Raw genomic sequence first — 144,179 nt, forward strand, 5'->3', positions numbered from 1 at the left:
CTCTTAGGATCATGGTAAAGCTAACAATTGGTATCAGAGCCACGTAGCATAGACTACTTGTTATTTTGCAAAAAGATCACATATGACTCATAGCTCCGTGACCCCTTTCCCTGAGGGACCATCTTCCACACGACCTCCTGTTTTCAGTGGTTTTAATTACACCTTTTGGAAACAGAGGATGCGCATCTACCTTTAGAATACTGATTGGAAGGTATGGAGGATTGTCTATAAAGGAAACTATGTCCTTATGAAAACTGAGGGTGCAACTAGGGTTCCTAAGACTAAGGATGAATATGATGATGATGATATGAAAGTTAGTCTTAATGCCACTGCCGTGAATATTTTATACTATAGTCTTGACGTAAACGAATTCAACAAGATTATGACATGTTCTACTGCAAAAGAAATATGAAATAAGTTAGAAGTCACATATGAGGATACTAGAGATGTGAAAGACAGTAGGATAGATATGTTGACCAGTGAGTATGAGGCCTTTAGGATGAATGTAGGTGAGTCCATTCAGAGCATGTACACTAGATTCACACACATCATAAACTCACTGCATGCATTAGGAAAGACCTATCCCACATATGAGATGATTAGGAAGATCCTTAAAGGCTTACCTCTTGTTTGGGAAGCCAAGGCTACAACCATTGCTGAGGGTAGAGACCTTAAGGCCATGACCTTAGATGAATTGATAGGTTCTTTGATTACTTATGAATTGTCCATAAATGAAATACTTAATGAGCAAAATAGGGCTAAGAAAGTGTCTGCACTGAAAGCATCTAATAACACATCTAGTGAGTGCAGTGAATCTGACACTGATGATGAAATGGTCTTGCTAACCAGAAAGTTTAGCAGATTTTTCAAGAAGAACAAGAAGCCATTTAAAAAATATAGAGACTCTACTAATGAAAAGGGAGAGTCCAGCAAAAGAAAAGAAAAATCAAATGCTCCTACGTGCTATAACTGCAACAAGGTGGGGCACATCAACCTGACTGCCCACTGCTGAAAAATGAGGCTAAAAAAAAGAAGAAAGCCATGAAGGCTGGGACTTCATGGGACAAATTCAGCAGTAGCGACTCGGATTCAGATCATAGTGACGTGGAGGTCGCTAATCTGTGCTTAATGGCACACGAGGATGAGGTATTGTCTTCTAGTTCATCATCTTCTTATTATTCATCTGATGATTGTGATTCTAACAGCATGCCTACATTTAGTGAATTACAGTTTCAATATATTCGTGTTTCAAAATTGTTTGGCAAAATGACTAAAGAGAATAATGATTTGAAAAAGAAATGTGAAAATTGGTCAAAATTATTTAATATGGCAAAAACCTCTCATGCCTCTATTTTAAAAGAAAAGGACGCCACTATTGTTGATCTCGAGAGGAAATTGGAGGATAACTCCAAAATCATTTTTAAATTCACTAAAGACAAATAAAATTTTGAAAAATTACTTGGTGCCCAAAGAAACTCCTTAAGTAAAGAGGATCTTGGTTTTAATGGTATTGAAAATGTTAGACGACCTAATCTTTACTTAAGACACTTTACACGTGAATCAAAATCTCATATTCCTCCTAAAGAACCTAAGTGTAGATTAAGATGTTTTAAATGTAAACAGATTGGTCACATTCAATTTGATTGTCCACTTAGGAATAAGCGTACTAGAATTAGGAAGGTATGGGTAGTTAAGGGAGATCCCGCTACTAACCCCCGTGGACCCAACAAAATTTGGGGACCAGCATCAGTCACTTAGCTTATTTTGCAGGTATGCGTAAGATCGTCTTCCTCCAATGATAGATGGTACTTGGATAGTGGGTGCTCACGGCACATGACCGGCGACAAGGGCAAGTTCACATTAATTGTTCTCAAGGATGGAGACTATGTAACATTTGGGGACAATGTCAAAGGACGTATCATCGGGGTAGGTAAGGTTCGTAAGGATTCCTCTCTTACCATTGATAATGTTTTGCTGTTTGATGGAGTGAAACATAATCTACTTAGCATAAGTTAGTTGTGTGACATATGATATAAAGTATCTTTTGAAAAAGACAAATGCATAGTAGAAAATAAAACAGATTACAAAGTACTTTTTACTACTGATAGACATGAAAATGTTTATACTACCTCTCTTGATAATCTAGCTTCACAACAAGTAACATGTAACGCCCCGAACCCTTAATCCCAGGTCCAGTGCGTTATACCTGATAATCCATAAACCAATATATACGCAGCAGAAAATATAAACATAATCTCCATATAAATAATACCAGAGTTTACTAATTCTAACTATAATCCATAATAAATCATCCATCACCTGCATTTCCATAAATCTACAAAACTCCCAAAATAATTTAATATTTTCACAATCATTCCTTACTCAATAGCCTTAAAATATAAAGACATAAAACTTAAATATTTACATTCTCCAAAATTAACATAGAAATATACTTTTTTTTTCCTTTTCTAAATCCCAATAATGCTATAAAAACCTTGAGCCCTCAAAGCTTGATCTCGAAAAAATCCTGAAAAAGATGAATTCATATTCAAGTGAGACACATCTCAGTAAGGGAAGAAATAATATATTAAACTCAGCGTGTGGCCATCATGAGATTATACATATCATTTTATAATATTTGCAAATCATTAACATAATACTGAAAGTCATTTTCTGAACCTAACAATCATATGCAAAGGTTTACCCACGAGATTACCCAAGGATATGGGTGATTACCCGCCCATACAAGTAGCACCCCTCTACCCTGATGCTTAGGTAACCCGAAGGTCACTATTGAAGCATATCAGAGCACTCACCTTACTCAGTAAGCCCTTAAGTGTTAACTTGATCTCGTACTCACGCATTCAACAACAGTTTAGCGGCAAAGGCCCTAAGGATAGGGAATTCTACTTGCCCATACAAGTAGGTTCCCTCTGCCCTAGTGCGTTATGCAGCTACTGCCATATCTGAAGCTACTAGTGCACTCCTTTTACTCAGCAAGCCCTCAGGCGAAGAGTACGTCTCTCCCAATCGTAACATGTTTTACATACATAGATACTTCTAATATCACAATACATCATTCTTTCCATCGTTATTCAATCATTCACATTCTTTCATGTTCATAACTTAACATTTCCTTTTGTTTCAATTTAAGTGACTCTTTCTCATTTGTATCATTCATATTTCACATTTCATTTCATTGCATTATCATTCCTTGTCATTTTATTTCATAACATTTTCATTTCATTCCTTTGTACTACAGCCGCTCTTTAGCCATCATCAGTTAGTCAATATAGAAATGTTCTAAAATCTACTACAGTTAGTCCACATAGAAATGAGCTAGAATTTGCTAACCTAGCTTTCAACTGTCGTACCTTTACATGGTTGCATTTAACATACACAGGCAACATTGTCCATATCATATTTTATTTTCATTGCTTTACTTACTTAGTCTGCATCTTATACATTTAACATATAATTTGCACAGATTCTCATGCCACACAATCTAACAGTAAAATTCTTACATATTTCTCATAAAATAAGTCAACCCACATTTAACATTTATATACTCAAAATACAATTCATTTCTTACATAATTCCTTAAAAATTCCTTTTAAGGAATTTTTATATACTCAAAATACAAAATTCCTTAAAAATACACTTTCGTTCGTTTACTTTCACACATACATAACTATATAAACAACCCTAGGCTCAGAAAACATGAATTTCATGGTTGGCATTTTAAACCCACATAAAAACATATATACATAAATAACACATGATCTTTTTTAATTCATGAAAAACTTGATTTAATATATAAATTTCTTCCTTACCTGATTTCTTGAACTACGCCGATAGGGACTCCAAAAAAAATACCTACAGCGCTCACCCGGACCCTGAATCAAAAATTCTAGTTCCATGTAATTAATTCTAAATAAAATATTATTTTAATATTTCCTAAACCCATAAGCTCTAAATAAATAAATATACCTTTAAATTTAGCCAAATTACCAAAATTTTCAAATCCTACTCTTGCCTTGGAGTGGGGCCTAGAAAACCCAAATTGAAAAATTACCTACGCCAAAATGATGACGATCACGACTAGGACCCCATGGTGGTGTCTGATCATCGATTTAACAGCAGATTTAACAAGAAATTGAGAAATTAGGAAAAATATACATTTCCCCATGAATGGTGCCTACGCTGCTCCCATGACAAATCCGCTCTAGTAGAAATATTGGTGGCGGAATTAGGAATTCAACGGCACCTTCCATTTCCCGATCGATCGAATATCCGTCAAGAAATAAGGGGAGAGAGAGAGACGTAGACGGAGAATGGATGAGTGAGACAAAGAAAGAATGAGAGAATTCTTGAGAGGGAGAGACGCAAGTCGCAGGCCTCTACTTTCCTATCCTTTTCTTCTCTTTTTTTTTTTTTTTTAAACTTACTTAACTTAACTTATATATATTTATACATTAAACTTATACTTTAACTTTTATATATATATATCTTTATTCCATTTTTTCATACTATTTATTTTTATTTGTTTATTTAATACATTAATTTAATAGTGTTTAACTAATTAATTAATTAATTTTTATTTTTTTATTTTTTTTCAGATTATTACATTCTTCCCTCCTATTAAAAATTTCGTCCTCGAAATTTTTACTAATCCACCATCCATAACCAAATTAAATTATTATTATCTTAATCATAAACCTATACCTGCGCCCCTGACATTATCTGGCTTAGTCGGGATCAACGAGTACTCGTGCTGATCCACCTCTACCTAGAGGTGCTTGCTAGTTTCCCCCGATACCATAACCTCATACCACACATTTCCATATACTCCAATTGAAATATCAAACACCAAAATTGATCACAAACCATTTAATCACATCAATTAAATTATTCTCCTTCAAAGATTTTCCTCTACCAATCAATCAACCTAACCTTCGAGTTCAAATTCCAAGTTCTAATTTCTTTGCTCAGAAACATCACCATCGATGAATTTACCGAGATTTTCTAAAGATAGCTACTTCTTCAGAAAAATACAGAAGACCATCAAGGAATTTCTGCCCCCAAACTTACGAAACACGACTCAGAATTCCTAGCAGTATCTTAATCTACCCATTTCTATCCTTATTCCAACTCAATCCTATACTCTGATATAAATCATTCCTAACCTAATACTCTAATATTTCCTTATCCAGGCGATGTGAATCTAATCACACTTCCGGCTGGACATGGCTCTGATACCATAATGTAATGCCCTGAACCCTTAATCCCGGGTCTAGTGCGTTATACTTGATAAAATCCCTAAAATGTTTATACTACCTCTCTTGATAATCTAGCTTCACAACAAGTAACATGTAACGCCCCGAACCCTTAATCCCAGGTCCAGTGCGTTATACCTGATAAAATCCCTGATAATCCATAAACCAATATATACGCAGCAGAAAATATAAACATAATCTTCATATAACATAATACCAGAGTTTACTAATTCTAACTATAATCCATAATAAATCATTCATCACTTGCATTTCCATAAATCTACATAACTCCTAAAACAATTCAGTATTTTCACAATCATTCCTTACACAATAGCCTTAAAACATAAAGATATAAAACTTAAATATTTACATTCTCCAAAATTAACATAGAAATATACCTTTTTATTTTCCTAATTCCCAATAATGCTATAAAAACCTCGAGTTCTCAAAGCTCGATCTCGAAGAAATCCTGAAAAAGATGAATTCATATTCGGGTGAGACACATCTCAGTAAGGGAAGAAACAATATATTAAACTCAGCATATGGCCATCATGAGGTTATACATATCATTTTATAATATTTTCAAATCATTAACATAATACTGAAAGTCATTTTTTGAACCTAACAATCACATGCAAAGGTTTATCCACGAGATTACCCAAGGATAGGGGTCATTACCCGCTCATATAAGTAGCACCCCTCTACTCTGATACTTAGGTAACCCAAATGTCACTACTGAAGCATACCAGAGCACTCACCTTACTGAGTAAGCCCTCAAATGTTAACTTGATCTCGTACTCACGCATTTAACAACAATTTACCAACAAAGACCCTAAGGACACGGAATTCTACCTACCCATACAAGTAGGTTCCCTCTGCCCTAGTGCGTTATGCAGCTACTGCCACATCTAAAGCTACTAGTGCACTCTCCTTACTCAGTAAGCCCTCAGATGAAGAGTATGCCTCGCCCAATCGTAACATGTTTTACATACATAGATACTTCTAATATCATAATACATCATTCTTCCCATCGTTATTCAATCATTCACATTCTTTCATGTTCATAACTTAACATTTCCTTTTGTTTCACTTTAAGTGACTCTTTCTCATTTGTATCATTCACATTTCACATTTCATTTTATTGCATTGTCATTCCTAGTCATTTCATTTCATAACATTTTCATTTCATTACTTTGTACTACAACCGCTCTTTAACCGTCATCAGTTAGTCCACATTGAAATGCGTTAGAATCTGTTACAGTTAGTCTACATAGAAATGCGCTAGAATCTGCTAACCCGGCTTTCAGCTGTCGTACCTTTACATGGTTGCATTTAACATACACAGGCAACATTATCCATATCATATTTTATTCTCATTGCTTTACTTACTTAGCTTGCATCTTATACATTTAACATATAATTTGCACAGATTCTCATGTCACACAATCTAACAGTAAAATTCATACATATTTCTCATGAAATAAGCTAACCCACATTTAACATTTATATACTCAAAATACACTTCATTTCTTACATAATTCCTTAAAAATTCCTTTCACTTTCGTTCGTTTACTTTCACACATACATAACTATATAAATAATCCTAAGCTCAAAAAACATGAATTTCATGGTTAGCATTTTAAACCCACATAAAAACATATATACATAAATAACACATGATCTTTTTTAATTCATGAAAAACTTGATTTAATATATAAATTTTCCCCTTACTTGATTTCTTAAACTACGCCGACAGGGACTCCAAAAAAAATACTTACGGCGCTCAGTCAGAACCTGAATAAAAAATTCTAGTTCCATGTAATTAATCCTGAATAAAATATTATTTTAATATTTCCTAAACCCATAAATTTTAAATAAATAAATATACCCTTAAATTTAGTCAAATTACCAAATTTTCCAAATCTCACTCTTACTTTGGAGTAGGGCCTAGAAAACCTCAATTGAAAAATTATTTATGCCAAAATGACGACGATTACGACTATGACCTCATGGTGGTGTCTGATCGTCAATTTAATAGCAGATTTAACAAGAAATTGAGAAATTAGGAAAAATATACCTTTCTCTAGGAATGGTACCTACGCCGCTCCGACGACAAATCCGCTCTAGTAGAAATGTCGGTGGCAGAATTAGGAATCCAATGGCACCTTCCGTTTCCCGATCGATCGAATATCCGTCAAGAAATTAGGGGAAAAAGAGAGACGGAGACGGAGAGTGGACTAGTGAGACAGAGAAAGAAGGCGAGAGTTTTGGAGAGGGAGAGAAGCAGGTCGCAGGCCTCTGCTTCCTTATCCTTTTTTTTTATAACTTACTTAACTTAACTATATCTTTATTCCATTTTTTCATACTATTTATTTTTATTTGTTTATTTAATACATTAATTTAATAGTGTTTAACCAATTAACTAATTAATAATTTTAATTAATTATTTTTTTAATTTTTTTTTGGTTATTACATAACATGTTTTTCTGCTATAAATGAAGTTAGTTGGTTATGATATAGGCGTTTAGGACATGCTAGCATGAATTTACTATCTAAACTTGTTAGAAAAGAATTAGTTAAAGGGTTGTCTAAGATGTCTTTTGTAAAGGATAAAATATGTGATGCATGTCAAATGGGTAAGCAAGCAAAATCTAATTTTAAGAAAAAGAAATTCATATCTACTGCTAGACCTTTGGAGATGCTTCACCTAGATCTATTTGGACCTAATTATGTGCAAAGTCTTGGTGGTAAATCTTATGCTTTTGTAATTGTGGATGACTTTTCTAGATTCACATGGATGTTGTTTCTTGCACATAAAAATGAATCATGTGAACAATTCACCAAACTTTGTAGGAGAATTCAGAATGAAAAAGGATATAAAATCACTCACATAAGTGATAGAGGCATGGAATTCAAAAATGGAAGTATAGAAAAATATTGTGACTTAAAGCACATATCACATAACTTCTCTGCACCTAGGATACCTCAACAAAATGGTATAGTAGAAAGAAAGAATAGGTCACTACAAGAAATGGGTAGAACTACGTTGAATGAGCATAATTTACCTAAATATTTTTAGGCCAAGGCCATTAATATTGCATGCTATGTTATGAATAGAGTGTTGATTATACCATCAATCAATAAAACCCCTTATGAATTATGGAACAACCATAAGCCTAATATTTCCTATTTTCATGTGCTTGGTTGTAAATGCTTTGTGCTTAGAGATAATGAACATTTAGGAAAGTTTGACTCCAAATTTGATAAAGGTATTTTCCTAGGATATGCATTAAATAGCAAAACATATTAGGTTTTCAATAAAAGAACTTTAACTGTCATTGAATCTATTCATGTTGTGTTTGATGAGTCTAATCCATTTTCTAATAAAGATGATGAAGATGATATTGATATTAGAAAATGCTTAGAGAAAATGTCTATTGAAAACAATGCAATTGAAAATCAAGAAGCAAATGAAAAATCACTTGAAGATAATGAAAATGGAAATTAGGAGTTGCCTAGAGATTGGAAATTCATTAGAAGTCACCCTATAGATCAAGTCGTAGGCGAACCATCCCGTGGTGTAGCCACAAGATCCTAATTGAGAAATATAGTGAATCATTCCGCTTTCTTATCCCAAGAAGAACCTAAAAATATTAAAGAAGCCTTAGGGGATGAGTCTTGGGTGATTTCCATGCAAGAAGAACTTAACCAATTTGAAAGAAGTAAAGTGTGGACCTTAGTTCCTAAACCTAATGAGCACACCATCATTGAAACTAAATGGGTATATAGAAATAAGAAAGATGAGAATAGGGTAGTAACTAGGAATAAAGGTAGACTAGTTGCCCAAGGGTGTAACCAACCAGAAGGGATTGACTTTGATGAAACATATGCTCCTATTGCTAGATTAGAAGTCATTCGTATGCTACTTACCTTTGCAGCTTCTAAAAATTTTTAATTGTTTCAAATGGATGTTAAAAGCGCTTTTCTAAATGGCTGCATTAATGAAGAGGTATATGTAGAACAACCACCCGATTTTGAAAATCATAAATATCCCAATCATGTTTACCGGTTATCTAAAGCCTTGTATGGATTGAAACAAGCTCCTAGAGCTTGGTATGAGAGACTTAGTGGTTTTCTACTAGAAAATGGGTTTACACGTGGCAAGATTGACACTACGCTTTTCATCAAATTCAAAAATGATGATATGCTCCTTGTTTAAATTTATGTGGACGATATCATTTTTGGAGCAACTAATGATGAGTTGTGTAATGAGTTTGCCAAATGCATGCAAAGTGAATTTGAAATGAGCATAATGGGTGAACTTAGTTTCTTCTTAGGGCTACAAATGAACCAAGCCAATCATGGAACTTTCATATGCCAATCTAAATATATCAGGGATTTTCTAAAGAAATTTAATATGGAAGATTGCAAAATTCTTGGTACACCTATGAACCCTTCCATTAAGCTAGATAAAGATGAGCAAGGAATCCCCGTTGACGTAAAATTGTATCGTGGCATGATTGGGAGTCTCCTATATCTTACTGCTAGTAGGCCTGATATTATGTTTAGTGTGTGTATGTGTGCTAGATTTCAAGATGCCCTTAAGGAATCTCATCTAAAAACTGTTAAACGAATCCTTAGGTATCTAGTTGGGACTATTGAATTAGGATTGTGGTACCCTAAGCATACTACCTTTGAGATTGTTAGTTACACTGATGATGACTTTGCCGGTAGTAAGGTTGATAGAAAAAGCACTAGCGGCACTTGTCATTACTTAGGACAATCTCTTGTTTCTTGGTTCTCCAAGAAACAAAACTCAGTTGCCTTATTCACAACCGAAGTTGAATATATTGCGGCTGGAAGTTGTTGTGCCCAAACTCTTTATATGAAACAACAACTCATGGATTATGGATTGCACTATGATACAATACGTATTAAATGTGTTAATACTAGTGCAATCAACATCTCTAAAAATCCTATCTCACATTCACGAACTAAACACATTGAGATTAGACATCATTTTCTTTGTGATCATGTGCAAAAAGGAGATGTAGCTCTTAAGTTTGTATGCACTAATGAATAGTGGGTCGACATATTCACTAAACCACTACCCGATGATAGGTTTATACAAATTAGACATGAATTAGGCTTAATGCATAGTAGAGAAGCTTCTTAGGCTTAAATGTCTCATAACTTGCATAAATTTAGGGGGAAGCTCTCAAACGAGAACTTTCCAAGTCTTAGCAATTAATTCTATTGTTGACTTATCTTCTTGCTTTAGACTTTCTGAAAGTTGATTATTGATTGTGTGCACATGTCAAATATATATCTATTGCATAATCATATTGAATATAATGAATAATGATTATCATTTGTGATGCACAACTTGTCCACTTCATGATCATATTGAAATTTTATTTGCTTGATTGGACATTACTGGACTGTTTGAGTAGTTATGGATAAACTGTTAGGACATATTTAAACTCACACAGGTTACAATTATACAGGATTCATTTTGGAAAGTCCAATTTACAAACGGGACTTTGCCGAAATTTTTCTAAATCTTTCCAAAATTCTTCTTGTATAACTGTAATACTTACTCATTGCCTTGGTTATTAACTCATATGGCCCTTTTTGCTGTTGCCAAAAGGGGGAGATGGAAAGGGGCAAAAATAATGGATAAAATAATTTGGTTAAAACTAAGTTGGATGCATATTGAGAGCGGAGCCTTCTTGGGCTTAACCCTATATTTTTGCTAATCGTATTTGTCATCATCAAAAAGAGGGAGAATGTTGACCTTATAGATCACGCCCGGTTTTGATTATGACAAATACTCATTGTATCTAATGGGTGTTTGAGGTTTTGTGCAAGTAAAGATTGAAGACCACTGTGTTGTAACATATATAGTTCATTCATGTAATTGGTCTATAATAGTAAATAGGGATTGGTTTGTAATAAGCTCACACACATCACATGCATGATCTAATAGGTAAGCTCAAACAAACCATAAACTAAATGTGACCGTAGAAAGACCTTAAGGTTTACCCTTCGGTCAACCTTTGGTCAATCGACACTAGATTTTTTCGGTGTCTTTAATTGAACAAAAATGACCCTAGGACACTCATCATTGCACCTATGCTAATTAAATAATAATCAGCTCCTTAATAACCCCCTTATCCCAAATTTGGAGTTATGCCTACGACGACCCCATGAGAAATCCGCTCCGCTAGACTTGTAGAAAATTATCCCTAAATTCTCGTGGTGGTGTCCGATCGTCAATTGGGCTTAAAATTTACAAGAAATTGAGGTAAAAATGGAAATTTAGTTTACCCCAGGAGATACACCTATGCCGCTCCTACCACCAATCCGCTCGGATAGAAGTGACGACAGTGGAAAATGGAGTCCAACGGTATTTCCTAATTTCCGATTGGGTGAGTATCCGTCGAGAAAAATGAGGAGAGAGGGAAAGAGAACGAGGAGAGAGACGAGAGACTGGGCGAAGGGGGGCTCTCTACGCAGCTCCTCAAGCCTTCTTGAAGGATCTGAATCCTTCAGGAAGGTATATAATAATAATAATAATAATAATAATAATAATAATAATAATAATAATAATAATAATAATAATAATAATAAATTTTATTAATAAAAAGTAAAAATAAATTTTTAATTGTTATTTTTTATTAATTTAATTAATTAATTAAGATTTTAATTTTAATTTTAATTTTTTTATCGTTTTGAAATCACCTCACTAATCTTTGTATAACCATTTTTGGGGTTTTTACATAACGTGCTAACTTTTCCACGGTTCGGTCAACCGAGGCAAATATACTTTCCAAGTTTGGTGGCTCGAAACCTCATGGTTTTTGGGCTAAGGTCCTATATTCATGTGCATTCAAGTATGAGGACCTAAGGGCTATTCTAGGGTCATTTGAACTTACAATTACCTACATGCACGACATGTGGAAATTATTACAGACCCATTTGAAATTAAATTAATACAAACCCAATAATATTACAATAAATGATATATATATATATATATATATATATATATATGTCATGTCTTCATAATTCTTCAAGTTGCTGCATGCTATCAATGTGATCCAGTTAGTATGATTCTGCACACAAACTTAAAAGTCATTAAGTACAAAGAGTATTTGTCATTATCAAAACTAGGAATGACCTATAAGTTCAACACATACTGATGAAAATAAAGAAAAGAATCAAACAAACTTTTATTGAATATTGAAAACTTACTTAAGTTTGTTTATCAAAGATCAAATTTTACATGACAGAATTCCTAAGGATAAAGTATGAGAGAGAGAGAGAGAGAGAGAGAGAGAGAGAGAGAGAGAGAGAGAGAGAGAGAGAGAGAGAGAGAGAGAGATTGTGTGGACCTCGAAGCTCAGGCTTTCCCTAGAGGAAATTAAACCCCCAACTTGGTGTTTGGATTCTTTTTTCAATGAAATCTTTTGATAATTGCTTAATATGTTTTCCTTTTTGCCTAATTAAATTAACTCTTTTGACTACAAGATCTTTTAATGTATTTACTTCTTTTTCTTTCATTTTGTCAATAAATTCAAATAGTACTTCTTGACCACCAATTTGTGAATGTAAGCAGGATCAAACAATTTTTTATGCAAAGGATCAACCAATAAGGTTGCAACTGTAGAGCATACTTATGAAAATAAAGAAAAGAATTAAACAAACTTTTATTGTATATTGAAAACTTACATAAGTTTATTGATCAAAGATAAAATTTTACATGACAAAATTCCTAAGGATGAAGTATGTAAGAGAGAGAGAGAGAGAGAGAGAGAGAGAGAGAGAGAGAGAGAGAGAGAGAGAGAGTTGAGTGGAGCTCGAAGCTCAAGCTTTCCCTAGAGGAAATTAAACTCCCAACTTGGTGTGTCTTTATAATGGAAATGAAACACATATTTATAAACTCAAGGCTCAGACTTCAAACCATTTGGAATTTGGGGTGAATAGATGCAGGTGCTCTTTGGGCCCCATCGACCACCTAATTTAACTTTGGATCCATTACAAGACAATTGAGCCGACGCAACTGGACAACAAACTTTAATTAAAGGTGACAGGACATGGACAACTGCATTTGTGTGGGAACCCACCACCTTTACAATAATTTACAGACTCTGGACACTTTAAATAATAATAAAATTACAACCCTGGCCCCAAGTGGTGGACAGGTGTAAAACTCTCCACTTACCCACACTCTAATTACAGAGCTGGAGAAAAGACTCCTAGCTATAAAATGATGACTTTTGAGCAAACGTATTTGATGGTGATAAAGACATCTTGACAGAATCTTTTGTCGTCTTTTGATAATGGTAGACAATGAGTTGATGAGTCATTGTCTTCTTTTGAAAAGTATGTCCAACGAATCATTTCAAATTTGAAGTGGCCGCAACCTTTGACAATTGAGAAATTATATCTTCTTTGAAGATTTCTTTGCCTTTGAAACTGATGAATCCTTTTGAATAAATTTGTACCACTTGTCAATATCTAAACCGATGAGATTAAAATCAACGGTCCTTGGTGAATCATGATCCAATGATTTTGAAGAGTCTGAATCGGACAACTCTAATTGAGCAATCATTCTGATTAGTTTGGATTTCACACTATTGGATTTTGATCTTCTTGAACATAAAGAAACCGTCCCTTCTTCCTCGAAAACTTTCTTCTTATCTTTTGCTTTTGGATAAGAACCTTGAGATGGAGGACTCTGTCCTGATGACTGGCCAAGCCAGGCTCGGACCTTTCCTTCAGGCATGGAAAATTTTCCCACCATCAAACTTTATAAATTCTTCTGATTGTTTTTGAATAACAACTTGAACTTTCATCTGGGGAGACTATAACATAGTCCTAGAAAAATATCCATGTGATCATAAAAGTTGAACAAAATTGTAGTAGGCTTGAATAAAATTCTAATAGGTCCCGAGGATGTTGAAAATTCTTTTGGAACAGTTCAAAGTCACTTTGAATTGTTTCAGAGCAAAATGCATTTTTCAAGACCAAAGAATTTGAACCATGAAAGGAACCATCTTCAAAATTTTTTTAAAATTTTTTGATCGAAATGAATAAACCAAGAATGGTTGTAGTTTCTGACAAACATTGTATTGAACCAAGCATTGATGTAATCTTTGTAATCATAGGTTTGAGGACAAAAAACTCCTCTAAACCTTCTTGAGAAGCGTGGGTGCTGACCCCACTCGGAAGGAGTAATTATTTTCAAAATTTTGATTTTTGAAAAGTTTACTTTTGAAACATCTTGAAGATCATAATTATGATCTATGAAAACTGAATTTGTTTCAATCAAAATTAATTCGTAAAACTTTCTATCCTCTAGAGGGTCAGGAGTGTCAAAGTGACATCCTCTAAAAAAATAATTTTTGATTACATCGAAGGGGGAAGACGAATCCTATTCGGGTTCAATGAGAAACAGATCTTCAATGATATCTTTTGTAATATAACCTTTTGAAACCTTTTGCTGTGAAGTGGAAGAACTCTGTTGTCCTTCCATGATTTCCTTGAATGAAGGAGCTTGAGGGGTTGGGGTCTTATGAGAGGTGAAAATCTGTTTTGAACAGGGACATCTTTTGATGAGGTGGCTTTTGAATAATAATCACGAGTTGTTTTCCAAGGCATTTTTTCCCTTTAAAAAATCAATTATTGAAGAAAATGTGGAATTGAATTTGACGTTCCTTTAATAAATTCAATTTGAAAATCAAATATTGAAAGCATGGCTTGGCACCTGGCAAAGATTTGTTTTGAAACAAGATCTTTAACATTTTTTCCAGAATATCTTTTGCACTTTTACAATCAATTTTGAGTAAAAATTCATTATTAAATAAATCATCTTGAAATTTTTGAATGCATAAAACGATTGATAAAATTTCTTTTTTAACCGTTGAATAATTGACTTGAGGACCTGACCAGACTCTTGAATGGAATCTGACTAAGGTTTCTTTTGATCCTAGCTATTATTTGAGAATACCTCCAAATCCATCATTAAAGGCATCTGTTTCTACAATCATGAAGGCCTTTGGGTTTGGAAGACTAAGGTAGGGTAATGGTTTGACTAAAGCTTTAACTTTAATGACTATTTGAGTATGTTCATCCGACCATGCAGGTGGATTCTTTTTCAATCTTTTGAATAATGGTTTAAAAATAATAATTCTAATATTTGGAATAATATCTGCTCCATAATTAAGACATCCTAAAAATCTTTGAAGTTGATTTTTATCTTTTATTTCATTTGGAAATTTGTCTGCAAATTCTAATGATCTTTGTATTGGAATAATTGTATTTTGATAAATATTATGACCTAAAAATCTAACATTAACTTGAAATAATTTGATCTTTAGTTGTGAAACAATAAGACCATTCCTTTTAATTATTTTAAGAAAAATGTTAAGATGCTTGAAATGTTGTTCTATTGATTTTGAGTATACAAGGACGTCGTCTATGTATACAATTGTAAATTTTGTATATGGATTAAATATTTCATTCATAATGTTGTGAAATTCTGATGGTACATTTTTGAGTTCAAAGGGCATCACGTTCCATTTGTAATGTCCAAATGGTACTGTGAATGTTATTTTGTATTTATCTTCTTCAGCTATCTGTATTTGCCAAAATCCCGACTTCATGTTAAATTTTGAAAATATTGAGGTTGTACATAGTCTATTTAATAAATCTTTTTTATTAGGTATTGGATGCCTAATCCATTGTAAGACTTTGTTTAAGGGTTTGTAATTAATAACTAGTCTTGGGGCACCTCTTCCTATTTCAGCTTGATTTTGAACATAGGAGGCTGAACAACTCCAAGGAGACTTACTTTTCCTTATTAATCTTTTGTCTAAAAGATCTTTAATTTCTTTTTTGCAGTATTCAAGTAATTCATGATTCATTTGTATTGGTCTAGCTTTAGTAGGTATTTTATCTTCTGTAAAATCCTTTACGTAAGGCAATTTTACTATGTGCTTTTTTCTTGACCAAAATGCATTATGTAGATTTGAACAAACTTCTTTTTTCTAATTTTTCTTTAAATTATTCAATTTTACTTTTGATTTCTGGTGTTTGGATTCTTTTTTCAATTTTTTTATGATAAATTTCTTTTGATAATTGCTTAATATGTTTTCTTTTTTACCTAATTAAATTAACTCTTTTGACTGCAAGAACTTTTAATGTATTTACTTCTTTTTATTTCATTTTGTCAATAAATTCAAACAGTACTTTTTGACCACCAATTTGTGTATGTATCCCATCTTCATTAACTTGATATGGATAAATTAATATAAAAAATGGTGTTCCTAGAATAATTTCTTATTGCATATCTTTGACAAGTATAAAAGTAGTTTTTAAACAAATCTCTTGATTGCATATATGTACGTCTGAAATTTTGTATTGTATTTGTAGTCTTGCATTATTTGCTCCATATAATTGTGTTGTAGTTTTCTCATAGTATTGAGTTGGAATTAGTCCTTCTTGCACACAGTTCATGTTTGCTCCAGTATCCAATATGGCACGGGCAACAAGAACAAATGTCTTATTAATCGCAATTTTTACTTCTGTATACCATTTGTGTATAGTGACTTTTGACAAAAATCCTAAAAATGTTTCTCTTTCAAAATCAACTTGAAAGTCATTTGCTTCATCTTCTTTTTCATCTTCTGATTCAATTATGGCTTTTCCTTTCTCACAAAATGAATTAACCTTAATGTAACTTATTCATTTCTGATTTTATTTGTTTATTTCTTCCTTTGTATTATTTACTTCTCATTGTAAATCTTAGATAGTTGGCTAGTTATTTGCATTATTGACCAAAATTTCTTTTTCCCTATATTTGTTGATAATTTCTGTAATATCACATCCTTTTCAAAACTTTGATTTTTTTCTTTAGTTCCTTTAATTTTGTTAAGTATTTGTTTTTGACTTTTGGATCTTCTATATGTTCAATCATTTCTAACATTACTTCACTTTTTTTTTGTAATTACATTAAAAGATTTTGAACATTTGTCACAAAAACAAAATCCTACACCTTCATTACAGATTCTTCTTTTGCAGAAGATTTTGGATAATTTGAGGAAGAGGTTTCTTGTATCTCATGAATAACTTCTTCTATTTCCGAAGATGATTCAGATGATAGGTCTGGTTCACTGCCTATAAATAAAGAAATTATTTTTCTTTTGAGTTCGTCATTATAATTTAATTCTTTAATTTCTCGTTTAAATCTACAATCTTTTGCATAGTCACCTTTTCTTCCACATTTGAAACAAGTTATTTCCCTTTTATCTTTATATTTTGTTTTACTCTTTGTTTGCCTAGAATCTTTTGAATAGTTTTTCTTTTTCTTTCTATAATAATTTTTGTCATAATTTTTGTAATATCTTTTAGATGATTTTTTATAATAATGCTTATGTCCTTTTGAAGGAGTTTGGATTCTTTCATACCCATATTGAGTATAAAAATCTCCTAGTTCTCCTTTATTCTTTCAAAATTGATTACAAAGGAACAGAAATAATATCCTTACCTCATAAAGAAGTTAAACAAATAAATAATGATCTTGATCAATTAATTAGTCAAAATAATTATACAAATTAAATGCTTCAATCTATTGCAAATCAATCTACAAGAATTGAATATATTTTAAGGATCATTAAAGATTAAAAATAATAGTATCTTTAAAAAAGGAGAAACAAGTAAAAGTAAAAAGAGAGAACCGATATTCAAGCCCTTCTCATTATCTGACATTAATTTTAGTTTTGAATCTCAAAATGATCAAATCACAAGGAAGATAGAAGAAATTCTCAAAAAACATAAAGATAAAAACATTAATACTTTAATAAAAGAAGAAGCTATTCATGATTTAGAAAAAAAAGTTTTAGAGAAGAAAGTGATTTTGAAATTAATAAAATAGACAATAATTCTTGGAAAAACAAAAGTGTTAGAACTTATTACAAAAAACCAACACCTCCAAGTTTATTATTTGAAAACGAACCTTTAAAATCATATAGAAGTTTTGGAAGTGATTTACATAAGTGGAATCTAGATGGATTCACGGAATATCAAATAGCAACTTTAGTTCAATAAATGACATTAGCAGCTATTGCTTTCAAAATAACTAATCCAAGAGCTGAAGAACCAACAATAGCAGCAATACTTGTTCAAGGATTTAATGGGTCATTAAAAGTTTGGTGGGATAATTATCTTACTTCAACAGAAAGAGATCAAATTTTTACCGCGGTCAAAAAAGAAGAAAGAGATGGTCAATCAGTTCAAGTTAGTGATGTTGTATTAACATTACTATGGTCAATACTCGAAGTTTTTATGGGAGATCCTAATGATAATATGGAGAAAAATAGTGTCATATTGGTGAATCTCACATATCCAAAATTATCTGATTTTTCATGATACAAAGACATTTTTCTTGCAAAAGTTTTATGAAGCCTAGATGGTAGAAGTGGATTTTGGAAAGAGAAGTTTATAGGAGGATTACCCAAAAAGAAGTTTAAGAATAATTCTTATGTTTGGAATAAAATCTGCTACATAATTAAGACATTCTAAAAATCTTTGAAGTTGATTTTTATCTTTTATTTCATTTGGAAATTTGTCTGCAAATTCTAATGATCTTTGTATTGGGATAATTGTATTTTGATAAATATTATGACCTAAAAATCTAATATTAACTTGAAATAATTTGATCTTTGTTTGTGGAACAACAAGACCATTCCTTTTAATTATTTCAAGAAAAATGTTAAGATGCTTGAAATACTGTTTTATTGATTATGAGTATACAAAGACGTCGTCTATGTATACAATTGTAAATTTTGTATATGAATTAACTATTTCATTCATAATGTTTTGAAATTCTGATGGTACATTTTTGAGTTCAAAGGATATCACATTTCATTCGTAATGTTCAAATGATACCGTGAATGTAGTTTTGTATTTATTCTCTTCAGTTATCTATATTTGCCAAAATCCTGATTTCATGTCAAATTTTGAAAAAAAAATCTCGAAACTCTAATATATTTATCATTATATTTTTGATCAATTAGAAGACTTAAGAAACCTCAAGTTGGACAGTCAAGGTATAACTTTTCTTTGCATAGATTAATTCACCCATGGTGTTGTAAAGAAATATAAACTTGGAACTTTAAGATGGAAACTATAATTTTAAATGGTAAAATTATTTGCAAGTATACACTGAGGAAAAATAAATAGTTTATTTGTCTTACCAGTATTTATTTTTTTGCTAAGCATTTTGTCTTTTTATTTAGTTAAATTAAAAAAAAAATTATTACCCAGTTTGACTTATAATAATAATATAATGTCTAAGCGATTTTATTTTTTTTTCAAAAATCATTTCACTCATTTTCTTGTTTTTATTTAATTATTTTCCATGCTTTCCCCATCAACGCAAGAAAATAAAAATACAAAAATAAAATAAAAAGGCGATGGGGGGTTGAAAGTCTAGACTGAAAACCCATCAGCAGCAGCTTCGCGCTTCCACTGACTGGTGAACTGCGAATGTAATCAAAATCGAAACGCAACTCCCAAAATTCAAAATTAACTACTTTGAAGTTCGAAGCGCTGCTTCTGCGAACTTTCGTCTTGCCTCTCTGCTCAACGCCAATCTCTTCGCGACTCCGTCGTTTTACCTCCCCCGGCCCCCACTACCTCTGTCCTAAGGTCAAGTTCTCACAAAAAAAAAAAAGAAAAAAAAAGAAACGAAGCACAGAGCCAGAGAGAACTTTAAACTTTATAGAAGAAGAGGAACAGGAAAAAGGACCAGGGACAGAGACCCCACCTCTGTCTGTGTGCTTGTGTCTGTTTTATCAAACTGTCAGACGAGCCCAGCAGAAGGGATTGCATTCACTTCTGAAGCGGACCCAGAATCTATTTAATGCTTAATTAGTCACTATCCAGGTAAATTTCTCTCCTTTTTTCCCCTTTCTTGGCAATATATATATTTATATTTGTTCGTTCGTTCGTTCTTTTGTTTGTTTGTTATTATTTTTTATTATCTCTAGAGCTTTGGATCTTTTGTTGAGAAGGGGCACTGGTTTGATGAGCTAAGTTGGTTTGGTTACTTCGTTTTGGACTCTGAGGTAGGTTAGTTTGTGTTGGACTGATCTTGCGTGCTGCTTCTATGGCGCTGCTCTGAAACTTGTTGGGTTGGATTGAACCCAGATAACTTGGCGCAGATTTTTCTGTACAGTGGATTTGGTACCCTCCAAAAGCTTAAGCCTTTGACACATTCTGGTTAGCATTTGCAAACTGCTGTTTACTTTTGAAATCGAAAGTTGTATTTGTTTCAGCTCGTAGAATGCATGGAATGTATTTCAGCTTGTAGAATGTATGAATCGTAAAAGAAAAATAGAAGAAAAATGCTTTATGGTCTGTTTAGTTGTTACACACGCATACACATATTTTGTAACCAAAATGGTATCTGGGTTCCTCTCAGACCCGACTAATCCAAGGGACAGGGGAGGAGGGTCTTCACTTGATCCCCACTCTCCTCCAAATGAGCATGGACGATGTTCAAACACTTAAGCCACAACAGGTGTTGTCGATGCCTTTTACTTGCAGGCTTGGGACAATTGTTCTTGTTTTTCAATTTCAGTTTTTCAAATAATTACGAAAAAGCTTTTCCAGTTATTTTACAGAAAGTTGGATGCATATTTTTGTTGCTTTTCCAACTTTTGCTTATAAATTTTAAAAGTGGAGACAGTGGCATTTTTATACTTCTTAGGAAAACTAGAAATGAAAAATGAAAATTGTTTTCTACAAGGACCACAGCTAAAGATGCCCTTCGTTTTTTATGTGTCCTTCACTTTTCAATGAACAACTACATTGTGAAACTCACTTATTTACGTAATAATATGAGCTCGTTCTGGAGAAATTTTTTTTTCCAAAAATGTTTTGTGGAAATGATTTTCTTTCTGGTAGGAGATATGGTGTTATTATTATTATTTTTTTTGTCCAAAACAGCTTCTAGAACGAACTTCTTGTTCTGCGTTGCATTTTCAGAGCTACCTTTTCCTGCTGAAACCATTTTTAGGATTTTTTTCTTGCTGTAAACACTTCGACAGCCTGAAGCTTCTTTTGTGCAACCATGTTTTTGATATTTTTCCTTTGCCTCATCTCTTATTATTTTTCATTGCCTTGCAAAAGTTCTTCACTTGTTGAAAAATTGATCCTGATCTGTTCCGCCGGTAGAAATGATATTTCCAGATACTGCATTTTGGTTGAAGGCCTTCATGTTCTTAACTCTCTGTCACCATTAAAAGACTCAATCACCACTTGCCTCATGACGGGTATGCCCAAAATGCCTTAAAGCTTACGCTTTGCCTCATAAGGGTTAAAATGCTTTGCATTTTAAAAAATTGATCTTTTATTGTGCTTTTCCCAATTATCAGAATTGAAATGCGAAATTATTGGGTCTTCTCAATGGGTTAAAAAATCACATGTTTCTCTCGATCAGCTAAGTTTAGCATGAACAACCTGGAGCTGCAACAGTAGAATAGTGTCTAAGAAGAGTAACTCCGCTCTTTTCTTAGTGACAAGATCATAAGTGGCTGAATATGATATGCAACTATTAGAAGTCAATGAGAGAAATTATGTGAATGGATAAAAATAATGTTATGAACTGTATGAAGCTATAGAGTCCATTTTAATACTTAATATCAAATCATCAAACCAGCTTAGTGGATGATGTGCTGGCTGTAGCCGGAAGATTCTACCAATATTCAGCTCAAAAGGAAAGCACCAGTGCCACATTTCAATTGAAGGTGGAAGAATGAAATTCAAAGCATCAGTTAGCTTAGTGTTCTATGTGCAGCTGCCAGGTCATAGCAAAGTTAGGCTGATATGGATATTGATGCATGTTTGGTTTGAAATTTAAATTTCCTTTTTCTATCCATTTGCTGCATATCTTATAGATACCTCCAAATACCTCCTTAAAAAGAAAAAAGAGAATCCCAACTGCCTGAAATATTGAAAAGAAAGCTGTTTCCAGATTCTTTTGATAAGTTCGTTGACTTCATGTATTGGACGAGCAATGATATTATCTTGGGTAATGGTGTTGAGGCACTGAGGGTAAGATTGTGACATTAGACCCTTTTGGGAATTGGTGGCTAATTGAGATGCAGAATCTCTTTTGAATGGATCTTAGGTTGGTGAGTCCTTCGTGGATGGAAATTAAAATAAGGAGTCTAAAGAGGAGAGCAAGAAGGAAAGAAGGTTAAATATCCAAATAGGCTTCTGTTATCTGCCAATTATGAAGGGGATTGGGGAAGAGGGATGCTTCCAAGTTTGTTCCATTTAGGTGATTGTGTAGATTCAATTGGGTTTACCCTTCCATTTTGTTTGCCTGGTTGTGTGATAGCATGCAAGGTTTTTCCATTTTCTGTATTTTAGAGGTAATAGGGGAATAGTGGATTATTGAGGTTTATTGGGGGGTTGACCTCTTGGCTGAGAGCTAGTACTAGGTATTTCTATCTGTTTATGTACTTTGTCTATTGGTCATTTTGCTTGGTCTTAGGGAGTTAAAAAAGCACCCCTTAGAAGGATAGATTAATAGTAAGGGAACACCTCAACATTCCACACCTTAAGCTTTTCTCTCGCATACTTTAACCTCATCAAACAAAGCCCTTCTCTCTCCTTGACAGCACACTCATCCCACCAACAACCTGATCATGAAATGCAAAATGAGTCATCCACAAGTTTTTGAACCTAAAAGAAGTCGGACCCCACCTCCCTGGACTATAATCAAGCACTAAAGGGCAATGATTTATACCATGCTGGGGAGCACCTCCCGAGTCAAAGTTGGAAAAGCGTCCTCTCACTCTGTAGTGAACAAGAATATCTTGATCTGAGTAGCATTGTACAGACGAATACGAACAAATAAAAAAAGTGAGCAGATAGATGAATTGAACGGTTGAACCTTAAAAACAGGAAGGGGATAAGTTAAAGAATACAAATACAATAGTTTTTCTAGAAGATGAAGAAGAAGAAAATGGCTTCGCAAATTATGTTGTCCTCATAAAAAATGGTATTGCAAGATAATGAGAAGTAAACTGTTTCTAAGGCAATGAAAGCGTAATGTTTTGGGACTCTGTGGTTTTGTTTGCAGGGACATTCTATTGCTCTCTTCATAGCTTTATTGTTTGGTATAAAGATTTGCATCTACTCTTACTATGTGCAGAATAGTTCAATGGTGTGCAAATTTTTGGAATCTAAACAGTGGAATGATGTGGTTCAGCTGTTGAAGAAAGAGTCAGGGAAGATGGGAAGGGGTTAGTGGACAAACACTCAATTCAAATTCACTTAACAGCCTAAGAAACCCTTATACATCATGATAATTTATATTGTAGGAAACAAAAAGTGCTAAAATTTAGTTCAAAGCCCTTGTGCTAAAATCTCTAGAACTCCAAAATTAAAAATAACTCAAAAGATAAAATAAATGAATCTGAATTACCTAATTACTGAATATAACTTGGTTGTACCAGTTGGAATGGGGCTTCCAAATAGGCTCAAACCAGTCTAACCATGTTGTTTCTATTCATCATAGTAATAGAACTTTGAATAAACAACAAATTTTGTGCACATCCACACACACACACACACACACTCATGTATTGCACATAGAGAATTTCCATGCATTCAAGATTAACATATGTACTCTTGATTTTGACTTCATTAGAAGTTGTTTTGTAGAATAAGTAATTGCAATCCCCTCACCCTCCTCCCTTTTTTAGGTGATAGGAATCTTATTTGGCAATATCTTGTGTTATATATATATAATTTTAAAAATAGAAAACATATTCTAAAAATTACATGTAGAAGGGCTCTGAATTTGTTAATTGATGAAATCATGTAAGTATGATCTATCATTCTGTTTATTTCAACATTATACTTTTCCATGGTGATTGTCTTAAATTTAGTACGATATACTCTTAATTAAAAAAAAGAAAAGAAATCAGGGGTTGCTTGTCCATTCTTTTGAATTGAGTTACTTTATCTGATGCAAGTGGTTCATATATTTTGTGAATATGGTTTCCAAGTCTATTGCAAATTTGCAATTGGATTTGGAAGTGATAAATCATGTCTATGTTGAGTTTGACGCTGTTTTGTGTTAATTTTTAGTTGATTAATAAGATTATCTTTGCCTGCAGGTGGGCCCTTTAGAGATGGACCTTATATCTGACGAGGAAGCAACTTTAAGCTCATCACAACCCACAAACACAAAGAAAGTGCATCCTTTTGATTTTGAGACATTGCATTTTATGCATCATTCAATTATGTCCAAGTCAGGGATCTCTAAGCAGATATGCATCAGCCCTCTTAGAAGCATATGCATTGTCTTGATTAAAGCTAAGATTAATGTGCTGCTACCTTTTGGTCCATTGGCCATACTGCTACATTACCTTACAGGAAAGCATGTAAGAAGTGCATCTCTCTTGATCAACCATTTACCACTTGCTTCCATCAGGAAGAGAAAACAAAAAAAAATAAAAAAAAAATAAAAAAAAATGAAGGAAACACTGGGAGAGCTTCTACAACCCTCCCCCTTTTTTTTGTCTGTATTCCTCTGCATGCCAATTTCATTCCCCCTTTTTTATCTGTTAAAAGAAGAAAAGTAGAGTCTTGAAATTTGCCTAATGTGTGATGGCGTCTAGTAGTTTATTGTTCATGCATAGATTAACTATCACATACTTGTAATGCCTTTCCTATGGAACTGTAATACTCTGATAGTTACTCTATGTCGCAGGGATGGGTCTTCTTCTTCAGTTTGTTGGGCATTATTCCATTAGCAGAGCGTTTGGGCTATGCAACTGAGTATGTATTGGTTTCTCAAATGAAAATATAGCATCTATTGGTTTTGTTAATACCTCCGAAGCATACTAATACGTTGTTTTACCTGCCTGATGTTCCATTGCAGGCAGCTTGCATTTTACACTGGACCAACAGGTACATATGCTGTTTGTTTGATATAAGTCATGAATTTGCAACTGCTGCTTTAACATTTCCTTTTGATGCCATGTGACACTTTATGCAAGGTTTTAAATTTTGGTTTTGACTAAAATTTTGCAGCTTCAAAAGTAAAGAAATTTCAATGTTGTTGCCAATCTCAAAATTGAGTTTAAAAAATGATGAAAATTTGCATCAAAGCATGGAATTCTTCTATGGAACTTTTTTAAAACTATTAATAGACATACTAATGCAAGATTTAGAACTAGATATTATAAACAAAATGCCTCAAGAACATGTATGTGATGTATATGACCGATTTTATGCAAGGTTTTAAATTTTGATTTTGATTAAAATTTTGCAGCTTCAATGGTAAGGAAATTTCGATGTTGTTGCCAAATCTCAAAATTGAGTTTAAAAATTGATGGAAATTTGCATCAAAGCATGGAATTCTTCTATGAAACTTTTTAGAAACTATTAATAGACATACTAATGCAAGATTTAGAACTAGATATTATAAACAAAATACATCAAGAACATGTATGTGATGTATAAGGCAAAATAACTGTAATATTATAATTCTTCAGAGAGTCCATGGAGATCTATTTCTCATATTTATCCCTTATTCACTCCTTACATTAATTTTGTGGTGGGGAGGGGTTCTCGGATTCGTTTTTGAAAAATCTCTTTCGATTGAGCTCAAGGCAAGATAGTATGATTTTTTCTTTTTGGTTGATTTGGTTAGCCCTATGGTTTCTTGGAACTTCCATTTTAGAAGAACAATAATGATAGAGAGTTGATGGAAGTGTCGTTATTGAATAATTATCATCTTTCTTCAGCTAGGGATACTAGATACTCTATATTGGACTTTGGATCATTTGGGGGTTTACACTTGTAAATCTTTCTTTAAGTTTTTGACTCGTTCCAACTATTGCTTTCCTCTATTCTCATGCATTTGGAAGGCTAAAGCTCACCTAAAGATTAAGGCCTTCATTTGGCTGACTGTGTTGAATAGAATCAATACTAATAATCTATTGCAAATTAGGAGACCTTTGAAGGCCTTATCTCTAGATGTTTGTGTGGTTTGTTACTTAAATTCGGAGTCAACACCTCATTTGTTTTCACATTGTGATTTTGCTTGGAGCATCTAGAGTAAATTGTTTTTTTTTTTTTTTTTTTTGGATTACGCACCGGGTATCCACGTGTCCGTTTTACGACCCACGTGACTAATCCTGCGCCCCTTGAAGTTGACCCCACAGCTCCAAAGGGAGGGTAAATTCAGGAGTTCAGGGGCGGAAATGAGCTCAGGAGGGTTTGAACACCTGACCTCATGAGAGGCACTCCCGCAGCCCACACTACCATCTGAACCACACCCTGGGGGTATCTAGAGTAAATTGTTGGTGGAAGGAATGTTGGCTATTTCTTTTGAGGGTTTTGGAAGAAGGAAGGATTGCGCTTTTAATTTTTTATTTTTTCCGGATTTTCTGAGAATTTTGATGGGAAATGTCTCATTCTCCTTTTTGTAAATTCTTCTCTTTCAAATGAGATAGCTTCTTTTGCTACCACAAAAAAAAAAAACTGTAGTATAATAATGATATTAAATATATTTCTTGAGATTTTTGACTAAATGAATGACATCACATAACAATTGGTCTCTCCCTCTATTTATAATGCATATCAAATACATTCTAATGACCATAATGCCCTTACTCTCACTTATTAATATAACACTTAACACACTAATAATACTAAAAGACTAAAATAACCATTAACATACCCCCTTAAACTGAAGCGTAGTTATCATATGCTCCTAGCCCGTTACAAATAAATTTAATCGAAGCACCCCTCAAAGCTTTGGTAAAAAAATCAGCGAACTACATACCAGACTTCACATAAGTGTTGGTAATGAGCTTCTGCACAAGTTTCTTCCGAACAAAGTGGCAATAAACTTCAATGTGTTCTTTTCGCTCATGGAAGACTGGGTTGGAGCCAATATGAAGAGAAACTTGATTATCACACATCAACTCCATAGGTTGATAATGTTGAAAGCTCAATTCTTCCATGTGTTTTGTTTGCTCATGAATGGATTGGAGGCAATATGAGGAGAAACTTGATTATCACACATCAATTGCATAGGTTGAGAATGTTGAAAGCCTAATTCTTCCAACATGTCTTTCAGCCAAACAAGCTCACATGTAGTGTGAGCCATGACCCTATATTTTGAGTTAGCACTTGACCCGGCCTCTACAATTTGCTTCTTACTCTTTTTGGAAATCAAATTACTACCTACAAAGATATAGTATCTGATTATTGATCTTCTATCTGAAGGTGATCCGGCCCAATCTGCATTATTATAACCTTGAATATAAGTGTGACCCTAATCCCGATATAAGAGACCACCTTTGAGATATCTCAAGATGCAAATTATTGTGTCCCAATGCCTTGTCCTTAGAGAAACTAGAAATGGACTCACTACACTTTTGCGAAAGATATGTCTAGCCGAGTGACTATGAGATATTTCAACTTTCCAACAAGTCTTTGATATCATCTTGGATTAGGCAACAAAATCACCCATTTCTGGCACTACAACATTCTGTTGAAGGCCAAACTCAAGTTCTATAGAACTAAATTTATCAAATCATGTTCTTGGAGATTGTTTTAAACCATATAATGCCTTCTTAAGCCAACACACTAAGCTTGGCTCCTCCTGAGCAACAAACCCAGGTGGTTGCTCTATACAGATCTCCTCCTCAAGATCACCATGCAAGAAGACATTCTTCATATATAACTAATGCAGAGGCCCATGATAAGTGTGGCCAGGGAGATGAACAAACATACTGATGTAAGTTTGGAAACCAAGGAAAAGTGTTGGAATAGTCCAAACCATACACTTGAGTATCATCCTTAGCAACAAGACATGCCTTTAGTTGAGCCATAGAACCATCAGGGTTGACTTGCATAGTATATACCTAGCAACCACCCACCACATATTTGTTAGAAGGAAGAGATACCAATTCCCAAGTATTATTGTCTTAAAAAGCATTCATATCTTCAACCAAACTCTGTTTCTTGGAGCCGCCAATGTGAATACACTTGCAAAATAGGACGATCAAGATGATGAGGACTCAAACTACACAGAGACACAAGTGGATGATTGGATAAGGACAACGAACTAGAATCTGAAAGATTAGGCAGAGGAAGAGACTTATTGAGAGAAGCACTTAGGGACTGAGTGTAGTATGGTGTAGACTCAAAGAAGGTAACATTGACAGAAAAAAAAGTGATGCATAGTAGGACTATAACAACAATGTCCCTTTTGAGTGCAAGAGTAGCCTAGGAAGACACATTTTATAGGACAAGTATCCAACTTGTCCACCCTACCACGGAACCAAGGTTGGATCTTGCTCTAATACCACGTTATGATTTTTTATTAAATGAATGACATCACACAACAGTAGGTCTCTCCTTCTATTCATAAAGTACATTCTAATGACCATAGTACCTGTACTAATTCTCATTTATTAGCATAACACTAATACTAAAAGACTAAATAACCATTGACAATATTCAATTAATGTATAACTGAAACTTTTATGTCAATTTAATAATTAACATTGGGAAATAAAGGATTTTGTGGAAAAATAACCAGAAGAACCCCTAATACGGGTCCTTGAATCACTCCCCATCTGAGGAACAAAAGACGCCAGCACTCTTAACAACTTGGTCATATAGTCAACTTCTCTCTCATTGATGTTTCTAAAAAAAAAAAAAAAGAAAAAAGAAAAAGAAAAAAAGAATTGAGTGGAGCATTATGTATGAAAGTTAATTTGAAAAGACAAGGGACCAAAGATTCCAACGAAACCCCACCCACCCAAACATATGTAAATGAGCCGAATCGAGCTAGTTTTACCAAATTCAAGCTTGTTTGTTAAACTTTTATCCAAGCTTGAGGTCGACCGGAGCTTAGATTGGGCTTGGATATACTTGCTCAAACATATTCATTTATGCAAATGAGCGAGCTAAATGAGTCTTTATAGAGCTGAGCTACTAAGTTGCTTGCAAATGGCGTGGTTCTTTGGGAACCTTTCACAGGTGAGAGACTTTTAAAATTTTGTTAGGAAAAAGGTGACAAGGGGTTCTTACTACTTTTGCTCTGGGGTTTCATGTCCCCACCAACCTAGCCTATTAGCCTCAGGCCTTGACCATATTACTTAATTTAGGTTATGGACTAAACAAGCTGTTAAATATCAACCCCGAATATCTTTGTAAATAAAATACAAATTAGGAAAGTGGGTAATTATGGGGGATTTGATATTATTCAAGAGGAAATTGTTTCCTTGTTTAGAATAGGTAATTGTATTATATATTGGATTGTACGTAAGAACAAAATAATGAAGAAATATTTTTTTCCAATCGTTTCTTCTTTCATGGTATCAGAGCTAGGGTTTCTTAAACCCAGCTAAACGATGGCTGACAGCAGAGGCTCTACCTCCTCTTTAAACATCACCGGCGATTCAGAGATTACGTCCGGTGGGGGTACGAATGATAACACAGTCTTTCCACTCTCATTGGAAAAACTAAACAGAAAAAATTTCCGTGAATGGGCTCAGTCCATGAAACAGGTGATTGAGGGAAAAGGAAAGCTTGGTTATCTTACCAGTGAGTGAAGGAAAACGGATCCTTTCGACGCTGTAGCCTTGCAAAGATGGAGGTCTGAAAACTCCATGGTCACGGCTTGGCTCGTTAAATTCGATGCAACCATCAATTGGAAAAATTTATTTGTTTTTGCCTACGGCGAAGGAGGTCTGGGAAGCCGTACGAGAGACGTACTCTGATGTCGAAATTTACTCACAAATCTTCGACATCAAGACCCGATTGTGGCAGATGAGGCAAGGCGAGAGAGGTGTTACCGAGTATTTCATGGAGATGAGTCATCTCTGGCAGGAGCTCGATTTGAGCATCGACGAGGAGTGGGAGTGCTCCGGCGATAGCACGCGATATCGAAGGAGGCTCGAAAACGAGAGGGTCTTCGAGTTTCTTGCTGGCCTGAATCGAGAGCTTGACTTCGTGAGGGGACGGATCCTTGGCCGGCGACCTCTCCCTTCAACCCGAGGAGTCTTCGCAGAGGTCAGGAGGGAAAAGAACAGGAGGCGGGTGATGTTGCGGCCCCAAAATGAATCCGTTGGGCTGGACTCGGTTGTACTTGTATCCGCCCAAAAATTAGATGGGGTACACGCTGGGCCGGATGCCTCAGCTCTTGCATTAAAAGGCCCAGGAGGACCTAGTCAACGACCACAAAGAGGAAAAATATGGTGCGAACATTGTCGAAAAACAGGTCATTCAAAAAATACCTGTTGGGAGATTCATGGAAAACCGGCAGACTGGAATCCGAGATAATACCAAAAAAATCGTGGGTACCAGGCCAGCACTGGCGGATCAACTGAAAGATCACAAGGAGAGAACAACGATACCCCGTCCAGCAGTGCATTCAGTCCTGAGCAGTTGGATCAGTTATATAAGATGATTTCATCAATGCAAACATCAGGTCAGTCTTCCTCTGGTTCTCTGGCTCATCGAGGTAATCATCTGTCAGCTTTAAAAACCACATCTTGTTACAAATGTCCTTGGATAATTGACTCAGGTGCATCCGATCATATGACTGGGTCGTATAAATATTTTTCATCCTACTCACCATATGCCGGGAATTTGAGGGTAAAAATTGCAGATGGATCTCTCTCACCAGTTGTTGGAAAAGGAAGTATTCGCATATCTAATTCCTTAACTTTACAATCAGTCTTACATGTCCCCAAGTTATCGTGCAATCTGTTATCTATCAATCAGTTAACAAAAGACTCGAATTGTTCCGCTAAATTTGTTTCCTCCCATTGTGTTTTTCAGGACCTATCATTGGGGAAGACGATTGGCACTGCTAAAGCGTATAAGGGACTCTACTACTTTGAGGAGGCAAGTTTGAGTGAACTATGTAATACTACAATTTGTGATTCTGCATCTACTTATAGAAATAGTGAACTTTTGTTATGGCATTCACGGATGGGTCATCCCAATTTTCAATATTTAAAATGTTTGTTTCCTTCTCTTTGTTCAAATAAAATGGCTTCTGAGTTTCAATGTGAAGTATGTGAGCTTGCTAAACATCGTCATACTTCTTTCCCATCATCCATATACAAACCATCTCGTCCATTTGCTATGTTTCACAGTGATGTATGGGGTTCCTCACGTTCCCTAAATCGCACGAATACAAAATGGTTTGTGACCTTTATTGATAACCATACGCGTCTTTGTTGGGTCTACCTACTGAAAGACAAAACTGAAGTCCGCTCCATTTTCATCAATTTTCATACCATGATTCATACACAGTTCCAGACTCATATTCAGATCCTACGTACTGATAATGGTACGGAATATTTCAATACCATCCTGGGAACTTATCTTCAAGATCATAAAATTGTTCATCAAAGTTCTTGTGTGGATACCTCTCAACAAAATGTGGTTGCTGAACGAAAAAATAGACATATACTCGAAGTAGCCCGGGCTTTAATGTTTACTACCCACATGAAACATTATTTTTGGGGCGATGCCATCTTAACAGCCACACATCTTATTAATCGAATGCCAAGTCGAGCACTCTCATTTGTCACCCCTCTTCAAAAATTTCAGGAAAACTTTCCTACCTCTCGACTCCCTTCCAGTCTCCCACTGAAAATTTTTGGTTGTACTGCTTTTGTTCATGTCCATGCACACCATCGCGATAAATTGGATCCTCGTGCCATTAAATGTGTCTTCATTGGTTATTCACCTACCCAAAAAGGCTACAAATGCTATGATCCGGTCTTAAAACGACTGTTCGTTAGTCTTGATGTCACTTTTTTTGAAACCACTCCTTATTTCCCAAAGCCCTCTCTTTAGGGGGAGAAATGGAGTGAAGATCGGTTCTTTGATCTTTTTACTATTGAATCTGCGGTTACTCCAGTTACTTCATTCCCTGACCCATCTATTGAGTCTTCCATTACATTACTTGCCGACTCGCCAAACACAACTGAACACTTACCCTTAGGGGGAGATGCAGGAGAGCAAAACAACGCAGACATACTGGTTTACTCAAGAAAGCCGAAAACAAAGAAGAGGGAGAATCTCATACCTGAGGCACCAAGAGCGTTGGAACCAGTTATGACTCCGAATAATCATGAGCCCTTGACTTATCCTGATTTGGTAATTGAGTCTTTCTCTGATAATTCTGCACCTGATGATATCAATCTACCTATTGCAATCAGAAAACAAACCAGGTTATGTACTCAATATCCTTGGTCGAAATACATGTCTTATAAAAGCTTGTCTACAGGATATCGTGCGTTTGTTTCTAATCTTGACAGGATGAAAGTACCAAAAAACATTCAAGAAGCTCTAGAAATCCGAAAGGGAAGAAGCCAGTAGGTTGTAAATGGGTTTTCACAGTGAAATGTAAATCTGATGGAACAGTTGAAAGATATAAAGCCAGACTTGTTGCAAAAGGCTTTACACAGACGTACGACATTGACTATACTAAGACATATGCACCGGTGGCAAACTTAAATACAGTTCGGGTTCTCTTGTCTCTGGTAGCCAATTTAGATTGGCCACTACAACAACTTGATATTAAAAATGCTTTCTTAAATGGAGAATTAGAAGAGGAAGTTTACATGACTATACCACTAGGATTCAGTAGAACAGGTGAAGAAAACAGAGTGTGTAAACTAAAGAAATCATCATATGGCCTCAAACAATCTCCGAGAGCGTGGTTTGACAGATTCGCAAAGGTACTAAAGAATCAAGGGTATCGACAAGGGCAATCAGACCATACACTATTCTTCCAACTGTCTGAAGGAGGTAAGAAAACAATTCTAATTGTGTATGTTGATGATATAATCCTTACTGGTGATGATACTGTAGAAATGGAGAGATTGAAGAAGGTTCTGGCTACGGAATTTGAAGTTAAAGACTTGGGACAGATGTGGTATTTTTTGGGCATGGAAGTGGCAAGAACGAAAAAGGGGATTAGTGTTTCTCAGCGAAAGTATGTTACCGACCTCCTAGTTGAAACTGGCATGCTAGGGTGCAAACCCAGCAAAACTCCGATAGAAACAGTAAAGAGGGTTGAAGATTGTGGAAAACCAGTAGAAAAGGAGAGGTATCAGGGATTGTTTGGCAAATTGATCTACCTATCACATACTAGACCAGATATTGCATTTGTAGTCAGTGTAGTAAGTCAACACATGCATTCACCAAAGGAAGTTCACTTCGATGCTGTATATAAGATCCTTAGATATCTTAAGGGATCTCCGGGAAGAGGACTCTTCTTTAAGAAATGTGAAAGCAAGGAAGTAGAAATCTTTACGGATGCAGATTGGGCAGGATCAGTGGAAGATAGAAGGTCCACCACAGGATATTGTACTTTTGTCTGGGGAAATCTCGTGACTTGGAGAAGCAAAAAACAGAATGTGGTGGCTCGTAGTAGTGCTGAAGCTGAATTCAGGGTAGTCGCTCAAGGGATTTGTGAAGGATTGTGGTTACGAAAACTATTGGAGGAATTACGGGTACCGGTGAACCTTCCTATCAAACTCTACAGTGACAATAAGGCAGCTATTAGCATCTCTCTTAATCCAGTCCAACGTGACAGGACTAAACATGTGGAGGTAGACAAACACTTCATCAAAGAAAAAATTGAAGAAGGAATTATATGTATGATTTATGTACCAACCAATGAACAAACTGCAGATATCCTCACTAAAGGCTTGGGACGACAGAGCTTTGATGATTTTATTAGCAAGTTGGAGATGATTAATATTTATGATCCAACTTGAGGGGGAGTGTTAAAATATCAACCCCGAATATCTTTGTAAATAAAATACAAATTAGGAAAGTCGGTAATTATGGGGGATTTGATATTATTCAATAGGAAATTGTTTCCTTGTTTAGAATAGGTAATTGTATTATATATTAGATTGTACATAAGAACAAAATAATGAAGAAATATTTTTTTCCAATCGTTTCTTCTTTCACAAGCCCATGCCCAGACAGCCCCTACGTTTAGGCTAAATAAGCCCACTACAATCTATTGGACGTAACTCCACGCTATTAAATGAGCTTATAAATGAACTCAACCCGAGCTTGTTAAAATGAGCCCAACTAAGCCTATATTTGAGCTGCTCATTAGCCAAAAGGAGCCAAGCCCATTCATGTTTAGGTTCCCATTCATTTTTAGGTTTTCGGCTTGTTTATTGAATGAACCTCAAAATTGAACTGAGAATCACTCATTTATACAAGGAACAAGCTTGAACAAGCTTTTACTGAGCCAAGAGCTATTTGTCAGTGGCTTGGTTCATTTGCAAACCTATGTCACCTACCCAAATGTCCTCCCAAAACCAAATAAAATTCATTCCCAACTCAAATTGGCAATAGGATAGAAGAAGTGAGCAATGTGAGAAATAAAATTCCAAGGGCTTTCGTGAGAAGCATTGCTAGTACCTCTAGTATCCTAGCCATTCTGATGCAAGCTATACTTGCTTTTAGTAACCATGTGCCTTATTGAATTGACTTCCATGGGGAACCTCCACAATCATTTTCCAACTAGAGACATGTTTTAGACATAAAATTCTCAAGGCTTAGACCCCCTTTAGACTTACTTCTTCGAACCCTAACCCAACTAACAAAACAATCTCTCTTTTCTCTTCAATCGTATTTTGAAAGCACTTGGAATTATTTGTTTTTCTTATGGAATATTACGTATATAAATCAACGGTAATGGTTTATGATAGAAGCATGAAACAACAAATATATAAGTCTTTTCGGTGACAATGATTTATGACCATAATGAATATTATGGTGATTTAATATGCTAGCTGAGTAGCTATAATACATTAAATAGGTTTTTGAAATACATTTTTGAGCCCATCTCGGGATTGTTGTTGTTGTTATTATTGTTAAAGATAATGATAATGTTATTATTATTGGAATTTTTCCACATCCAGTTTAAGTTATTTTGTATTGGATTGTATTTCATTTCTTTTTTTAAGTTCTTTATTTTTTTTTTCCCTAAGAATAACATCACCATTTCTTAACTGTAGGCTATTTTAATTATGTGTTTTTTTTTTTTTAATAATTTGGTTACACTCTTTAAAGGTACGACATTCTCTCTAGTGTCTAGTCCTAACTCCTCGTTATTCCTTGTCTAATCATGCTCTTTCTTGCTTGTTTGACTATAACTTGCTAAATTTTATGTTTTTTTTTTTAATTTTTTTAATTTTTTTAATTTTTTTAATTTTTTTAATTTTTTTAATTTTTTTAATTTTTTATGTTCATGGTTTCTTACTTTAAATTATATTTATTCTAAATGGAGTTGTAGAAAGTTGGAAGGACAAGGCTTTTCTTGCCAATAGCAACTAATTGATATAAAATTTCGATGCTTCGAGCACGTGGCCATTGTGGATTGACTCATTTAAAATGCTAGTACGTAGGTTTTTAGGGCTAAAACCTTGTGTGTGTGTGTGTGTGGGAGAGAGAGAGAGAGAGAGTAAGGAACATCTCTATAATAAGATTATGGGAGAGTGGATAAGGTGGTTTGAAGACTTGCTCCACATTGCAATTTAGTGCCATAATGATTTAATTTTACCTCTTAGGGGCTATAGCACGTGGAGTATACAGTGGATACTTTTACTGAGGTTGTAAGAATGGATTTGGCATGACTTCATCTTTTGAAGGATATTACTGTTGAAAGTAGCTTGTGTACGAACAGAATGGTAGGTCTCCTTTTCTATTTATAATAGACTAAATGTACAATTAGTGATGTCAACACCCTTACAAACATCCTAACGTGTAATGTTCCTCACGCTAGAGCATCTAATAATAGAATGGGTAAGTTTCCAAAAGAATGGGTAGGTCGCCTTTCTGTTTATAATAAATTCAATGTACGATAAATGAAGTTAACACCCTTACTAACATGCTAACATGTAATGCTGCCCTTTAAGCTGGTAGATCTATATTATACGATCTAATCTTGTTGCAATAGGACTTAATCTAAGTACCCTTTAAAGACTTAGTAAGTAAACCAGCCAGTTTCAAACAAAATAAGAACCAACTTCAATATTTTTTGTCCTTTCATTGTGAGTTGGATTGGAAGCAATATAAAAAGTTGTTTGATTGTCACACATCAACTCCATAGGCTGTGAACGATGGTCCTATTAAGGCTTGATGTACATTGTTGGCCCACAACCTAATGGCTTAAGCTTTTAGGTAAAGTGGTATTCGGACATGGTATTAGAGCCAAGTTGCTAGGAGGTCTTGGTTCTAGTCTTGTTGCATGTGTTTATTGATTGTTTGTTAAGAATTATCTTCTTTCCTAGAATGGATGTTTTTATCATTTGTTTATCTCTCCACATGCTGTCGGGCTGCATGTGCACGTGAGTGTTAAGGTTTGATATACATTATTGGCCGAGAACCTAACAACTTATGCTTTTGGGTGAAGTGGTATTCTAACAGAACCTGAGCTCTTCCAAGATATTATTTAGCCAAACCAATTTTCAGGTAGTTTGTTGCTCTATGCTCAAATTCTGAATAGTCTGCTTCTCAGTTTCCAACTCACAAACACATATTACCCATCTGTGGACCTTGTCTCAAAGGGTGACCTAGCCCAATCCGCCTCTGTGTATCCCTGAACATGCATGTGACCCTAATCTTGACACAAGAGGTTTCTCCTAGGTGCATCCTTGAGATATGTCAAGGTACAAGTGACAACATTCCAGTGACATGAAGAGGAAATTCAAGGAACTGGCTTGCATAGAGATATTTTGCAGTGACTGTAATGTAATTCAACTTTCTGAATAAGTCTCCAGTTTCATCCTCAATAATTCACCCCCATTTGGCATTAGCTTGCTGTTAGGGTCCATGGGTGCATCAAGAGGCTCGGATCTCCTAATAACCTTGTCTCATCCATCTAATGGAACAAGGAACATATTTTCTTTGTGATAGGATAGTTCCGTACAATATCTAGATACTTCTATTCTCAATAAGTACTTCAATGGTTCTACATCCTTAGCATATGTGAAGAAACTGCTTCAAATGATGTATACCTTAATTATCATCATCCATGATGACAATGTCATCGAGATAAACAATCAGGAGTATCTTATTTGCAGCAGTGTGATGGTAGAATATGGAATGATCTTCTGCACATCTCCGAAGGCCAAAATCAATAGCCATTGCACTGAATCAATGAAACCATGCTTCAGGAGACTACTTTAATCCATGCAATGGCTTTTTTCAGACAATAGACCAACCTTCACTCCCCATGGGTAACAAACCAAGGGGTTGCTCCCTAGTCCCTATAAACCCCTTATTGAATGGAGAAAGGCATTCTTTACATCCATGTAATATAAGATTGATGAAATTTAGTGGTAAAAGAGACAGTAGACGGAGAAGTGGGTTTGGACATAAGAGAGAATTTGTCTAAATAATGCAAACTGTACACTTGAATGTAACCTGTGGCCTTCAGGCAAGCAATGGAACCATTTGGATTGACTTTCATAGTAAACACCCAATGAGAACCAACCCCAAACTTACCAGTGTGAAGTGACATAAGTTCCCAAGTATCATTGGCCTCAAGACATGCATCTCTTCTTCCATGGCAGTGCTCCACCTTTTAAACATAGACTTGGAAATAGATATGAATTACAATTTACAAAGAGGTAACAAAACAGTTATAGGAAGGTGACAAAGAATCATAGGATACAAGACCAAAGAGGCTTTGGGGGTGGTTTGGGAAATTGTGGTGGTAGGGATGGGCATGATAGAGGCATAACATGCAACTATACTAATTGTGGATGTGGTCATCATACAATTAACCAATGTTGGGATCTCCACAGTAAGGCCTCTTGCGTGGCTAATGCCATAACCCCAAACTTTGCTCCTATTTCCTTAATTGTTGGAGAGCATTGCACTGTATTTGTACTGTAGAAAGAGTATTCTAGGTTCAGTATCAGACATCACAACAAAATATATCTTCCTGCTCCATGTGTTACCCAAATAGGTATGTTACAGCTTGATTGTCATCTTGTAGGTCATTTATTGTGCTATATACCTCGTCTTATTTCTTAACTCCATTTGACACCTTGCTTAATGTTACCTCTTCCAATGGGCCTACTACTGTGGTTAGGGGAATAGGGACTGTAAACTCTATGTCTTCTATCTCCCACTCTTTTGTTGTTTATCCTTAAATTTCCCTTTGATCTTATGTTTGTTAGCAAGGTTGCAAAATCATTGATTTGTTTGATTACCTTCTTTCCTTACTATTTTTATTAAAAAATTGAAGACGAGGAAGACAATTGGAGGAGGTCATGAAGCTGGAGGACTTTGCTATTTTGGGTAACTATCATCAGCCACACTACTTCAGATTCATTGTTATTTTGGTCATTCCTCCAAAAAACTAATCAGTACGTCCCTAGTTTGAGTCGTGTGAGTCATGTAAGTTGGGAAAGCATCATTATATCTTTTGCTTCCCAAGTCAATAAACAGAGTGTCAGCCCTTTTGTTTAAGTCCATTTTGATGTTTGAGCTTCTAGTTGTGTTCTTTCAAACTTGGGTTTCGGTATTTTGTTACCTTTGTTGATGACTATTTAAGGGCGAGTTCACTTTATCTTATAAAAGAGCATTCTAAGTTATTTACTCTTTTTTGCTTTTTGTTGTGACAATACTCAGTTTTATTTTTCAGTTGGAACTCTTTGTTGTGACAATGCTTAAAGATTGCATCAACACCCAATTCACTATAAGACTACCCTGAGGATGATTCACCAATTTTCTTATGCTCATAGTCCATAACAAAACAGACTTTTTGGAAGGGAAAACAGGCATATTCTTGATGTCACTCGTACTCCATTGTATTATATGAATGTAAAATACCCTACTTGTCTTGCTTTGTTGTTCATCTTATCTCTCATTATATTTGGTTGTGTCTCCTTTGCCTATGTGTTAACTCTTGGTGTTTATAAGTTGGATCCTTGTGGTCTAAGTGTGTGTGTGCGTGTTTATTTTTTTAATTTTATTTCATTGCATACTGAAAAGTGTATTGATTTTATAGTCCTACTTCATGTTTCTTTTTTATATCCTACTAACATTACTTTCTGTATTCTACTCCCTACTACTACTATGACACTTTGAGCCCTTCAAATCTTGACAATTCCTTTCAACTACCTAGTTTCCCTAATTTGGGCTTCTTGTCTCTACCTAGTCATCCTTTTGAGCCTTCACTCTCATTGAGTCCTTTTGATCATCTGAATTGTCCTATGCATAGGTGTATCTATAACACCGACTCAAGGTACAAGAGACCCCTTGAGGCTTTAGTGTTGCACCTTTGGTTCCCTTGTTTATTCTTTTCTTGAGTTGATCTTCCTATTGTTGTTTGGAAAGGTGAGCACATGTGTACCTAACATCAAACCAAACCTTAAGTCCCACTAGGTGGGGCTAGCTACATGAATCCTTTTCTGCACTAGTAAAAGTATTACGTGCGTTGCAAGTGATTGCATGTAAGTAATGTTGTATAAAATAATTTTATAATTTTATATTAAATTTTAGATATATATTTAAAATGAATTAATAATATATTTTCATAATTTATTTACAAATATTTGAGTGTGAATATTCTAAGTTATTTATAAAAATTAATTCTTTGTTTAAAATTACAAAATACAAACATCAACATGAGACACAATTATGACACCATGCAAATATGGGAACATGAAAAAAACTTCAAAAAATATAAGATATGATATGACATGAATGCTCTAATTGAAAGCATGAGAAGTATTGAAGTTTAATATGTACATGACACTATATATAAAAATTAATAAGAAGGTTTTTTCATTATTTTTGATTTTATAAAAATCTTAATGTATGATTTCCTCCTATGAAAATATTAATAAATTTATTGCAATTTCTTAATGGTGATTTTTACCTAAAACTTTAATTATATTTATTTTTTGTTTTCTTAACAATCAATTATGATTTTTTTAAATTTTAAATAAATTAAAATGTTATTATTTGGAGGGTACTTCTAGGTCTACAGTTTCCTTTCTAAGATTTATCTTTTAGAAATTATATATTATTTATCTAAAAGATGTTAGATACTTTACAATAATTTTAGAAAATAAGAGGAATTTGCTTTTTTTTTTTGGAATGTACGTTTTATTTAACATTTATAACATTTTTAATTTATTTTATTTTTTTGAATGAAATGAATTTTTTATAGATACAAATCTTGTCTTATTTAAAATAAAATTTTTAAATGTAGATTTATCTAATGTTAATGAATTTAATCTTTTTATAAATACTTATCTTACTTCTGAAAGATAATAAAATATATTTTATAGATGTAATTTTATCTAATTTTAGTTTAATTTATTTTCTTTTAGGAATTTTTTGCGTTGCTTTTAAAATATAGGGATATATTTTATCATAAAATGATTTATTGTATTTGAACTTTGAAGGTTTTTTGAGAAGATGAATAACCATTCTTATTAAATTTCAAGAGACATAATTACAAGATAAATAGTAGAGGAAGGCCACCAAATTAGGACGACCACAAAATCAGCAAATCAATTCACCACAAAATCAGCAAATCAAATAAGCAGATCTCTAGGCTAGAAAACAGGAAACAGAAAATACTAGAATCTGAAATAGTAATTTTAGATTTTATTTGCAAAAAATAGAATTTCCTAATTTATTCCCTAGAAATACAACACCCTCTCCCTCAAGTTGGAGCATAGATATCTATCATGCCCAACTTGCTTACAAAGAGCTCAAAACTAGGTTTGAAAAGTCCTTTGGTGAAGATATCGACTGTTTGTTGACTAATAGGAACAAAAGGCATGCAAATAGCTTCACTATCAATTTTCTCTTTTATGAAGTGTCTATCAATCTCTACATGCTTCATGCGATCATGTTGTACTAGATTTTGAGCAATATTTATGGCAACTTTGTTGTCACAATACAACTTCGGTGGCATGTTCACCGGCATCCGTAGCTTTTCAAGAATTCTCTTCAGCCATAGCATCTCACAAACTCCATTAGCCATAGCTCTATATTCTGCCTCGACATTGCTCCTTGCAACCACATTTTGTTTCTTGCTTCGCCATGTGATCATATTTCCCCAGACATTGTCCTCCCCAAGTTTTTGATTGGGATCTATTGGAGTGTCTGTTGGCCTACAACCGCTTATCCAAATCTCCTTAAGGAGGTCAAGGACATACTTCCGTTGGGAGACAACAATCCCTTTCTTCGACCGAGCGACCTCCATTCCAAGGAAATACCTCAGAGATCCTAAGTCCTTGATCTCAAATGTTGATGAGAGGGAAGTCTTCCATCGGTTCATCTCAAGTACGTCATCTCTAGTGAGAATTATATCGTCTACATATCATGGTTCGAAATCGCGGTCGCGGGTAACGTCGCGAAACGGTCGCGGGTGTCGCGGGGGTAACGTCGCGAAACGGTCGCGGGTGTCGCGGGTCGCGGGAGACGCGGGTGTTACGTAACGGGAAGCGGGCGTAACGGTCGTGAATTTTTTTCACGCATGCACAACCATGCCAAAATTAAAAAATAAGCATGAAATCCATTAATACATGATTTTTAATGAATTTTGAAGGCTTTCATTCAACCTACAAATGCTTTTTAATAGGCATTATGATTTTTATATTAATTTTAGTGCGCTGTTTACAAAAAAAAGCATATTTTTTTATAGTTTACATTACTTTAATGAGTAAAAAGATGTAGAAATGTAAGAATCAATTAATTAAAGTCATAAAGTTACTAAAAATGAATCAATACTCAATAGACTTAATACTCAATATACACATTACCCATACATGAATTTAAAAAGTGATTAATATCAAATATCAATAAATAGTTGAAAATACATGGATACAATATTACAAATTTATAACATAACACATGTCACCACCAAAAAGAATGACGTGGAGGGTCTCCATAATTTGCATCTGTATCTTGAGATTGGGATGGGAAATTATCTCCCCATCCTTGTGGAAATACATAGTTGAATGAACCCAAGTTTGCGTCATTTGGTTGTTGCTCTTGAAAATGTACTGGTGATGAAAATTCTCCTGAATAATGTCTATAAGTTGGGGCAGGGGCTGGCTCTGGGTAGTGTGTAGAAGAAGACTCACTAGATCCCGAGATTCCTGATCCACTGGGATAAAAATGTGAGTCACGAGATGCATAATGTGGATATGCTGGATGAGATCCATATGATTGTGATGATGAACCATCTAAACCAAAGTCGCCAAAACTACAAACCACACCATATGAATCTTCAGTAGAATCGCTAGGGTCACCACGAGCACTTCTTCTCTTGGGTTGTGAAGATTGGTTCCCTGGAGGAATACCCAAGTCATAATTTTCAGGTATGTCATGTAGTCCATAAGGATCAGAAGGATATATATCCCTTCCAAATGATGTCCCTGTATCATATCCATAATTATATTCTACACCGCCGCCTCCACCACCACCACTGCCACCCCCCCCCAACCCCAGCTCCAGCACCACTATTACCATCATCATCACTTGGTGGGCTCAAACCAAGATTGTCATCACTTTGTGTACGTTCAGGGCTTGAACTTGAATCATTATGCGCGTTTATTGGTGGTTGATCACCTCCTTCTGTAGTACCACCAACCTCTTCATTTAACCAATTTGAATTGTCCTGACCGTCGAGTAGTGGTGTCTCTCTCTCCTCTAACCATTGACTTAAAGGATCATCTTCTTCGAAAATGTAGTCCAAATTGATAGGATTGAAACCCTCTTCAATTTCTCGTTGGCTTCTTCTCATTGTACATCTTAACTTTAACCTCATGTTGTAATGTACGAAAACAAGTTTTTGTAGTCTCATGTACTTTAATCTATTTCTTGTTTTTCGTATGGATGAGGCTAAAGGTGCTCCAATTACGCTCACAGTTCGAAGCTGATGTGGTCTAGCTAAGAACTCTAATTACTATTCTTTGGAGCTCAGGAGCACACAAGCCATAATGAATCCACCATTCAGCTGCATGAATAATTAAAAAGAGTTTTATGTTAGTATAGCGTATTTCAAAAGTCAAATTTGAACACAAAGAGAGAAAATAGAGTAATTCTCCATTATTTAGCTATGTAGCCATATTTACCAGGATTTGTTTGTTTCACTGCCTTTTGAGCCAACAAGGTTCCAAAAGTCTCCTGCCTATCTCGATATAGCAACAACTAAAAAAGGATGATTGTGAAATATAATTAATTAATTAGATGTATTAATAATTATTCTTGAAAGTATTATAGAATACTAGAACAATTCATTATTCAATTTAATGGAACCAATACTTACTTGATTAATAGCCTGAATTTGAGTATCTATATCGGGTACCAACTTGGTTATCACTTTTTTAACTCCATCCATGACTTCTCTAGCAACATCAGGAGAGGGTGGGGCACCATAAAGAAATTGTGGGTTCAAAAAATACCCTACAATTAAATTTAGAAACATATTAATCAATAGTTTTCTAATGTAACTATGCATAATTTAAAAGTTAAAATAATAAGAAATTGTATTTGATTTACACTTACCAGCAGCGTGCAAATCTTGGTGCAACTAAAAACTCCACCGGTTGTCAATAATTTTCCAATAGTCTTTGTAAAACCGGCAATCTTTTTGAATGGCCAATTTCGCCCTATCAATTGCCTCGTATATGAAGCCCATGGTTGGTTTTTCATCACCATCAACCAATTTAAGAACTTTCACCAAGGGTTCTTGCACTTTAATTATATCAGAGGCCTTTTGCCAAAACTCTTTGCCTAAGATAATTTTCTTTGAATCATATGCTGGGCCTGATTTTGCCATTCCACACCTTGAGTTTTTCCAAGCATCAGATGTAAACATTTCCCTTAGTGCTTGTTTATGCCTGACAATAGTCTCCAAAGTAATGAAATTTGTGGCAAATCGAGTGATGGCAGGGCGAAGTAACTCTCTATTATTTGTGAATTTCTTCATGAAATTCACTGTCCATGTGTGGTTGTAAATAAATGAGGTTATTGTTCTTGCATCTTCTAAGACCTTCTTCACGTTACTTTTCTTACCAATATCTTCAAGAATAAGGTCTATGCAATGAGCTGCACATGCTGTCCAATAGAGATTGGGCCTCTTCTGCATTAATAATTTTCCTCCTGCCTTCATTGCAGCTTCATTATCAGTCACTACTTGGACAACATTCTCCTCTCCAATTTCTTCAACCACCTCGTTCATTAATCTGAAATGAAATTATAGATTCAATAATTACTACTATTTAATTAAAAACATGCAAGTCCATAATACTATTTGCATATACAATTAAAATTAGAAAATTACCTGAAATAATATTCAGCTGTTCTGCTTGGCACATCAGAGGCATCAACTGATTTATGAAACACGGTGCCTCTATCGCAATAAACTAAAAAGTTTATAATGTGTTTTCTAGTTGGTCCTGACCAACCATCACACATAAGTGTTACACCTCTCTCCTTCCAAATTCCAGCAAAAGAAGTTATATAATTTTTCATTTCTTGATACTCTTGCTCCAAATAAATTTCAGATATCTCATAGGGTGATGGACCCTTCACCCCCTTTCCAACCTCTGCAGCAATATCAAGCATAGGCTGCATAAATGGAGAGTCAGCTACATTCGCTGGAATCCGATTATAAATTAGGAATTTTCCAACTGCTTTTCCTAATTTACTTCTTAAACCTTTCAGTAACTTTGTATTGATTTTTGATTGTTTCGCACTCTTGCTTCTTTCTAAAATAGGATCCATTGCCTTTAGTCTAGCTTCAAGGGCATCAGGATTGATCCATTGTCGTCCACTACCTCCAGCTTCTCGACTACTATAAGATCGAGCTCCTGCTCTATTGAAACCACTGGTAGCACCACTGTCAGAGCCACCTCCCTCTTCATAAATATTACCCCTTCCAGTTGTTCTTGCTAGAAATCTTTGTCTCTCTTCCCATTGTTGTTGTGATCGCATGCTTTCTTATCGAGCAAATCTCATACTTTCTTCTTCCAAGTCTTCTTCATCGCTCAAATTCTCAAAATCTCCTCTAATTTGGGCTTCTGCTTCTTCTTGCCTTTTTTGTTTATCTCTTTTTTTCTCAGCATACTGTTGTAGATGTTTCATCATTTGTTCTCTTACTTGTGTGGTCACATTTGAGCATCCAGCTACTTGACCCTTTTTATGTGCCAAGTGTTGTTTCAAGCGTGTAACGCCCGCTTTGATTATCTTCCCACATAACTTACACATAATAACATGTCTATTACCGTCTACCGCAGTACCAAAATGCCATCCAATATCCTCACTAGGTAAGTTTTCATTTCCTCTATCACATGACATATTGATAGACTTAATTTGATGATCTCTACACAAAATATAAAGAAAATACAAAGTTACAACCTTCCTACAATGATAGGAATAATATAATTAGTAATTTAGTAAATATTAAATAATAAGTACTAAATAGTCCTAATTTTAAATACTTATTACGTAAAAATAAGTATAATATTTGATTAAAAATAATAAGTAATGTTTATTATTTTTATATTTAAATAAACAAAATTATAAAATATTAGATATTTTATTACAAAAAAAATATATTCCTTTATCTTTAAAAAGATATTTTCATTATTTTTTATAGCTTGATTTTATTTTCATTTATAACTATAAGAAATTAACAGGTGAAAAAGATTTTTGCTCTACTTTCATATACATCATAGCATCACAAATAGAGATCCATACATTACAAATTGACTATTTAATTTTTTAAGCATTTTCTCAGTATATGGATTAAAATTAAATTTTTCTACAAATTCCAGTAGTAATTAGTAAAAATCAAATTTATTAATGTATTAACTATTAGGTTAATTTTTTTTTATTAAGTTATTAATTTTTACTTTATTTGATAACTAAAAACAAAAAATAGATGTAAACATTTATTTTACCTAATTTTAAATTTAAGGTCAAAATGATGTTTTAAAACTTAAAAAATATTAATAAACAGGGTCACCCTACTCAAGAAATGGCAAGTAGATACACATGTAACATAAAATGGGTGACAGATGTTATTTAATTTTTTTTTCTTTTATAATATGAATATTATTTAATATTTTTTCAATAGATGGGAGTGAATATGATATCTTCTTTATCAAAATGACCACTTTGTCCAGCTGACATAAATAGTATGTTAGCCAATTGGTGCCATGAATTAATTTTATTTCTATAAGTTTGGCAAATCCTAAGACTAAATATTATAATAATTGTGCAGAGTATTCCTTGGAATTCTTTAAGAATGGTGAAAAATAGAGCTCAATTAAGCCTAGATAATATAAAATGCCATCACATGGATGTCTTGTGTACATACATTATTTTAATGCTTTGTTTAGATGGTGAATGCAGTAGTGGATTATTGATATTCAAATATTATTATAAAAAAGGCTTCAATTATTATTGGTAAATATTAATTATTTACTAACCTTAAAAAATATTAATTATATAATATTAATAATTGCTTGCTCTGTCATGGAATTAATTTTCATAATTATCTTTCAAAAAATATAATACAATTAAAATATTTATAAATTAAGAAAATTTTATTTTACCTAATTATTAATGATTTCTAATTTTTTACTCTATTAAATTACTTTTTTTTTTAATTCAATTTAACAAACCTATTTTACAACAAAATATAATTTAAAAAAAAAAAAACATAAAGAAAAGTGCTGTGGGTGTTGGAGTGTCTTATACGCTGAGGCCTGGTAGTCGAGTCAGACCGAGAGAGGGGAGGGATTCGAGGGAACTCGGAGGAGCCTCGAAGAGTTGAAGGAGCGAAGCACAAAGCAGCGATGACTCCAAGCTCCGAGCCTCCGAAGCTGAAATCGAGAGGCTAGCTGGTGGCGACTGCGACGACTGGCGGAGGAAGGTGCCGACTGCGACGACTGGCGGAGCTGCTGCAGACCTGTCACCGTCGCCGGTGACTCGCCAAGTTGCTGGAAGCTTGGAACTGCAAGTCTGCAATTCTGAGTCCTGGAAGGTTGCGAAGTCTGCAATTCTGAGTAGATCTGCTCGGTAGCCTCGGTGTGCTCACTCTCAGGCTTCGAAGCCTTTTTATTTCCGAAGGCCAACAAATTTTCAAGGTCAGTTTGTAACTTTCCATTTTACCCTTTGAATGGCAGATGGGTGTGGGGACTGGGGAGAGGGGGAAAGCAGTGCTGCTGCCTGCTGCCTGCAGCAGAAAGCCTTCAGCGAATCTGCGACCTGTCGGCCATGTAATGGTCCGTAACGGACATTACGACGTGTAAAGTTGGAGTATCGGCCGTTACGTGCCGTTACGCCTCCGGAACGGCCGTTACGGCCATGAATTTTTTCCAAACCGCATTATCGGCCCGTATCGGTTTCGGGCCCTCCGATTTCCATTACGTATCGGCCATTACGCTATGTAATGGCCGTTATTTAAAACCATGCTACATATACAATCAGTATCGCTATCTTCTCATCCCGTGAATGTCTTATAAACATCGTATAATCACCTTGCCCTTGAGTATACCCTTGACTTTTAACAAACTGAGTGAATTTCTCAAACCATGCTTTTGGTGATTGTTTTAACCCATATAAGGACTTCTTCAGTTTACACACCTTTGTGCCAAACTTTTCACCAAATCGTAGAGGTGCATTCATTTACACTTCTTCCTGTAGGTCTCCTTTGAGAAATGCATTTTTACGTCCAATTGTTGCAAAGGCCAGTCATGATTAGCTGCAAGTGACAAAAGAACTCTTACAGAGTTTCGCTTTGCGAGTGGGGTGAATGTCTCCAAGTAATCAATGCCATAGGTCTGAGTGAATCCCTTGGCGACCAATCGAGCTTTATACCGTTGTAGAGAACCATCAGATTTATACTTGATTGTAAACACCCATTTGCATCCTACAATTATCTTTGTTCTTGATAGATCAACTAACTCCCACGTGCCATTTTTTTCAAGAGCTTTCATCTCGTCAAAGATAACCTCCTTCCATTCAGGAACTTTGAGAGCATCCTGCATAGTATGAGGAATCGACATACAAGAAATTGTGAGGTAAAAGAATGAAAAGCAGGTCAGAGATTTTCATATGACACATAATTGGACAATGGATGTTGGGTGCAAGACCTCAAACTCTTCTTGACAGCAATGGGAAGTTTAGAATCATCGAAATCCTGATTGGAACTAGACTCAGGTTCAGAACTAGAGGACTCAGAACTCGAAGATGAAATGCATTGAACATGAGGTAAAGGCTCGGTAAGGACATTACTTGGAGGGTTTACAGATTCTGGATAGTGTAAAGGATTGGAAGACCCTTTCTTTCAAGTTGCCCTTTGTCGCAAGTAGACAATGTCAAATGGTACCAACACTGTGGTGTTTTTTTTTTTTTTTTTTCTATTTCTCCTTTGTTAGTCATTATGGGATTATGAACATCATGAGATGGCACTGTAGGAAGACCAGCATTTTCAGTATCGAAAAACTCAACTCACTTTATAGGATTATGAACATCATGAGATGGCACTGTAGGAAGACTTGCATTTTCAGTATCGAAAAACTCAACTCACTTTCTCCTGGTATAATAAAGCTTGGGTTTTAAGATTGAATAATCAAAGTTGGAGAAGGATCATTTTGCGAGTCTTCAATTTGGAAAAAAAATCATGAAACACAGCCAAATCTTTGTTTTGGTTCCCCCCTGGGAAGCTGAGGCATAACATAGGGATGTAATTCAAAGAATGTAACATCCATGGTAACAAACGTGTTTTTGGAAATGGGTTCAAACATTTATACCCCTTTTGAGTGGAGCATAACCAACAAACACACATTCTGGGGCTTGGGGTTCACGTTTTCCTCGATTATGACTATGAATATGAACAAAAGCTGTACAACCAAATATCTTTAGTGATAAAGAAGAAGAAAGTTGATTTGTTGCATAAACTTATGAAAAACATCAAAAGGTGTTTAAAAGCTTAACACCTTATTAGGCAATCTGTTTATGAGATATGTAGCAGTAAAACGGCTTCACCCCAAAGATATTTAGGTACTTGATTGGTAAAAAGAAATGCTCGAGCTACTTCCAATGAGTGTTTGTTTTTTATTTCAGCCAAACCATTTTGTTGCGGAGTGTTGACGCAGGAGCTTTGATGAATAATTCCTTTTTTAAGAAAAAATTGGCCCAAAAATGTTTTTGAAATATTCTCGACCATTATCACCCCGCAATATTTGAATATTTTTTTGAAATTGTGTTTGTACCATGGTGTAAAATTTTTTCAAAATTGTTTCCACTTCAGATTTTTCCTTCATCAAATAAACCCAACTTAATCTCATGTGACTATCAATAAAGGTCACAAACCATTTTTTGCCATAATACGTAGATGTTCTACATGGCCCCCAGATATCACTATGAATCACAGTAAATGGTGTAGTTGGTTTGTAGGGTTGGGTGGAAAAGGATGCACCATGATGTTTAGCAAATTGACAAACTTCACATTGAAAAGAAGATGGACTTTTATTCCGACATAAATTGGGAAATAAGTATTTTAAATATTGAAAACTTGGATGGCCTAACCTATAATGACACAACTTGATATCATTATCTTTGAAAACAAAAACAAAATTTAAGCATGTACTTTGACATTTTCTACTCGAGTTAGGTTCATCATCAAAATAATTGAGTCCATATTTTTCCTTGGCACTGCCAATCATCCTCCCCATGGTCAAGAAACTCACAATAAGAAGAGTAGAAATTAGCTTGACATTGATGATCAGAGGTAATTTTACTGATGGACAACAAATTGCAAGACAAATTGGGAACGTGAAGCATATCATGGAGAGTTAACAACGAAGTGAGTTTGATAGTTCCTATCTCAACAATTATTGAGGTTGAACCATCTGCAATTTTGACCTTTTTATTGCCTGCACGCGGACTATAGGATGAGAACAATTTGGAGCAACCAGTCATATGATCAGTTGCGCCAGAATCAATCATCCAAGAATGAATAGAGTTAGGAATGACACCTAAAAATGCAGTAGCAAGAGAGTTACCCTTCCGTACCAAAGAACAAGACGGAGTTAAGGACAGTTTTGAAGATTGAAACAATTTGTATAGGTGCTCTAATTGCTCCTTGGTAAAAGGGATTGCATCCGAGTTGGTAGAAGGTTCTTGAGTCTCTTCAGCAGTGGCTTGGTAGGTGTGACTGTCACGTTTGGATTTTGGCTTCCAATTTGCTGGTTTACCATGAAGCTTCCAACACGTCTCCTTCATATGCCACAATTTTTCGCAATGCTCACGCTACGGTTTCTTACGCCCGTCGTTGTCAGAATCAACACTTCTTGACACAAGAGCAGAGCTCTCAGGTTCCAAGTTGAAACTAGGTTCGGTGCTGCGCAGCATGATTTTTCTCCTTGACTCCTCACGTCTAACTTCAGAAAAAAACTTCTTGAATAGAGGGCAATGGCTTCCTGCCGAGAATGTGGCCTCGTACCTCATCCAAACTCCGATTAAGGCAGACTAAAAACATGTAAACCCTATCGTTTTCCTCTCTCTTCTTGTGGCGAGCATGGTCGTTCGAATTCTCCCAAACGTCATCATTACATTGATCAAGTTCTTGCCATAACGTTACCAATTCGTTGTAATAAGTAGTAACATCACGATCAATCTGCTTGGATCTCCAGAGTCGAGTTTTCAACTCAAATATTTGAGAAGAATTCTCCAGGTCCGAATAAAGATTTCGAACGGCCTCCCAGACGTCTTTAGTAGTGGGAAGAAATAGGTGAGGTTTTCCAACGGTAGGTTCCATGGAATTGATGAGCCAAGCAATAATAAGAGAATTTTCAGACTGCCATTTTTTTAGATTAGGGTCACCAGTAGCATATTTCGATATTTCGCCAGTTGAATGCCCCATTTTGCCTCTGCCATCAATCGCCAATTTTACGGACTGAGCCCACTCGTGATAGTTTTTCCCATTGAGTTTTGTAACGGGAGATAAAGGGCTGAATTCTGGGTATAGTAATTGGCAGATACAGGCTTGGGAGGAATAGTGGGATTGGGCGGAACGGTTTCAGAAGTATCGGAAGAGCCGGTAGGATTTATTTGGGTGCTGATCATCGCCGACTTATATGACATCATCAGAAGAAAGAACAAAATAGAAAAAGAGCACGAGGCTCTAATACCATGAAGGGTTTTTGAGAAGAAGAATAACCATTCTTATTAAATTTCAAGAGACACGATTACAAGATAAATAGTAGAGGAAGGCCACCAAATTAAGAAGGCCACAAAATCAGCAAATCAAATCACCACAAAATCAGCAAATCAAATCAGCAGATCTCTAGGCTAGAAAATAGGAAACAGAAAATACTAGAATCTAAAATAGTAATTTCAGATTTTATTTGCAAAAAATAGAATTACCTAATTTATTCCCTAGAAATCTAACAAACTTTTATTGATTTATTATAATAAAATAGGTATAGATGTAGATATCTGTATATAATGTTTGTTTAATTTATTTTGTAACTAAATGAAAATTTTTTCTTTAAGTTCAAAAATGAACTTTTAGACCCAAAATGTAATTTTATCTAATTTGATTGAATTTACTTTCATATATGTATTATAGAAAATTATTTCTTTTAAGAATATTTGGTCATCTACAGTATGGAAATTTACTTATTTTAGGGATGTTCGTCTTAATAGGAATTTACATTTGCAAATAAGGATATTTTTAGCCACAATTACATGTTGTAAGAGTTTTAGTCTTTATTTTAAAAGTTAAGGCTATTTTTGTCTATAAAATGATATACACTATTTGTAATTTTATATATAGTCTATGTATAGCATAGTTTTTAATCGCACTAGCAGTAGCATAACCTAACAGTAACAGGAAGTGGGAGTAGTGGATGTTACATAAGAAGAAGTGGGTGTAACGACCGTGAATTTTTTTCAAGCACGCACAATCTTTTCATATTGGTGTATTTGCATGATTTAAGCTTTTAAGCCTTCTTAGAAAGAGTTTTATTGTATTTTGAATCCTTTAGTTCAACAAACTAAGATGTTCGGTAAGGGGCAAAAAATTTATATTTGTTTTAAACCACCATTGATAGAAAAATTATATGTGTGCATATTTATACTTTTTCATTGTTCTTTTGTGTGATAAATTAATTAATAAAACAAAATTCATTATACCCATTATTAATCTATTAGATACATAAGACATACAAATAATACAAATATACAGTAACTAGAAAGAAAAGAAGGTTGAAGTTGAAAAATATAGAACATAAATTTCAAACTGTTAATATTATCAAAATAAAATATTTTCCTGACAAATTAGTATTTTGTGTTAGCTACTGCATCTATTGTGAGTATTTATAATAAAATAGAAAATTTTGTATCATTATCATCCTCATTATAATCTTTTTTCCCCCTTTTGCCACATCATATATAAGAATGATTTATGAAAAGGGGGGAAAATAAAAGTGGAAAGAAAAATTAAAAAAAAAAAAAAACCTTTTTTGTGTAATAGTCCTCTAATGGTTACATAACAGCCGTAGCGGTCTTCATGTAACGGTTGCATCCGTAATGGCCGCTATTGCTGTGATTTTTCTTCTCACTAATTTCACGGTGTGTAATGGTATAGGGAACCCAAAAATTGTTACATAATGGTGTTACATATGGCCATGACCGTTATTTAAAACCATGATATATAGTCTATATATATATATATATATATATATATATTGTTTCTCTCCTATTATTGTTTTATTTTGTCTTTATTGTCTATTCTTATCCAAATTTTGTATTGGATACCTTGTCTCACTTTGGTCGGAGATGCTTTGGATGAAGAGATGCAGGACTAATGATACTTGGATGCCTGTGCATTTTCTTGCAGATAAGTGCATGGTTAGGGGTCCTTGGGTGTATATTATGATGGTAAATCCTTATGGTTTTGTTGCCTGCTTAAAGGCAAAACTTTTAGCTAAGGGGTTTAATTAGTTGTATGGTTTGGGCTATTCCATGCCTTCTTTCCGGTGGCCAAGCTTATGTTAGCGCATCTCTTTAGCTACTACATGTCATTGTGTCACGAGCCAAGCTTGTTCAGGGCATTATGCGTATGTGTTATGAGATCATTATAAATAGAATGGGAGACCGAGCATTTTTCTTTAAGTTCTCTAGTTATTATGATTTTTCAACAAGTTTATTGCATGTGACAGAATTTGCTTATTTTGGGGTGTGCATTTTTTTTTTATTTGTATGAAATGTAAAATGCATATTTTTGATTATCAGTTTGGATTGGTTTATCCATGTTCTATAATCCAAATTATTTGTTAGGTGAACCTCAGTTATTGATTAATTTTTTTAAAGTTTGGGTTCAACCAAAAATTTTCTGTTTGGTTAGTATTCTTGTTTCGTGGTTAACCCCTATTACGCGTGATAGGAATGGCTCTTGTGCTGCATCAGCTCTAGTTTGAGGGAGAGTCTTAAGTGGGTGTCTTTTGTCATTTGAATATTAGAAAATATAGGTGAAGCCATTTGTATGTGAGCCAGATCTTTCTCTCCCCCTCCCTCCCTCTCATACTCTGTATCTTTGGTACTAAATTTCTGCTGTTTTAATACTTTAGCTAAATCTCAGTCTCAAAATTTCTACCTTCTGAAAGCTTTCACACAATGATGGTTTATCTAGTTCTAGTTCTTAATAAATTCCTAATTTTTTTTTACAACTAAAACTGCAGCAGAATTTTTAGAAATTAAAGTAATTGGTATTAGAATTATGACTTACCTAAAGCAGAGCTGTCTTGAGTTTTCAATTACTTTATTTTTTTTCCTAGAAAAAAGAAGAGATATTTCATTAAAGGGTAAAGGATGTAGAAATTATTACGTATATATTTTTTAGTCCATTAATTAGAGGGTGGGCCTCGGATCAACGATGACGTTGCTCATTTGTGACCGGTTGGTCACGGGTTCGAGTCCGAGGAAATAGTGTGATGATTCTCCCCCTACCCTCACCAAGCAGGGAGCTTTATGGCCCGAGGACACCCTTTTAGTCCATTAATTACTTTCAAGGTGGATTCATGGTACATCAGCTAAGTATTCAGCTTATGGGAACTGTGTAATCTGATGGTTAGAAGATGCTCTAATTTACTCTATGAGAGCCCTTTTATCTGTTAGTTTAGATGTCAAGAGAGAGCCTTTCTTCTTTCCATTGACTAAGACACTTCACCTATATGGTCTTCTTTGTTCTCCATATCCATTTAAAATTTACTTGATATTTTTTATTTACTTTTGATATCTTCTTGGGTTCCATATTGACAAACACATGCAGTAGCTTTTCTTTCTGTTTCTTTGGCTAAAGCACTTTAGCTAATCAATGGTCTTTTGGATTATTCATATTTCAATTTACCTGGACTTGCTTTGTTATCATGATTTTTTTTTTGCTCTTGATCTGTAGTTGGCGGCCTTTTAAGTGCGACATTTGGCAATGCAACAGAAATGATAATCTCAATATATGCATTGAAACATGGGATGATTAGGGTGGTTCAACAAACTTTACTTGGGTCAATCTTGTCGAATATGCTTTTGGTGCTTGGGTGTGCCTTCTTTACAGGTGGGGGCTATTTATCATGAGAATTTTTTCAGGAATCCATGAGGCATTGACAATGTTGTTAGTGCTTGCTGTGTCTTCTTTACAGGTGGGATCATTCATTATGAGAAAGTTCAGGAGTTCAATAAGGTAAGACTCTCGTTTAATGATTGAATTATGTCCTCAACTCCTCATAAATTATACTGCTGAGTGAGTTCTCCATTTTTTTCCCCTCCAAATGCATAGAACTAAATGCTAAAGTGGGATTCCTTTGCAACAGGCAACATCCCTGGTTAACTCTGGATTGTTGTTGATGGCTGTTATGGGTATAACATTTCCTGCTGTGCTTCACTTTACACACTCAGAGGTGCATTTTGGGAAGTCGGAGTTATCTCTTTCAAGATTTAGCAGCTGTATTATGCTTGTGGCATATGCGGGCTACTTATTTTTTCGTCTTAAGAGTCAACCAAATCTTTACAGACTTGTTGATGAGGTGAGCTGCTTGCTATCTAGTTAGCTATTTGGGTTTCTAAGTTTTTTTTTCCCCTTCTTTTCTCTTCTCTACTCTACTCTTGTACCATTTTTTTGGGTTGAATACCAGCACACATGATTCTTATTTTCTCAAGAGTGTTGATGTGGTTGTTATTCTTATAATATTAGTATAATATAGAGGCAGTGAGGTAAGGATATGTAGGCATAAAAACATACATTGTTCAAAGGTAAGTAATAGAGGTTGTGTGTGTAGGTGCGTGTCTTGGTGAGAGAGGGAAAGAAATATTTTCGAGTGGATTTTCTTTTTTCTAAAAGGTGTGAAACCCAATTCTCATATATGGTAGGACCCAAAATAGTAATAAATCTTATAATTTTTAAAGTTGGATTCATTGAAAATTTCCCATGAATTTTGTTAGAAAGTATCATGGAAATAAAATTTAAATCAAATATATTCTTGGAAGCACTATTGAAAAAAAAGCTTCTTGCCGAAGATATATGCTTCTTATAAACCCTAATTGTTATTTTATTGTAGTTAGGTGCATTACTACTCTGACCATGCGGAAGGAGTGTCTTGTTATGTCATTCTCCTTTATTGGGAAGTGAAGTTGATCTTGGCTTCTTGTTTCCATTTCAATCTTTAGGTTTAATGAATGAGATATTTAGAAGACTTTAGAACATTCAGTTACAATGATTCTCTCATATAGTCGTATGAAGGATAACATATGAAGTTGATAGGATTGGATGGCTTTAACATCTATCATTTAATCACTATCCTGGGGCAGTGATGTGAACAAGTTTTTAATTATTGATCACTATCCTGGGACAATGATGTGAAAAAGTTTTTAATTATTGTTATTTTTTTTATAAAAAAATTTATATTTACAAAAAAAGGGTCTAGCAGGGCATTGAAAATGGTTTGAGCATGTGCTATGTTGACTAGATATTGCACTAGAGCATTTTGTTTAGAGGTTAGAAGTAATAAGAAGGGGATGGGTTATGGGTAGAAGTAGAAATTTTGAGAAAGCGTTGAAGGATTGATGGCCTTCTAACTTTTTGAGGATGTGAATCTGTGTCAAGAAAAACAACAGAGTAGGATTTAGCGAATGCTACATGATGGAGACTTAAGGTTTTCCTGTTGTCGTTGTAAGTTGTTTAAATATCACTAAATCATTTAATACATTAATTTGTTGGATTTGGGGTCTATCTGTATATTTTTGAAATGAATTTGCTAATTTTAAAGACAATTTTGCAATCATGAGGATCACATTGCAAGCTTGGGTAAGATCAAACAACTTTACTCTTTCTAGTGCAGGAAGCACCATGTGGCAACTGGCAACCAAGGGTAAGAACCCTGAATTTTAATTCTCAAAATTCTTCAAAATTTCAAAAACTGATTTCAAAATGGTTACACATCCATATTACTAGATTACCACTTTACCTAAAAGATTTAGCTATTAGGTAGTGGGACCATATCAAGCTATTCAACACTCCCACTCTCATGTGGCCTTGCCTTGCATGTGAAAAGGCAAATAGATGAACTTAAACATGTGGATGAACACAAACAGAACGAAGTGCACTGCAATAGATGTAATGGGGGAAACCACTGGTTACCTTGGTCCTTCTCTAACAAAAACTCTGACATGATGTTAGATCACCACCTGATCAGAAGTTTAAGTTGTTAGGTGGTAGGCTGACAATGTATATCAAACCTTAGCACTCAACTTATGACTGGCTGTGAGTAGGCAAACTGCCATGCACCTATTTCTATTGCTGAGTGGCTGTGACTCCATCCAAAATCTGATGGAGGCACAAGGCATAGGAAATAAAAGATTTTGCACAAATGGCACCATTTGAGTACAATTAGCAAGCTAGAAAATTAAGAGTACTTGTTTGAAAACAACTACGTATATGTATTCCACTATGCAATCAAGAGAGGATTTACATTCACCAGCCTCTTTAAATTGTGCGTACTTTATGTGCAACATTTTTTCTGCTTGTAAAACTAGTTCTATTTCATACTTGGACAAAATATGTTCACTAACAAAATACATGCTTTGTTTCTTGCCAACATACTTACGGAAAACTCAGCATGGGCTTTCCTTCAGTTCAGTTGAACCTGAAATTGTTTAGGAAATAGGGTGAGTGATCAAGAGCTCAGTAGACATCCTCAATCCATTCTTATTCATACGAGGATTTCATCATGTTAAATATGTGATTTTGACATGCATGAACATACACTATTGTCATGAACATATTCTAAGTAATCTAATTATCTGGAATACCATCACAAGACATCCAAATAGAACACATTCAAATATCATTTTAACGTAGCAATACCATGTCAAACAAGTTCCAATTTACATCTTGAACAAGTGCCAATTTCTAGCTTGAGCAACCACTCCTTAAAGCGGTTATAACAAGAAAATGCCAATTTCCAGCTTGGACAACAACCACGTAAGCAAGGACACCTTCTGAAGGTTTAGAGCCTTTAACCCAAGGGAGACAGAATCCCTACTTGCTCAAATTGCACAAAATCTCATGCACAAATGAGACACAATGCTACAACACGTCCATCTATATAACATAGTAGGAATTCAATAGATGCACACACATGAGTTGTAGCGTAGGCTCGTAGCTAACAAACACGGTACAGTCTTCTAGAAGATAAGTATCCATTGCAAATAAATTTCCAACACTTGGAGTGCTACAACACATCTAGCTATTTCACTTAATAGGAATTCAATAGATGCACCCACACAGGTTGTGTGACAAGAACAAATAACCCTCTTCTGTCCATGACTAATAGCCATAGCAGATAATTTCTTAACTACAGAAAAAGAACATGCAGACACAGAAACCAAAGAAAATCCATGTACCATCATATCTATTGATTAGCAAACAAAAACAAAGTTTGTTGGTCCGTACAAGGCACCCAAGTAGAGAGAGGGGGGGGGGGGAGTTGGCTGGATTTAAAAATTTGACTTGTTTATCCAAATTGAGAGTTTAATTTTAATTCAATCACAAAAGTTGAATGCAAGTAATATAGTTGTGGAATTGTAAATCAAACCATGAAAAGCACAATAAAGAAATAATAAAAGAAATCACAAGCAAGAGAGACAACAAATATATAGTGGTTTGGTCAAACCTACATCAACTCACCAAGCGTTTCACCATGATCAATTAACTTATTACATTAAGATACACTTGGTTCAATTAAAAAATCGATGCTCCAAAAGTGAAAAAGTTTCAATGAAAATTTTGATTTCAATGTCAATTTTGATTTCGATTTGAAAACATGATGGACGTTAGTAGTAAAACATGAATTTTTTATGAAACTTTAGAAATGGTTAATAGATAATAATGCAACTTTTAGGACTAATATGTTATGAATTAAATACATCTATGTTGTGTATGAGGTGCAATAGTTGTAATATAATGTGTGTATTAAACATACGTGTAATATGATATGTATATTAAACTTTTTCGGTTAATGCCTTTGTGATAATCTTTTGTTTCTAAAAAAAAAAAAAAAGAAAAATTAAGAGAGAAAGTTTCACTGTGTCTAAAACTTTCACATTTGAATTCCAAGGAAATTTCATTCTATAGTTAAAATATTGATAAAGTTCCGTTAAAACTTCAAGATTTTTTGACACATTTCGGATGGTTTGTTGAAATTTTGACAAAAATTATGTGAGACGTATGTGAGATGGAAATTGACTACCATTTTGATTTTGAGGGTGATAGAAACAGGACAACCAGTTCAGTTCTTACTCAATCCTCTCTTGGCCTAGCCAAAGTCAGTGTAACCTGCACTCAAGGCTCTCAGTCCACTTGGGAAAACACGCCTATTAAAAATGATAGAAAAATTTCTAGTGCCTCTTTTCTAGGTCACTCAATACTATTCTTGTTCAAAATCAGTTAGACTAGAGAGACATGATAGTCTCAACTTATTAGGATGATATTGCAGTAAGCTGTAATGAGCCAGAAATACAATGGAAATAAAAGCTCTTGCAGGAAGTATCATGTAAGCTTTTTCTCAATATATGTATTTCAATCGCCTTCTCAGCTGAACGTCAACTATATATATATATATATATATATGTATATATGTATGTATGTATATGAATGAAGCAGAACATCGTTCAAGCTGCAGCTAGTCATCAGCTAACATCTAATGGACAGATTTTGTTGAGAAAAGAATCGCCAGCACAAACCGATTTTTGAGAAACTGAATTTCCAAGAGTAACACCCTATTTGGTTAGTGGAGTCAGGCTTGGAATGGAATCAAATTTCAAGAATGGAATTGCATTCCTGCATTTGGTTTGTGGTATCTGTTAATGGATATAATTTAGGCAGTTGGGCTGTAAATAATGCTGAAAATCTGGCAGCATTTAAGTGCTGAAAATCAGGCAACAACTATGTAAATTTCTTCTATATAATGAAAGCAAACCTGATGGAAAGGGCATTTAGACCAAAATTAACATGGTATCAGAGTCCCTCTTCTGATTTCGTTGTTTTGGTCTTGATCACTGGGTGCGATTCTCATCGCTGTTATTATTATTATTATTTTTTTATTTTTATTTTTTATTTTTATTTCTCTTGGTTTCAGCAAGTTCTTTCTTGCTTTCTGTGAGCATCCGCCTTCTCTGCGGTGTCCACTTTGGTGGTTTTGAGTTTTTTTTGGGGCTGCCGGAATTTTTTTTTAGTTGTGCACGCTGTCCTTCGTTGCGGGCTACTCATCTCGGTGTTTTTCTCGTGGTGGCTGTGCATCTTTGTGGCTGTTGGCTGTTTCTGTGGTGGTCAGCAGCTTCGACTCCTCCTGGTGTGATCGAAAAAGGTGCTGTGCTTCTTCCTCTGCTGTGTCGTTTTTCACATAGGGCAGTTATTTTGAGTAAGGCTTTCGTGTTTGATTTGGGTCTTTTTTTTAAAAAAATTTGAGCTGGCCTTTTGTAATCTGGTTGTGTTTGTGGACCTCTTATTATTTGAATTTGGACCTGATTTGAGTTAGGCTTGTTGTTTATTTGGTTGACTGCTTGGGCTTATTATTATTATTTTTTAGTGTCTTTCATCATGTCTATTGAAAAGGCTATTGTTCGATTTACTGGAAAGAATTCCTTTAGGTGGGAATTCCAATTTAAATTGATCTTGAAAGGGAACGAATTATCAAATCATATTGATAGTTCTGCTCAAGTTCCCACTGATGAAAAGGAGTTTGCACAATGGGAGGTTAAGGATGTTAAGGTGATCTCTTGGCTGTTGGGGATGATTGAGTCTCACCTTGTGACCAATCTTCGCTGTTTTACTATGGCTCAGGCTATGTGGGATTATCTCTAGCGTATTTACCACCAAGACCACAGTGCTCGGAAGTTCCAATTGGAGTTGGAAATTAGTAATTACAGTCAAGGTAATTTACCTATTAAACAATTTTATTCTGGTTTTATTAATCTTTGGAGCAAGTATTCTGCTATTGTTCATGCTAAGGTTCCCCACTACGACACTCGCGGCTCTTCAAGCAGTTCATGCTGAGAGTCAACGCGATCAGTTTTTGATGAAACTTTGACTGAATTTGAGCTTGCTCGAGCCAATTTATTGAACTGTAATTTGGTTCCTTCTTTGGATATTTGTTTGGGAGATTTATTGCCTAAGGAACAACGGTTATCTAGTCAGATGGGTATTTTCTGAGGCTGTGAATGTAGCATATGCAGCACAAGGGAGAGGGAGGAACAAGTTGCAAGTTTCAATTGCAAGGAGTTTGGTCATATTGCTCGTAACTGTCCTAAGAAAGTTTGTAACTAGTGCAAGAAAGAAGGCCATATTATCAATGTCTGTCGAGTGCGGCCTCAAAATCTTCAATCCCAAGCTTTTCAGGTTGCTGTTTAGTCTTGTACCACCCACTATAAGCTCTGACTTGTTTGTTCTCACACCAACAATGGTCCAACAGATGATTGTGTCTGCTTTTATGGCCTTAGGCTTGCAAGGTACGACTACTAACTCAACTTCTTGGATTGTTGATTCGGGCGCTTCTAATCATATGACGTGTCTCCATGGTGTTCGTCAGTATGGAGGCATGTAAAATATTTAGATTGCTGATGGTAGTACTCTTCCAATTACTGCTATTGGTAATTTGGGCTCTTCATTTCGCGATGTTTTTGTCTCTCCTGGATTGTCCACCAATTTGATTTCTGTTGGACAATTGGTAGATAATAACTGTGATGTTCATTTTTCTCATGGTGGTTGTCTTGTGCAGGATCAGGTTTCGGGGACGGTGATCGCAAAGGGGCCTAAAGTGGGACGTTTATTCCCTTTACATTTTTCTATTCCTAATGTTGTTTCTCTTGCTTATACGGCTACTGCCAATAATAATGAAGTCTAGCATAAGAAATTGGGTCATCCTAATTCTGTTGTCTTAGCTCATCTTATGAAACATGGTTTTTTCGGCAATAAAGATTCCTTTCTTCTTCTCCTGTATCTTTTGATTGTGCTACTTGTCATCTTGGTAAAAGTAAAACTTTACCTTTTCATGCGCATAGTAGTCGTGCTTCTAATTGCTTTGAGATTGAGCATACTGATGTTTGGGGTGTGATCCTGTGATTTCTCATGGTCAGCATTGTTATTTTGTGACGTTTATTGATGATTATAGTCGATTCACTTGGATATATTTTCTCCGCTCTAAAGCTGATGTGTTTTTTGCCTTTCAAAAATTTGTTGTGTTTGTTGAGATACAGTTCAATACTTGTATCAAAACTTTATGCTCTGACTCAGGGGGGAGTACATGTCTCATTTTTTTTAGAATTTTCTTGAGCAAAAGGGGATCATTTCTTAGTGTTCTTGTCCTTTTACCTTTCAACAAAATGGAGTCGCTGAGCATAAGAATCGTCATCTCTTAGATGTAGTTCGTACTTATTTGATTGAATCTTTTGTACCTTCTAAGTTCTAGGTAAAAGCTTTATCTACTGCTGTCTATTTGATCAATCGTTTGCCTATTGCCACTCTAAATTATGATTCTACCTATTTTCGATTATTTGGCCTATCTCTTGAGTATCAATCCTTTCATACTTTTGGGTGTGTTTGTTTTGTTCATCTACCACCTGTTGAGCGTCACAAGCTTGCTGCCTAGTTTGTCATGTGTGCCTTTATGCGATATAGTCCTACTCAGAAAGGATTTGTTTGTTATGATGCTCATGCAAAGAAATTTTGGATCCCTCGGAATGTGATTTTCTTTGAAAATCAATCTTTCTTTCAGTCTCACGTTATTTTTGATACTCGTATTACTTTTCTTCCCACTTTTGACGATGTCTTCTTCTTCTTCTTCTATTGAGCAATTTAAACTAGGTGTGGTGTATCATCGACGTCCTCCTCCTTATTCAACGACCATTCCAGACACTGATCCGTCATCTGATTTTGCAGTTCCTCGGCGCTCCACCCGGGTTACACATCCACCGGATAGGTATAGTTTTCCTCATAACTCGCTTACTGCTACTCTCGACATTGTTTCTGTTCCTCACTCATATACCCAGGCAGCCACCCAAGCATGTTGGCAGCAGGCCATGCAAGAAGAAATTCAAGCTCTTCAAGATAATCACTCTTGGGATCTTGTGACTTGTCCCTCTAGTGTCAAACCTATCGGTTGTAAATGGGTGTACTCAGTCAAGTTTCGGTCTGATGGGTCACTGGACAGATATAAGGCCCGTCTTGTGGCTCTTGGTAACCGGCAAGAGTATGGTATTGATCATGAAGGGACCTTTGCACCTGTTGCCAAAATGACTACTGTGCGGATTATCTTGGCACTTGCTGCGTCGCAGGGGTGGTCTCTTTGGAAGATGGATGTGAAGAATGCTTTTCTACATGAGGATTTGAAGGACGAAATCTATGTCTCCACCTCCCGGCATGTTTGCTACATCTTCCTTAGAGGTTTTTCGGCTACGCCAATCCTTTTATGGACTGAAACAGGCTCCATGTGCAGGGTTTGATAAATTTCGCTCTACCCTGCTTGCTTTTCATTTTACTCAGAGTCAGTTTGATTCCTATATTTTTCTTCGCAAGACTTTTGGAGGAATTGTATTCTTTCTGGTATATGTTGATGACATTGTATTTACTGGCTCTGATACTGAGTTAATTAAGCAATTACAACAGCATCTCAAGGCCTTTTTTACATGAAAGATCATGGTCTCCTGCAGTACTTTCTTGGCCTTGAGGTGCAGCTTACTCCGATTGGTATGTTGTTACACCAGCACAAATACACGCAAGAAGTGATTTCATTTGCTGGTTTCCAATCGGGTAATTCTGTTCTTACTCCCTTGGAGGTAAATCTTAAGCTTCGTCAAGAGGAAGGCGAGTTTCTATCAGATCAATCCTTTTATCGGCAGCTTGTTGGGAGTTTGAACTACGTAACAATTACTCGTCCTGATATTTCTTTTGCTGTGCAGCAAGTCAGTCCATTTATGCAGGCCCCCCAAATTTTCATTTAGCCGCTGTCCACTGCATTATCCGATATATGAAGGGCACCTCTACACGCGGGTTGTTCTTTCCTAAGGAATCTCCCTTACAGTTGGTGGGGTATAGTGATGCTGATTGGGCCAGATGTGCGGGTACTTGTCGGTTTGTTACTGGCTGGTGCATGTTCTTAGGCAATACACTCATTTCTTGGAAGAGTAAGAAGCAAGATAGAGTTTCCAAGTCCTCAACTGAGTCTGAGTATTGTGCTATGTCTTCCACATGCTCTGAGATCACATGGCTTCGTAGGTTATTGGGTGAACTTGGTTTTTCTCAACTTCATTCCACTCCTCTTCATGCTAATAATAACAGTGCTATTTAGATCGTCGCTAATCCTATCTTCCATGAACGTACGAAACATATCAAAGTCAATTGCCATTCCATACGTGAATCCTTTGACAAACAAGTGATTACTCTTCCTCACATTTCCACCGAACGCCAAACTGCATACATATTCATTAAAGCTCTTTCTTGGCACCGGAATAGTTCCTGGTTGACAAATTGATGCTTCTTGATTTACCAGCATCAATTTGAGGGGGGATGTTAATGGAAATAATTCCGGCAATTAGGCTGTAAATAATGCCGCTTAGGCTGTAAATAATGCTGAAAATCTGGCAGCATTTAAGTGCTGAAAATCAGGCAACAACTATGTAAATCTCTTCTATATAATGAAAGCAAACTTGATGGAAAGGGCATTCAGGCCAAAATTAACGTAATCATGGGCAGAATTGTATTTTGGCTGGAATACGATTCCTGCAAATGGCAGAATCGCATTCCGCCAATGATGATTCCAGCTTGTCTGAGCTGGAATCATACTCATTTTATAATAAAAAATATTCTAAAAGCAACAGCAAATGCTAATAATACTAGTTATCATTACTATTATAATAAAAATAATAACTAATAATAATTGCAATAACAATAATACTTATTATTATACAAATAATTATAACAAGAACAATATTAATAATAAAAAGGCCAAAATAATGATAATAATTATTTAAATGATTATAATTATCATAAAAATAACAAAAAAACTAATAATAGTTGCAATAAAAATAATAATATTTATTATTGTAAAATAACAATAACAGCAAAAACAATAACAATAGAGAAAGACAAAAATAATAATTATTTTAAGGTTAATAATTATTATAAAAAATATTAATTGCATCAATAACAATCACTATTATTAAAATAATAGAAAAATAATAATCAAACAAAAACAACAACAAATAATAATAATATGAATTATTATTATTATTATAAGAAACAATATCAACTAATAATAATTACGATAACAATATAACAAGTAATAATAATATTTATTACTATTAAAATAATAACAACAACAACAAGAACAATAATAATAAAAATTCCAAAAATAATTATAATTATTATTTTAACAAAAATTGTAAAAAGTATTAAAATAATAATAAAAATTAATAATAATTACAATGGAAATGATATTTATTACTCTTAAAATAATAATAATAAATAGATAATAACAATAATAAATAAAATTAATTATTATTTTAGGGACAATAATTATTATAAAAATTATAAAAGTAATAATAATAACAACTAATAATAATTACTATGGAAATAATATTTATTACTATAAAAATAATAATAACAAAAAGAACAATAATACTAAAATAAAAAAATAGTTATTAGTATAAAAAAGAAACAAGAATAATAACAATAGTATACAATAATATTAACACTAATAAAAGTCTCTATTATAAAAAAATAATAATACAAAATTAAATAATTATGTATTAGGGGTTTCTATAAAAAAATGGCTTATTTTTTCATTCCATTATAAAAGCCATTGAAGAATAGCAAATGCAGGAAAGAAATTGAAATTGGTTTCCTACTACCATTCCATGTTACTTACAAAACGCAGTAATTGTGTTTCAAAAGCAATTCCATTCCTCTCTCGATTCTTTTCCTACTTCAATTTCATTTCACTAACCAATTGGGGGATAAGACTTGAGTTCCAAGAAAATTTGGTGTCAATATCCCGAATGAGTTGTATTTCACACTAAATTCAAATTCATAACATAAGCAAACATGTTAGAAATACTTGAGCATGGTAGTCAAAGGCGCAAGGTGCATTGAGGTGCAAAGGGTACTTGGAGCCAAGGCGCGAGGCGAAGGTGCTTGCCTCACAAAGGTGAGGCACACAATTATTATATTTGTGCACTATGCCTATTTGATGGGTAATTGATATATGAAAACACATCAATAGTAATATTATAATTTAAAATGCCAAATATTCAATACCAAAACATAAATACATTGAAATTATGACAACTAGTACCAAGTTCCAAGTGAAACAAATGTAGTTCAACATAAGTAATTACACATGCAAGAGGTCAAGCTTCAAATTAGAAAGGAAACAAAATTGCCAGGCCGAAGGCCCAAAAGCATCAACATAGTGGCTTAATGCAAGTTGATCTATAACTTGCCAAGAGCAGGGGCAGCTTGCTAGCCACTAGCAAGCAGCCGTAGCAGAAGAAGAAGACTTACTAGCTTGAAGTAGCTTGATGAATCACGAAGACTGGCGATAATGACTCAATGGCTCGAAGCCTCTCTTTTGTTCGAAGGCTCTCTTGCTGGCGGAAGGCTCGAAGACTCGAAGAGGAAGGTCGTTTTGGTTCGAAGGGTTGAGCCTCAAAGACGTAGGGCTTGAAGACTCGAAGGCTTGAAGATGAAGGTGTTTTGTGCTGGTTCGAAGGCTTGAACCTCGAAGACGAAGGGCTCCTGCGATGGCTCTCTTGCTAGTGAAGGCTCGAAGACGTGAAGACGAAGCCTGGACTGTTGATTCAAAGGCTGGAAGACGAAGCTTGGATCTGTTGGTTTGAGTTGAAGCTGCTGGCTAGGGCTATAGTTAGGGCTAGGGCTGGTTCGAGTTTGGCTACGTTTTCTCTCTTAAAAGGTTAAAAAAAGTGAAGTTAAAAGGTCAGATATCAGAGGCACGACTCACTGTGCCTGGAGCCTCAGTGCGCCTGCCTGTGCCTCTTGAAGGTCGCCTTCCCTCAACCCTGATGAGGCGCTAGCCTTGTCACCCCACTATGCCTCGCACCTAGGCACGCCTTAGGCGTGTTTTTGACTACTGTGTACTTGAGCAAACCTAACCCAAGAACTAATCATGATTAAAAACTTATAAACAATCATTGACACTCAGTATATATTTTACCACAACAATCTATTAGATGTCTATTAAAGCTTCTTATGGAGCATCTATTGGTGTATCTAATGAAACATCTATCAATGCTTCTACCAAGACTTAGCTTCTGGTGAGACATCTATAAATGCTTCTTATGGAGCATTTATTGATGCATTTAATGAAGCATCTATAAAGACTTTTGTCAATGCTACTACCACTGGTTCTTACGAAATAATTCATGAGCATAGGCCAATAATCATAACTATTGGTACATATTTTTGTCATCTAGGTCTTATACATATTTTGTCATTTATCAAAATCTAATTCCAACAAAACTTATAATCCTTCCTTGTCAGGATACAATTGCATGTGAGTTGCTTCTTTTTTCCTTGAGGAATTCCAATTTTACGCAAAATCCCCATATGAATAAATGAAGATTAAGGACACCTAACTTGATTATCAGCTTCTCCAATTTTTTCTTGATGCACCTCAGAATTTTCTATATTTCTCCTATTTTTTCTTGAATTTTACTTATTTTGCTTGATTTTCTGCAAAATTTTCTCCTTTATTTCTCTCTAGAACTAGGGTTTACAGCAAACAGTACCAGGTATAGTATTATGCTAGTATTGTTATAACGGGGAGACAATTCAAGACTGCAGCAGCTTGCAGCAAGCGGGCTCTGCAGTTTGTTGCCAGCTGTTTGCCAGTTGTCCACTCCTGGCTTCAGCATGCCCACCCTACTTTTTTTTTTTATATTTCCAGCTTTCCGCCCCAAGTTCCTGTGTTATTAATGTTTTTACATGCACTATGTTTCATGTCGTACCTTCCTACTAATAAATTCAATGAAACCCCAATATCTGTTAACGTAAAAAATACACACTAATTTCCACTCAAGGACTTAAATTTCAGTCGAAATGTCAAAATTTCGACCAAAAATTTGAATTTCGAGGGATCCTGAGAGGAAATTGAGAGATAGATTCAATTTTGAAAAAATTCGACCAAAATTTCGAGCTTTCGGTAAATTTTGAACATAATTTCGAAAATTTTAACTGTTCTTCCTAAATTTTCTGGAAATCATGGGGGAAAATATAAAAAATAAAATTGGAGGGAGGAATTTCAGTGCTGTTCTGAGTATTCTCAGACTTTATTTTGCTTTTCCAGTTTTCCCACGTGATTGTGCAAGTTGTGCGCAAGTTGTACAATGCATGAGTGTATACAGTGAAAAGCAAATATCTTGCAGAGATGCTCTGCAGATTCAACCCAATAATTCCACCAATTCATCAAAGGCCTACGGGCTACCACTACACAATTTATTTCTATTAAATAACTTCATGCAACAGTCGGATACATACTTCAAAGCCTTCTTCTTCTTCCATCTTCAAACTTTAAAAAAAAACCCTAGATTCCAAATTTCCAGCTGCCTCTTGTCTCCTCATTCGAAGTTCGAACTCTGAAAAGCCGTAGCCTTCGGATCCCCTCCTGCTCTGACCCTTTGAGCCTTTGCCTCTAGCCTTCGGCTTCACCGCTTCACCCTCCACCTCCATCGTTGTCGCACACTCGCAGTCGCAGCCAGCAGCAAGAACTCCCACCGCTGCAAGCTTGCAATCTTCCTTTCGGCTGAGGCTCTGGCAGAGCTGCGAGTAAGAAACCGAGAGATAAGAGACAAGAGACGGAGAGTCCACTGTCGCTCCCCCCCTTCCCCTCCACGAGCAGCAGCTAGCTCCACGAAATAAAAGGGCTGAACTAAAGGCAATTTGTGGTTTATGTTTTAAATGCCATGTTTTAAGTTTTAACTTACCTATTTTTTTATTTACTCAAAATCTCCTTTCCCCCCTATATATTTACAACAATGCCTTCCTCTCCCATTTACCCCTTAATCAGTTAATCCTACATTGCTACTAGTATAGTAAATAACAACTAGCAAATTTAGTAACTAAGTAAAATTAGAATAATTTACTATTATTATCTTATTATAGTATAAATTAATAATTTTTTTCATTTATTTGAATATTTTAATTTTAAAAATTTATTACTTAATAATAATTTTGTAAAAATTATCATTAATTTTGTAATTTTAATTTAATAATTTAATATTCCTCTTAGTTATTAATTTATCTTTATTTAGCATCTAAATATTTTTATTTTAAAATTGTAGAGTAACATCCAAATATATATATTTTTTTACAAATTTAGAGTAATTTAACACCTAATCATTATAGCCTAGTAATTAAATAAATTAAAGTACTTATTAGCTTAATATAGTTTAAATTATTTCATTTATTTGAATAATTTATTTTCCATAATTTATTAGTAATTTTGTATATTATCATTAAATTTTGTAAGTTTAATTTAATATTTTCATGTTTGTCTTATGTATTAATTTTATATTGATAATAAAACATCTCAAATAATTTTCTTTTAAAAGTGTTGACTAATTTAGCACCTAATTTTTGATTCATTGTTACCTTGTAGGAAAGTAAAATTATCTACAAAATTATCTGAAGGAAGAAAACAAGATCCAACATGGGAACATGGGTACCCGATGCCCAATGTAAAGAGTGTATTTATTTGCAAATACTGCGGAATACAAATGAAGAGTGGTGGTACAACAAGATTAAAAATGCACTTAACAAATTATGACTCGCATCATAATATAAAAAACTGCAACAAAGTACCTCCAGAAGTTAAGCAGGAAATGAGAATTGTTTTAGAAAGAAAAACAACAGCTAAGGCAAAAAGTAAAAATAAAAAAAATAGAAAGAATGGATCAAATAAAAAATGAATTGCGTGGGAACTTGATGCAACCACAACAAATTGATGAAAAGGATGATGTTGACGATATTGCATATCCGCTTGACATTTCTCCCTATGAAAGGTCTGCATATCGTCAAGCATTCTATGCTTCAAAACAGACGGAATGGGAAAGAGGCCAATCTCGTAGGTTTGCAGGTAGTCAATAAGGAGGCAGTTTAGGGGCTGGTAGTAGTGGAGGGCGACCTCCCATGAGGCGATCTCAAAGTGTGAGAGAGGTAGAAACAGAGTCATATATTTCAAAGCCTTCTCAATATTACAAGTCAGACGCAACAAAACAAAAAAGCTTGAAAGATTTATTCAAAGGAGGTAAAATAAAAGAAAAAATGATTAGTTTCATTTTAAAAACATGGTATGGGGTTGCCAATCAGCTGGAACGGGAGTCAATCCATTGACACCCTATGAAATTAAAACAAAATACTTTGATTTAGAGGTAAAAGAAATGGAAGGCCACGTAGAAGAAGTGAAGAAAAAGTGGGCCGCGTATGACTGCACTGTAATGTGTGATGGATAGACACACCCTGCAAAATTATCCATCATAAATTTGATGGTTTACTCGAAAGGAAGCACAATTTTTCTAAAGTCAGTAGATGCTTCTGACAAAATAAAAGACCATGAATACATATATTTCCTATTAAAACATGTTGTGCAGGAGGTAGGAAAGCAACATGTTGTCCAAATGGTGACCGATAATAGCAGTGCCTACAAGAAAACGGGTCTAAAATTAATGAAAAAGTTCAACTAGTATTCGACTTCTTGCGCTGCCCATTGTATTGATATCATTTTTGAAGAGATTGGAAAAAGAGAGGCAATAAGCACAGTGATCTTGTAGGGGAGATAGGTCACTTATTTTATATATAATCATGGATGGTTGCTTGCTAAAACGAGGGAGCATTGTCAAGGGGATATTGTGCATTCAGGGGCCACACGATTTGCTACAAACTACATTACCCTTGATATCCTACAAAAAAAAAAAAAAAAAGAAGTAGGTTTAAAATCTCTATTCACATGTGATGAATGGGCTGAGCATGCTCTTAGTCGAACAAAATTGGGTAGAGAAATTGAAAGCACAGTTCTTAACCATCAATTTTGGGATAGAGTGGCAAAAGTTTGTAACATTTATGAGCCTATATATCGAGTATTGCGTATAGTCGATTGTGAAGTGTGGCCAACATTAGGAGTTGTGTTTGAAGCAATAAGGGTGATGAAAGAGGCCATTGAAGTAGGTGCAAGAAGTGCAAGATGGGTTCTCAAAGTAATCAATGACCGGTGGGAAAGAACCCTTGAACATCCTCTTCATGTAGCAGGTATAAAATATTTATTAATTTCAAGAAATTCATATATCAAAATACTTATTACATATTTATATTTTACTTCATTTGATTGACAACTTATTTTTTAAATCCAAAAAGCAATACAAAGAAGATGTTGGGGAAGATCCTTATTTTCTTGATGTAGCTCACAAAGTTTTAACACCCTTGAACCACATTCGTTGGGCCTGGATCAAATTGGAAATGGGGTATATTTTTAAAATAAAATTTAAATAAAATAAGTCTTAATTCATGTTTAATTATTCAATAACAATTTTTTGTTTTAGATTATTCTATTTAGAGATGCTAAAAGAAGCTTTGGAGAAGTAGCTGCTAAAGCAGCTAAGGCAACCATGACACCTGGTAAGTATTTATATATAAATGTACAATACAAAGTTACAAACCTCAAGTACAATCTATGAAGTACTAACTCATGTTCTTAAAATATTTTGCACAACTGATTGGTGAATGATGTATGGATCAAGTGCTCCAATCCTAAAGAAGCTAGCATTGTGCATTTTGTCACAAACTGCATCTTCATTAGCTTGTGAACGAAATTGGAGCACATTTGCACTCATTCACACAAAGCAAAGAAATAGAGTAGCCTACACCAGACTTCTGCAGCTTTTTTTTTGTTATTACAACGTAAAGCTTTGAATGAGAGATTTGGAGGTCGAAATGGACAAAGTGGCTGAACAAGATCCCCTTAACCTTCTTGACATATCAGTTGAATTGGGTGATGAGAATGAGTATCCACTTTTTCAGTGGATTAGACCATCCCATCTTGATGAACAAGACAGAAGCCCCCATCCACAAATGGCCAAAAATGCACGAGATGACTTTGGCATTGATGTTAATCAAGTGATGGTAGAAGAAGTAATATCTAGTAGTGATGATTCACAAATGAATCTTGGGTCTAGATATCGAACTTCATCCACTATGCCCTCTGGTGGTGATAATGATAATGACAACGATGATGCTGGTGGTGACGGATCTAACCTCGGCGGTAGCAGTGGGCAAGGTGGTGATGGTGGGGGACCATGGAGGAATTGAAGGATGACAAGATTATAGACCAGAAGTGGAATATACATGTCCTCCCCAAATAGAAGATGAGGGTCCACAGAGAAACACGTCTAGTTGATAGGCAGTACAGTCGTAGAAAGGGAAAAGGGAAGATGCATCAAATAGAAGAGGATACCTTTCCCCTTAGTATGGAATCTATGAGTATAAGAATAGAGCATGACTCTAATTGTTTTAGTGGTTATGAATCTACACAGAACAGCTCCTCACAATCTACATATGGCCCCATTTTCATATGCAAATGAGCAGGCACAACAATATGGAAATTGGCAACCACATGCCAATGGGTATGGACAAACGGGCCAAGAATATGGGTATGACCAGTATGCAAATGCAAAACAATCCTATGGACATACACAACAAGTAGAACCTACAAGAAGACATCCTAGTACACGAAGATCTTTTGGTCGAGTAAAAATTGCCATGAACCAAATGACTATGGAGGAGTATGAACAACATGTACACCTATACTCAATATTTTGGAAGTTAAATGACATGGAGTGATTATTGTAAACAATATATGTCATCTCAAAATTCTAATGATAGGGATAGGAGAGATGACTTTGAGCCACTAGGAAAGTCCATGTGGTATTAGATCATTATATGTATGATATTCATTGAAAATGTAGTTGTTTTGTTGCCTTCAATCATTAAAGGAATAGCTTCAAAACTTTATAATCATTTGAATGTTCTTCACTTCATAGTTTGTTTCGCGATGTGCAGTTATATCCTACACACTTAAAACTTGTCATATATGCATTTTTTTTAAATGTATTTTGATACCATATTAAGCATAATCATCTATTCTAATATTTCCTAAAATTTTATTGTAAATTTCCATCATTTACTATAAATTTATGTAATTTCTTTAAATTGAAATTGAAATTGAAATTGAAATCAAAATTTCCATCGAATTCGAAATTTAAGTTCTGGTTTCCACTTAATTAGTGCACAATATGCCTAGTAATAGTATAAACTCATTCAACAGAAAAGTAAATGCAGACACTCATGCAATTCATGAAATTAAATTAAATTTACCATGACTTAAAAGGTAGGGATATCACAAAAACAAACGATGAGCAACACTTCCTTGGGCAATGAGATAAATTTTAACGAACTTATGATTAATGCAGGCAACAAGAATAGAATCTAGGCTTCTTGACAACCATTGTTTAGATACCATGTAAGATCACCATAACTCTTCTCATGCCATATTGGGATTTGGGGTCTTGGGAGGGCATGATGTATGAGCCTTGCCTCGACAATTAGGGAGGCTGTTTCTGTGACTGGAACTTGTGACCTTCTGGCTAGAGGGTAACACCCTTACTATTGGTCAATGCTTGCCCTCATAGCATGTTAGATCACCAGAAGAATGATGGCACTCTGACATCCCAAATGCTCCTAATAAGTCTCTTGTCAACCGATTGAACCTTTGTTTGCTAAGCAACACTTAAGGGAAAATATTTAACAGAATCCAGGTCTCAAAATCATGCAGTTAGCAATAAGACTTTCACATGAATGAAAAATAATTGATTGCAAACTAACATAAGCTACTAATTGGTATTGAATTAACCATTTTGGATCAACAATTCAATCCAAAAATATAGAATGGATATGAAAACCAATGAAGAATATATACTCAGAAAACTATATCAAAACATAAAGACTGTTCTATATAATTAATTTAATTTTTGGGCAGGGCACCATATTCTCTTACACCCACACTTGTGAAATTCATTCAAACAATCTAAAATTTCTACATAAATTTAGTTTATTTCCACACTTATGAAAAATCACTCAAAGAGTCTAAAATTCTTAGAAAATTTGGCATAATTGCTCTTGCACTTGGGAAAATGAAATATTAATTTTAAATTTAGAATGTTGAAATTGATTACCTAACAATATAGATGAGAATGAAAATTAAGCTTTTTATTCGAACATAAAAATATCACCCCTAGTGCACGAGTCTCCCATGCCATCAGGGGGCTTTGAGGAGGGCAAGGTGTATGCAATCTTATGTCCATATTTGGTGAGACTGTTTCAATAATTTTAACCTCTGACCTTTAGGTTTAAATCTAACACCCTTACCATTGACTCATAGTTCGCCCTCTGACTTTTTACCCCAACATATTTTTCTTAATTTTTCCTTCTTATAGAAGCAATTAATTTTAGTTTTAGACTTTCTAATATGCTTTCAATTCTCTATTTCTCTCTCTCTCTCTCTCTCTCTCTCTCTCTCTCTCTCTCTCTCTGTTTTTTTTTAGTTTAAATGTCTGGAATTTGATTATATCTAGAAAAGGGAATAAACAATTTTCTGCCTATGGATGTACCTAATTCTCTGTACACAAAACTTGTGCAGGATAGAGGCAATAATGACATAGACAATAATGACATAGATTCTGAAGAAGAAGAGCTTGCTGAGATAACTAACTGGGAAGCAGTTGGCTGGCTTATTATCTTGACTCTTTGGGTCTCTGTACTGTCTGGATATCTTGTTGACGCCATACAGGTAAAACATCAGTACTGGTTGACCTTGGCATTCTGCTACATCATTGCTTTGTCAATTAATTGGTACTCTGCTGCATCATTTCTTTACCAATTTATATGCTTTGGGATTGCTGTATTTTGATGATTTGTCTGATTTTTATGGATTAGGTGGAAGGAAAAAAGCAACAAATAATACTTTTTTTTTGGGTTTCCCTAGGTCTGAATTATGATTTTTTTTTTAATTTCTTTAGGACATCATTATACAATCACCAGGAATGATGCAAAATGAAAAGAGATGATAAATAGCTCCTGGTTACGTTTGGAATCATGTACAAGTGACTTGATGCAAGATGGGAAGGGACAAGGCAATTCAGATTAAAAACCTATGTTTCTTAAGAAAACCCACCTGCCTTCTTTGGAAATCTTCCCTTTTAATGGATCAAATTAGAACTTCTTGAAATATTTTTACCGAAAAAAATAAATATGATAAAACCCACAAAGTGATAATTAATGAAATAAACAGTTAATTAAACTAAGCTGGTCACCTTGTGCTTTTTCAATACATTTTACTTCTAGGTTGTTTGTCGACTTTGTGGCTTTATATCGCTCTATATCATGGCTAGAATAGTAGCAAAGCCTAAGCAATGTCACTATCATGGTCGTTGATCAATATGTCAAGCGTCGTGGAGATACCCTAGCTAAAAAAAAAAAAAAAAAATTTACAGAATGTTTCGGATAAATGATGTTTGCCATTGGAGTGGCCACCCATGGGATAAAAGAAGTAAAAAAGAGCTACATCAGACCGCCCTTGAAACCCAGGGCAAGTCACTCAAAGAAATCCCCCTAAAACCCTGGTAGAAAAAGGCCTAAAAGATGGGAGGAAAACCACCTGTCCCAAAGAAGATGCACTGGTGTGACCTAATCTTGAAACGTGTCATTTTTTCTTGTCATCGTAACACCTAAGGAATATAGAACTAGAAGCATTACCTGTGTGGTGTCATAAGATCTTTCTTATTGATGTAGAACTGATCGGAAAGTGGGGAAGAAAAAGAAAATAAAAGGAAAAATTAGAGAAAAAGTAGGAAATTTTGAAATGGAATCCCGGTTTTTGGGGGGGGGGGGAACATAAATTCATTAGGTTTAAATTTTCATTTATGCTAGTTGTTCCCAGGTACGTAATGAAGCTTTTTTGCAGTTTACATGTTTTGTGGACAATTGTGATCATCACTAGCTCCCTTGGGCTAGGAAAAACTCACATTTTGCAAGAATAGAAGATGTATTGCTTCAAGAAGTCAGGTTCAAGATGGCGCAACTCATTCACATGTTTGCATGAAACCGCTCAGAGCTATGTTCATCTTTTTGTGGAATGATGATCTATCATGGTATTAGAGCCAAGGTTACCAGTTTGTTCTATGCTATTATTATTGTGGTGCTATGCTGGGTCAGTGGCATCCCCATTTAGATCATCCTTCCTTGGCAAAGCTACAACAACTTATTCCAAGTTGAAAGCCTATATTATAAAGAATGTGAATCTTGCGTGTTTAGGAAACATCATCTCCCTTCTTTTCTCATTTGTGTTAGTGCTTGTAGTCAATCTTTATTTGCCTTAGTTCATTTTGATATTTGGGGTCCTCATTGTGTCAAAAGCCAATTTAATTTTTAATTCTTTGCCACCTTTGTTTTTGGCTATTCAATAAGGACATGGTTGTATTTATTGAAGGATAAACTAGAATTATGGTCAATATTTAAACAATTTTATTTTGAAAAAAAAAATCAATTAGGCATTGATATCGGAACATTTTGGTTCTTATAACAATTTGGAGTAGATTGAAAGTCAATTTTATATTTTTATTTATTTTTATTTTTATTTTTTGTTGGCCATTGTATTTTTTAGCCAATGTTTTAAAAGGCGTTGGCGTAAGGCAAGGCGTGCATTTTAACTCTTAAGAGGCGAGGCTTAAGGCTTAAGGCTTAAGGCGTTGGGGCGTAAGCCTTTTAAGAATTTGTTTTTAAGATAAAAATATGTAAATAAATTTATATATTTTAAAAATAAGGAAATTTAAAAGAATTACAAATATAATGTAAGAAGAAAAAATTATATATACTTTGCAAACTGCTTGTTGGCCATCCAAAAATTGCCAACTTGAATACATGACAAAAATCATGACAAGAGATAGCTATACTATTACAAAGTTCAAACTATTTTCTTGATTTAAGATACAACTCTCAATTATTTTGGAAAGATTGAGGTCCAAGAGTTCTAGAAATCAACTCATATTATGACATTCCTTTTATACAAACATGTTAAAATTATTTAACTAATTCTTACTTGAGAATCACACACCCAAAATGCGCAAGCTTGAACTAAAAAGGCGCAAAAGGTGTGCCTTCTGTGAAAATGCGTAAGCCTCAACATGAATTGCGTTAGCCTTTTTGGAATTTGGTATTTTAGATTAAGCCTGAAGGTGTTTTTGGTTTGTTGTGCATTGAGGTGAGCCTCGAGGCAAGCTTTGATTGAGCCTTTTAAAACACTGATTTTAACTCAAAACAATTTTAGTGTATACTTTATATTCAAAATAGAAAGGTTTTTTAGAGTGTGAAAATGCCAAATGATTGATGAATCACGACATCACTCCAAGACACTTTACGTACATTCATTTGACACAATAGGGGATGAGTGACTTCAAGGATATGTCTATTTTTCCTCTTTGCAACTCCATTTTGTTGGTGGAGTGTGAGCCCAAGATGACTAATGAATCATACTAGACTTAGTCATATAGTTAGTAAATTGGGTATTGAAGTACTCCTTAGCATTATCATTACAAATTATCCAAACAGGCAAATCAAGTCTTTATTTTGGAACAACAGACACAAAAAGACATGAAATAATTCAAACTATCCTTTATTAAATAAACCCGAGTTTTGCTTGAATAGTCATCTATGAAAGTTACAAAACATCGTAAACCCAGCTTTGACAGAGCTTAACTAGGACCCCAAGCATAAGAAAGGACTAAAATGAAATGGCTTACTGCCTGTTTATTAACTTGGGAAGCAAATGGAACATAGTGATACTTTTCCAATTGACAAGACTCACACTCAAGACTAAACACAGAATTCCGAGTGGGAACTAGTTCTTTTAACTTGTCTAATGAAGGATTACGAACGATGTAGTGTATTTGGAGTGGTGTAATAGCAACAGTGCAGGCAGTAGAAGAAGATAACAACTCAAAATACTAAAGTTTGCCACCCTTACGTCCTTATTCAATCCTCTTCAAATCCTAATTGACAATAGAATGAGGAGAGGATGTTATTAAGCAATGCATGGGTTTTGTAATCTTGCCAGCTGACATACAATTGAAGAGAAACTTAGGAATATGCAAAATAGAAAAGAGAGAGACAAAAGAAGTGGGATTCACTATCCCTATTCCCTTGATAGCAGTAGTGGATCCATCATCAAGGGTAACATGAGATAAGCTTTCAGAATACCATATAGTGGAATAGAAATTGGTTATAGCTGTCATGTCTTGAGTAGTAGTATAATCTATAACCCAAGGACTAGTAGGAGAAATACTGGATGGTAGGCAAGTTGGTACGGTTACCTATGAGAGCAACAAATGCAATGGAAAGAGAAGATTGCTGGAATGGTTGATATTGATGGACCTTTGAATGCTCTTCCTTTGGCTCCCACTTTTTGAACTAAGAAAACTGGAATTTACATTTCTGGAACACCTCTAACAGAGGGACAAATAGTCAATTTTGAAAGAACTTACAAATGATATTAGAAGTATTCGCAATCATATTGGAAATTCCATTTTCCTTACAATTAGTACCCTAGAAGTAAAAAAAATAGCCAAATTTGGCGGCTGCATTGGCAATTCATGGTGGTTTTTTATCATGAAGATTCCAACACTACACAATTGTATGTCCTTGTCTACAATGAGTGTACTTCCGTGGGGGCCTCTACCACATCCATCCCTTCCATGACAACCATTTGAACTAGGACCTTTTTTATCAGAGCAACAAATGCAATGGAAAGAGAAGATTGCTGGAATGCTTGATACTGATGGACTTTTGAATGCTCTTCCTCTCCCTCTTTTTGAACTAAGAAAACTGGAATTTATGGCTGCTGCATTGGCAATTCGTGGTGGTTTTTTATGATGAAGATTCCAATACTACACAATTTTATGTCCTTGTCTACAATGTGTGCACTTTTGTAGGGGCCTCTACCACATCCATCCCCTCCACGACAACCATTTGAACTAGGACCATTTGCAACTACTTGATGGAAAATCAGAATCACCTAGACGAACAAAAGCGGTCTTCTCAAAGCCAAGGGCCCAAGACTAAGGGCTGTTTGCTGAAGGTAGCATGAAGGGCGGGAGAATAAATATCCCAAATGACATCTTTGCATTGCGAAGGAGACTAGACAGCCTCAAGCTCAAGTTTCAAACCTGCTTGGACATGAAGGATTTTCATTTGCTTCCTTTGCTTTTGCATCTCATAGACATTGGTTGTTACAGCCTTACAGCTTACATGATGTTATGTTCCTTGTGGATGCGCTTCATCTCTGCACAGTACTCCATGACACTTTGATCTCCTGTTCTAACTCAAAATACTCCTGGGATAGATTGTACATATGTGGAATGTTATTGGAATAATAAAATCTTGACATAATCCTCAATAGTGTTTTAAAAGGCGAAGGCATTAGGCAAGGCATTTTACCCCTGGTGAGGCGTTGCGTAAGCTTTTAGAAATTTAATTTCTTTACTAAAAATACACATATTATTAATACTAAACTTTGAATAAATTTTTTTGAAACAATTAAAACATCTAGTATGCAATTTTTGATCCTAAATGGTTTGAAGTACCACTAGATTGGGACTTTACATCCCACCATGCATATGCCTTTGTTGGTTTAAAGGAGCCATGTGTCCTTGAAAATATATATATATATATTTATATATAGAAAAATACATCCCACAACATCTTTTGTGTCTCTTGACTCCCTTGTCTTCTATTCTCTTAGCATCTCTCAACTCCTTCCTTAGTTGTTTGGTTCACTGAAGTGAGAGTGTTGAAGGCTGGAATTAGGTCCTCGACATGGAAAAGAGATCGCTCAAGAAGATGAGGGCACACATTTTGAGAAGGTGTGAGGTTGGCTACAACTGAGTCAGATCAAAAGAGAGTGAATATTGGGAATTGTGATGCTTGAATAATTGAAGAAAGATGACAACTCAATTGTCTTGTTGGAGTTGTCTCGCTAGGAGTTGCCTTTACTTCGTAACTTGCACAAAGGTTGGGTCCGAAATGTGTATAAACGTCTGTTGAGGTGTGACATGCGTGTTCTTTTGGCTGAGGCATACGTATAGCTCCAAAGTGCAAACACCTTTTGAGACTTTGCCTTCTATATTATGACTTGGGGCATTTTATCCTTAAAATGCATCAAGTGGTGTCCTAAGTAATGCCTTTTAAATCATTGATGCTAAATATCCTTGTATATTGCATGCACATCCGTGCAATTTGGGGTCACATTGAGTTCCACAATAGAGCTATGTCAGCCCTTCAATTTGAGAAGAATGCTAGTGGAGTTGCATGAGAGAAGATAGTTGGGAAGTTGGGTAAAGGAGTTTAGACTAATACCCCTTGGAAGACTTCGAGCATTCGGGAACAACTTCTAAGAGCCAACCATCACTTAATGCTTTAAAAGTCAAGGTTTTGGGCATTGAGATGTACAGTGTCCTAACCAAGTCATGGCTGTCACGAAAAAAGAAGATGATGATGGCACTCGAGTAGTTGAAGCTAAAACAGAAATCCCTAGCGACTTAGATGATGATGGCAATGTGAAAATCTGTTTAGTGCTTCAACATATGCTCTTTTCCTACAAGGTTGAAGAAAAGGGCAGGCCAACATCTTTCAAAATCAGATGATATGCCAGGAGCAGCTTTATACACTGGTTATTGATCTTCGTAGTTGCTTAAATCTAGTGTTGAAAGAAGCTGTGAAGAAGTTAAATTTGGCAGTTGAGCCTCATCTTTAGGTGCCTTACATACCCAAGACCATTACATTCGAGATGGTTAAATTCATGGTGATGGATACCTTGGTACTTTCACTGACTCGATGGAGTTGAGTTCTTTCTGGAAGGAGGGAATTGATGTAGGACGAGAAGCGAGTATTTGGATGGATCATTTTGACCCAATTTGGAGGCCTATGTCAAAGAATAGAGTCAATAGCTTATTGGGTTCTAAACCCAAATGTGTTTTTATTTAGTTTTTAAATTGTGCGTGTTTACTTTACTTTTATTGGGGTTAAGTATGTTGAGGGCTTGTCTGTAGTATTTGTGTATTCTAGGGAAATGTTTGTAATGCAATGTAGTTTTAGGGGTATATATGTAGTTTCATGTGTTTAGAGGCTTCCTTATAAATAGTGTGTGAAAGCCATGTTGTAGGCGGTTGTTGAACTTGAATTGAAGTGAAGGTGAGTTCCACCCTTGTATCTCCTCTCTCCTCTCTTGCCCTTCCTTCCTCTTCAATTTCTCCTTATCTCTCCCATGGCTGCAGATCCTTGGTGCTGCCCCTACATCAATGGTCTCTCCCTCTATTTATAATATATGCCAACTACATTACAGTGAGCATAATAACCTTTCTAACTCACATTAGTCCTCACTAAAACGGCAATAACACACAGCAATAATACTAAATATCTAAAGTAGCCAGTAACATTATGTTTAATGAAAGGATTAATTATATTGAGGTTGACTGCCACTTTCCTACAGATGCTGAAGTCCATTTCCTAATTCTTTTGACCCACAAAAATTTGGCAATTCCTCTCCAACTAAATGCAGTAACGTACTAAACGACAGCAGACAAATACAAGTCAATCTCTTGGCAGTCAGTTGCATGTTTGCATGCAATTTGAGGATTAAGTTCTTTCTTTTTGATAATCTTTGAGCTTAGAAACATTTTTTTTGGTCAACACATTTGCTTGTTAAGTGATTTTTTTTTAACTGAATCATGTTTCAGAGGCTAGATCGTTATAAAGTTTGGTTGAACATTTGATAGTTTCTCCGCTTTCATTTCAGGGAGCATCTCACTCGTTGAACCTGCCTGTGGCTTTTATTAGTGTCATCCTGCTTCCACTTGTGGGAAATGCTGCAGAGCATGCAAGTGCAATCATGTTTGCCGTGAAAGACAAGCTTGTGAGTGCTTTGGAACTTCTTAGATTTGTGTGGGCACACCCGCAAGAGAGAGAGAGAGAGAGAGAATAAATGCTAATTCTTACACTATCTTGCAGTTTTCTGCACAGTTTGTTACTCATGCACATGAGCATATCATGCTTGCTAGTTTTCAAGCCAATCAAATATCTACAAAAACTAATCTTTATCTTTTACTCTCTCTCTCTCTCTCTCTAAATATATATATGTATGTGTGTGTGTGTATATATATAATATTTAATTGTTGAAAATTTTATGATAGTAATTACAGTTAGTCAACATAAAATCTGCGTGATGCGCATGATTTAATGAAATATGAGCCGTATAAAAGGATATGGATGGGTTTTTACATTGGTGTGAGTTGGTGTATTGTGTGTATGTATCTGCATCTCGATTTGGTTTACTTTTAAGCTCTGTTCTACAGGACAGCACACTTGGAGTTGCAATTGGGTCATCTACTCAGATATCTATGTTTGTGGTAAGGCCTTGAGACCTTGCTGGGCAGTTGTTGCTCGTTGTTATCTAAAAAATTTAAGAATGTTGTCATGCTCTGGCACTATTGGTCACTATAATGCAGTTTTTTCCTGAGTCTTGTTTTATATAATTTAATTTTCTGCTACCAGGTGTGACCTGAGCAATTTAAATTGCCTTTGGAGTTTGGGCATTTATATATTGCAAGAGATCTCCTTTTTGATCAATTTTGCCACACTTACTAATATTGTGTTATTGATAATTTCAGATTCCCTTCTGCGTAGTTGTTGGTTGGTTTATGGGGCAACCAATGGATTTAAATTTTCAACTCTTTGAGACTGCCACACTCTTTATAGCAGTATTAGTGGTGGCATTCATGCTGCAGGTTTGCATTGGGGCTCTGTTTTTTATTTTTTTTTTCCCCTTCTTTCAGTTATGTCTGTCGGTCGCAAAAATGAATATTTCTATCATGTTAGTTATGCCTCATATTTGTAAATGCATTTTTTACCACTGCATATGCCTCATCTTTTATTCTTCTTTCACATCACAAAAAAGGCATGACCATTAAAAACACTCAATACAGGATGCACATGACTGAGTAGCAGGAAAAAGGAGGCTGAAACAAATCTAAAACCAGGCAGAAGATCACAAATCAAGAGCCAATCAGAGGGAAAAATGAGAGGTGGAGGTGGAGAGAAGACTAAGCAACAATCAAATCACTCAAATTTGAATGTTTTTATTGCTCTGATGTCATGTTATGAATCTAAACAATCTAATCAACTATCAATAGAAGTATAGAACAAGGATTAGGATCAGCCATGTTGTAAAGAAGACACAAAAAGGAGTGAGTGTCAGACCAAGAAGAATTACTCTCCCAAACCTAATTATATTTCCGAGGACAAAAATGTTCCAGAACTAATAAAACTAACACAACCCCGTGCTAAAAACGAAAATTACTAAAACTATAATGAACTCTTAAACCTACATCATTTTATTTTTATTTTTTATTTTTTGAGTTTGACAATGATGGGTGTGAGATTTTGTTATTGGAACAATGTTGCACCAAAGGTTTGCTTTAGAAGCACCAAATCAAGGTTCCAGCTGAGGTTTGCTGTGCATTGTGCAGGAGGGCAATGTACTATGGTCGACTGCCACATTGCCAGGGACTTGTTATGAAGAGAAATTATGCCATATGTTAATTTAAATAATTAATGAGTGTTTTTTGCTCCTTCTGAATAACCATATGTTAAATTATCAGTGGGTGTTTTGGCTCCTTCTGATTAGTTCATTTCATGAATATCATAGGAGCCTTATAATAACTGATGTAGTTTCAAAGGCTTGAAAGTGCATGGTTGAAGTAGGTTCTTTAATCTGCAGCCTGTTGCATTCTCTTAATCCTTTCTGTTGTAAAAGCTTGAAAACAGATCGATCTTAAATATATGTTTCTGCATGTGCCATTGCCATATTAATGAATTTTGTATCCTTGCTTTCTTTGTTTCAGGAAGGGAAATCAAACTACTTTAAAGGTTTGATGCTTATTTTGTGCTATCTCATAGTTGCAGCCAGCTTTTTTGTACATGTTGATCCTTCAAATGGTGAGTTTATCCAATTTTGATCGAGTGTGAAAACATAAAGCATTTGGCATTGACATTTACATATTTCTTCAATTATTGCTATTGATTTTGCCTTGAAAGGTCCTGATTTGACAGACTTATTTTTTTTTTCCTGGTTGTAACTCAAAACCTGGGACCAGTGGTTAGGATCATGGTCCAGAAATTAGCTACATGTGCAGATGCAGAGTGCATCTTTTCCTTTTATAAATTTTATTAATTTGGATTTTTATTTATTTCAAGGGGTTTATCCTTCGTTTTGTGCGGTTTTTTATGTTCGATTTCTAGGGGCTCTTTAGATTGGTTGGAAGGAATAGAGAACCGCCATAGTTCCATTAAGCAATAAAGTGAAATCTTGTCTCTGCTCTTACAGTTCATATTTGTATGTTTGTAAGAGTGTATTTGCATTGTTAAAGCTTCCCATGAAAATTGAGAACAGTGACAAAAAAAAAGGAAAGAGAAAAAGTGAGCTTACTGTAGAATGACAACTATGCTCAATTGTCCATTTGAAATTTTTTTGTAAAAGCAAATCTGTGATTCACATTGTGTTATCTCTAGGCTGCAAAGGACCTGACCTGAGCCGAGCAGCATGTTCACGATCCTCTCGGAAGAAGAGTAACTGAGCTCAGGCTTGTTCCGATTTGAGCTCAGAAACCAACCTCGAGCTCGGCTCTAATTGTAATTAATGGTTTAAACTCGGCTTGACCAAAACCAAAACCAAACCGTTTTAATATTTTAGAAACCCTACTCATGCCCATTTGATATGCTTAAAACAAGATACTAAAGTAGGCCAAAAAGAAATTAGGCCCACTAGTAAAATGATGTGGACCAAAAGGCTCACAAGCTGCAAGCGCACCTACAACTAAAGAGTGGATATCAAGCAGGTCCACGATGAAGCAGGACCGCATGTTGTAGGATGATGAGGAGAAAATGGGCAGTGGATTTTATAAACTGTTAAGGAGCCATGTTTTCTTTGGATTTTTGATGTGGGACAATGTCTTCCAAGCAGGTGGCCCTTTCAATGCTCTGTCCATTGACCCTGCAGCCTACATTGATTCCAAGGACAATCTAGCTAATCCTCTGTGCGTTTAAGTTCAAAATCCCTATACCAACAATGTCAAATACAAGCCAAGGAAAAAAAAAAGGGAAGAAAAAAAAAAAAAAACAATGCCAATAACTAATTGTCTTGCCAGCAGGAGCCTGCCTGGATTATAATGAAAAGCACCCATTTTTTGACACCAAGCATGTGGCTCTTTTACCTCTAACTCTCAATTCCCATGATTCCCAATTCCCACTGTTAGAGGTTATTTATGTCTTTTAGTATTATCATTATTAAGTGTGTTAGTATGTTAATTAGTGAGAGTTAGTAAGGGTATTATTTTCGTTACAATGTATTTGATTTGTATTATAAATAGAGAGACCTATCTTCAAGTTGGGTCATTCATTTTAATCAAAATCTCAACATGGTATTAGAGCATGATCCAATCTAAACCCTATTATGCTCAACCGTCGCCGAAAAACACATTCCTGTCGCCGCCCTTACCAGGTCCACCTCCATCCTTCATTATTTTACAAAACCAACCATATAGCCAAAAACAGAACCCTCTGAAGCCTACCCCCACAAAACCCCATTGATGGAAACAGCCTCACCCATTGCCATGCGCCGGCCAACTACCAGAAGTGCCAACCCCATGCACTGGTGCACGAGAGAGTTTCTGGCCACCTTTATTTTTTTTCCCTCTGCCATTTTCTAATTCCTTCTCTAGACAATATTATCAAGCTGTTGGGCATGTTTTTTGCTAAAAAATCCAACCTTTTTCAACCATGCACTCACGGTAATCTGTTAATTTTTGTTTGGTGTTTGTAAAGGCTTCTTTTCGTGAGTTTCTTGGAGCAGTGGCAGTGTTCGTAAATTAAGTTGTGAGGCTCTGGCAGTGCTATATCAGTAGGTGAGTCGTTCACCTCCTCCATGGCTGTGTCGGTGCTTAACATAGTTTGTGGTTGTCCCAATTAGTTTTGATTGTTCTTTTTGTTTGACATTGGTGTGGCTGCAAGTTTGCGAGTGTTGGGATGGAGTTTGAATCCCAAAAATATATTTCAACATCACTGCCATAGATAATGACTCAAAAGTTGGATGGAAAGAATTATGTTCAATGGTCTAAAGTTGCGTGGGTTTATTTAGCAAGATTAGGAAAACCTGACCACTTGCTCCAATCTGATCCTTCTGATGAGAAGAGAAAAGAAGCGTGGATTCAAGAAGATGCCTTGATTTTTTCCCTCTTGTAGTATTTGATGGAGCCACAGATTGCACGAATGTGTATGCATCTAGATACGTGCAAGGAGATTTGGGATTATGCCAAGCTTCTATACTTTAATGACATTACTCATATATGTGATCTATCACAAGAGTACTTTTAGTTACAGCAAGGAGGTTAGAGCATTGCGGATTATTTTGGAGAGATGAAGTGGATCTTAACGATCTGCAACCTACAGCTACCGACATTCGTGAGATGCAGAAGTAGAGGGAGCAGATGATAGTCCTTTGGGTTCTAGTGGGCTTGAGACCCAAGTTTGGGCTTGGGACCCAAGTTTGAGGCAATCTGGTCCTAGATACTTATTTGTGCCTAGTTGCCATCATTTGTCGATGTTTATTTTTGTGTCCTTCGTGCTTCCTTTAGCACACATTCTCTTACTCTTGCATCTAGCTTTGAGAGGACAGCCTTTGCTATACAAAGTGATTCTAGTTCTCTACCAAACAACCGCAAAAGTTGTCGAGGTGGTTCGGGTGGTCGTGGTGGTGAGATGAACAAGGCAGAGGCACTCCTCGCAAGTGCACTCATTGTGGATGGAGCAGTCATACTATTGAGCATTGTTGGGATGTCCACGGTAGACCTTCACGTGTTACCAATGCAACCATCACCGACTTCACACCTTTGGGGGCAGCCAATACAGCCACCATCGACTCCACACCTATGGGGCTGAGTGAAGGGCAACGTAGTGTATCCATGTCAAAGGAAGAGTATTCCAAGTTCTAGCAGTATCAAGCGTCACAAAAAGCTTCTCTTCCCATTGCATATTTTTCCCAAACTAGTAATCCCATAGTATGCCTGTCATCTAGTACCTTTTGTCCTAGTCGGGTCATAGAATCCACTGTCATTGATCATATCACATGTCTACCTAATTTTTTCTCTACTCTTCAATATCCTGCAAATTTACCTTGTGTTACTCTTGTTGATGGATCCACCATTGTAGTCAAGGTATCGGGACTGTAAATTCCACTTCTTCTATTTCTCATCCTTCGGTTTTGTATATTCCCAAGTTTCCTTTCTATCTTATGCCCATTAGCAAGATTACTAAATCCATGAATTGTTCAGTAACTTTCTTCTCTGATTCTATGGTTATTCAGGATTTGAAGACGAGGAAGATGATTGGCAGAGGGCATGAAACTGGTGGACTTTATCACTTTGAGCTGCTATATCCTTCTACCGCCTGCACTGTTGCTACCATACTTCTTCAAATTCATTGTTGTCTTGGTCATCCTTCACTGGACGAGTTGAAATGTCTTGTTCCTAATTTGAATTCTGTGTCTAGTCTTGATTGTGAGTCTTGTCAGTTGGGAAAGCACTATCATGTCCCTTTCGCTTCCTGAGTCAATAAACGGGCTACGAGCCCTTTCATGTTAGTCCATTCTAATGTTTGGGGTCCTAATAGAGTTGTGTCCAAGTTTGGTTTTTTGTACTTTGTAACCTTTGTGGATGATTATTCAAGAATGGCTTGGCTATATTTAATAAAAGATCATTTTGAGTTAACTCATATATTTTGTGCCTTTTGTTTTGAAATAGAGACTAAATTTGGGTTGCTAGTTCGATTACTTTGAAGTGATAATGCTAAAGAGTATTTCAGTTCATAATTTGCTACTTATAGGACTCAGTTTGGTATTGTCTATCAATCATCTTGTTCCCGCACTCAGCAAATGAGTGGAAAATAGACATATCCTTGAAATCACCCGCACCTTACTTTATCAATTGCATATACCTAAAGTGTTTTGGAGTAATGTTGTACTTACTATTTGCTATTTGATCAACAGGATATCATCTTTGTTCTTAGTGGTAAAATTCCCTACTTCATTCTCTTTCCTAATTCACCTTTATTCTTTCTTCCTCCTCGTATATTTGGGTGTGTTCTTTGTTCCTTAACTAATTCTGGGATGGATAAGTTGGATCCTTGTGCTATAAAATGTGTCTTTCTGGGCTACTATATACTCAAAATGGATATTGTTGTTATAGTCCTATGCTGCATCGTTTCTTTGTTTCTGCAGATGTTATCTTCTTCTAGTCTACACCTTACTACACCCAATTCCTGAGTGCTTTTGATCGCAACGAGTCTCTTCCTCTACTTATCTTCTACATTCTACTTTGTTGTCCTTGCCCAAACAACCATCTGAGTCTCCATGTTGTTTGAGTCCTCCTTATAGTCTTGATCATCCTAATTTGTAGGTATATTCACAATGGTGGCTCCAAAGAAGAGAGTCCCCTCTAGCTTCTACTACCACGTCTTTGGTTTCCTTGTCTGATGATCATATTCCCAGGATTTTGATCCTCCCATTGTTGTTAGGAAAGTTAAATGCACATGGTCCCAACTCTGGGTGGAGGAATGCTATGGTTGAACTATTGAAGAGATGAATGCTTTACATGACAATGGCACTTGGGACTTGGTATCCCTTCCTCCTAGCAAGTTTGTGGTTGTATGTTGCTAGGTATACACTGTGAAAGTCAATCCCGATGGTTTTGTGGCTTGTCTAAAGGCCCGTCTTGTTGCTAAGGGATATACTCAGGTGTATGGTTTGGATTATTCTAACACCTTTTCTTCGATTGCCAAACTTATATCAATACATCTTTTCATCTCCTTGGCTACTACTTATCACTGGCCTCTACATCAGTTAGATGTGAAGAATGCTTTCTTGCATGGTAATCTTGAGGAGGAGGTTTATATGGAGCAACCACATGGGTTTGCTACATAGTGTGAGTTAGGCTTAGTGTGTTGGCTCAAAAAGGCATTGTATGATTTAAAACAGTTTCCCAAAGCATGGTTTGGTCGTTCCAATGTTGTACTTGAGTTTGGTCTTCGATAGAGTGCAATGAAGCACTCTGTGTTTAATCGTCATACTTCATCGGGTAGGATCCACCTTTTTGTTTATGTGGATGATATTGTTATTACAAGTGATGATGATAAAGGTATTCAGAGTCTCACATTTTTTGCAGACTAAGTTTCAAACTAAAGATTTGGGACTGTCGAAATATTTCTTTGGCATAGAAGTATCTAGATCTCATATGAGAACTGTTTTGTTACAGAGGAAGTATGTTCTTGATCTATTGGATGAAATTGGGTTGTTGGGATACAAACCGGCTTATACCTATGGATCCCATGGTTTTAAATCATAGTTACAGGTAAAATTGCATAATGGTCACACGTGTCGCGGGACACAAGAGTTGCAAGTGTAACGAGAAGTGTAACTGCGTGAATTTTTTTCGCGCATGCACAACATTGCCAAAATTAAAGAATAAGAATAAAATCCATTAATACATTATTTTTAATGAGTGTTGACTGCTTTTATTCAACCTACAAATGCTTTTTAATAGGCTAAGTGATTTTTATATGAATTTTAGTGCACTGTTTACAAAAAAAAATCAAATATATATAGATATATATATATATATATATTTATCGGTTGCACTACTTTAATGGGTAAAAAAAATGTAGAAATGTAATTAAAATGAAGAATTAATTAGTTAGAGACATAAAATTACTAAAAATGAGTCAATACTCTATATACACATACATGGATTTGAAAAATGATTGGTATCAATAGTTGACTACATGAATACAATATTACAACATAGCGTATGCTCCTAACGAGAAAAATATCGACCACCTCCAATTTTGACTCTTGAGGCATAACAATGTTTGGGTTAACACTTTAACAATGATATCCTTTATTTGACGACATTTACTCGGGCATCCCGTACTCCTTATGTACTAGCTAAAGATCTTCATTCTACAACCTGACTGCCCCTAGCACTCTTAGTCTTCGCCCTTCCATAGTTTGCTTTTAGAAGCTAATGTTTGCAATTATTTCTCCACTCCTTTCTTTTTTCCTTTCTAGGCTCTAGGGGAAACAACCACCTTAACAACATGGCCTAAAGGAATAACCATAGAGCACCCATCCTGTGGATGTTGTCTGCCCCTCTCATCTCCCAGTGGAGCAAGGGTTAAAGTCCCTCCTATAAGACCTAATTCTCTTTGGCCAGAAAAGTAATTCTTTTCAATTAAATAAACCACTGGCATATGTAAGAATCATTTGCCAGGATTTATTAATTCATTGCAAGCATTAGAATAGCAAGCTCATATTTAGGATCAGTCATAAAATGGAGTAAAGATTGGCTACAAAAGGAATTATACAAATGATTTTCGTTAGCCAAAGCTTGCTTATCAAAAGGATTCCTTGAACCTATAGAAAAACTTGAAAAAACCTTACTAGATTGATCAGAACAAGTCGATTTGTTGTAAGTCTCTGCCTCCTTCAGAAGTGCCCTAGGCTTTGAAGTTTCAATTCGATTACTATCTAGACAGTTATTGAGATCGTTAGGAACTTCTGAATTCCCAAATCTTTTAGTTGAGAAGAGGTCAAACATGTTATGAAGAACCGCAACATGACCAGAAATTGATAGAAAAACGAGAAATCAAAAAAGAAAAAAAAAAAAAAAACACAATGCAAAAAACCTATGATTTACGAGGTTTGACAATTTACGTCCTTGGAGTCAGATTATGTCACTGGTTCCACTATTCAGCAATAAGTACAAGTAGAGTGCCCTATCCCTTTTCCTCACTCACCTCATATTCAACAGTTTCCCTCAAATCGAGAATAATAAATTTTATATGACGACATAGGGCAAACTTCATAAAACACAAAATTACATAATCTGCTTGGGGGGATGGGGGGTGGGTGTACCCCTCTTTGACTTCCCCTCGTGAATTCGCAGACAAAAGTCGCACCTGGATACTGCTCGTGTCCATGTGTACTAGAAATCAGGCTCCACATACAACAAGACAAACATCCTCGTCTTCCCAAATATATTCCAGAAGCAGATTACTATCTTCTTCATACCAATCTACAATTTAGTATCGAAGTTGGAGAAGTTGTAGCTTTGTGTATTGGACTCTAGACTTCTTGTCAGTCTCCTTTGTTGATTGTGTTGTTGTTTCCACAGTTTTTTGTATGACCCCAGCCTTCTTTGCAAGCTTTTCCCATATTTGCACTCTGGATATTCTTCTACAAACCTAGTTCCGATGTTTCTGGTCTAACAAATGAAGGACTAGCAACATATTTTCCTTTCTTATCTCTTAGTGCTGTCTATGATTCTTCCATAGTGGTCGACAAGTTGCATGGAGCCATCTTCATAGATTCTTCCTTCCCATTTTATTCTCTAGCACCTCCAACTCCCTATTCAAATTCTCTAGTTCCTTCACCAACCATCTATCTTCATCTTCCTTGAATGCAGGACTCATAGGTCCTCACCAATCGAGCAAAGCCTCTCTTGCAATTTTGAGTTTTCACTTGTGCTGGACTTTTCTTTTTCCATCCCAACTAAGCCCATTGAGCCATCCCATTTAGACACCCTTGGGCCTATTGGAAATACAGGCTTCAGAGTAAGTCCTCCATGCACAAAGCGTATGATATAAACTTATTTTCAACTTCAATTATTTTTGGCCCATATTTTGGTCCAGCAGGCTTAAGAAGATTTTTTTTTTTATTTTTTGAAATTTGAATCAGTTTTGGGCCTAGAGAGTGCCTAGGAATCTCTCTCTTTCCTAACTTTACTCTTTCCAAATTCAACGACTAACCTTGCTGAATTTTTTGACTGGTTTCACTAGAATTACCCCATCTCCGATCACATTCTCATTTCTACAACCTTACCTTTTCTTATATGTTGTTTCTTGTCCAACATTTTGATCCATATAACATACTTGGTCTTATAGTTGACCTGAACTTTACTTCTAATATTAATTGTACTTTATCATCAAACAAATTCGAAGCACTTTTTCATTTTGTCTAACTTTAAATTTATGTATCACATTCTCTTCAATTTCTCCTTCAACATGCATAATCGATTTAAGATACTAAAATCTACTAATATAAGCAAAAAACATTAGGATTCAAGGCCAACCTTTGATGTGCACTCATTTTTTGCTAAGCTTTGATGCACACCTATTGTGATGCCTATAGACTTGCTATTTACTCCCTTTTCTATCACCCATCACAATACTGCTCTAACTACCCTATGTAGGCTTTCTCCAAATCAATAAAGACCATATGAAAGTCCTTTTCCCTGGAATTTCCATTAATCCGGTTAATAGATGCATGGCTTTTGTGGTTGATTGTTCAGGCATTAAACCAAATTGTTTTTTTTTTAAAAACCTTTATTTCTAACGTCACTTCTATTTGTTCTGACTATAGGCTATTTTCTATGCTTAAAATATATTAGAATAACAAATTTCAAAATTATTTGCTAATTTTTTCAAACAAGATTTTAAATTCAAACAAGGAAAATTAGTAAATTGCAAAACCAAGTAGCTGCTCTTGCATACCAACACTCTCATTGAAAATTACCGGAATACTATTTAGATTAATATAACACACTAAAGAAATAAACTATGGATAAGATCAAGCATCTATCATTATAGTTTTTCCCAAACTTTAATCTGAAGTGAGTAAATATGTGGCAGTAGGAAGATGTAGCAGGAGGAAGAGATCGGGGGAAAGATGCGATGCTTATATTAATTAATCCTACCACTTAGTTTCCATTTTTGTTGTCATCCTCCCTCATGACCATCATCCTTTCTCATGCTGTCATATAAACTTGCTCTTCTATAAAATTTCTCACCCTTTGCTCTCTCTTGTATAATATTTGTCAATATCTTCAGAAAATTACCTGTCATTTCCCTCAAGCCTACATAAGGAGCTTAATAGACAGACAAATTAAAAGTCAGTTGTAGGTCTTGAGATATCCCCTATTCTTTTTAGCATCTACAACATTATCTTGAACTCATGTTTGGTTTGCATAATGGAATAGGGTAGAAATGGAATGGAATGAAAATTAAAATAGAGAACATAGCAAAATCAAGTGATAAATTCGATTCCATTCCGCTTGATTCCATTTCATTCCTTTGTACCAAACGTGTATAAGACTTTTGTCAATAATGATTTGAACTTGATTCTTATATATATGTGGTATGTACTAAAGTTTAAAACCTACCTTTCCAATTTCTCTACGTGTTTCTCTAGAATGAGATAGCTTCTTGTGGAAATAATTCTCATTAATCGTAACATAGGTACAGGTCTGTATAAATAGATGTACAACGGAAGAATAGAAGGAAAGAACCAAAATGCTAACTTCTAAGGAAACTAAATATTCTAGGATACTCACACATTTACAGTTGAGATTCTCTTAGAAAAATAGGAAGGTTGACTAAACAGATTTGAAATTTCCAACAATCCCCCTCAAGATGGCTTGAAGATATCTTACATGGCCATTTCCAACACTCCCCCACAAGTTGGCTTGAAGATATCTTCCATGGCCAGCTTGCTAATGAAGTTTTCAAACTATTTCTTCGACAGTCCCTTTGTCAGTATGTCTGCTACTTGATCAGTTTTTGAGATATATGGCAGATAGATTACTCCCTCATCTATTTTCTCCTTGATAAAATGCTTGTCTACCTCCACATGTTTAGTTCTATCATGAAGAATTGGATTGTGAGCGATAGCTATTGCAGCTTTATTGTCACAATACAGTTTCATTGGTAGTGAATTAGTAATCTTTAGTTCTTCCAGCAACCTTTTGATCCATAGTGCTTCACAAATTCCATGAGCAACAACCCTATATTCTGCCCTATGCACTACTCCTTGCCACCACATTTTGTTTCTTGCTCCGCCATGTTACTAGGTTTCCTCCAACAAAGGTGCAATAGCCAGAAGTTGATCTTCTATCAGTGATACTTCTAGCCCAATCTGCATCAGTGTATACTTCAACCTGTAAATTCTCATGTCCTCTAAATAATAGACCTTTACTTGGAGTCCCTTTTAGGTACCTTAGAATCCTGTACACAACATCAAAATGCTCGAGTCCTGGTGAGTGCATGAATTGACTTACCACGCTTGTTGCAAAGGCTATGTCAGGACGTGTATGAGAGAGATAAAGGAGTTTCCCTACCAATCTTTGGTATTGCTCTTTGTTGACCACTTCTTCAGCCTTAGCTGGTTGGACTTTTATGTTTGATTCTATAGGTGTTTTTGCTATTTTGCATCCTAGCATACCCATTTCTCCAAGTAAATCAAGCACATACTTGCGTTGGGAAACAAAAATTCCTTTCTTTGACATTGCAAATTCCATACCAAGAAAATACTTCAAGTTGCCTAAGTCTTTGATCTCAAATTCCTGAGCAAGGATCTTTCTTAACCTCTCTAGCTCATTGCTATCATCATCTATCAGAATTATATCATCTACATAGACAATAAGGATAGCCATTTTACCTTCACTCGTGTGTCTATAGAACATAGTATGATTGGCTTGACCTTGGTTGTAGCCATGACTCTTTACTACCTTCCCAAAGCGTTCAACCCAAGCTCTAGGAGATTGTTTGAGTCCATACAATGATTTCCTCAATCTGCACACCTTGCCTTTGCCACCTTTCCCTTCAAATCTTGGCGGTAGATCCATAAAGACTTCCTCCTCGAAGTCTCCATTTAAGAAGGCATTCTTCACATCTAGTTGATATAAGGGCCAGTTAGAGTGAGCTGTTAGAGAGAGCAACACACAGATTGAGTTTATCTTGTCTGTAGGAGCAAATGTTTCCTAGTAGTCAATTCCATATGTTTGAGTGAACCCCTTCGTCACAAGTCTTGCTTTGTACCTTTCTATATTCCCATCAGCCTTGAATCTTATTGTAAATACCCATTTATAGCCAACAATCTTCTTCCCTTTTGGTAGGTCACCAATTTCCCGAGTGTAATTAGCAATTAGTGCATTCATCTCTTCTTGAACGACCAATCTCTATTTCGGGTGATCTAGTGCTTCTTGAATGGTTCTTGGAATAAACAGATGAGAAACATTTAAAGTAAAGGCCTTATGAGAATCGGAGAGTCTATGATAGGATATATGATTGGAAATAGGATGTGTGGTATAGGTTCTAACTCCTTTCCTAAGGGCAATGGGCAGGTCAAGATTAGAAGAATTATCAAAACAAGGATCTAGAGAAGAAATAGTACCTGGAGTATGTGAAGGAGGACCAACTTGTGTAGGTGATGATGATTGGCCTTGCTCTGGATTTGAAGAAAGAGATCTATTATTCTGATGACTTCTTCTTCTGGTATAAACACGAAGCTCAGATAGGGGAATATTTGATAGTACTTTTCCCTCTGTTTGTGAATCAGGTATGCCTTGTATAGGTAGACTAGGATTTCCATTATTTTTTCCAGTTAAAGTATCGGTTTCCTGACCCTTTGAAGAGTGGATGTCAATGTCAAGGAAAACATTTGGAAGAGGCTTAGAGGTTTTCCAGAACTCATCTTCAGTTTCCTTCTTCTCCCCCTGAAGATAGTTATGGCCAAAAAAGGGCTAGTTTTCAATAAAAACAACATCCATACTGATATAAATTTTTCTAGTCAGAGGGTTTAAAGCATTTGTACCCTTTTTTATTAGGAGCATATCCAAGGAAAACACATTTTTCTACCCTAGGATCAAGCTTGGATCAAAGATTGGTAGGTATATGAACAAAAACAGTGCATCCAAACACTTTTAGTGGCAAATCTGATGTTATCCGACATGTAGGAAACACTTTTTTTAGGAAATCTAAGGGAGTGATGTATTTTAGCACTCGAGTAGGCATCCTATTAATGAGATAACATGAAGTTAAAATAGCATCACTCCATAGATATTTAGGAACTTGCATTGAAAACATTAGGGCCCGTGCAACCTCTAACAAATGGCGATTTTTTCTCTCATCAATACATTTTTGTAGTGGGGTGTCACGCAAGTAGATTGATGTTGAATACCCTTTGTTGAAAGAAACGTTCGTAAACATTTGTTAAATTATTCAATACTGATTTTCGTTTGGAATTGGGTTTCAACCATATTATAAAAATCCTAAAAAAATTTTTCAACCTCAGATTTGTCACTCATTAAGTACACCCAACACAAACGTGTATGATCATCAATAAACGTAACAAACCATTTCTTACCAAAAGTAGTAGTTATTTTTTAGGGACCCCAAACATCACTAAATTAAATAAAAAGGTTTGGAAGAATGATAGGCTTTTGATTGATAGGTGCTTCGGTGACTTTTGGATATGTGGCAAACATCACAATGAAGAGAATTGCAATCTAGTTTTTAAAATAAGCATGGAAACAAATGTCTTAAATAGAGAAAACTAGGATGTTCTAGTCTAAGATGCCAAAGCATTATTTGTTCACGTACAGAAACAAAACTAGTACTACTACTCAAACCCTGAGCTTGTTTATTGTTGAATAAAGTGTCATCGAAGTAGTAGAGTCCATCAATTATCCTAGCACTGCCAGTCATCCTCCCCGAGAGTTGGTCTTGAAATTCACAATGGGAATCAAAGAAAATGACATAACAATTAGAATCTTGTGAGAGTTTATTAATAGACAGCAGGTTACAAGCAAGTTTAGGGACATGAAGGAAAAATTTGAGTTCTATTTTTTCAGAGATTTGGATAGAACCTGTTCCAACAATGGATGAAAAACTTCCATATGCAATTCTAATCTTTTTATTACCAGAACAAGGAGAATAAGATTGAAACAATTGTGAGGTACCGGTCATGTGATCAGATGCACTAGAATCAATAATCCATGGTGCAAGATTTAAGCAACAAGGGTAGGCACTAGAGTTATCACTTGTTTGGGCTTATGAACTAGTTGGAAGACTAGAGGTAGAAGTAGATTTCAGCGGTTGAAGAAGATGATCCACCTATTTAGCACTTCGGAAATTAGCTTCATTGGCTTTAGGGACTGTATGATTGCTGCCAGAGGCTCTAGATTTGTTGCTTTTCTAGTTTTCTGGCTTTCCATGGAGTTTCCAGCAATTTTCTCGAGTGTGGCATGGCTTATTGCAAGTCACACCATACTCGAGGCTTATCTTCCAACCTCCTTTGATTAGAGTAAGGTCAGTCGTTGTGCAGAAATATTGGCAGTAGTCAAATTTGTGTTACCAGCAGCATGAGGAGTAGGATTATTGGCAACAGGTAGAGCAGAATTTCCCACAGTCTCATTCTCCTTTTTCTTCATCATCACACTCCTTCGACAATCTTCTCATCGTACTTCAGAAAATACTTCCTTGAGTGGGGGTAGAGGTTGTCTCCCTAGGATTCTTCCCCTTACTTTATCAAACTCATCATTAAGTCTAGCCAAGAATTTAAAAATTCTTGCATTTTCCTCCATCTTCTTCTTGTGGTTGCAATTAGCAGGATTTTTCCATTCATAATCATTGAATAAATCCAAATCTTGCCATAGGCCCTTAAGAACATTGAAATACCTTGTTAACACTGCCGTCTCCTTGATAAGTATTGCTGATCTTCCGCTGCAGTTCATAAATCTAAGAGTAATTCACAAGGTCAGAGTACATCTGGCTCACATTGTCCCAAAGTTCCTTTGCAGTAGAATAGCACATGTAATTAGCACTAATCTCTTCATCCATAGCATTTATGAGCCATGCCATCACCATGAAATTTTCAACATCCCATTTAGCATAAGATGGTTCTGTCTTCTCGGTCTCCTTAGCTTCACCAGTCAGGTACCCTATCTTCCCTCTTCCACGAATATACATCCTGACAGATTGTGACCACCGCAAGAAGTTGGCCTCATTCAATTGTATATTGGTAATTTGGATAGAGTAATGTTCAGAATGGGTAGGTCTAGTTTCAGCCATGGCTACAGCAACAGGAGAGATTAGGGTGGAGTTGAACAAGGAAGAAAACCCTATAGAGATTAGGGTCAGATTGGAGCCGCAAAGGGAAACTAGGGTTTACACAAGGCCAAGAGCCGAACCTAGCTTTGATACCATCTAGAATGAGATAGCTTCTTGTGGAAATAATTCTCATTAATCATAAAATAGGTACAAGTCTGTAGAAATAGATGTACAGTAGAAGAATAGAAGGAAAGAACCAAAGAGGCTAACTTCTAAGGAAACTAAATATTCTAGGATATTCACACATTTACAGTCGAGATTCTTTTAGAAAAGTAGGAAAATTGACTAAACAGATTTGAAACTTTCCAACAGTTTCCCCAAAACTTTTAATGGCTTGTTTGGTTGGAGGGAATCATGGCTGGAGTGCAATCATAATTCTAGTTCCAATTCCTTTTTTTTTGTTTTTGGTTAGCTACTAAATGATTGGAAAGTTGATTCTGTTGGAGATGTGGCTCATATTTGAGTGGAACGCATGTGCCAGGGAAGCATAGTGATGCAAAGAACAAGGAAAGAGGCTGCAGGAGGAAAATCGGCAGTTTTGTTCGAAGCTGGTTACGAATTTTGAATTTAGAAGATCAGTAGATTGGGAGAGTTCAGAGGATTTTCCTCCGGAGATTACTACAAGAGTGTTTTAGATGTAGTCTAAGCCTTCTGTACGCATAGGGTTAGTATATAAACTATATTTGTAACCCTTGTTTGACGAGATAGTGAAAATCAGCCACTTGCTCTCGTGGACGTAGGCACATTGCCGAATCACATAATTTCTTATGTCATTGATTTTATTGCTTTCCTTTTATTCATTGTGATTGATTGCTTGTTCCGTATATTCATCATTGAGTGTTTGCATTACTTGTTCCAAATTATTTTGAGTTGTGTGAGGTTTCCACTACGCATTCGTATCAATAATTGGTATCAGAGCTATTTGTTTGCAATGGTTGGGATTTCTTTGGCGAATTTCGAAATTGGTAAGTTCGATGGGATGAGAAATTTCAAACTTTGGCTGAGGAGGGTTAAAAATGTGTTGGTGCAGCAAGGTATGGTGAAGATGTTATATGGAAAGAAGCTAAAAGGCATGGATGACACGAGTTGGAAGGAGTTGGAAGCAAAGACTGTGTCTACTATTAGGCTTTGTCTAGCCGATGACGTGATGTATCACGTCATGGATGAGGAATCACCAACAATAGTTTGGCTTAAATTGGAGATCCAGTATATGTCCAAGTCTTTGTCGAAAAAGTTGTATCTTAAACAAAGACTTTATGCGCTTAAGATGGCAGAGGGTTTGGACCTAAATCAATGCATCAACGTATTCAATTAGATTATCAGCGATCTGAAGCAGGTTAATGTGAAGTTCGAGGATGAAGACAAGGCTTGATGTTGCCGAATTCCCTACCTACCTCTCCTACGTACGAGAATCTAGTTATGACTCTGACATAGGGGAAAAAAACCCTGGAGTTAGAGGATATCATGAGTGCATTGTTGGGATTCCATCAGAGGAAGAAGGCCAACGATGAGAGTTCACAAGGTGAAGAGCTCATGGCGAAGGGTAATTAGGATTGTGGGAGAGGCAAGTCCTGGAGCGGATCGAGTAATAATAAAACTTAGTCGCAGTCCACGAGGAAGGACGTTTGGAATTTTAAGTGCAGGAAAATTGGGCACATAAAATCGAAGTGTTCAGAGTGGAAGAAGGGGAATGCAGAAACTCAAGAGGGTTCGTCAAAATCTGCAAATGTTGTGAAAGTAGGAGACTCAGGGAACAGTGATTGTGATATGCTTTCAGCTTCATCGGGTTTAGAACGCGTCACTAATTCTTGGATCCTAGACTCAAGATGTTCTTTTGACATGATGTCCAACGAATCCTGGTTCACTACTTACAAATTGGTGAGTTCTAGTTCTGTACTGATGGGAAACTATGCGGCCTGCAAAGTTGTCGGAATGAGGGGTTTCAGAATCAAGATGTATGATGGTGCGGTAAGGACGTTATATGATCTAAGGCATGTACCTGATCTACGGAAGAATGTGATTTCATTACGCACTTTAGATTGTAACGAGTATAGTTACAAGTTTGAAAGTGGGATAATGAAGGTGTGTAAAGACGTCTTGATTGTGATGAATGAGCAGAGGTTAGTAGGGAATATCTATGCACTGTTGGGTAACATAGTTGTAGATGTAGATGCAGTTGTAAGTTCTGAGTCAAGTAATACTGTTTTGTGTAAAACAATCACACACAAAACGGAGGGTATTCTTAACTTCATTGTTATGGATGTTTGGGAACTGGTGAGGGTAGCATCACGGGTTGGACATAGGTACTCCGTGAGTTTATCACGAAAGGTTTGGGGGTATTTTATGCAGCACATGTTGGAGATGTTTGCTAGGTTTAACTTGTGGATGAGGTGGAAAATAAGACCGGGAGTAAGTTCTTCAAGTTGGACATTGGAACTGAGTATGCTGGTGTTTAAGGAGTTTTGCGAGCAGCATCTCATGTTGTATGTAGGGCTTACAAAGAACTTCTTGGTAAAGTCAGGGAGTATGACGTGTTTCTCAATTAACCGATCGCCAAGGGTATCACTAGATGGGAGAGTTGTAGGAGAGTTTTGGACATGTCATATAGTAGACTTCTCTAGTTTGAGAGAGTTTGGAGGTCCAGCCATGCACGTTTCTAGTGAGGTGAGATCTAAACTTGGTGAATGTCTAGATGGTACATCTTTCCGGGGTATGAGAAATGTGGGTTCAAGTTGTGTGATCTAATGAAAAACAAGGTGGCGATCGTTGGAGACATAGTTTTTGATGTTAAAGCCATGGTGCAGCGTACTCAGGTAGATGAAGAGAAACAGGTGTTAAAAAGTTGCAGCAGCAACGAGCATGTTGTGCAGGTGGAGTTGGAGACTTAGGGTAGAAGTACTGGGAGTTCTAGCTCAGGAGACCTGCTTGTATCACAGTATAAATTGGAGCAAAAAGGAGATTGTGATGCAGGTGGAGTTACAGACTCCAGGTAGAAATGACATCGTTCATATTGTAGAAAGTTCTAGCTGGGCAGACTAGCAGGATCACAATGGGCCCAAGTGCACTATCAGGCCACCGCTCAAGTATGTGTTTGATGATTTGATGTCTTATGCATTCATTACTACCAGGAAGGTTCCTACTATTTTTCAAGAAGCGGTGTACAACAAAGGGAAAATAGGTGGATGAGTGCTATGGTGGAGGCGATGGAGTTACTGCATAAGAATTAGATGTGAGAGTTGGTGGAGCTTCCAGAGGGGAAGAGGGCGATAGGATGCAAGTGGGTAATTATTTTGTTGTTTCATGTGATTGACATGTCAATTGTTGGTAAGATTTTGACTGATGTTGATCAGTCAAAAACTCTGTTGAGAAAGGAATTTGACATGAAGATTTTGGATATGACCAAGAAGATTGGGTTGGAGATTCGCAAGGATAAAGATATAGGGAGATTGGGGTTATCTCAGGATGACTTTGTGGACAAAACTGCAGGGAGATTGTGGTTATCTTAGGGTGGTTTTGTGGAGAAGGTGTTGAAGAGGTTTAATATAGTTAATGTTAAATTGGTCACCGGTACACCGTTGACAAATCAATGTAAACTATTTACCGCTCAGTACTTAAGGATGGACGGTGATGTTCGGGACATGTCAAAGGGAGACTACACCACTACAGTGGGGTGTTTTGGTCGGCAACAGACCTATCCGTCATTTGTGAGATTCGTGGATGTAGACTACACAGGAGACTTGGATGACAGGAGGTCTACAACAGGGTATGTTGTTAGAGGGCCTATTTGTTGGAAGTCAATGGTACAATTTCAGGTTGCACTTTCAACAACTGAGTCAGAGTACTTGGCAATGACTGAGGCTGCCAAGGTAGCATCATGGTTTAAAGGATCGTTCAAGGAGCTGGGTGTTCAAGTAGGTGGAGTTCTTGCTACCACAGACAAGTTGAAGCATTGCTTGGACTTGGTTTATGTCTCCAGGTGTTAGATGGGAAACGGTACCAATCTAATGGCCCAGGTGGAGCAGCAGGGTTATGCTTTCGGATTTCTCCTAAGTGGCGAATATTCGCCAAGGTGGAGATTGTTGGAGATGTGGTTCATATTTAAGTGGAACACATGCGCTGGGGAAGCATAGTGATGCAAAGAATAAGGAAGGAGGCTGAAGAAGGAAAACCGTTGACGGTTAGTCAACGGTTGCATCGACGGTTTACTCTCGGCGGTTAACCGTTGACGGCTTTAGTCATCTGCAGGATTCAGCTCTTGACATCTTTCCGTCAACGGTTTTCCTGGAACAGTCAACAGTTTTGTTCGGCGCAGGTTATGAATTTTGAATCAGGAGATCAGTAGATTGAGAGATTTTGGAGGATTTCCTCTGGGGATTGCTACAAGAGTGTTTTAGATGTAGTCTAAGTCTTCTATATGCATAGGGTTAGTATATAAACTATATTTGTAACCCTTTTTTGACGAGATAGTGAAAATCAGCCACTTGGTCTTGTGGACGTAGGCACATTGCCGAAGCACGTAATTTCTTCTGTCATTGATTTTATTGCTTTCCTTTTATTCATTGTGATTGATTGCTTGTTCCGTATATTCATCATTGAGTTCTTGTATTACTTGTTCTGGATTGTTTCGAGTTGTGCAAGGTTTCCACTGCGCATTCGTATCAACAGATTCTTTTGGAATGGGCATTCCTTTGATTGAAGGAATAGGCATTCCACCAGGTTTCTATTAGAATGGGTGTTCCATTCCTTGATTATTTTTTCGAAAGACAAAAAATGCCTAATACAAATTTTTATAATCCCATGGATTTGTCCCTGGTACCTTAACAAATCCTTCTCCCCAAGTCTCTCCCCAATTTCCATAGCCACCACCTGCTCCATTGGCAACTTTGCAGCTTGCTGATAGCAATACACTGGTGTCACAATGTTCATGTTGCACATCTTGAGGGTTGATGAATCAATGGAGATTATCTTAGGAATTTTTCAAGCACCAGTGATGCAGATTAATCCAGAATTTGATGGTCATTTATGGAGTTTCGAAGGTTTTATTCTAGAGAGATCTTCAGGAAGAACACAATGGTTCGTGGTGGTGGTGCTGATGGCATCCACTGCTGTATAGCCAGAATATTCACCAAGAATGTGCAGCCTACTGTTTCTGCTCTCATCGGTGTCAGGTTTTCAAGAAGAAATTTGATCCTAAGCTTCCATTAATGGCCTTCTGTGAGCGACATCAGCATGTACTAGTTTTTCCATGTTTGATGGTTCTTACTCTACTTCCTGCACAAATATTTCCAGTTGTGTTTGTGAGAGCTTTTGGATTAGTGGCAAAATTATTGCTTTTTCTGTAGGGGATAAACTTCTTGATTGCATTCTAATTTGTTAGGGTTCCAATGATTATCTAGCAAGTTCTGGCATTGAAGATGGGCAATTTCTTTCTCACTAGTTACTAATTTCTTGTGGCTTTTTTCAATTTTATTTTTTCTTTTTTTCATGTGTGACTTGATTTGGCTGCAAAATCAGGCATCCCTGTTTCATTATTTTATTTTATTTTTGCAATTTATGGAGTTTGTCATTCTGTTCCTATCTTAACTCCATGGTTCAACCAAGCATTAGAATGGAATTATCATTCCATTCCATTCCTACAATTCCATTCGTCTCTTGATTCCATTCCGCGAACCAAACAAGTCATTACTTTGTTGCAGACCAATGGTGTTATTTTTCCCCCCTAATATGTGGTTGCTGTCTCTAGGCTTCAAGTAATATGTGCAAAAGATTCTAAAGTAACAAAAATGTTCTTTCTGAATCCAAGGATGCTAGAAAGTGGTGAACGCGGGCATGTCACTCTGCACACAATATTAAAATTTAGGACGTTGAGGGTGGCTTCTAAGATTTGTCTTTCTCGTTGTCTTGCCATATTTACTCTTATAATTGTTGAAAAATTCAGCTTTGTGCTTAATGCTTGTGAATCATTTTGCAGATGATGATGATTAAACCTTGAAGAATGGAGATTCAGCATCTCAGGAGCTTTTCATCTTCTAATGCTCGAGATAGCGATGCTAGACAGCTTATATGAAGCTATTTCTTCTTCCTGGTACCTTGTGAAGTTGTTGCTGTACATCACTTAACAAGGAACGGTCACCTTCCACGATCATGCGTTAGAACTTGTTTTTCTTTTGGGATTTGGAATGGAAAAGAGTTTCTTTTGCAGCACGGAGAAGCTGCTGTATAATCTCTATTAATCTTTGAGTTTATTTTTGAGCAATTTTTGCATAAAATGCCCTTTCATGCTGTTCCTGCTTGATACTTTTGTTCAATGACAACATTCGGGGTCTGCTATGGAAAACAATTTTGATTTTTCATTTTGTGGTTTTCCAATCTTTGTATAGAGAAGTTGAAAATTGACGAAAATATGTTTCTCAAATTTCCTATACAAAGACTAGAGACTGAAAACCAATGAGACATTCCTTGGGCAACTCTTTTAACAATTGAAAATGAAAACTGAAAATTGTTTTCCACACAAGCCCTCAACGCCCTCTCTCTCTCTCTCTCTCCCTCTCTCTGGTGATGCAATTCTTAGTTAACAAAAATGAAATGAATAAGATTTTTTTTTTTTCAGGTTAGGGGTAGCCATACTACAAGATGAACATGTAAATTAAGAAAAACAATGTAGGATTTAATCAAAGATTATTCCTGTGTTTTTATTTTTCAAAATATTTTTTTATTTTTCGGAAAAAAACTATTGCGTAATATAATTTTTCAATTTCAAGAGTATATATATATATGAAAAAGTAAATAAATAATACTAGTAAATTAGAAAAAGGTAATTAGATAATTATAATTTTCCAAATGCTTATTATATGCAGCTTTTGTTAAAATTAAATGGCTAAATACACTTTAAAAAATAAAATATGATTAAATATTTTTAAATTGTAATAACTTTTTAAACATAGTGTTGGCAAAAATGCAAATTGAAAATTCAAAGTTCATCTTATATAAATTAGAATTATAAAATTGAATATTAGTTATTGCCTAAAATGTAGATCATAAATTGATAGAAAGGTTCAAAGTTACATTAATTTATTGACCCTCGTGGGATTAACTAGAGTTGACGTGCTTTTAAGATGGTTTGCATGTCATATTTAATAATATAGAACATTGAATAAAATTAGGAAAAAATGGTAAATCAGCTTAAATAAATATTAACTAATTAGAATAAATTTGAGCGTTTTTTAAATTTAAAATTGTTGAATTATATTTTATTTGTTTAATGATATGTTTAACTATTTAACTTTTATAAAAAATGCATAAAACAAATATTTTGTTGAGTTATAATTACAAGGTGCTTTTTTTTGATTTATTAGTAATTTCTGAATTTTTATATATGTTTAAAAATTCATAAAATAATAATGGAATTAAGTTGTTAGTAGATGTCAATTGATTGAGACAATCAACTCGAGAATTGATTGGGCTTCCAATTCCTTTTCTAGAAATCATACGTGACCAATGTTTTTTAATTAAATTAATTAAATTGATGTCATTCATCACTACTGAATGAAAGGGTAAAAAAAAAATATCATTTTATGAAAAGTAGAATTTATTTTTTCGTAGACTGTTAGCAAAAGATTTATTTTGTTTATAAAATTAAATCTGAATGGGTTTTGTGGTAATTTTTAAAAACTTAGGAGGAACGTTATATTCAGAGGGTGTGACTAGATTTTATCCTATTTTCTTTATATTATTAAGAATGAACATGTATTTGAATGTAATAAATTAAGAATAATTATAGGTTAATGATGTATAAAATTAAATTTTTGTTCATTAATTTATTTTCTCTCACACTTATTATCTTGATAATTGGGAAAAAATTATAAAAAATTATTACTCCTTTCATATTGTCATTTACTTTCACAAAAGTTTTTCAATTTTTTTAAAAAGGTTCAAGACTTGGTAATTAAGAATGTGAACAATAATGAATAATTATTTTTATATGTCATTAGCATTTAATTTTACAATTTTTACTCATATTTAAAGAAATACTTATTATTTTCAATCATGTCTGATATAGATAGAAAAAACAATAGAAAATAATTTCTATCTCTTATTTTTTTCTCTCACAAAATCTTTTGATTCATAAAGAATCGATGAGAGAAAGATATTATAATAGAATAATAATGAATATGCCCTTTGTATAATAATTTCAAAATGAGATATAAAAGTATCAAGCTTTGATATTTGTCCATGCTCAATGAGGAGCTTCAATCTATTAGACTTCTAAAGAACTACAATTAGGAAAATAAATGGAGAACTTAATTGTGAATTCAGTATTCATAGACAAATGGATCAGAAACCATTGCCACCCTAAGATTTTGTCGTTCATAAACCATAATAAATTGTTCCCTTGTCATTTTACTCATTGAACTTTGTCATAAAATGATACTTTTAAATTCGAAGAACATGAATTCTTTGTTTCCAATGTAGAATACATTAGACAAAGACCTTGCTAGTATTTTTAAGAATTGACTCCTGTTTTTCAAAACAAAAGGATAATGGGTCGAGTAGTTAGATTTCATTACAAGATCCCCATATTTATTGGTCATTTTTCATCTCAGATGTGAGATTCAGATCCAAGACGGGAATTGATATATTAATATTTCTCACATCTATGACAGGATAAGAAGCTTGAAAGAAAATCCTTTGCGGACCTGCATCTTTCAGCACATAAATGGATTAAATATAAGGAAAAATTTATGCCACATAAATCGTTTTGAGCCTTCTTCATCGTCCCAGTTCACGTCATTTGGTAATCTCTTAGTTGCCCTTCTTCATCACACTCCTAATCTGGCAAATAACAACTCACAACGAGAGAAGCGCAATCATGTATGGCGGACTCACAGGGCTGATTGTTAGCGAATGAGTTCACTAAGTAACTGTGACCAAGTCGAGAATATCTAAATGGATTTTTACTACCAATCAGCAAGATGTTCTTCATGCCCAGCAGAGCAAAAAAATAAATAAAAAAAGCCTAGATGTTCCCTGTTTCAATTATGCGAACAGTCCTATATCAGAGACTATAATCGTCTTGTACTTTAGCTTCTATGCTGTGACCCTGCATTGTGTTTATATATTCTCGCCAAGAACCTTGAACACCAATGGATGGAGTGGAGTGGTTTAATTGGAGGAAAATGAGAGAGCAAGATGGGATCATTCACTATTTTAATTTTTTTTTTTTCAGCGACAGGATCTTTCAATATTAATTTTAAAAAGGGCAAGCCCAATGTTAATTGAGTTTCTAATCCTATTTAAGGAGTCATATTCATTTCAATTGGATATATTAATGAGGTAGGGGTCTGGTAGTAAGTCCACACCCTATTGGTTTGCTTTAGGGACATTAATCGGTAGAGAGAATTTATCCCACGATAATTATAATGGAACAGTTTCTCTTTAGCATAATTCGAATCATCATGCCAGATAATATTCATGGATAATGAAAGGCTTGATATCATTAGGAAAATTAGAAGGTAGTTTGATCGAGTTCAAGTCGAGATATTGACGGAAGTTAATGTCATTAATACTAATTACCAAATTAGAATAAATTTAGGGGGTTATACATCAGTAGTGACAAAGTTTAATCACGAAGATTAAATGCATCAGATGCACAAGCTTGGGTAACATAGTAATAAGGAGAAATCACAAAGTACTAATTTAAGATCAGGGATATGGGGCGAAAAGATCTTTTTTGAAAAATTATAAAGTGTGCCTACCCCTCCATATTGTCTGTGTGCCAATTGCTCTCTCTCTCTCTCTCTCTCTCTCTCTCTCTCTCTCTCTCTCTCTCTCTCTCTGTGCATGTGTGTATATGTGTGTGTGAAGAGTGCACTTTAGAGAGATTCTTCTTTGTCATTGCTTCATGTGGAGTTACCTAGTTCTAATGCTTGTATGGCTAGGAAAAATGAATAAGTTATTTAAATCCAAATGTCAGTATTTTCACAATACTTTGCCAATTTTGCAATGGAACATGGTTGGATCTTGGTTTGTACATGCTTGGATGTTTATTTATTTATTTTTACTATGCATTGTAGTCTTATAAATATAGTGGCTACCGCCACATACATTGACACTTTTTTCAAACTTGAGTAGTTTGATGGAACAAAATTCAAGTGTTAGGAAAAAAAGAAAAGGAAATACATGTATCTCCTTCTTGCTATGCTAAAAGCCAATGTTCTTACCTCACTAAGTTGAGATAATATATAAAAGGACTTTTGCAGTCGTTCAAGTAAGAAACAAGTGGGAAACGATGACCTTATGTGTTGCAACGATGACCTTACATGTTGCAACCACGTTTTCATAATCAAAGATGCTGCAAGCAAGGACTTCCGAGTAACTAAATTTAATAATTACAAGAATGTTGACTTTAGATTTGCAAGGTAACAATTTTTAAAATTCCAAATCCTTCTTAATCTTAAAAAAAATTGAATATGACTGAGTCCATTGTTATTAGTTTCATTACAGACAAACTCCTACCTTTAAGAAAGACTTCATATTAGTCTCTATTACAAGAAGTGACTAGAAATTGGATAGTAAACCACAAATTGAGAAGGAATATATTCACCAAGATGATGAAAATACTCCAAGTGATGATAGCTATAAGGTCCTAATGTCAAGGAAGAATATGTGCCTAGCATTTTGAAATCCAACCATATAATTGTCTATGGTGGTAGAAGCATTTAATTTAATGAATTCCATTGTTAATAATGCTTGGTTCATGTAATGGTAAGGATAAGATTACAGAGTAAAAAGTAAGAAGTGCTGGAGGACAGAAATATTAAGATAGTATGTTGAAAATGACATCTCTTCTATTAACTACGAAGTACTTGTAGAGCAAAATATAAACACAAAGTCAATCGAAGTGTCAACTTGCAAGAAATATTTATAAAAAAATCTAGAAATTTTGTCTAAAGTTTTTTCTAGTTAGTTATATAACTAACTAATTCGAAGTTATGTCTACCGAGTGTACTTGATTAAAAATTTGGTTTTCACTATATATTGGTTCAAATTGTGCCACATTGTTATCAATGCTAAAAAAAAAAAAAAAAAAAGCCATTATGAGATTTTTAATGCAGTTTAAAAATAGGAGTGGGAATATTTTAAAAAATCAAAATTAATATGTCTATCAATTGGATTTATAAAAAATAATACACATATATAAAAAAATAAAAAAATAAAATAAAAAATAAAAAATAAAATAAAAAAATAAAAAAATTCAAAGATTGAAATACATGATTATAAGTGTATGTCCTTTGAGTCTATTGATGAATGATTCGCCTAGGCTCCACAAGGCATTACTTGCACTATTGCCTATGAACCATGTAACAAAGATAGTTAGAGAACTAGTGATGCACTATACCCTTGAAAATTTAACATTTTGTATGCTTACAATACTAGTGTAGTGCAAGTGTGATGTATAAGACATTTTCTTTCCCTATGTTTTAAAACTCGTTGAAATTTTTTTTTTTAAAAAAAAATCATAATTAATTATTTTTTTTCCTAAGCAACACTTAACAAAAATTAGTTGACATTCCAAGATTATGTAGAACTGCCCCATAGTTTTATGCACTTGCATTCAACATTTTGAGAGGAAGTATATTTTACCTTCATTGGAGTATAATTATGTCCTATTTTTTTTTTAGAAATGTTGTTCTTAGTGGTCCTTGAAGGATAAGATATGTACTAAATTTATGGAAATTTAGATAGCATTTGGTTCATAGTTGGAATGGAAATCAGAATGGGAATAAGAATTTACTAGAATCAGAAATGAAATGTTAGATTCATCTTTCATGTTTGATTCGACATTATAGTACAACAACAACAACAACAAAACCAAGCCTTAGTTCCATTAGGTGGGGCCGGTTATATGAATCATTTTCCGCCAATTTATTCGATTATGGACCATTTCTTTTGATAGATTCAAGAATATTAAATGCTTACTCACTATCTTTTCCCAAGTTATTTTAGGTCTACCCCTACCCCTTCTTCCTCGCAGGTGCACTATGTGGCCTATGTTGCAAGTGTCTATACCATTTGAGTCGTCCCTCCCTTATCTTATATTCTATAGGAGTTACGCCTAACTTACGGCGAATATGTTCATTCCTTAATTTATCTTTCAATGTTATACCACTCATCCATCTAAGCATTCTTATCTTGGCAACTTTTACTTTTTTGATATTATGTTTCTTTGTCGCCCAACATTCGACATAATAGTGTTTGGTATATATAGACAAAGGAATAAAAAATGAGTCTAGTTAATATAAAAAATTTATTCTATTAATTTAATATGAAATAATAATATTATAAATATGTAATTATCATATAATATTATTTTATTAAGCTATATAATAAATAATTTTTTACAATAAAATGATTTTGATAATATTGTACTTGATTATACTTTGCATATTATATTTTATTATTATTATTATTATTATTATTATTATTATTATTATTTAACTATATTATTAAAATATATTTTATCTTATATTTTATAGATACTATATTTTAATTTTAATTTTTTTAATTTAAATATAAATCTCATATATCATAACGCTATAACATAATTTATTATTTAGTATAAAATAATAATTTAATAAAACAACCACCATAGCATTGTATTTTATTACACAATTTTATTTTATTTTATATATCATATAAATAGTAAAAACTTACTATTTTATATTTGTATTAATGATATTAATAATATTAATTTTTTTATCTTATTTTAAGTTTATACATAATTATATAATATAATAAATAATCATACTACAATTACATCATAATATTTTATAATTTAATACTATTCTATTACTTTTTATATGTTATAATATTATTATATATAATATAAATATTAATAATAATGGTTAAAATATTTTATAATATATATATATATATATATTAATTACTAAAAACTAGATTGTTGTACTTTATGAGAGGTAATATAGTAAAATTCAAAGATTAAATGAACAAAGAGTATGATTGGATAGTTGGGGTTAAGGTTGATGCAAATACTATTTGGAATAAAATGGGAAATTCTATTGTAAGAATAGCAAAAGAGGTTTTTGGTGAGTTCAAAGAAAGATACTTGAGTAGTAAAGAGAGTTGGTGGTGGGATGAAGATGTAACGCCCCAAACCCAGTGGGGTCCAGAGTGCCACTTAGAAATAAGTTCTCTGATACCACAACCGTAATGACTCGGATCCCAATGGGGTTCAGGTACGCCTTTCTAAAACTCAATTTAAAACAAGCAGCGGCAACAAAATAAACCTTAAATACTATACTAGAGTACTAAATCATCACAAACATATAGGTATCTCAAAATAACAATATTACAACCTAAGAGATATAGAAACATACTTAATTCAGTATTTTACAAACACTTACTCTAACTATACTATCAAAACCCCGCCGTGAAGTTTGCTAAGTTTGATTTCCCGTATTTCCTGAAATTGAAATAATTATTGAGGTAAGACACTTCTTAGTAAGACGGAATAGATTATCATCAATGTATGGCTAACATGAGTTTTAGTGTGAGCAAAAAACCTCTATTAAGTTAACTTTAAATAAAACTGCATTTATAAAACTGTAACTCACACCTAAATAATTAAAAATACACATTTTCCTTCAGGTAATAACTTCGGCTCAATAATAGCCCTATTGACATAAATCCACAAATATGCATAGAACTCCCTTTTTTGGACTAACGACATGTTTAACCCCTATGACGGGTTGTGCGGTCCGAAAACTGGATTTAGTCTTGGTTGGCCTACCGTGAAGCTAAGTTAAGAAACCGTCTGCAAGTACGATTTGCCTACCGCATCCTGGTTCGAACTTAGGAGGGTACACGACCCTTCTCAGGCTAAATCGACTTTTCACCACCTACACTTCCACATCAGTGTGGTTGCACTGGTAATCTTATTAGCTACGGTATTGAGCTTTCATCGCACTTGATCCATCAGAGTTCTTAAACCATATATTACAATTTACATAATAAAACAAATAAAATGATCTCATTTTTCTCAACATATGATTCGCAATAGCTTTTCAACAATTTTCCCGCAATCTCCAAGATCGGTATAAAACCATCAAATTCTCAATATGCACGTTATTCTCAACCATCCAAGAAATCAGTATATCACCATATCGTTCACAGTATATTACCACAAAAATCTCAATAGGCTTTAATTATACAACAAATGAAATACTCTCATGCCACACGATTTGAGTATTAAATCACACTTTAATAAACTACCAAAGAGAACATGTCATAATATACTCGGTATATTTTGCTGGAAATAATGGTATAATCACCTTTACAGTTTTAATTTAACTCAATAAATATATATTTCCCAGAGAAAGGAGATGATCAACCCTACTCACTTTATTTCTTCCCAAATACATGTTTAGTAAACCAAAATCACTAATTTCATATACTTGATTCATTCAGAAAATCTGATATGATATCTTTGTATTCATATACTCACATATAATCAAGTTTAATCAGTTCAAATTCCAAAATTGACTGACATAATCTATTCCCTTTACCTATTCCCGAAGATATGCCTGCTATGTTTCCTAAAACGAACCCTAACTTCCTTAACCCTTGCCAAGGAGAGAGAAGTTGGCAAGCCGAGAGGAGAGAGAGACGATTGCAGAACGAGAGGGAAACCTGAGAGAGCTTAGAAGAGAGAGACACACAAGTGAGAGTGAGAAGGGGGGAGAGAGAAAACTTAAAACCTTAAAAAAAAAAAGAGATATAAAGATATGAGAGTGTTTTAAAAAAAATCCTCAGAAACATCTTATCCCCTACATCAAACTCTAGCTCTCGTCAGCGGGTATCAGCATAACTCTTCTGTCGACTCTGAGCTATTTTAATTTTATCCCGAATGAGTTTGATTTTCTCAAAAGTTTGTTGTATAATTTCTGGCTCCAAAATTCGTCCTTCGCAAACCTCATCCCAATACAATGGAGACCGACACCTCCAACCATATAACTCTTCATACGGTGCCATCTCGATACTGGTCTGATAGCTATTGTTGTAGGAAAACTCCACCAGTGGCATATATTGAATCCAACTTCTTCCGAAATCCTGAACACATGGCTACAACATATCCTCCAATATTTGAATTGTTCTCTCTGTTTGCCCATTAGTTTGGGGTGAAATGCTGTAATAAAGGTAAGCTAAGATCCCAAGGCTTTCTGCAAACTTTTTCAAAACTAGAAGGTGAATCATGGATCCTGATTTGATATGATGGACACTAGTATGTCGTGTAATCTAACTACCTCCTGAACATACAACTCTGCCAGTCTATTCATGGAGTATCTAATCTTGATTGGAACAAAATGGGTTGTTTTCATCAGATAGTCAACAACTACCCAAATGGCGTTTTGCCTATGCAGTGCTGATGGTAACCCTGTTATAAAATTCATGGAAATATGCTCCCACTTCCACTTAGGAATGTGAAGTGGTTGCAATGGCCCAGCTGGTCTCTGATGTTTAGCCTTCACTTTCTGACAGGTAAGGCACTACTCCACAAATCGAGCAATTTCTATTTTCATGTTATTCCACTAGAAAGACTCTCGCAAATCCTAGTACATTTTGGTGCTTCCTGAATGTACTGTATAAAGAGAGCGATGAGTTTCTTCCAAAATTGTTCTTTTAATCTCTCCATCATTGGGTACACACAATCTGGTTTGAAACCTCAAAACCCCAACATTTGAGATGTTAAAATCCGCCCTTAGTCCACTTTGTACTTTACCTATAATCTTCACCAACTCTGTATCTTTCATCTGTGCGGCCTTAATCCTTTCCAAAAAGGTCAGTTGGATTTCTAGGTTAGCAATTAAAACCTGACAATTTCCCTCCACCATTTTCACACTAAATCTTTCTAGATCCATCCTGATTTGATGTTGAGTTACCACTACTAATACTAATGCATTCTCTGACTTTCGACTTAAAGCATTAATTACCACATTAGCTATCCCCGGATGGTAGTTGATGGTACAATCATAGTCTTTGATCAATTCCAACCATCTCCGCTATCTTATGTTTAGTTCTTTTTGTGTGAAGAAGTACTTGAGGCTTTTATGGTCCATCAAAATCTAGCACCTTTCACCATACAGGTAATGTGTCCAGATTTTTATCGCAAATACCATTGTCGCCAATTCCAAATCATGCATAGGATAGTTCTTCTTGTAATCCTTGAGTTGCTGAGAAGCTTATGCCACGACCTTCCCATGTTGCATTAATACACACTCAAGCCCTTTTTGGGATGCATCCTTGTAAATCACAAAACCAACTTCTCCAGATGGAATGGTCTGAATTAGAGTAGTGACGAGTCGTTGTTTCAATTCCTGGAAGTTTTGCTCACATTCATCTATCCACTCATACCTCACATTATTTATTGTCAACCTTGTCAGAGGACCCGATAATTTAGAAAACCCTTCCACGAATCGGCGATAATATCCTGCCAAACCTAAGAAACTCTTGACCTCGTGAACATTTTTCGGTCTCACCCAATCCACTACTGCCTCTATCTTACTTAGGTCCATTGAAATACCACCCCTGGACATCACATATCCTAGGAATGCAACTTTTTTCTAGCCAAAACTCACATTTCTTGAATTTAAGATAAAACTTCCTTTCTCTTAGTACTTTAAGTACCAATTTCAAATGATTCTTATGCTCTTCAGGACTCTTCGAATAAACAAAAATGTGATTAATGAATACCACAAACTCATCCAGATATTTATGGAAGACCCTATTCATAAGGTCTATAAATGCAGCAGGAGCATTAGTCAGTATGAATGGTAAGAACTCATAGTGACCATACCTAGTTCAGAATGCAGTCTTTGGAACATTCTCTGATTTGAATTTCACTTAATGGTACCCGGATCGGAGATTGATCTTAGAGAAGACTCGCATTCCCTAGAGTTGGTCAAACAAATCATCTATATGGGGTAGTGGTTACTTGTTCTTAGTTGTCACCTTATTTATCTCCCGGTAATTGATACACATCCTCATCGACTCGTCTTTCTTTTTAACCAATAACATTGGTGCTCCCTAAGGTGACACACTAGGTCTGACAAATCCTTTGTCCAGCAATTGCTCCTTTAATTCCTTCCATTCTGCTAGAGCCATTCTGTATGGAGTCTTAGAGATTGGTGCCTTTCCTGGAAGTAGTTTAATAGCGAACTCTACTTCATGATCGGGAGGCAAACCAAGTAAGTCCTCTAGAAATACATCCGAGAATTCCCTTACTACTGGGATATCCTCAAGATTTAATTATTTTATTGGTGTCTCCTTCACATATGCTAGGTGCCTCTGGTATCCATCCATGAGTAGTCTTTTTGCCTAAATAGTTGATAGTATTTGTGGTGAGGAGTGCACGCACGACCCAAAAAAATTGTACTTATGCTTCCTAGGAGGTCTGAACACTACCTCTTTCCTGTAACAGTATATACTAGCATAACTAGAGGCTAGTCAGTCCATCCCCAAAATCACATCAAATCCATGCATATCAAACACTACTAGATTAGCAGGTAGCATTCTTCCCTGAATACCAATTGGATAGTCCTTAAGTACTTTTCTACATACCACTATGATTTCGTCGGTGCGACCACTGATAAATTTGCATCTAATAGCTGAGTTCCTACCCCACACATTCTAATATACTTTAAAGATATGAATGAATGTGTTGCTCCTGAATCAAATAATACAACAATTTTATTTACAAATATGAAAATATTACCTGTCACCACATCACCAGCATTTTCTACATCTCTCGGTGTAAGAGAATAAACATGCGCCTGGGCGATGTTCCTCCGATAGTTGCATCGGGCTGCCTGATTGCTTCCCCGATATTGATTGGAAATGGGTTCATTGCTCGATGAACCATGAAAGTCTCGTGCGATATGGTCGGGTTTATCGCACCGATAATAGATCATCGCTCCAACTTGGCATTCCCCTCAATGCCTCATATTACACCTAGAACAAGGAGGGAGTGATGGATAACCTTGATCAGATCGATTCCCCATTTCCTGTCTCTGTCCCACATTGTTACTATTCCTTCTCCATGGACCCTGACTTGTACCTGAGTGAAAACCAAAAGGCATGGGCCTCTTCCTCTAATTCAGTATCCCTATACTTCTTAGTAGACTTATCTACAATACCATTTCCTTATCCACCAAATCCAAGAAGTTTTGAACTTGAAATGCCACCACTTGCTCTTAGATCCTCAGACTCAGGACTTTTTCAAATTTTTGCTCCTTCTTTGATTCGTATGGAACCATATACGGGCCGAATCGGGACAACTTAACAAACTTGGCTACATACTGCTGAACGGTCAAGTTCCCCTGGGTTAAGTTTGTAAACTCCTTCGCGTTGGCATCCCTTGTGGAACTAGGGAAGTGTTGATCAAAGAAGAGCTCCTTGAAATGGTTCTAAGTTTGAGTTACGGGTTCTGGCCTATACTCATCAAGTAGCTTCACATATATCCACCAAGGCTTGGCCTCCCCAGTAATTTTAAAAGTGGCATAGGGGACCTTTTGTTCATCTGTGCAGTGCAGGACTACTAGTAACTCCTCTATCTCCTAAACCCAATTTTCTGCAATAATAGGGTCAGCTCCTCTCGCAAAAGTTAGGGGATTCATACAAGTGAATTGCTCAATAGTGCACCTTTGGTCAGTGGGTGGGTAGTTTTGTCCCCTAGAGTTCCACATAATCTCTTTCATGACCTCTTGGGCTAAACCCTATAGCATTCAAGTAGAATCAATGTTATCCTCATTGGAAGCCCCTATATTGTTACCTCCTCCAGCATCCATGTTCTTATCTCTGAGATCCATTCTGAAAAGGGACAAATGCATCATTTTAGAATCCTAGAATTGTAACATGATTGGCATAAATAAACCAATTTAACATCCAAGTTCCCAATTTAAATATTAATTTCATTGTTCAAACACAAAACAACCGACGATTTTCCTGAGATTCCTAAAACCATCGACTGTTGGAAATACCGAGAGCCTGTTTTTTATGAAACCGTCAATGATTTGTGAATGCTATTGAAAATCGTCGATGATTTTCCCTCTGAATGCTTCATTAAATCCCTCTTGCTATGACTTTCCTGAAATCGTCACCCTAGGAAAGACACATAAACCATCACGGAAGTCCTGTATCTAGACTACAAAACAAAACCTCAAATTCCTTTGTCCTATACTCTAGTATTGTTTCCACTACACTCTAAAGTCTATAGAACCAAACAACCTAGGCTCTCATACCAAACTAAAACAACCTGCCTATTTTACCATAATTTTTTTTAAAAATAACATACGTAATGATCCCCATAATCTGCTAAACTGATATAATTATGATCAACTTGGACCCATGGGTACTAGGGATATACTTGTCATACATCTCTAATACATAAGTAGCGGAAATCATAAATTACATACATACCTTCCAACAGTTATGATACCAGAGTACTACTAATCTATCAAATATGTATATGTACATCCCAAAAGACCAAAAAGATAAATCTAGGATCATAATCCAAACGTTTTGTAAGTTGGGGTGAGACACCTCTCAGTAAGGAAAATAAACTAACACTAGTGCGTGGCAACATGAGTATTTTTCGTGTTATACATAATATCAGTACATAAAATCATATCTGGTAAAAACTGTTGATAACATATCTGAATAAAACATTATACCTCATAATATGATATAACATACTAAATTACTGTACATGATGTTCATCTGATATAACTGTACAATACATGAATAATACCCAAGATGCATAGTTAGTGGATATCATGTATTACCCCCACATGACTAGGTTGTGCGGCCCTAAGGCGGGACCTAGCAATGGCTGGCCGACCACGCTAAGTCAAACATGAGTTTGTAAGTACGATGGGCTTGCTCCACTTAGTTCGGACTACCAGGGGAGCACTTGCACTACCATGAATCCAAATCGACTACCATCTCCCACACTCTACATAAGATGTGTGGTAGCACTATGATGAACTTGTACTTGAACTTGTAGCTATGGTACCGTGCTCATGAAATCTAAACTAAACCATCCGGGTTCTGATAACATATAGTACGTTTCATATACTGGTACATAACTATTTCATAATCATAATAATGTCTGACATGTTAATATTTCATGAAATCTTGCATATAATACATAATAGCGATATCTGAGCCAACATGAATCACGACATTTGTGTCGGCTTATCATAACATGAAAATCATGGCATCTGCACCAGCGTATCATAATAAATTGAACATGAAATTCTTGTACTGATTTACATAATATCTGTAAAACATGGTTTCTGTACTGTTTAATACTTTTCCTGAAAATTGAGAAAAACATGCTTATTTTGGGGAAATCATAGTATTCTGATATAACATAATTTCATAAAAATTATACTCATGCCACATAGATATGAATAATGTTTCAAGCATAAAAATTGATCTTAAAACATATTTCCTAATAAATAACATTAAATCCATTTTCTTGTTCAACTGCAGTATTCCCAAACACTGTGCTAATACATACATAATTTCTAAAAAGAAATGCTATAATATAGTAAATAATTTCATGAAAAATACTGACTTCGTTTGTCTCCTTACCTGACTTATTAAAAAGCCCATAAAATACTCCGAAATTACACCCGTGGTGTTCTTAGCTCTACACCGTGAAATTTACATTTCCCCCAACAAAACTTTAGTATAAACCCATCTAATACCTTTCCTCAGTCTAGAAATACCAACTACCTTAATAAAACTTAAAATAATCAACTTACCCAAATTTTGGGATAGTGCCCAACAAATCACTCCAGTAGATTTGTAGAGAATCTTCTTAGGAGTAATGTGGTGGCTTTGGATCATCAAATCGGCATAAATCAGGGCCATAATTCTAGAGAGAAGGAGGAGGAGATGAGTTTTTTAGAGAGAGGAATGGCTGTGCATGTAATTCTCCCACAGAAAGACGATTTTTTGCTTTTATAGAGCGCTTGTCCATGTGGCCTCGTCGATGAGACATGTGGCCTCGTCGATGAGTCAATGAAGGGAGTTCATCGATGAACAACTTCTCCTTTTCGATGACTTTCAAATTCTGAAAATAGTCCTCTCGGTAATTTCTCATTGACGAGACGCGCATCCCCGTCGACGAGACGCGTATCCCCGTCGACGAGCTCTTCTTCACTCGTCGATGAGACCCTACTGAAATCCCTTTCTGAAAAATCCTTTTCTCTCCTTTATTTTATTATTTAATTACTATAATTCTTTGGGTCTCTAGATATACTTTATGTCGTGACATCCCAGACCTGCCAAAAACCACTCTGGCACGGGTGCGGCTGCGAACTGGAAAAAATGGTGTGAATTTTGAAAAAGTATTTTTTTCGTAGAAAAATAATGTGTGATGGAGTCACCACTAACCTTTGGAGTGTAGTTAGAACACTTGATTGCTAACTCATTAGGGATAGAATCGGTCTACATTTCCAAAGTTGGGCTCAGGAGTATGGTTACGTGAGGGGAAGGTGTTAGCACCCCCTACACACCCGTTCTTACGAACAGTACTAATCGAAAACTATCCCAAAATAAATTTAATAAGCCTTTGAAAATTACTCCCTTTCAAAAATAAAAAAAAAATGCACAAAACAGATATTATATAGATATTCCCTCAAAACTGGAGCAACCCAACACTTTAAAGAGTCCATGCCCTTTTGTTGCAATCATCGAGAAGGAAAATCAGGAAAATAATTTATAAAAATACACTCTTGGGGTTTTAAAATTTTTTTAAAATTTTTTAAGTGAAAAGTAATATTCCGAGAGGTTTTTGGAATTTGTTCGAGATGGAAATTTTTTTTTGGGCTTAAAAAATATTTTTGTGATTTTTTCTAAGTGTGAAAACATTTTTTGTGATTTTTGTGATTTTTTCAATATTTTTCCCGAACTTCAAAATTACACAAATAAAATTAAGACAAAAACCATGAAGGTAAGTCAAAAACATTGTTTTGTAAATTTTTTTTAGTTTTTTTTTTGAATTTTTATGGATTTTTTGTGAATTTTTTGAATATTTAAATAATAATAAACAAGTGAAATGGAGAAAACCGGTGTGAACCGGTTCAAGGGAGGAGCCGGTTAAGCCCTGATCAGTCCGGGGGGAAAACCAATTTAAGGTTTTGGTCGAGACCAACAAGCCAACACACAGTGAGTTTTGTGAGGCTGTGTGAGAGTGACAAAGTACCAGGAATAGTCTACATGCTCCCCAAACATTTTTTCTAATTTTTATATTTTCTATTTTTTGTAACTTTCCATATCTCCCTAATCTCAACTATCGAAAAGATGAAAGTGAAACCGAGAATATTTTCAGAATTTTCTCCTAATTTTCTCCTTTTTATGATTTTTCACATTTTATAAATATACAATAATGTACAATGTATGTAATACTACATAAATGGTGAATATGCAATTCAAGTTAAATTACTAACGTAACAAATATAAGATATAAGTAAAATCCTAATATACTAAGTATATAATATTGTTAAAATACTAAGATACCTAACATACAATATGTCCAAGATTTTCACATACTAAATATATACTATTAAGAGGCTAAGTATATCATATAATTAAAAATCCTAGCCTGCTAAATATACATATTACTAATTTACTAAATATGTAATATAATTGAAATTTCAATGTACTAAATACATAATTGCTAAAATACCAAGTTACTAAATATGCAATATAACTAATAGTCTAAATACATATATAAGTAAAGTTCTAACATACTACACATGATATAATCTCAACATTAACCCACCAAAATCCTAACATGCTATGTAATGAAATTAAAATTCTAAAATGCCAACAATATGATACAACTATGATAAAATGAGAACTTTAGAAATCGAAAATAATTGCCTACAACATGGATATTAGTCAATAAATACGACAAAACCTAATCATTTATATGTAGCAATAATGAGAACCCCATGACAACAATATGGATTATTCAATACATACAATAAGTGCAATGAAACTTTGAACTCAGATATTGAAACAAATTTTAGCAATAAAGATCCCGCCATAATAATATTGATTATTTGATAGAAACCTAAAAACACTTAATACTAATAAAAAGAAACCTACAACATGCATATTAGTCTCTTAAAAAAACATGGATATCAGATTTGCCGAGGAAACAGAAACAGGCAGATGCATTTTATTAGTGAAAATCACAATGCTTATGTATGTGCGGGTGTGTGTGTACGTGCATGCATGGAGAGTTTGGTGTGCTTCCTGGGTGAGTGTTCTATGTGTGTAGTGTGTGTTCAGGGATAGAAGACTCACAGTGGGGTCGCCGGGGTTCATGATCAGAGCGGGTGATGGTTGTTGGGGTGAGTGAGAGCTGAAAGGCAAAGTCGGAGTTGGTGGCTCGTTGTGGGTGTGCCTGTAACTAAGGCTAGCCGCCGTAGAGCCCGTGAGGTGCTGGCGATCTAGTGCTGGCCTACCGCGGATCAGAAGATATGTTGCGGTGAGAGGGTTGCTGCAAGAGCTGGGTCACCAAAGTTACAGCGACGAAGACAGAGACAGAGATGAGATGTGCACGACGGTGAAAAACGACGGGGTGGCAACGATGATGGTGAGGTGCTACATTGTTCTCCTCGAAGTGGAAAATAGAGATAACATGGGGTATGGCTGGTGCTCTGAATCAGGGCGAGGTCAGATCTATTGAGTCTTTTTGAGAGACTAGCCGTGGGTTGGCTGCCGGAGGTGGTGACGTTGCATAGTGTGGTGTCGGTGGTGGTGGTGGTAGGGGAAGCTGGCAATGAGAGGTGATAGTGGTAGGCATAGAATGGAGATGACGAGCAGAGTATGGTGTCGGTGGTGGTGGTAGGAAGAGTTAGCAGTGAGCGGTGATGGTGGTACGTAGAGAACGGAGATGGTGAGCGGACAATGAGCATTCAAGTGCAGGATTCTAAATCGCGAAAAAGTTACTCCAATGGGGATGATCAATCGGGTGTGAGATCTTTCTTTGGTTGTATTTGGATTGTCCGATTTGAAATTCAAAAACCAATGCCTTGATTGGTTACTGGGGTCAACTCCCCTGGTTTCAAGGTATGTCGATCTGTGCGTGAGGTTTGCTGCCTCAGGTTCAAAGTCTATCAATCTATGTCCGGGGTCAGTTGCCCCAGTTTTAGATATCAGTAAGAAAAGAATGGTTCAGTCAAGATGCCCAAGGATTATTCAAAAGCCTGTTTCACAAGATGAGTATGAATGAATACTTTTTATGGTTGTGTATGCATGTTGCTAACTTGTGATGCTAGAATGTAGGGATATGTTGTTATATGCACATGATGCATTATTTCATGACATGAATGCATGCCGCTACCCAAAATGCGTATCTTTCTCCAATGCATGAAATGCGTAAGGATGCATGAAATACATGAGGGTGCATAACCTTTCCTTTTCCAATGCGCCTGTAATCGGCCATCCAATCCCTGATCTTGGTCATACGAGAACTGCCCCATTTTCATTCATCTATTCATTGGTCATGGCCATGTTTTCGACTTCTATTATGCCATGAAAGCTCCTAAATTTGCTCCAATGGAACTCAAAAACTGCCCTAGTTCCAGCCCTTGGCCACTGATCTTGGCTATGTTTTCATCTTGTGCTCTGATATGAAGGCATCAGAATCAGTTCAGACTCAAACCAAAATCGGTCCCAGTTACCATTGTTTGTCACTGGTCTTGGCTTCAAATTTGGCTCTATCATAAGGGCACCTGAATTGGCTCCATTGGCACTTAACACGGAGTTTGCCTATTTTTGCATTTGTCCGTTTGCTGGCCTTGGCTCTATTTTTAAACTCCAAATTGTCGCTGATGCAGACCACGTTTCAAATTCCAAAAGGCACTCGAAATCGTCCCCAGTGTTTACTTTCCACTGATCCTAGTCATCTTTCAAGTTCAACAGGCGCTTAAAGTCTGCCCCAGTGTTTACATGTCGCTGATTCTGGCTATATTTTCGACATATGAACTACCCCTGTTTGATTAGTTTTGGCTATACTCATAACAGGCGCTTGAAGTTTGCTCCAATATTTGCTTGCCTGAGGCTAATCTTGGTTGTTTTTGCATTCTCAACAAGGACCCTCTGTGATTAGCTTTCTTAATGTTTAGAATCAATTAGGAATTCAAAAGAAATGCAATCAGATGTCTCACTTTCATCAGATGGAAGGCTCAGTCCTATGTGTCTTACTATGCTTGGTATATAGGAAACAAATTTACCAGTACTATGGACTTAAGAAGTCACTTGAATAGGCAAGCATCTTTCTCATTTCTCCTCCTTTTTACATATTGACTTCCCAAACAAAAATTCCCAATTGCTTCAATACCAAGGAATTCTTTCTTACTTGTACTATGACTAGTGCCTTAATGAGTAGTCTGATTAATATTCCAATCTCAGGGTGCTCTTTAAAACACAAGATGAAATGTAGGCTAAGGATTTAGGTTTCAACAAGAATAAGGAAACCAAGGCTTAAAAATCCCATCCCATAACAAAAAATTTCGCCCCATTTTGGGGCGCTGTATTTGCAAAGTGTCGACCGAACTTGCTATTTGAACAAGCTGCCTACGTATCTTTTTAGGATCAAGTCATCACGTAGTTTAGACTCAAACATTGAGTATGACAAATCATTTGAGATAACAATGTGTACCAATCAGGTCAAGACTTTCGTTTGGACCATAATGTAGGCTAGGGGTATTGGTTGAAGAAGAAAGAGATGTATAAGGGTCAAGATTTTTAAACTTATCAAGGGGCAAATTGGTGAAAGATCACATATGAAGTATGTCCCTTTATTTTCTTTCTTTTTCCTTCTTTTTCTCTTTTTGTTATGCTTTCTTCTTTCATTGAACGCAAAACTCATGACTTTTCCTTTTATACGGGGACATTGACTTTGTTTTCATTTGAGCCTTTTTTTTTGGATGAAAGTGTGATCCTTGACAGGTTAACCAAGAGGATCGAACATTTCAGGCTCAACGGGGCTAGAAAAAGGTATTTTATTTTCTCTCTTTTTGGGTAGCGAAAAAAAAGGCATGCGGTCCCTTTGGTAGTGAATTTTTGTCTCATATGATTTGCCGGACCTTGAAAAAGACCCGACCCAATTCGATTTTGGGAGATGACTTCTTTGAAGATAGTGGTTTAATACTCAAGCTCAAAAGGTTTAACAAATGATAAATGAGCATTTGGTTTTTTTTTTTTAGGGAAAACTGGTTGGCCAAGAATGGCCACCCTTCATTTGATTGGAATATAATCATCATATTTTTAAGTCATTAATCTCGCAATGGGGTTCCTACAAAACTTTAGCTTTGAGGCTTTCACCCGCCCTCTTTTCTTCTCTTTTCCTTCTCTTTTTTTTTTTTGTTATTATTTATTTATTTATTTATTTTTATATTTTTCATTTTTGTTGCTAACTCCAAGTCCCCTGTTCTGGTAAAATTGCTTCCTGTGTTAGCAAAAGTGAACAACATTTGAAACAAAGACATGGGATAAGACTGAAATGCATTTCATTCAATTAAAATTTCAAAATGTTCAAAAAAAAAAATTGACAAAATTCTCCTATTTCATGATCCCTTTTTCTCATTTTTTTGATTGGCCTTTTGATCCATCAGTCTTAACTGCGCCCTGTGCCATGGTTAAGTAGTGGATTCTCTGTATATACCAGGCTCTTTGTCATCAAATGCCAAACATCCAGCATCTCTCAGTGACTGTACCTTGTACTTAAGTGCTCAGCAGCAATCAATGGCATGACTTGGGGTGTTGGAGTGATATACACACCGGTTATCCGGATCATACCATTGCGGGAAAGGATGTCGTTTAGTTATTCCGGGGATGACCGAGATGAGCTTTCTTTTGAGCAATAAAGGGAACACTTCTGAATAGGCCATGGGAATTGGTTCCACTCTATTAGGATCCCCTTCGCGTTTCTGAAAGTTCGGGTGGGTGGATGAAGGCCCATAATAAATGATCTGGGGTTTCGTGCTGACATGCACAGTCTAATCGATGGTGGGCCCCCATCCGCCATGCTCTTTTGTTTCAAGCACCAACCATCTGAAATCTCTTAATGATTGCACCTTATGCTTAAAAGGCTAACATTTATCAATCGAATGACCTATTGCTCCAGTGTGGTACTCACATCGAGCGTTTAGGTCATACCACTTTGGGACAGGGGTCCTTAGAATAGTTGAGATTAATCTTTTTGCCAACAATGAAAGGAATAGCTCTAAATACTTCATCGGGATAGGGTCTATTTTTCAAACTTTCCTCTGGACATCTCTATCCCGTGTCTGAATATTTGGTTGGGCAGGTACAGGCCCAGAAAAAACAATAAGAGATTTTGGGTGTGCCAGCGCTATTTGGTCAGTGTTAGGTCCAAAGATCACATTGTTTCTAAGCGTATAGTGTTGATTCCCTTGATGACATAACCCTTGGATCCTCTGAGTTTCCTTGCCTTTCTTTCTTCCATCCTCTCTTAGAGGGCTCTGTTCTGATTCATGTATCTTGCTTGCCCAATATTGATTGCTCCTTCAATTCTTCCTTTGGTGACTGCCCAATCTAAACCATTATAGGGGGTGCCTTTAGGGAAATGGACAACACATGTCTTTTCGAGAGGGTTGTCACATGGATGAACTATCTTCCTTTTTTTAGTCAAAGAGCGACTTGGTGCTATCGACTTTTTCCTTTGATGAGAGTACTTGCTTGTCATCTCCTCTGTGCTCTTTGCACTGTGGCTATATTGAGTAATAAAAGTGTGAGTCAAATTCTTCCAAGTGTGAACTTTTACTCAGCTACACCATGCTAGAGCCTCCTCTGTCAAACTATTTTGGAAGCAGTAGGCGAGCAAATCATAGTTGTTAACATGCGCCGCCATTTTTCGAACATACATCTTTAGATGAGCTAAGGGGCTTTCAGACCCATTGAACTTCTCAAAGTCCGGGACTTCAAAATTTGGAGGTAGAATAGAATATGGAACTATGCCAGCATTAAAGGCCTCCTCTGAATTGAGATGGTTCGCTTCCTTTATACCATGTGCCCCTATTCCAGTCCTGTAGTTCATCTCCGAATTAGGGGTTTGATCCTCATCCATTTCTTCAGTCAGTTCCATTTCTTAGGCATCGGGGTTGATGACTAGAGGTGCATAGTCACCTTTATTTGGCTGGAAACACGGGTTCTGGGTCATTAGAACGAATGTGCACAGGCTAGGGCCCAAGCCAGCCAATGACTCCATCAATTGTCATGAGGGCTGTCACTAACGACTTGTTTTGGGGGTGCACAGTTTTGCATGAAAAGGTGGTTGTCCCCATTAATTTGACCGGCTAGTTCTTAATCTCTTGAATTTCTCAATGGATCTTCTCCTGATCTACTCAAGAGCCCTCACCTAGCTTTCCAAAGGATTCCGTATGATCTCTTCTTTCCTTCTAGTGTTATAAGGGTCTGAATCCTCCTTGTCATCTTGTACTTGCACAACCTTCCCCTTGTTTAGTAGAAATTCCAATATTCTATTCAACAGACTACTCAATTCCTCCTGCCTTTGCTCTATGCCTAGGATCCGGCTTTCCAGTTGTTTAGCCATAACTTTTGCTTTAGTTTTGGTTTTGTAAGGGTGGGTAGAGGTGGGTTCAACATTGGAATTCTTGATCTTAATTTGGCCTGATAGGAAGTTGGAATGTGATTACTGGCCCATTGGAGAGGAGATCTCATGCATGGATTATACATGGATGCATGCAATGCAACCTAAATAGTTATTCGACCAGAGTTCCAGAAAAAATCATACCCATTAATGATCCCGGGAATGATTCATTTTCCTTATAGCAAGGTACACTGAGAGATAAAATTTTGATTTTTTCACAAATGAATCGGGATTTTTTTTGAAATATAGGCCAAGTGATATGAATGCTTAACATGGATGCAAGATGTACACAACACAAAGCATTTTCCAAATATATGTACAAAAAATGCGGATTACAACATGTGGGGAAGGATGTGGCTCTTGTCCCAACCCCAAGGTAAGTTTGGATATACACAGGGTTCTCTGAGGCTCTACCCTAGACAAGGGATTATGGACAATCATGTGTGGTTAAGCTCTAATCCCTACCGACAAACGTCCCCAGATTAAGACTCCATCCTCCCTCACAAAGATTCGGAAAAAGCTCGCACTGAGCAGAGTGGTTCATAGGTCCCCATAGGCCCTGCCACATGGGGAAAAAATGCTCTTACACCCCTATCTAATCCTTAAAAAGGAAATTTCGAGTATATAGCTGTGGGCTGGTGATGAGGGTGGTGGTGGTGACAGGGAGCTTCGCCGACGTGGTGGTGGTAAGGCTGGTGGCTGCTTGTGCCGGTAATGGGAGCTGTGCGAGGTTGTGGTGTCGTGAGGTGAGGGAGCTGTGTGAGGTTTTGGTTTCGTGAGATGAGGGAGGAGAGGGAGAAGCTGTGAGTCGGCGATGAGGGTGGCTATGCGTAGCGCAGGGGGCAAGGAGACAGGAGAGCAGGCTGTGAGGTAGGTAGTGGGTCTGTGCGTGTAGATTGTATTGTGTGTGTACAATGTATGTCCCCCCCCCCCCTCCCCCCTTTTTATAAGCTTCTTTTCTCTTGTCTTTTTTGGCCTTTGCATGCCCTCCCGAGAAAAGTGGGGTGACCCATTGCAAAAGGTTGCACAAAATTTTTTTTTATATGCCCCATAGTTTTACATTATTTTTTGATTTTTCTTCTTTTTCCCTTTTTGTGCTTTTATTTTGTAGTGATAGTAATAATAGTAGTAATTATAATAGTAATTATTATTATTATTATAGGCTTTTTTTTTTCTTCCTTTTTTGTATATATATTTTTTTGTATTTTTATCATCGACTCTTATCTTTCCGAAAAAAGAGACCCAATCAAAAATTAAACTTAATTTCCTAAAAATGGAAGGACTCGGACTCCATTTTTCCAAATTGCTCGGAATTTGGTGAAAATGTACCGAGACTCGGTAAAAATACCGTGGTTTGTTGAAAATGAACCAAGACTTGATAAAAACATCAGGACTCAATTAAACACAAACTGAGACTCGGCAAAAACACCAAGACTTGGTAAAAACATCGGGATTCATTGAAAACAAATCGGGACTCAGTAAAAACAAATCAGACTGGGAAAAAATAACAAGACTCGGTAAAAACACTGGGACTCGGTAAAATATAGGGACTCTGTACAAACACCGGCACTCATTAAAAATAGACCAAGACTCTGTTGGGTTTCTCAAAAGGGTCCTCCAATTTTCGGGACATGAAGCCAACTTTTATTGTGCTGGGTCTTCTTGGGGTAGCCTGGTTAAAGTTGGGGTGTTGACACTCTAGTAATATTATCCGCTAAAGTCTATAAAACCTAACAACCTAGGCTCTGATACCACAGTTGTAACACCCCAAACCCGGTGGGGTTCAGAGTGCCACTTAGAAATAAGTTCTCTAATACCACAACTGTAATGACCCGGATCCCAATGGGGTCCAGGATCACCTTTCCAAAACTCAATTTAAAACAAGCAGTAGAAACAAAATAAACCTCAAATACTATACTAGAGTACTAAACCATCACAAACATATAGATATCTCCAAATAACAATATTACAACCCAAAAGATATAGAAACATACTTAATTCAGCATTTTACAAACACTTACTCTAACTATACTATCTAAACCTCGCCCTGAAGCTTGCTAAGCTTGATTTCCTGTATTTCCTGAAATGTGAAATAATTATTGGGGTGAGACACTTATCAATAAGATGGAATATATTATCATCAGTGTGTGGCTAACATGAGTTTTAGTGTGAGTAGAAAACCGCCATTAATTTAACTTTAAATAAAACTGCATTTACAAAATCGTAACTCTCTCCTATATAATTAAAAATACACATTTTCCTTCAGGTTAACTCCGACTCAATAATAGCCCCATTTACATAAATCCACAAATATGTATAGAAGAACTCCCCTTTATGGACTAACGACATGTTTAACCCCCATGACGGGTTGTGCGGTCCAAAGACTGGACTTAGTCTTGGCTAGCCTACCACCAAACTAAGTCAAGTAACCTTCTGCAAGTACGATTTGCCTACTGTATCTGGTCTGGACCCAAGAGTGTACACAACCCTTCTCAGGCCAAATCGACTTTTCATTACCTACACTTCCACAACAGTGTGGTTGCACTGGTAATCTCCCTAGCTACGGTACCGAGCTTTCGTCACACCTGGTCCATCAAGGTTCTTAAACCATATATTACAATTTACATAATAAAATAGATAGAATGATCTCATTTTTCTCAACATATGATTTGTAATAGCTTTTCCACAATTTTCCCGCAATCCCCGGGATCGGTATAAAACCGTCAAATTCACCATATGCACGTTATTCTCAACCATTCAAGAAATCAGTATATCACCATATCGTTCACAGTATATTACCACAAAAATATCAATAGGCTTTAATTATACATTAAATGAAATACTCTCATGCCAGACAATTTGAGTGTTAAATCACACTTTAATAAACTACCGAAGAGAACATGTCATAATATACCCTTATTTTGATGAAAATAAGGGTATAATCACCTCTACAGTTTTAGTTTAACTTAATATATATATATCCCAGAAAAGGAGATGATCAACCCTACTCACTTTATTTCTTCCTAGATGCATGTTTAGTAAACCAAAATCACTAATTTCATATGCCCGATTCATTCAAAAAATTTGATATAATATCCATGTATTCATATACTCACCTATAATCAAGAGTCTAAAGAATTTAAAATAAGTAAGAATAAGAAAAAATATAGGAATTGTAATTTCAGTAATTTAAGGAGTAAAAATAAAGAGATTATTAAACTTGATAATCAAGAAATTAATAACACTGATAGATTTAGATATCTTGGATCTATTATGCAAGATGAAGGGGAAATTGAAGAAGATGTAGTATATAGAATTAAAATAGGTTGGGTAAAATGGAGAAGCCAGTTAGGTGTGTTGTGTGATTGTAGAATACCCTTAAAATTAAAAGAAAAGTTTAATAAGACGACTATAAGACCAACTATGCTTCATAGTTCGAATGTTGAGCAACTAAGAAATAACATGTACAAAAAATAAAAGTTGCTGAGATATGAATGTTAAGGTGGATGAGTGATTTAAAATTAAAAGATAAAGTAAGAAATGAACTTATACATAATAATTGAGGCATAGAATCAGTTGAAAATAAGATAAGGGAGTGGTGCCTTAAATAGTTTGGACATTTGAAATACAAGCCTAATAAAGCACCTATGAGGAGGAGTGACTTAGTAATTATTTCTAGCATGAAAAGGGGTAGGGGTAGGGGTAGACTTAAAATAATTCGGAATGAGATAGTGAGGAAGGACTTGGCAATCATGAATCTAATAGAGGAAAACACTCTTGATTGGGTTAATTAACGGAAAAGGATTTATGTAGCCGACCTCATCTAGTAGGACTTAAGGCTTGTTGTTGTTGTTGTTGTTGTTGTTACTGTTGTTGTATATATTTATATTTAATGATATCATAATATTAATATTATTTTTTAGATTATATAATATATATATATATGTTATTATATTATATATAATGTTACATTATAATATATATGCATGTGTATATTTATTAGTATTACATTTTTATATCATTATTAAATTTTATTATTATATGAAAACAAAGGTGTAGTCCCAAGAGGGGGGGTGAATTGGGTTTTAAAATTTCTTTTGAATTCTTTTTGTTTTTAATGAAGTCTTAACCTTTTATTGATTTTTTCAATACACAACTAAAGCTTAAGTCTTTTATTCAATCCATAACCACAATACAAATAAACATTCAATCAACCACACCAAACTTTAAAACCAATCAATGAAATCCACAAAATATTCAATTAAGATACGTTATGCAATTCTTTTATCTTTTCTAAGAATTTAAGATGTTTAGTTTGTTTGCAGCCCTGTAGTGAATGAAAGTTTAAATCAAGCCCTGTAATTGTGAAATTTGTTTCTCAATTTAATATTCAAAAAAACATCCATACTTTTCCCAAAACTCAGAATTCAAATAAACTCTTAGTTAATTTATCTTTGTTAACCAATCAACGTACTCCCTTCAAGATTTCCACAAAGTATTGATCAACTAACGTACTCCCTTTCGGTTTTCGAAATCCCAAATCAAAATTAAACTTTTAAGTTTACTTAATTTCCAAATTTACGTAGTATATATGATTAAGAAATTAAATCATCCATGCAATTTATATGTCCTAAAAATAAAGAGTAAAGGAAAGAGAGAGTGAGACCATGATTTTTACGAGGTTTGACTTATCCCCAGCCTATGTCCTCGCCTTTGGCAAACCGCCAAAGGATTCCACTATATCAGTTCCTTTGCCGAGCGGAACAATACTATTTACTCACTCCTTTAGTAGGCTAGAGCCCGTCTTTCCAAGTGATATCCCCTCACTCGATCACTCCTTCAATTAGACTAGAGCAACACCTCTCTAAGCGATCCCTCACGCTTAGCCAACAATCCAACAATCCTGGAATTGTAAAAAACACTACAAGAATACAAAATGATAGTTGTGTACAACAACACTCTCTTAAACAGCATATTAGTACAAATTCAGAGCTATATACTTCAAAGTAAATCAAATATGAAATTCAGATTAAAGCTCAAAGAGTGTATCACCGAATGGTTCTTTCAATGGATGAAAGAATTTAGAATTGCAGCATAAGATCGGTGATTTAGAATTAGAAAAACCTCAACAAATTTCGTGCAAGATGAGAGTGAGAAAGCCTTTAAGAGTTTGAGAACAATTGAGAGAGTTTGAATGCTGAATTTGATTCTTGGTTATTGAATTAATTGATTTTGGGTGTATTTATAGATTTAGAAAAGTATCTAACTTGTTCCCCAAGTTTACTTGGAGTAGTGTCTAAGTTTTGAACCAGTTTTAAGCCCCAAGCAATCTAATTTTTAAAATGTCCATTATGAAATTTAAAATCTACCGCGTGGCAGTAGCCTAAGGGATTCTCGTCAGTCACATGTCCATGAATTACATAGATAAAATACATAGGCAGTAGGGTGGCAGTCACCTGTCACCTTGTGGTCAGGCGCCTGTCACTGAATAGCCCAGTTTTTAAAAAGAGGTAGAAGGGTGACAGTAACCTGGTGAAACCTTGTCAGACTTCTCATTTTACACCGTTAAGCGCCTATCAAGACTCAGACAGTAGTCTGACAACCTTCTATCTGTATATTTTAAAAGCCTTTAAAGTGGCAACCTACTAACCATGTGCAGTCAGGCTCCTGTGAAGTAAAAATCTGGTTTTTAAAATATTTTTGTTATCCACTCTCTTTGCTTCTTAATTCTTGGAATATCAATTTGTTCTCTTTGAAAAATATGTTCCAAGGTTTTAAAATAAGGTCTCTTCATTCCTAATGAGCTTCAAAATGAAATTTCATAATTTGAAAATACTTGAAGTACTTACAATACATCTCCTCTTGACTCTCTTCATTTTTTTTGTTGCTGAGCTTCAATGATCCTTTAAGCATTCATTCTTAAACCTTTATCTTTGAATTCATAATTTAAGCTTCATTTGATTTTATTTCTTTGGAATACAAGCTTTGAGTTCCTGAATTCTCAATATTGATGACTTAAGTTGATATGAGCTTTCAATTGTCTTGTGATCTTTGAGTCTTTCCATGTTGGTCTTGATCTTTGAGTCTTTCCATGTTGGTTTGTTGAGCTTTCAGAATTGAAGTTGTTGTCTTCATAAAGTATGCTTTTGATTCAATATCTAAATTTCCTAAATATCACAACTTTGAAGAACATTAAATAACCTTACTTTGTTATCATCAAAATTAAGAGTCATAAGCCTTGTTTAGGCCAACATTATATATTTATAATTGATGATAATAATAAATATTTTATTTATTTTATTTTATTTTTAAGATTATAAATAATATAATAAATCTATAATCATAACATAGATATATCAAAACATTTTAACGTCTAATATTGTTCAATTAATTCTTATATGTCATAATATTATATATGCAATAAAAACATTAATAATGATGGTTTAATATCTATGTTAAAATATATAATAACATTTTAAATATTAATAATGATATCATATTATCAATATTTTTTTTAAATTTATGTAATATATATTATATTATATAAATTATCATATTATAATAAATGTTGTGTGTTCAGGAATTAGGATTTGATTCGAGAGTAAAAATCAAGAATCAAAATGTAAGTAAAAGGGGGAGTCCCATTCCTACATGGAATGAAAATTAGAATAAGATTACCATAAAACAAATGCAAGGAATGTAAATCAATCATTTCAAAGTTGATTCCTAGGGTTAATCCCTAATTACTAAACACCACCTTAATGAAATAATGAACAAAGTTTTTAGCATGAAATCAGCTAATGTAAAATCACCATGATCCAAAGTTGCATTAAAGATAGGTGAAATTTTCATAAAGAAAGAAGAAAAATCGATTGCACAATGTATTGATTAGCCTAATGAATTTCATGTTTATCACCAATGAAAATCATAAATTAGAGCTCATGATGAAACTTGGAAGAGCTAGAACAAGAAAGAAGCAATTTTTTTTTTTTTTTATTCATGCATCTTAGGGGAATCCCATTCACCTTAAATGATTGTGTCATCAAAAGAAAGAAAGACATTTTAGGATCCAAGTTCGTAATGCATATTTAATTGATTTAATTTATCTTGGTCAACCTCAACTTTATAGAAACATAAACTACACATTAAAATCTACCCTATTAGGCATTACTTGATACACAAACCTTGTGCCATTACACTTGGTATTCCTCAAAGGTGGACATATTGTGAATATGCATTCCAACCCTGCTATGACAATATAGATAGATAGATAGATAGATAGATAGATAGAGAGAGAGAGAGAGAGAGAGAGAGAGAGAGAGAGAGAGAGAGAGAGAGAGAGAGAGAGAGAGAGAGAGATAGAGAGAGAGAGGAGAGAGAGAGAGAGAGAGATTTTCATTATAGCATCCAAAATGGAAAGGTCCTATAAACTTTGAAAGAAATTTGATTGAGAAACCTACTATTTACGTTTTTTTTGTCATGTACACTAAGTTTCATGGTCTAAAAAATAAAATTCAAGAAACCATTCAAGTTAAGATTGTTGATCACAAGAAAGGGTTCCTATGTGTGGGCAAGACTTGTAGGGCTCACCTTCTGTATCCATGCATTTGAAAGGGTACAACAGGCCAAGAAGCCAAAGTAAATGGTTTTGATGACTTTAAGTACTTTTCAAGAAAGAAGAAAAAAGTAGATGAGGCTAGCTAAGAAGAAAACTATACAATTGGTTGAGATCACCAGAGTAATTTCCATCTATATAGACTGCCATAAGTCGACAATGAATTCTATCTAGAGTGCCGATAGAGAGGGAATGACAGTCCCCAAATGAGAAAAGAAAGAAGTTTCAACAAAAAAGGGTAAAAATAGTTAAAATGGAGTCGCTGCCTTATTTTTTGAAAAACACAAGGAAAATAAAGAAAAACCCTATTAAAAGTCTGCAAAAGCTAGAAAATGAGTTTGGGACTTGTGTGCAAGAAGGTGATTGCAAATCATGTCAATTATGATTAACCTCTTAATATCCATAACAACACCCATTCGCAGCATGTTTACCGCAATTACATAGGTGTTGCCTTCAAAAAGAAAAGAAATAGAAGATGAAGAATAAAAGACCTTTTTGATCCTCTAGTGATTGAATCGCTATTCAAGCATCCAACATGACTTTAAAGAGCCCAGAGTATTTCTCTAAAGGGGCTGGCCCCATAACCCTAGATTTTAATAAAAACATGATGATGATGATGATGATGATGATGATAGTGATATATGATATGTAACACCCCAAACCCGAAAATAGGGCTCGACGCGTTATTCTACTTAAATCATGCCCTGTGGCGCCCCGAATCCGCTTGGTGGGACCCCGATGCCACGTAATCCATTTTCATTGAAATTAGGAATAGCTTCCCAAGAAGGGGGTGAATTGGCTTTTAAAATTTTCTTTTTAGTTCTTTTTAAAGTCCTTAACTTCTTTTAATATTTAACCAATTCTTTTACATGTTTATCTATTTTGTCAATCAAACAAGAACTAAGTAAACATTCAATCTTCAACCACAACACTTATTGCTTAACCAAACAAGTAATCAACTTTTCAACCAAACCAATTAATTTACCATGATGATCGAACCAAACAATTATAAGAATTTTCAGCTTGTGTGTAGCTCTATTGTTAATATGAATTTGAACCGAGCACTGTATATATGAATTTGTTCCTTCCATACAATATTCAATGCACCATCCAATCACTCTTTCCAAATATTCAAAATCCAAATAAACTCTTAGTTAATTTATCTTTGGGTGTTTAACCAAGTAACGTACTCCCGTATGGTTTTTGCAAAGAACGGTTCAACCAACGTACTCCTTTTTGGTTTCCACAACCCAAATCAAAATTAAACCTTAAGTTTGTTTGATTTCCAAATATACGTAGTTTATATGATTTTCAAATTTAAACCATCCACGCAATTTAAATATGCACTGAAAATAAAGAATAGGGAAAGAGAGAGTGAGACGGAGATTTTTACGAGGTTCAGCTTATACCCAGCCTACGTCCTTGCCTTTGGCAAACCACCAAAGGATTCACTAAACCTGTTTCATTGACTGGTGGAACAAAACCTGATTACAAGCGATACCCCACCCTCAAACACTCCTTCACTAGGCTAGAGCCCGCCTCTCCAAACGATGTCCCCTCGTTCGGTCACTCTTTTAGGCTAGAGCCCGCCTCTCTAAGCAATATCCCTTTGCTTAGCCAACGATTCAAACAATCCTTGGAACATCAAAGAACTACATGAAACAAGATATAGTATGTGTACAAATATACTCTCATAAAGAGCAAGTTAGTACAAGTTCAGCACTATATACTTCAATGTAAAATATCAATATGAAATAGAATGAAGCTAAAGTGTAGAATTTACCAATATCCTTCTTAGATGAGGATTAGCAATAGGAATTTAGAGAAGGAAGGATTAGAACTTTAGAATATCTTAGAACAAGAGATTTGCAATGAGTGAACAAGAGAACTTTGGAAGAACAAGAGTGCTTTCAGCTTCTCAAGACAGATTTTTCAATTCTTGGTATGTTTTGATTTGCAAAACCATGTATTTATAGGCTTTCAAACTTGTTTCCTTGTTGCTAAAGTTTTCTAAGATAATTTCCCAAGTTTTTAGAAAGTTTGGAGCCCAATAAAAATAAGTTTTAATTTAAAAACTTTTGAAAAATATGTCCATTAACAGTGTTCAGATGACTGAACTTTTGGGTTCAGTCGTCTGAGGAGGTTCTGCCTCTTTAGAAAATTCAGCAAAAACTCTTCAGATGCCTGAACTTAATATTCAGTCATCTAAAGTTATTCTTCAGACGTCTGAAGTTACATTCGGTCGTCTGAAGTGGTTTTGTGTGCTGTTCAGTCAACTAAAGTTCCTCTCGTGAACAGTGTTTGGTTGGCTGGCAGCTGTGACCCTACTTCAGTATTTTGGACATAACTTTTTACGTATAACTCCAAATTAGGGCAAAAGAAAGCTAAGAGAAAATACTAAAACTTTAATGTTGAACACATTTTAAAATAAATAGTGTATAATAGATAAAAATGCACCTCAATGCGAATGTATAAAAACTAACAGTATTTGGAAAAACTCTTTTTGGTGCTTTTCATTCCAAAAATGATTTTAACCTTTATAAACTAATTTTTGACCTTATAAAAATATTTTCCAAGTATTTTAAAAGGTATCTAGGTCCAATAAGTTAACCTAAGAGTTTCATAATATTTCAAATGATATTTAAACATTAAAGTACTTACATGAAGACTTCTAAGACTTTTCTCATTCTAGGTTCTTGAGTCTTCATTCTTTGTCCTTGGAATGAGTCCATCTTTTCTTCAAACTTTCATATTCTTTGAGCTGTCTCAATTTGCCTTTCTTTGACTCTTTTGACTTTAATATTCCTTGGCTTTCAACAACTCATTCATGTCCTCATATTCTTCATGGTTTAATATATCATCTTTAAATCCATGCTTTGACTCTTTTAAGCTTTATTTGATCCTTGTGAGCACTTTGATCTTGCTTTCTCATATATGAGCCTTGAAATAACATTACTCACACAAATACGTTAAATTCCACTTGTTTGTTAGCATCAAAACAAGATAACAATATTTTAAGTCTTATAAGGCCAACATTCATGTACATGTTATTCAATTAACAATTACGTAGCAGAAAACATAACTACAATCCTCAACCAATATAATACCAGAGTTTTCTACATCTATCTTCATTCCAAAATAAACCATTCATCCACCTGTATCAACATATATACATATCTCAAAAAACATAATCCACAACTTCTAGTATTCACAACTCAGAAGACTTAAAACATAAAACATAAAACATAAAACTTATACATCCCAAAACTATCATCAACGTTTATACCCATTTCCTTTCTATAACCGAAAATGCTAGAACAACCCCGAGCTCTCTAAGCTCAATCATAGGAGGTCCTGAAAAAGATAAATTGTATTCAAGTGAGACACATCTTAATAAGGGAAGAAACAATATATTAAATCAGCGTGTGGCCAACATCAGGTTTGCAAATAACATATGTATATATATTCATCATTTTCAAATCATTATCATAATTTCTAAAATACTTTCCTGAGCCTGATCAAACCCATGCAAGGTATTTTACCCACAAGAATACCTAAGGATTGTGGTGATTACCCGCCCATACAAGTAGCACCCCTTTTCTTTGATACTTTAGGCAACCAATGGTCACAACTGAAGCACATCAGGCCACTTACCTTACTCAGTAAGCCCTCAGGTGAAAAAGTAATCTCGTACTCACATAGTTTATACAAAGGTTTACCAGCAAAGGCTCCCGAGAATAAGGAAATGTACCCGCCCATATAAGTAATTTCCCTCTACCCTAATACGTTATGCAGCCTACTGCTACATCTGATACCTAATAAAGCACTCGCCTTTCTCAGCAAGCCCTTGAGCGAAGAGTTTGCCCCGCCTATATAAATACATATCATACTAGCATGAATACTGATACTACAATAATACCTTACTCTGTCTGTCATTTATCCTGTATTTCTCATTTGTTCATGTTCTCAGCTTTGACATTTCGTAATATTTCACTTTATGTGACTCTTTCCCATTTTACATTGTTCACATTTCACATTTCATTTCCCTTTTTATTTCATTCTTTCCATTTCATTTCATGCATTGGTACTACAGCTCCTTTTAGTTGTACATCAGTTAGTCCACATAGATATGCGCTAATCTGCTACTACAACTCCTTTTAGCTATTCATCATTTATCCATGGTTGCATTAACAATTACATGTAGCAAAATCCATATAACATTTTCATTCTCATTTCATTCCTTATATAACCTATATCTCATACACATAACATAATTCAACACAAAATTTTCATTTTGCTCATGCCACATAATTTAGAAATATATATTTCAGACATTTTCTGTAAAATAAGCCAACCCTCATTTATCATTCTTATACTAAAAATATACCTTTAATTTCCTACACAATTATCCTGAAAAATCTTTCACTTACATCTGTCCATTTTCACATATACATAATTAATAAACTAGGCTCAGAAATCATAATTTAAACGGTTGGCATTCTAAACCCATACGGAAACACATACATATATACATAACATAATCCATTTATCCATTTAATTCATAAAAAACATGGTTTAATATATATTTCCCCTTACCTGCTTTCTTGAACTAGGCCAACAGGAACCCCAAATGATGCCTGTGACGCTCACTCGAACCCTGAATCAAAGACCCTAGTTTAATCAAATAAACCCCAAATAACCTACTATTTCTGCATTTTCCCAACCTATAAACTTCCAATAAAAATTTAAAATCCCAAAACTAATAATCGTAAGCCTTACCTCAACTTTGGAGCGTTTTTGGAAAAGTCCAGTTTAGAAATCTACTCCGCTAGATGTGTAGAGAATCTTCCCTAGAACACCATAGCGGTCTCTATTTGTCGATTTGGGCTGGATTTGAAGAGAGAAGGGAGAGGAAACTTTTTATAGAGAGAGAAAATGGAGAAAAATGAATTTCTTCAGGAGGAAGATTCCCTAGTTGCTTTTATACTTGAAGTTGCCACGTGGCTTCATTGACGAGAAGACATGATTCGTTGACGAAACTCAAATCATAAATTCACTCACTCGGGATCTCTTCGTCAACGAGGGACTGAACTTCATCAACGATCCTAGAAGAACACTCGTCAACGAGGATAGAACATTCGTCGATGAGGTCTGCTGTTCATTCTCTTTTAAATCTTCCCCCTTTTCCCTTATTCTTTATTTATCTATTCCATTTATTATCTTCCTAATTATTTAATCATTATAGTATTTCAAGTCGTTACATTCTCCCCTCCTTTAGAAATTTCATCCTCGAAATTTCACTAATGATTCATTTCTACATTCTACTATATCACATACAATTCAGTATTATCATTAGATAAACTTTTACATCATCTATAACTAAGTAAAATCATCATATAAACTTCTCAATCATCCATGGACAAATTAAATCATCATTATTTTAATCATAAATCCATACCTGCACCTCTGACATTTTCTGGCTATGGCTGAATCAACGAGTAAACTCGTGCTGGACCACCTCTTCCTAGTTGTACTTGCTACTTCCCCCGGTCCTGGTGTGGTACAGGTACAATAGGCAACGGTTCCTGACAATTCTTCTTGATACGCCCCGATTTACCACACCTGAAACAATTAGGGGTCCCAAATCATCATTCACCCCTATGCCTCTTGTTACATTTCTGGCATACAGAGTAAAAATGATTACCCTAATAACCAGGATAACCCCAATATCCTATCTCCTGTCTTGAGCCCATATCATCTTCCCCTTTCGTCCCCAAACCCTAATTGACCTCAGTCTAAAAGTTGGATGGTGTAGACCTCTTCTTTTGCTCTATAGGCGTTGTACTGCCCTGGATGCTCTTTTCCAGCACCGAAACCTTATCAACCAAGTTTGAGAAATTCTGGACCTAGAATCCCACCACCAGTTCATAAATTCTGCGTCTTAGGCCTTTTTCAAAATTTTCGGCCTTTCTTGCCTCGTTCAGGATCAAGAACGGTGCAAAGTGAGATAGCTCCATAAATTTTGATGCATATTCCCCAACGGTCATATTCCCCTGAGTCAGGTTAGTAAACTCTTCAATCTTTACCTTTCCGATAGATAAGGGAAAATACCTATCGAAGAACAACTCTTTGAAGTGCTCCCAGGTTAGTGTTATTTTTACCAGTCTCTGCTCCTCTAGTAGCTTCACAGAAAGCCACCAGTGTTTTGCATCTCTGGTCATCTTAAATGTGGCATAACGAACCTTTTGCTCATCTGTGCAGTCAAGTACAACCATGATCTCCTCTATCTCCTATACCCAATTCTCTGCAGCCACTAGATCAGGTCCTCCTACGAAGGCCAGAGGGTTCATTCTTATGAACTCCTTGATGCTACAACCCTGATCTACCATTGGACAATTCTACCCTCTAGTATCCTTTCTCATTTCTACCCTGACCTGTCGGGCAATATCCCTCAGTGTCATGGAGTTTTCTAAGTCCTCCTCACTGAAAGTCTCCACATTATCTCTTCCGTTAGCCTCTACATCCTCATCTCTAGGATCCATCCTGAAAATAGGACAAGAAAGAGAGATAAGAATTCCATTATCACAACCCCATCAACACAATCATTAATCTAAATTCCAATATACATCCAAGTTCTCCATATAAGGACCAGTCTCATAGCTCAGAAACGAAATCATCTAAGGTTTACCGTGGCTTTTCTGAGGCCGTCAACTGCTTTAGAAAAATCACAGAAAATCGTCGACGTATTTCTGCCTCTAAACTATAAAAAAAAAAAAAAAATCCTATACTTCTCAACACCTAACCTATCCATCTAGTATCCTCATCCTAATTGATTCCTATACTCTGGTATGAAACATCCCTAAGTTTGCAGAACCCAAAACCTATTACTCTGATACCAAATTGTAACACCCCAAACTCGAAAGCAGGGCCCGACACATTATTCTACTTAAATCATGCTTTGTGGCACCCCGAACCCGCCTAGTGGGACCCGAGTGCCACGTAATCCATTTTCTTATACTTGTTATTCCATTAACAATTACGCAGCCGAAAACATAACTACAATCCTTAACCAATATAATACCAGAGTTTTCTACATCTATCTATATTCTAAAAAAAACCATTCATCCACCTGTATCCACATATATACATATCTCCAAAAACATAATCCATAACTTCCAGTATTCACAACTCATAAGACTTAAAACATAAAACATAAAACTTATACATCCCAAAAGTATCATCAAAGTTTATACCCTTTTCCTTTCTATGATAAAAAATGATAGAACAACCTCGAGCTCTCTAAGCTCGATCACATGGAGGTCCTGAAAAAGATAAATTGTATTTGGGTGACACTACAAAAAATCAGGGTATTAGTGAATGATCAAATCCATCACTAATACTTATAAATTAGTTGTTATATCTGTACTACTAACTATTAGTGATGAAAACAACCATCACTAAAACCCTAATATCGTCATTATAAATTCTACATCGGCTCTGCTCAAATTCGTCACTAATAGTGGATTATTAGTGACGATTTTTAGATTTGCCACTAATAGTAGGCTATTAGTGAAGGATTCAAATTCGTCACTAATAGTAGGGTATTAGTGACGAATTTGTGATTCGTCACTAATAGTACAGTATTAGTGAAGGATTTGAATCATTCACTAATAGCATACTATTAGTGACGAATCGAAAAACCGTCACTAATATTTCACTATTAGTGACAAATTTGAATCCTTCACTAATACCCTACTATTAGTGATGAATTTGAATCCTTCACTAATAATTAAAAAATTAAAAAATCTTTAATACTAATTTTATTTTAATCATCAATTCCTGTAAAAATCTGTAATTACATTTTCGCATACATAACCTGAAACCATAATTACTACAAAATTCGTAAATCATTCAAAATTTCGAATTCAAATACAAATTCAATTAAAATAAAGAAATAAAATTTTTTCAAATAACAAAAAAAATTCAAAATATTCAAAATTCAAATACAAATACTAGTACAAATTCAAATTAAAATACAAAAATTCCATTTGTTCAAATAACAATAAAAATACAAAGAAATAATCAAAAGTTGCATCTCACGACTGTAGTGCATGCATGCATGACATCGTGGTGATGTTATGACAGCCGCGAACCCTACAAATTAAGAATCATAAAAAAAAAAAAAAATTAGTACACAAATGGAGAGCTGGCGCTCAGTATAATCAGGAAAAAAATATATAGAGAGTGCGTCGTACAATTATTTTCAATCCTAAACAGATAACTAAAATGAATGTGAATGACGTACGTATGAATATATACAGTTGCATGCATCAAACCACGCACGTAAACACTTTAACTCATTCTCAAAACAGAATATCCTTGGTGGTGGACAAATGATAATGCTTATCCATAGTTAAAAGTAAATGATTTGCCATATATGTTAATAGATGCGAATTTAGGGCTTAATGAAATGACTTTTCGTTTAACTTTCACTCATCCTTTCAAAAATATTTTAACATTTATTTTATCATAATTATCTTTGTACATGGTTTTTTTTTTTTTTGGAAAAATTTTAACGAAATTTCGGCAGTATGCCGCCTGTAGATTGGACATTTTCCCATAAAACCTGTACCTGATAGGTTCAAATAAGCCATTTATAATTCAGTTCAAGGCACACGAGAACCTATATCCACTACCAACATGCAATACACATCAACTACATCCGCCATATAGGAGACATTCTAGACTAGCATGCAATCAGGTAGCAATCAACAAATCACAATATATAATCTATCCATTAAAGAATATAAATAGCAGAGAACAGTAGATAGTATTGAGTTCAGTGTAGTATTATTATTCATTTAGGCATATGGACATGAATGTTATGAGATGATGAGAGTATTTAATTTAAAGAATTATGAAGATGATGCTCCCTTTGAGTTATGTATATATTCAACTTATGTCTTTTTCTAATTTTTAAATCCTTAGCCAAGTGTTTTTAAGATTTTCAATGATTTAGGCTCGGTAATGAATGCTTTAGGCTTATCGGACCAAAAATATAAAAATGAATGCTTCTTTAAATGAACTAAGCCTACATTGCCTCATTTCTTATGATTCCTAACTTTCACTCATCCTTTCAAAAATATTTTAACATTCATTTTATCATAATTATCATTGTACATGATTTTTTTTTTTTTTTTGGAAAAAATTTAACGAAATTTTGGCAGAATGTCATCTGTAAATTGGATATTTTCTAATAAAACCTGTACCTGATAGGTTCAAATAAGCCATTTATAATTTAGTTCAATGCACACGAGAACCTATCTACTACTAGCATGCAATACACATAAACTGCATCCGCCATGCGGGAGGCATTCTAGATTAGCACGCAATCAGGTAGCAATCAACAAATCACAATATATAATCTATCCATTAAAGAATATAAATAGTAGAGAACAGTGGATAGTATTGAGTTCAGTGTAGCATTGTCATTCATCTAAGCATATGGAATAGGGTGAGCAACCACAAGCTCAGTACACATCCTTATTCAAATAAGGATTTCAATACTTAACACATGATGTCTTACATGTATGCATGATCATAAGGTGCGCGAACACACTCTTTATCCAAAACAATATGCATGAACACACTCTTAATTCTAGGCAATTTATTCATCTAAAGTGACCA

General features: G+C 35.4%; 1 protein-coding gene across 5 annotated transcripts; it reads left to right on the forward strand.

The window, feature by feature from the left end:
• Nucleotides 1-19,742: 19,742 nt before the first annotated feature.
• Nucleotides 19,743-104,411, forward strand: LOC131157539 (vacuolar cation/proton exchanger 3-like). 5 transcript variants are annotated; one of them, XM_058111772.1, is made up of 15 exons: nucleotides 19,771-20,228; nucleotides 20,333-20,410; nucleotides 20,493-20,564; nucleotides 24,479-24,745; nucleotides 25,075-25,142; nucleotides 25,246-25,274; nucleotides 54,832-54,987; nucleotides 55,073-55,113; nucleotides 55,244-55,456; nucleotides 74,684-74,833; nucleotides 81,890-82,006; nucleotides 82,446-82,499; nucleotides 82,761-82,877; nucleotides 83,994-84,087; nucleotides 104,114-104,411. In XM_058111772.1, exons 4-15 carry the CDS (start codon nucleotides 24,494-24,496, stop codon nucleotides 104,125-104,127), a joined length of 1,305 nt encoding a protein of 434 aa, XP_057967755.1. In that variant the 5' UTR covers nucleotides 19,771-20,228; nucleotides 20,333-20,410; nucleotides 20,493-20,564; nucleotides 24,479-24,493; the 3' UTR covers nucleotides 104,128-104,411. The 5 variants fall into 5 exon arrangements, with proteins under 5 accessions (XP_057967752.1, XP_057967755.1, XP_057967757.1 ...); XM_058111774.1 differs by having other exon boundaries at nucleotides 20,357-20,410; XM_058111769.1 differs by lacking the exon at nucleotides 20,333-20,410 and having other exon boundaries at nucleotides 19,743-20,228; nucleotides 20,415-20,564.
• The last annotated feature ends 39,768 nt before the right edge of the window (nucleotides 104,412-144,179 follow it).

This window comes from Malania oleifera, chromosome 6 (assembly GCF_029873635.1).
Source record: "Malania oleifera isolate guangnan ecotype guangnan chromosome 6, ASM2987363v1, whole genome shotgun sequence".
Taxonomy (NCBI): domain Eukaryota; kingdom Viridiplantae; phylum Streptophyta; class Magnoliopsida; order Santalales; family Ximeniaceae; genus Malania; species Malania oleifera.

Bases quoted from the DNA above. Each gene is read 5' to 3' on its own strand.
- LOC131157539 (XM_058111769.1), top strand. From the start codon at position 24,494: ATGGACCTTATATCTGACGAGGAAGCAACTTTAAGCTCATCACAACCC. The intron at 55,114-55,243 runs GTAAGACTCTCG...CCTTTGCAACAG, and splicing joins AAGTTCAGGAGTTCAATAAG to GCAACATCCCTGGTTAACTC. The intron at 82,878-83,993 runs GTTTGCATTGGG...TCTTTGTTTCAG, and splicing joins TGGTGGCATTCATGCTGCAG to GAAGGGAAATCAAACTACTT.